Source organism: Elephas maximus, chromosome 2 (assembly GCF_024166365.1).
Source record: "Elephas maximus indicus isolate mEleMax1 chromosome 2, mEleMax1 primary haplotype, whole genome shotgun sequence".
NCBI classification, from domain to species: Eukaryota; Metazoa; Chordata; class Mammalia; order Proboscidea; family Elephantidae; genus Elephas; species Elephas maximus.
The window spans coordinates 8,503,195-8,647,373 of record NC_064820.1 but is presented as its reverse complement, the minus strand read 5'-3'; positions in this window follow the sequence as shown (position 1 = coordinate 8,647,373).

Below are 144,179 nucleotides of genomic sequence, written 5' to 3'. Positions count from 1 at the left end.
TGCCTGCCATCTTCTGTGACAGAGGAACTAACTCCCTGTCTTTAAGCTATCTCCTTATTTAGGTTTGCTTCCTGTTTCTGGTCAAGTTGGGGAAAACAGGAGACTGGGGTGCCAGGATCAGCTGAAGCTTGTAAGAACTAGGTCTGGCTCACCTGACATGCTCAGAACCATCGACTCTGTCCTCTTAGTGACCCCAGATCAGGGGAAGGCTTTCAGAAGTGAGGGGTCCAGGCCTAAGATCTGGTTTGAGAGACTCCACCCTCCTTTTTAGAAACTGTCCTAGGAATGTCTTTTCAGGCCAGACCAATCAGCAAGCTGGCCCCACCCGGAGGCATTTCTGAAGACCCCAGACCCTATTTACTTCACCCATATAAACCCCTTGGGCTATTGTTCTGGGAGTCATCTTGGTGACACCAGTTCTGGTGTGCTTCTTTGCTTGGCCAACCAAATAAAGCTTCTTCTTTCACCTTCACCTGTTTCTTGTCTCTGTGGCCTCTCTGAGCAGACCTTGAACTGTCTGGTTATACTCCTGGCTTCAGGACTTTTCAGTATTATCCAAGACATCTCAGTATCAACAGGAAAGGATCAGGAGGATGACCTTTGTCGTAGGGTAAAAACATCACAAAGTTTAGTAGAGCAAAAAGAAAATTTTATTTGGCATATGTTTGAAGAGGCAAAAGTGGGAAATAGACAAGCATGCTGCCAGAGCCATATCTGCCTGAGTCCAAGGAATATTTCAGAATAGGTAAGAATGCGAAAATTGACAAGCATGCTGCCACAGCCATGTCTGCTCGAGTCCAGAGAACTTTACGGGGTCTTCGGTATATATTAACATTACAAATGGTCAAAACCATTAAAAGCTTCACCTTTTCACAGATTGGCTAGAAAACGTGATCCTACATTTTGAATCATGTCTCTTAACAATTGGTACAGGTTTCACTAATAACTGTCAGGAGGGTCTTCATTGGTCCAACAAATTTTCTATTCACTAAATGCTAATAGTAAAAGATAAGAGTGGAAAGTCTTTCCTGTTCTATTTGATCGGCTGACATGAAAGGTTCCTGAAAGATATTTTCCAAGATTATCCTAGCTATTGTCTTTACACCTCAGGGCCCAGTGGATGTGTCCTTGTGAGTCTTTGAGAGCCCAGCTCCAGCCGGGTCACATTGTCTATGCTCAAGGACAGGGAATAATGGCTCCAATATTATTTCCTAAATCACCTTGAACCCATTTACTGACACAAACTGGCCATCCCAATACCAAAAAACCAAATCTGTTGCCATACAGCCAATTCTGACTCATAGTGACCCTATAAAAGAGAGTAGAACTGCCCATAGGTTTTCCAAGGAGCTGCTGGCCAGTGACTTCCAACTGCCCACATCCTGGTTAACAGACGAGCTCTTAACCACTGTGTCATCAGGGCTCCAATAGAATAATTAAAAATCACCCTGAAAAGTCCATTGATGCCAAAGTCTGCTTTCATGGTTCCCTAAATACAATTCAAAAAGCATCAACTGTCCTTCGAGATGTACCAGCCAGTTGGAAAGACAAAACTGCACTTTGAAAAGACGTTAAGTCCGTATTTACATGAAAGATCACGACAGTCTGGTAAAGCATTACTGTGTGTAAAGCGTTATATGTTTTAAAGGTCCTTGTAATTTATGTTTTAAAATTCCCGACCTACACATTCTCAGTACTTAATGGAAGTTTCCTATGACATTTATAAAGGATCAGCTATGATCTGCTAGCTAAATGGTATGCAGTGTTCTATAAATTATAGTCTGAAATTTGTCGTAATGTTCAAGTATTTCTGTGATAGATTTTTCTCCAAGAAAAATCAGAAGAAAATGCTCACAGATATAATCCTCTGTAACTGTGTTAAGGGTATGACTAGAACATTACTCTTCGAGTACTCAGAGTAACAAATGAAAGGATATTGGTGGTTTATTCTACCAAGACAAGATTTTTATTTTTTTACTTTTATATACTTTAGTCAACAACTCTAAATGTCCTAGTGCAAATAGTCAAGGCATTTGGCTGCTAACTGAAAGTTTGGAGGTTCATGTCTACCTAGAGGCACCTCGAAAGAAAGGCCTGGTGGCATACTTCTGAAAATTCAGCCGCGGAAAACCACAGTGGAGAACAGTTCTCCTCTGACACTCCGGGGGGTGCCATGAGCTGGAGCTGACTCAGCAGCAACTAACAACAACGACAAGCTGTGTTCCAATAAAACTTAATTTAGGAAAGCAAGCCTCAGGCTAGAGTTGGCTCCCAGGCTGTTGATTTCTTACTCCATATGTGAGAGCTAAAAGGCCAAAACAAAACAGTTCTACTAATTAAGACGTATTTTTATGTGTCTCTATTACAGACAAACTGGAGCCCTAGTGGCACAATGTTTAAGTGCTCGACTCCTAACTGAAAGGTTGGCAGTTCAAACACTCAGCAGCTCCGTGCAAGAAAGACAAGGTCATTATCCCCTATACATATTACAGCCAAGAAAGTTCCGTGGGACAGTTCTACTCTGTCACGCAGGGTCACTAGGAGTTGGAATGGACTCAATGGCACCCAACAACATTACACCCAAAACTACGCCTAACCAATACAAGTCCCCATCTCATCATTGTTGTTGTTAGGTGCCTTTGAGTCGGTTCTGACACTTAGTGACCCTATGTACAATAGAGCAAAACACTCCCAATCCTGCGCCACATTCACAATCATTGTTATGCTTGAGCCTGTTGTTGTAGCCACCGTGTCAATCCATCTCACTGACGGTCTCCCTATTTTTCACTGAACCTCTACTTGACCAAGCATGATGTCCTTCTCCAAGGACTGATCCCTCCTGAGAACAAGTCCAAGGTATGTGAGACACACTCTCATCATCTTTGCTTCTGTGGAGCATTCTAGTTGTGCTTCTCCCCAGACAGATTTGTTTGTTCCTTTGGAAGTCCATGGTATATTCAATATTCTTTGCCAACACCACAATTCAAAGACATCAATTCTTCTTTGGTCTTCCTCATTCATTGTCCACATTTTGCATACACACGAGGCCATTGAAAACACCATGGATTAGGTCAGCCTCACCTTAGTCTTCAAGGTGACATCTTTGCTTTTTAATACTTTAAAGAGTTCTTTTGTAGCAATGTGTCTTTTGACTTCTTGACTGCTGCTTCCATGAGTGCTGATGGTGGATCCAAGTAAAATGAAATCCGTGGCAATCTCAATCTTTTCTATATTCACCATGATATTGCTTATTGGTCCAGTTGTGAGGATTTTCTTCCTTTTTTTTATGTTGAGGTGTAATCCATACTGAAGACTGTAGTCTTAGATCTTCATCAGTAAGTGCTTCAAATCCTTTTCACTTTCAGCAAGCAAGGTTGTGTCATCTGCATAATGCAGGTTGTTAATAAGTCTTCCTCCAATTCTGATTCCCTGTTCTTCTTCACATAGTCCAGCATCTGTGATTATTTCCTCAGCATACAAATTGAATAGTTAGGGAGAAAGAATACAACCCTGTTGCACAACTTTCCTGACTTTAAACCAGGCAGTATTCCCTTGTTCTGTTCAAAGAACTACCTCTTGATGTATGTACAGGTTCCTCATGAGTAGAATTAAGTGTTCTGGAATGCCCATTCTTCACAATGTTATCCATATTTTGTTATGATCCACACACTCAAATGAATTTGCATAGTTAATAAAAATCAGGTAAACATCTTTTTGGTATTCTCTGCTTTCAGCCAAGTTCCACCTGACATCAGGAATGACATCCCTTATTCCACATCCTCTTCTGAATTCAGCTTGAATTTCTGGCTGTTCCGTCGATGTGCTGCTGCAGGCACTTCGGAATGATCTTCAGCAAAATTTTACTTGCATGTGATATTAATGATATTGTTTGATAATTTCCTCATTCAGTTGGATCACATTTCTTGGGAATAGGCATAAATATGGATCTCTTCCTGTCAGCTGACCAGGTAGTTGTTTTCCAAATTTCTTGGCACAGACAAGTGAGCACTTCCAGCACTGCATCGTTTTGTTGAAACATCTGAATTGATGTTCCATCAATTCCTGGAGCCTTGTTTTTCACCAATGCCTTCAGTGTAGCTTGAACTTATTCCTTCAGTACCATCGCTTCCTGATCATAGACTACCTTTTGTAATTTTTAAACAACTACCAATTCTTTTTGGCATAGTGACTTTGTGTATTCCTTCCATCTTCGTTTCATGCTTCTTGAGACAAAATAACAAGGAATATGAAGGAGGACTAGTCATTTATTTACAGTCATTTATATCAGAAAAAAGAAGCCTGGTGGAGCAGTGGTTAAAACACTCGGCTGTTAAACGAAGGACTAAGGGTTAGTGATATGAATCCACCAGCCACTCCATGGAAGAAAGATGTGGCAGCCTGCTTCCACAAAGATTATAGTCCTGGAAACTCTATGGGGCAGTTTTACTCTGTGTTATGGGGTTGTTATGAGTCGAAGTGGACTCATGAGTAGCAGATTTTTTTTTTTTTTTTTGGTATTCCATGGAAGCAGCAGTCAAGAAATCAAATGAAGTATTGCATTGGGAAAATCTGCTTCAAAAGAACTCTTTAAAGTGCCAAAAGAAGTTGGAAGGATTACACAGAGTCACTATACCAAAAATAATTGGTCTACATTCAACCATTTCAGGAGGTAACATATGATCAGGAACCAATGGTACTGAAGAAAGAAGGCCAAGCTGCACTGAAGGCACTGGTGAAAAACAAGGCTTTAAGAATTGAAGGACTTTCAATTGAGATGTTTTAGCAAACAGATGTAACACTGGAAGTGTTCACTCCTCTATTCAAGAAATTTGGAAGACAGCTACCTGGTCAACCAACTAAAAGAGATTCCTAGTTATACCTATTCCCAAGAAGTGATACTACCAAATGTGGAAATTATCAAACAATACATTAATATCACAGTCAAGTAAAATTTTGCTAAATATCACTCAAAAGCAGCTTCAGCAGTATACTGACACGGAACTGCCAGAAATTCAAGCTGCATTCAGAAGAAGACATGGAATCAGGAGTCTCCTTGCTGATGTCAGATGGAACCTGGCTGAAAGCAGAGAATACCAGAAAGACGTTTACCTGAGTTTTATTGACTATGCAAAGACATTCCACTGTGTGGATCATAACAAATTATGGGTGACGTTGGGAAGAATGGGAATTCCAAAACACTTAACTGTGCTCATGAGGAACCTGTACCTAAATCAACAGGTAGTCATTTGAACAGAAAAAGAGGATACTGCATGGTTTAAAGTCAGGCAAGGCGTGTGTCAGGGTTTTATCCTTTCACCATACCTATTCTGTCTGTATGCTGAGGAAATAGTCTCAGAAGCTGTACCATATGAGGAAGAATGGGGAAGCAGGATTGGAGGAAGACTCATTAAAAACCTGCATTATGATGATGACACAATCTCGCTTGCTGAAAGTAAAGAGAACCTGAAGCTATTACTGATGGAGATCAAAGACCACAACCTTCAGTATGGATTACACTTCAGCATAAAAACAGTGAAAATCCTGACAAATAGGTCTGAAGCGAAGGACCTCTTTAAAGTGTTGAAAATCATAAATGTCACCTTGAAGACTAAGGTGTGCTTGACCCAAGCCATGGTGTTTGTAATCGCCTCATATGCATGTGAAAGCTGGAAGATGAATAAGGCAGACCAAAGAAGTATTGACACCTTTGAATTGTGGTGTTGGAGAAGGGTATTGAATATATCATGGGCTGTCAAAAGAACAAGAAAATCTGTCCCAGAAGAAGTACAACTAGAATACTCCTTAGACGCAAGAAAGATGAGATGACGTCGCACATGCTTTGGACATGTTATCAGGAGGGATCAGTCCCTGGACAAGGACATCATGCTTGGTAAAGCAGAGGGTCAGCAAAAAAGAGGAATACTCTCAATGAGATGTACTGACACAGAGATTGCAACAGTGGGCTTAAGCATAACAAAGATTGTGAGGGTTGTGCAGGACCAGGTAGTGTTTTGTTCTGCTGTACATAGGGTTGCTAGGAGTCAGAACTAACTCGACAGCACCTAACAAAAATAACAAAGCACTAAAAAGCAAAGATGTCACTTTGAGAACTAAGGTGAAGCTGACTCAAGCCATGGTATTTTCAATTTTCTCATATGCATGCAAAAGCTGGAGAATGAATAAGGAAGACCTAAGAAAATTGATGAGTTTGAATTATGGTGTTGGTTGAAGAATATTTAATATAACATTGACTGCCAGAAGAATGAATAGTCTGTCTTTGAAGAAGTACAGCCAGGGTGCTTCTTGGAAGCAAGTGTGGTGACACTTTGTCTCAGTATTTTGGGCATGTTGTCAGGAAGGACAAGTCTGTGGAGAAAGATGTCATGCCTGGTAAGGCAGGAGGTCAGCAAAAAAGAGGAAAACCCTCAAGAGATGGATTGACATAGTGACTGCAACAATGGGGTCAAGCTTAGCAACAATTGTGATGATGGCCTAGGACCAGGCAGTGTTTAGTTCTGTTGCACATAGGGTCACAATGAATTGGAACTGACTGGACAGCACCCAAAAAAAAAAACAACAGAAATCTGTACAGTAAAATTATAAAACATTACTGAGGAAAAAGAAAAAGAAATGAGGAGACATACCATATTCAGGGATTAAAGACTAAATATTGTTAAAACCTTAATTTTCCCCAAATTGATCTAGAGATGCAAAACAATTGATCTACAGATGCAACAGAATTCTCCCCAATAATTTCAGCAAACTCTTCCCTTCTGTAGTTAGTTTTTCTGAGCCATTTATTTTTAGACATTGAAAAGGAATTTCTAAAATGTACATGAAATTGCAAATGTTCTAGAATAGGTCAGAAAATGTTTAAGAAGAATAAATTTGGAGGACTTATACTGCCTGACTGCAAGATTTACTATTGTTGTTAGTTGTTGTTAGGTACCATCAAGTCAGTTCCAACTCATAGCGACCCTATGTACCACAGAACGGAACACTGCCCTGTCTTTTGCCATGCTCACAATCGTTGTTATTCTTGCACCCATTGTTGCAGCCACTGTGTCGATCTATCTCGTTGAAGATCTTCCTCTTTTCCACTGACCCTGTACTTTACCAAGCATGATGTCCTTCTCCAGTGACTGATCCCTCATGTCCAAAGCATGTAAGACACAGTCTCATCATCCTTACTTCTAAGGAGCATTCTGGTTGTACTTCTTCCAAGACAGATTTGTTCATTCTTTTGGCAGTCCATTAATCTATAGTAATTAAAACAATGTGATAGTGGTGCAGAAAGGTACAGAAAACAGCTACAGGATATAGAAACAAGTATAAAATATAGAACAGAGCATCTATCTATATATATATATGTATGTATATAAAGGCAACAATATGCTGGAAAAACTGATTATCCTTATGGAGTAAATAGACCTTCATCCTTATCCTCATCATATAATAAAATATCAGGTCTCCACAACAAAAAACAAACAAACAAATTCATTGCAGTAGATTTGTCAATTCTGCCTCAATTAAAAAAAAAAAAGCAAATCATGTACTGTCAAAAATTTCTGTTCATAAAATGATGTTGTTATTAGGTGTTAGGAAGTCGGTTCCAACTCATAGTTACCCTATGTACAACAGAATACTGCCCAGTTCTGCACTATCCTTACAATTGTTGCTCTCTGAGCCCATTGTTGCAGCCACTGTGTCAATCCATCTTGTTGAGGGTCTTCCTCTTTTTTGCTGACTCCCCACTTTACCAAGCATGATGTTCTTCTCCAGTGACTGATCCCTCCTGATAACATGTCCAAAGTCTATGAGACAAAGTTTCACTATCCTTACTTCTAAGGAGCATTCTAGTTGTATTTCTTCCAAGACAGATTTGTTTGTTCTCCTGGCAGTCTTCGGTATGTTCAATATTCTTCGCGAACACCATAATTCAAAGTCGTTAGTTCTTCTGGGGTCTTCCTTATTCATTGTCTAGCTCTGACATACACATGAGACAATTGAAAACATCATGCCTTGGGTCAGGTGCACCTTAGTCTTTAAGGTGACATCCTTGCTTTTCAACACTTTAAAGAGATCTCTTGCAGCAGATTTGCCCAATGCAATATCTTATCTGAATTCTTGACTGCTGCTTCCATGAATGTTGATAGTAGGTCCAAGTAAAATGAAATTCTTGACAATGTCCCTCTTTTCTCCATTTATCATGGTGTTCCTTATTTGTCCAGCTGTGAGGATTTTTGTTTTCTTTATGTTGAGGTGCAGTCCGTAGTGAAAACTGTAGTCTCTAATCTTCATGAGTAAGTGCTTCAAGTCCTCTTCACTTTTAGCAACCCAAGTTGTGTCATCTGCATAATGCAGGTTGTTAGTGAGTCTTCCTCAAATCCTGATGCCCCATTTTTTGCCAAATAGTCCAGCTTCTAGGATTATTTGTTCAGTATACAAGATGAGTAAGTATGGTGAAAGGATACAACCCTGACACACATCTTTCTTGACCTTAAACCACTCATTATTCCCTTGTTCTGTTCAAATGCCTGTCTCTTGGTCAATGTACAGGTTCCTCAGAAGCAAAATCAAGTGTTTTGAAATTTTCATTCTTTGCAATGTATAACATTCTTCGCGATAGGTAACATTCATAAAATGAGAAAGCAAATCATAACCTAGAAGAAAATGCTCACAATATATATTTTGATTTAAAAAACAAAAACAAAACTTCCTCTAGAGCCAGTTATCACAAGATTTATTAAAAAAAAAAAAATTGCTGCTGAGTCTATTCCAACTCAAGGTGACCCATATTTGTCAGAGTAATACCGTGCTCCACAGGGTTTTCAGTGTCTGATTTTTTGGAAGATTGCCACGCCTTTCTTCACAGGTCCATTTGAATGGACTTGAACCTCCAACATTTCAGGCAGCAGCAGAGTGCTAACTATTTTTACCACACCAACACTTCCACATTCCTGATAATGGACTGGTATTCAATATATATAAAGAACTACTTCAAATCAGTAAAGATAAATCAACTATATGAGTATACAGTACTATAATGACATGTGCAAAGACCTGGAGTTAGAAAACCAAAAGGGAAGAACACACATAGCATTTCTCAAGCTGAAAGAACTGAAGAAAAAATTCAAGCCATGAGTTGCAATATTCTCCAGGGAAAATATTACATGACACAGAAAGCATAAAAAGAAGATGGAAGGAATACACAGAGTCACTATACCACAAAGAATTGGTTGATGTTCATCCATTTCAGGAGTTAGCATATAATCAGGATCCGATGGTACTAAAGGAAGAGGTCCAAGCTCCACTGAAGGCATTGGCAAAAAACAAGGCTCCAGAAATTGATGGAATACCAATTGAGATGTTTCAACAACATCACAGTTCTGGTGGTACCCACTCATCTATGCCAAGAAATTTGGGAGACAGCTGCCTGGCTAACTGACTGGAAGAAATCCATATTTATGCCTGTTCCCAAGAAAGGTGATCCAAATGAATGCAGAAATTACAATATTATTAATATCGCATGCAAATAAAATTTTGCTGAAGATCATTCAAAAGAAGCTGCAGCAGTATATCCCTAGGAAATTGTCAGAAATTTGAGTCTGATTCAGAAGAGGATGTAGAACCAGGGATATCACTGCTGATATCAGATGGATCCTGCCTGAAAGCAGAGAATATCAGAAAGATGTTCACCTGTGTTTTATTGACTTTGCAAAGTCATTCAACTGTTTGGATCATAAAAATTATGGATAACATTGCAAAGACTGGGATCTCCAGAAGACTTAATTGTACTCATGAGGAACCTCTACATAGATCAAGAGGCAGTCATTTGAACAGAACAAGGGATACTGCATGGTTTAAAATCAGGCAAGGTTTGTGTCAACCTGTATGCTGAGGAAATAATCGGAGAAGCTGAACTATATGAAGAAGAACAGGGCATCAGGGTTGGAGGAAGACTCATTAACAACCTGTATTATGTAGATGACACAACCTTGCTTACTGAACATGAAGAGGATTTGAAGCAATTATGGATGAAGATTAAAGAACACAGTCTTCAGTATGGATTACATTTCAACATAACGAAAACAAAAATCCTCACAACTGGACCAATACGTAATTTCATGATAAGAAGACTAAAGTTGTCAAGGATTTAATTTTACTTGGATCCATAATCAACACCCATGTAAGTAGCAGTCAAGAAAGCAGATGACATGTTGCATTGGGTAAGTCTGATACAAAAGACCTCTTTAAAGTGTTAAAAAGCAAAGATGTCACCTCAAAGGCTAAGGTGCACCTGATCTAAACCACAGTGTTATCAATCGCCTCATATGCATGAAAAAGCTGGGCAATGAATAAGAGAGACTGAAGAAGAATTGATGCCTTTGAATTATGGTGTTGGAGAGGCATATTGAAGGTACTATGAACTGCCAAAAGAAGGAACAAATCTGTCTTGGAAGAAGTACAGCCAGAATGCTCTTTAAAAGCAAGGGCGGTGAGACTTTGTCTCACATACTCCGGATGTATTATCAGAATGAACCTGTTCCTGGTGAAGTACATCATGCTTAGTAAAGGAGAGCATCAATGAAAAAGAGGAAGACCCTCATGGAGACAGACTGACACAGTGGCTGCAACAATAGCTCTAGCATAACAATGAATGTGAGGGTTTTGCAGGATTGGGCAGTGTTTCATCCTTTCGTACACAGGGTCGCTACGAGTCAGAACCAACATGAGGGCATCAAACAATAACAACAACATAGATGTATAAAGACTTTAACAAATTATTTGCAAAAGAAGATTTATAACAAACAGTGAGAAATTATTTCGTAGCCCTGAGAACGGGTAATATTAAAAACACTGACAACGTCAAGTGTTGATAAGTGTGTAGAACAACTGCAGCTCTCATATATTGTTGGATGGCATGTAAAATGATACAAATATTTCAGAAACTACTTAACATTTTATAATAAAGTTAAATATATAACTATATTGTATTGCATTAATTTACTTCTGTAGACACAAAAGAACTTAAAAATATTTATAGCATTTTTCATTCATGATAGCCTGAAACTAGAAACAACTCAAGTGTTCATCAAATAGAGAATGGACAACCAAACTAACCCTAGTGGTGTAGTGGTTAAGAGCTACAGCTGCTAACCAAAATGTTGGCAGTTTGCTCCTTGGAAACTCTGTGGGGCAGTTCTACTCCGTCCTCGACGGCAACGGGTTTTTGGTGTACCATGATATAAAAGGAGCCCTGGAAACACAGTGGTTAAGCACACAACTGCTAACTGAAAAGTTGACACTTCGAACCCACCAGCTCTGGGGGTGAAAGACATGGCAGTCTGCTTCCTTAAAGGTTACAGCCTTGGGAACCTTGTGAGGCAGTTCTCCTCTGTCTTATAAGGTCATTATCAGTCAGAATTGACTAGACGGCCATGGGTTTGGTTTTGGTTTGATATACCATGATATAAATAGTAGTGAACTACCATTACACATAACATCATTGATGAATCTTAGGAACATTACTGAGTGATAGAAGCTAGACATGCAGAATAAATATTGCATGTTTCTTATCATATTAAGTTCCAAAAGAGTCAACACTAATCAATAGTAGCAGGAACTGAAAAAAGAAATGCCTTCCAGGGCAAGGTGGAGAGATGAGCATTATCTAGAAAGGGGCATGGAAGAGCTTGCATGTTTGATAAAAATATTCCATATACTGACCATGCTGTTAGCCACATGAGTATGGGCCAACAAAATAGCAGCAAAAATAATTTTTAAGATTGTACAGTCTTCATATGGTGTATTAATCTCATATGTTTTCATATAATAATAATTGGAAGTCATGGCTAAAAATAACTAGAAACTGTCAAAGACACAAATTTATACATCCAGAGAAGTAATATAAAATGCATTTTTCTTTCTGAAAATAAATGTGAGGCATGAATTATTATATTTTTAGTAATAGGAGGAGGATAAAAATTTTAAAAACCAATAAAATTTTTAAAAGTTGATTTTGTATGATATAAACTATTAAATCTGATTTATTAGTTTAAGAAAAAAAAAAAAATTTCTCCGTTGACTTTCTTTTCCCTGACAAATTCTTTTTGTGTTTGAGCTAATAGAGAATAAGAAGGCAGTATTCAAGTGTCTCTACCACTTGTCTATCAATTTGTTGCACTGTGGTGGCTTTCTTATTGCTGTGATGCTGGGACAGGTGCCAAAAGTATTTCAAATACCAGCAGGGTCAGCCATAGTGGACAGGTTTCAGTAGAGATTTTAGACTAAGACACACTAAGAAGAAGGACCTGGTGACATACCTTAAAAAAAAAAATTAGCCAGTGAAAACCTTATGAATAATAGCAGGACATTGTCTAATATAGTGCCAGAAAAGGAGTACCTCAGGTTGGGAGGAACTCGAATAAGACTGGGGAAGAGTTGCCTAAGATAGAGTTGATCTTAATGATACTGATACAGTCAAGTTTTTAGGACATTCATGTACTGATAGGGCACAACTCAAAAGGAGAAGAAACAGCTGTGAACATCCATTAATAATGAGAGCACGGAATATAAATCTAGGAAAGTTGGAAGTCATCAAAAATGACATGGAACGTGTGAAGATTGTTATTCTAGGTATTAGTGAGCTGAAATGGACTGGCATTGGCCACTATGAATTGGACAATCCTTTGGTCTACAATGCCAGGAATGACAAAGTGAAGAGGAGTGATGCTGTGTTCATTGTCGAAAAGAATACTTCAAGATCTATCTTGAAGTACAATGCTGTCAGTGATAAGATAATATCCATATGTCTACAAGGAAGACTGTTTATTATGACTGTTATTCAAATTTACACACCAAACTCTAATGGCAAAGAGGAAGAATTTGAAGATTTTTATCAACTTCTGCAGTCTTAAATTGACCAAACATGTAATCAGGATTCATTGATAATTACTGGTGTTTGGAATGTGAAAGTTAGAAACAAAGCAGAAGGATCAGTAGTTGGAAAACATGGCCTTGGAGATAGAAATGAGCCCTGGAGATTACATGATAGAATTTTGCAAACCAATGACTTACTCATTGCAAATATATTTCTTCAACTACGTGAACAGCACCTATACTTGTGGGCCTTGCCAGATGGAATATATAAGAATTGAATCAAGTACATCTGCAAAAAGAGATGATGGAAAAATGTCAATATCATCGGTCAGAACAAGGCCAGGGGCCGACTGTGGAACAGACCATCAATTGCTCATATGCAAGCTCAAGTTGAAGCTGCAAAATATTTGGAAAAGGCCATGAGAACCAAAGTATGACCTTAGTTATCCCACCTAACTTTAGAGACCATCTTAAGACAAATTTGACACTTCGCACGCTAATGACCGAATACCAGATGAGTTGTGGGATGACATCAAGAACATCACACACGAAGAAAACAAAAGGTCATTAAAAAGACAGGAAAGAAAGAAAACACCAAAATGGATGTCAGAAGAGACTCTGGAATGTGTTCTTGAACGTAGAGCATCTAAAGCTAATGTAAGAAATGATGAAGCAAAAGAGCTGAACAGAAGATTTTGAAGGGTGGCCCAAGAAGTCAAAGTAAAATATTATAAGGAAACGTACAAAGACCTGGACTTAGAAAACCAAAAGGGACGAACACACCTGGCCAACTGACTGGGAGAGATCCATATTTGTGTCCTTTCCAAAGAAATTTGATCTAACAGAATGCAGAAATTACTCAACAATATAATTAATAATACACACAAGTAAAATTTTGCTAAATATCATTTAAACATGGTCGTATCACTATATCCACAGGGAACTGCCAGAAATTCAAGCCTGATTCCAGAGAGAACATGGAACAAGGGATATCAGTGTTGACATTAGATGGATACCGGCAGAAAGCAGAGAATACCAGCCAGATGTTTACCTGTGTTTTATTGACTATGCAAAGGCATTCCACTGTGTGGATCATAACAAATTATGGAAAACATTGCATAGAAAAGGAATTCCAAAACACTTAAGTCCTCATGAGGAAACCATACATAGATCAAGAGGTGTTTGTTGGGACAGAATAAAGGGATACTGAGTAGTTTAAATTCAGAAAAAGTGTGTGTCAGGGTTGTATCCTTTCACCATATGTACTAAATTTGTATACTGAGCAAGTAAACTGAGAATCCAGACTATATGAAAAATGCAGTCTCAGGATTGGAGAAAGACTCACTAATAACTTGGTATATGCTGGTGGGAAACCCTGGTGTCATAGTGGTTAACAGCTACGGCTGCTAGCCAGAAGGCTGGCAGTTCAAATCCACCAGGCACTCCTTGGAAACTCTATGGGACAGTTCTACTCTGTCCTACAGGGTTGCGATGAGCCGGAATCGACTTGACGGCAATGGGTTTGGGTTTTTTTTTTTTTTTTTTTTGGTTTATATGCAGTTGACACAAATTTGCTTGCTGTCATGGATTGAATTGTGTCCCCCCAAAAAATATGTGTCATCTTGGTTAGGCCGTGATTCCCACTATTGTGTGGCTGTCCTCCATTTTGTGATTGTAACTTTATATTGAGAGGATTAGGGTGGGATTGTAATACCACCCTTACTCAGGTCACCTCCCTGATCCAAGGTAAAGGAAGTTTCCCTGGGGCGGGGCCTGTACCACCTTTTATCTCTTAAGACATAAAAGGAAAGGGAAGCAAGCAGAAAGTAGGGTGCCTAATACCACCAAGAAAGCAGCACCAGGAGCAGAGAAGCTCCTCGACCAGGGGAAGAGTGAGGACAAGGACCTTCCTCCAGAGCCAACAGAGAGAGAAAGGCTTTCACTGGAGCCAACACCCTGAATTTGGACTTGTAACCTGCCAGACTGTGAAAAAATAAACTTCTCTTTGTTAAAGCCATCCACTTGTGGTATTTCTGTTATGGCAGCACTAGAATACTAAGACACTTGCTGAAAGAGGAAAGAACTTGAAACACTTATTGATGAAGATCGAAGGCTACAGTGTAGATTACACCTCAATCTAAAGAAAATAAAAATCCTCACAACTGGACCAATAAGCAATGTCAAAGTAAACAGAGAATAGGTTGAAGATATCAAGGATTTCATTTTACTTGGATTCACAATCAATGTCCATGGTAACAGCAGGCTATGATTTATTGCACTGGGTGAATTTGCTGCAAAAGACCACTTTAAATTGCTAAAAAAGCCAAGATGTCACTGTGCATGACCCAAGCCATGATACTTTCAATCATCTCATATTCATTTGAAAACTGGACAATGCATAAGGAAGACTGAAGAAGAATTGATGCCTTCATATTATGATGTTGGTGGAGAATACTGAATATACTATGAACTGTCAGAAGAATGAACAAATCTGTCTTGGAAAGAGTATGCTTTTAGGAAGCAAGATTGGCAAGATTTCATCTCACATACTTTGGACAAGTTATCAGGAGGGACAAGTCCCTGCAGAAGGCTCAGTGATAAAGAAGAAGACCCTCAATGAGATGGATTGACAAAACGGCTGCAACAACATGCTCAAAAATAGTGATAATTGTAAGGGAGGCGCGGAGTCCGGCAGTGTTTCATTCCGTTGTACACAGTGTCGCTGTAAATCTTAACTGACTCGATTGTACCTAACAACAATAACAATAACATTCGAGTGCAAGTAAAAGTATAAGTGGAATATAATCTATGTCATGTTTTAATTCATGCTGCTGTCTTACTTTTCCCAGATATAAACTGAAATAGAAATTAGAAGACTACAAAAGGAGGAAAAGAAATAGATCTTAAAATCTTTTAAGTATGACTTTTATGTATTCCCAGTGGCTTCTCACCTCCTTCAGTCAAATTGGTAATAATTAAGTTCATTCTTTCTTTAGCTCTGTATTTTGAGATCTATCTTGTTATGGATTGAATTGTATTCCCCAAAAATATGTGTCAACTTGACTAGACCATGATTTCCAGCATTGTGTAAGTGTACACCATTTTGTCTTTTGATGTGATTTTCCTGTGTTGTAAATCCTACCTCTATGATGTTAATGAGGCAGGATTAATCGCAGTTATGTTAATGAGGCAGGGCTCAGTCTACAAGATTAAGTTGTGTCTTAGTCAAACTCTTTTAAGATATAAAAGAGAGAAGCGAGCAGAGAGACAGGGGGGCCTCATACCATCAAACAAGAGGCGGGAGAACAGCGTTTCCTTTCAATCTGGGATCCCTGTGCTGAGAAGCTTCTAGACTGGGGAAGATTGATGACAAGGACCTTCCCACAGGGATGACAGAGAGAAAGCCTTACCCTAGAGCTGACACCCTGAATTTGAACTTCTAGCCTCCTAGACTGTGAGAGAATAAATTTATCTTGGTTAGAGCCATCCACTTGTAGTATTTCTGTTATAGCAGCATTAGGTGGCTAAGACAGCTCTCACAAAAAAAAAAAGAAAAAGACAGCTCTCATAGGCCCTAGTATATTTAACGGCTTCAGAGATTTTCTTCTGTTGTTGTTGTTACTTGCCATTGACTCGATTGTGACACCTGGTGACCTCATGTGTGCACAGTAAAAATGTGCTCCATAGGGTTTTCAAGGCTGTGACTTTGGAAGTAGATCATCAGACCTGTCCTCTTAAGCACCTCTGGGTGGTTTCAAAGCACCAATGTTTGGCCAGTGGTCAAGTGCTTAACTGTTTGTGCCACCGAGGTCTCTGTTTTCATATAGCTACATTTATTTTTACAAAACTTTTTTTTTTTTTTTACTTCATAATGAGGGATGCTTTTAGAGGACATAAGTGCAAGTCTTCATTTTGATTGAAAAACCAAACCAAACCTGTTGCCTTCGAGTGGATTCCAACTCATAGTGACCTTATAGGACAGAGTAGAACTGCCCGTATGGTTTCTAAGGAGCAGCTGATGAATTTGAACTGCTGACTTTTTGGTTAGCAGCTAAGCTCTTAAGAATTGCACCATCAGGGCTCCCTTTTGATTGAAAACAGTGAAGAACTAATGAATGAATAGGTACTAAAGGGCATTAACCCGGTTCTCCTTGAGTCTTATTTACTCATTGAGCTTATCTTACAAGGGGACTGTGTGATGAAGGATGACTCCTGATCCCCTAGTCTTATTCTGACAAGGACGAGGCTTTACGAGAACCTAGAAAACTATGTTTGGCAACCCAGAATTAATCATGCATTTATCAAACCAGCAGTTATTTAGTGTCTCTTTTGGGTTAACCACTATTCTAAGCCAAGGGTATAGGACCTTTGAATAGCTCACATTCTAGTGGCTAGACAAGTCTGAAATCTGTAAAGCAGGTTGGCAGGCTAGAAATGATTGGGTAGCAGCTGATGCTCTAGTCTTGAGGTAATATGTCTTCTTATTCAGAGAAACCTCAGTTTTGCTTTTAAGACCTTTCATCTGGTTGGATGATGTCCACCCTCATATTGAGGATAAATCTCCTTTACCTAAAGTCATCTCATTATAGACTTTAATCACATCTACAACACACCTTTAGAGCAGCACCTAGGTAAGCGTTTGTTTGAATAATGGGGTTCTATATATCAAGGAGCTCTGATGTTGCCATAGTTAAGTGCTCAGTTGCTAACTGAAAGGTCAGTGGTTCTGACCTGCCAGCTGCTCTGAAGGAGAAAGATGCAGCAGTCTGCTTTCTTAAAGATTTACAACCTTGGAAACCCTATGGGACAGTTCTACTCTGTCCTATGGTGTTGCTATAAGTCGGAATCAACTCAATAGCAATGGGTTTGTTTGGGTTTTGGTATATCCTAGCCAAGTTAACAAGACAGATTTGTTCATTCTTCTGGCAGTCCATTTGGTTGTTGTTAGGTGCCATCAAGTCAGTTCCAACTCATAGCACCCTATGCACAACAGAACGAAACACTGCCCAGTCCTGTGCCATCCTCACAGTTGTTGCTATGCTTGAGGCCATTATTGCAGCCACTGTGTCAGTCCAACTCATTGAGGGTCTTTCTCTTTTTCGCTGACTACCAAGCATGATGTCCTTCTCCAGGGACTGGTCTTTCCTGAGAACACATCCAAAGTACGTGAGACATAGTCTTGCCATTTTTGCTTCTAAGGAGCTTTCTGGTTGTACGTCTTCCAAAGACAGATCTGTTCTTTTGGCAGTCCATGGTATATTCAACGTTGTTTGCCAACATCACAATTCAAAGGTGTCAATTTTTCTTCAGTTTTCCTTGTTTATTGTCCAGCTTTAGCATGCATATGAGGTGACTGAAAACACCATGGCTTGATTCAGGCACACCTTAGTCTTCAAGGTGATATCTTTGCTTTTTAACACTTTAAAGAGGTCTTTTGCTCAATTCAGTGTGTCTTTTGACCTCTTGACTGGTACTTCCATGGGTGTTGATTATAAATCCAAGTAAAATGAAATCCTTAACAACCTGAATCTCTTCCCTGTTTATGATGACGTTGCTTATTGGTACAGTTGGGAGGATTTTTGTTTTCTGGCAGTCCATGGTATACTGAATATTCTTCACCAACACCATAATTCAAAGGCATCAATTCTTTTACCATCCTCCTTATTCATTTTCCAGCTTTCATATGCATAAGAGGTGATTGAAAAAAACATGACTTGGGTCAGGTGCATCTTAGTCCTCAAAGTGACATTTTTTCTATCTAACACTTGAAAGAGGTCCTTTGCAACAGATTTGCCCAATACAAATCTTGGAAGAAGTACAGCCAGAATGCTCCTTTGAACTGAGAATGATGAAAGTTCGTCTCACTTACTTTGGACATGTTATCAGGAGTGACCAGTCCCTGGAGCAGGACATCATGATTGGTAAAGTGGAGAGTTAGCAAAAAAGAGGAAGAGCTTCAATGAGATGGATTGACACGTGGCTTCAGTAATGGGCTCAAACATAGCAATGATTGTGAGGATGGTGCAGAATAAGGCATCATTTTGTTTTGTTGTATATAGGGTTGCTATGAGTTGGAACCAACTCGACAGCATTCAACAATAGCAACAGCCAAGTTGACACATAAACTAATCATCACAATTACAAACAGACCATATTCTGTGAATGACACAGAAAGAAAGTACTGCCAAAGGAAAAACAACTAATTTTACGGAAAGAAGTAAGTCTCCCAACAAAAACCTATTTTCTATAAAATGTTGGGTGTGTTGGATTTGAGGAGGATAACTGGATTAAAGGCATATTTCAGTTACACTGGACTGACTAGAGCATTTTGGATATACTCTTAGGGAAAGTTACTGCCAAAGCTCAGCCCCAGAGAAATCCATCCAATAAAAAACCCCATGTGTTCTAAATTCCCAATTGTTTCTTGGCACTCTAAAAGCTTTCCAGATGTCGTATTCTAAAGGTTGAACCCTGTGCCTTATTTTAAAGCATATACAAATATTAGATGATTCATGAGATTATCTACAAATATTAGATGCTTCATGAGTCTTAAAGATGAACCAGATAAAAATCCCACCAGACTGAGCATAGAAAAATTCAAGTATTCTCTTCCTGTCACTTCCTGGCTGTGTCCACTATGGCAATTCCTTTAACCTCTCTGAGTCTCAGTGTTTTAGCCATAAAATTGGAACTTGAAACTCCATGTCTCCAGGGTTCTCTCTAATACTAACATTTTATGGTTTTTTATCTTCCCCAAACACAGGCTGATTTGTTTAAATTGTCAGCTATCTTACAGTTTCCTAACACAAGAGAAGCCCTATTGACACTGTGACCCCCACAAACCATACTCAAGATTTCTTGACTCAAGTCGGTCTTCATCTCTGGGCCCTGAGGAGATGAAGACCCCAGAGAAGGAGACCTGAATTCTGGTCTTTACAAGAGATTCTCCGTATGTATTCTTTCTCTCAAGTCCTTGAATTGCCGCAAAATACAACTGGAGTCTTTGTTGTTGTTATTAGTTGTTGTTGAGTCGATTCTGACTCATGGCAATCCCATGTGTACAGAGTAGAACTGCACAGGGTTTTCAAGGCTGTGATCTTTCAGAATCGGATTGCCAGACCTATTTCTTGATATGCCTCTGGGGGGATTTGAACCTCCAACCTTTTGTCTAGCAGTCAAGCATTAAATCTTTTGTGCCATCCAAGGACCTAACTGGACTTTAGTCCTTCACAGTTTAGTACCCTCTTGTATTGATTAAAATTTAAACAAACAGATAAACAAAAAAACAAAGCACGGTATTTGTAGGGGCCTAGCTAGAACAGAAGGAGCCCTGATGGTGCAGTGTTTAAAGCTCTCAGCTGCTAACTGAAAGGCCTGCAGTTAGAACCCACTAGCTGCTTCTCTGGAGAAAGATGTGGCAATCTGGTTCTGAAAAAATTTAAAGCTTTGGAAACCCTACAGAGAAGTTCTAATCTGCCCTACAGCATTGCTGTGAGTCAGGATCAGCTCCAGGGCAATGGGTCTAGGTTGCTAGAAAAGGACCTCATGGCTGGTGAAGTGCAGGTAGCCCCGACTCACGCTTAGGGCCTCATGGCTGGTGAAGTGCAGGTAGCCCCGACTCACGCTTAGTTGCTCTCAGAGGATGCTGTTGTAAGTCAGTTCTGAAGTAAGTTGAATACTTCTTTTTTTTTTTTCAGTTTTCATTATTGTTGTCTTTTATTATCCATGGAAACCCTGGTGGTGTGTTGGTTAAGTGCCACGGCTGTGAACCAAAGGGTCAGCAGTCCGAACCTACCAGGTGGTCCTTGGAAACTTTAGGGGGCAGTTCTACTCTGTCCTATAGGGTCGCTATGAGTCAGAATTGACTCGATGGCAGTGGTTTTTTTGTTTTTTTTATTATCAGTATCTTTGTAAAATCAATCTTTGAACATCTGCAAATGAACATCTGAGAATGAGAACATCAGCAAATTACTAGCAATAAGATGTACCCCCCCCAAAAAAACAGACCATCATAAGTGTTGTTTTCTCATAACTCAAATATGTCTTAAGCTGGGGACTAACTAGAGAGGATCATAGAAAACAAATGAAACCCTCAGTGAAACGGATTGGCACAATAGCTGCAACAACGGACTCACACATACCAACAACGGTGAAGATGGCTCAGGACCAGGCAAAATCCAATCCTGTTACATATAAGATGGCTATGAGTCACACCACCGCCACTGTTTTAGGCTATGAGTCACACCACCGCCACTGTTTTAGGCTATGAGTCACACCACCGCCACTGTTTTAGGCTATGAGTCACACCACCGCCACTGTTTTAGGCTATGAGTCACACCACCGCCACTGTTTTATTGACTATGCAAAGTCATTTGACTGTGTGACTCATAACCAATTATGGATAACATTTCAAAGAATGGGAATTTCAGAACACTTAGCTGTGCTCATGAGGAATCTGTACACAGATCAAAGACAGTTGTTCGAAAAGAATGGGGGACTACTGTGTGGTTTAAAATCAGGAAAGGGGTAACTGAAGGTTGTACCCTTCCACCGTACTTATTCAATCTCTATGCTGAGTAAATATCCAAGAAGCAGGACTGTATGAAGAAGAACAGGGCATCAGGACTGGAGGAAGGCTCATTAATAACCTGTGATATGCAGATGATACAACCTTGCTTGCTGAAAGAGGACTTGAAGCACTTACTGATGAAGATCAAAGACTACAGCCTTTAGTAGGGATTACAACTCAACATAAGGAAAACAAAAATTCTCACAACTGGACCAATAAGCAACATTTTGATAAAGATTGACGTTGTCAAGGATTTCATTTTACTTGGATTCACAATCAACACCCATGGAAGCAGCAGTCAAGAAATCATATGACGTATTACATTGGGCAAATCTGCTACAAAAGACCTCTTTAAAGTGTTAAAAAGCAAAGATGTTACTTTAAGGACTAAGGTGTGCCTGACCCAAGCCATGGTGTTTTCAAATGCCTCATATGCATGCAAAAGCTGGGCAATGAATAAGGAAGAACAAAGATGAATTGATGCCTTTGAATTATGCTGTTGGTGAAGAATATTGAATATACCATGGACTGCGAAAAGAAGGACAAATCTGTCTTGAAGTACAGCCAAAAAGTTCCTCAGAAGCAAGGAAGGTGAGACTTCTCTCACATACTTTAGACATGTTCTCAGGAGGGACCAGTCCCTGGAGATGGACATCATGCTTGGTAAAGTAGACGGTCAGCAAAAAAGAGGAAGGCCCTCAAGGAGATGAATTAGCACAGTGGCTGCAACAATGGGCTCAGGCATGACAAGCATCATGAGGATGGCACGGGGCCTGGCAGTGCATCGTTCTGTCATACATAGTGTTGGCGTGAGTCAGAACTAACACAGCAGCACCTAGTAACAACAGCAACGTGAGTCACGGCCAACAACACTGCATATAACAACAACAACAAGAGAAATATAAGTGTAAAATGGTATCCCATTCATGGTCCAGAAAATGGCCTTTATCCCCATATGTGAATACACTTATATTTTAAATGTCACATCCGCAGTTAAGCAATTCTCATGATTTTTACTTTATATGGATATTTTATGAGTTTTGATGACTAATATTTCTACCCAAATATTCATTTGTGTGTAAATTTGACTTTTTCAGGAATCACACCAACCTCTATTAATATATTTCCTGAGCGTTCAGGAGTTTACCATTAAACATTGTAAAATGGAAACAGGTTATTATAGGTTTTTACAATGACAAGTTATTTTTAGAGGTACGTTCAAGTCACACATCTAAATGTATATGACAATTAAAGAAAACAACACGGATCATTAAAAAAAAAACAGAGAATCTAATGAACAACATGTGTCTGATAGATGCTTGGCAAGCACATGGACAGAGAAGGCATTGGTGGAAGAAATAATAGTTATCAAATCTTTTTCAACAAATTGGTTTAGGCTACTCAATGTGAAACTCATTAATAATAATCTGAAGTAAAATGATATATTATAAATGTTGAATTTTTAATATATTAGATTACTGACATTGTCAGTATGTCAGCAATTACTGACTACATATTCCTTTGTAGAAATAAAATACTCTTGCCTTCCCTTTGTCTTTGCTGTTTGTAAAATTTCACATGATCATACACGCATAACAGAAATAGACCAAGTTCGGTCAAGTGAGTAGCATTGCCCTTCTCTACTCATAGGAGCCAAATCTTTTTTATTTCTTTGGGGGGGAAAAGCCATTCCACTTACCTTTCCCACCTCCTGTATATAGAAGTCAAGAAATCCATTTCCTCTTTAATAAAAGTTATCATAATGTCTAAAAAGCTTGATTTATGGAGAGGCTGCCATTACCTCCTTAGCCTGGTGCTTTCCTCTTGCTTCTGGAAATACGAGACAGATCGTGACATTTACACCAGGTCAGAACAACAGTGTCATTCACATCACACCCCAGGACAACAGCTCATTTGTCCCATTTAAATAATGAGCCTGATTGGTGGGAATTGCAGGCTATAACCCTACCACACAAAGGAAATGACAAACACAACTGCAATGAATGCTAAGGCAAACATTGACAGGTACCACAACCTGCTGGTTGCAAATTGCCCATCTTACACTTACTCATTTAACCTTCCCAGAACAGGCTGGATAAAAGCCCAGGTGGGTATGAGACAGAAAAATGGAAATGTTTTGCTAACCATGTTCTGATAAGGGGCCCTGCCTCTCGGTGATCTGGGGTGGTGAGGCGGTGCTTTCTGGTTGGGTGTTGCTCTACACGGCCCACGAAATGTCAGCACACTCCACAGGCAGAGGAACAATCTATCACCCTGAGACCTCCTTCATGTTACAACTCCACAACTCTGGAAGTAACCAAATCACATTGATGTATAAGCAGACGGCATTCCATTGACCCCAACAAATGGCTCCTGTTTAATAAACTGCTGACACTGAGCTGGGTCGCCTGATGACTGACATTGAGCAGGATCGGCCTGATTCAGGCAGCGGTTTCTGAGGAGTTGAAATGCCCCCCTTGGGGGAGAGGGTGCTGTGCATGGGAGGCACAGGAAAGTTGCTGAATGCACTCCGGAGGAATGAAAACAGATCTGCTGTCTTGAGAAAAGAGATTTGAGATACAAAACAATTAAATTTGCCTTCACTGGGCCTGGAAGCACAGTAAAAGTTCTCTTCACACAGTTCTTTTGCAGAAGAGGCACATGGTCATGTTCTTGCAAAAGTCCCAGGGATAATGAAAGCTAAAAAGGACAGACCCTGAATTCGCTAAGTTCATTGATTCTGTGGGAAGATGCTGTGAGTTTGAGGGGGAGACAGAAGCCAGCCACACTTAGAAGCAGAATCTTTGATGTGGTGAAGAATGTGAAATGTGATCTGGTAAGCACTGTGCTTACCTTGCCTATTGAGTAAGCCACCCCTGGCCGGAGGAGACAAGCCTCACTCAACAAGAAAGCTTTGTCCTGAGACCAGGTGTCAAATACGGCTTTTCCTCAGTGTCATTAGGGCACCTTTGTTAGCAAGTCATTTTTTTTTTTATATCCCCAAATTTCTCCTAACCAGTGACCCTTCATGGGAAAGGAACTTGTTTGCTTAGTGATTTTTTGCTGGATCACTGTTAAACCCCTTTAGCATTAGTGGATACTTATCTATGGGACCAACGGTGGTTTTATTGTATTGCCCACCTACCCTGTTTTATAAATATTTTAGAATTTATGAAATGCTGTGTCTCTGCCCCAAACCATGAGATAATAAAAAAGGCAAAGCACTCACTGTGTTGTTATGCATGGTGCGAGGTTATCCAAATAAGGTATCTAATTGTGTGCTGTGTCTCCTTTCAAAATGAGACTGATCACCTGCTACCGCAGGATTGCGTGTGGAAGGCAGTTCATCTGGGCAAGTGCCAGGTAGGTGTTGCCTGGCTTGGGAAAGCAATTTGGTTGTCTAAGTCTCAGTTGACTCATCTAAATAATGTAGTGCTCCAAGGGTTAAAAATAATGTACATAATATTAAACAAAAAACAAAAACATTGCTATTGAGTTGATTCCGACTCACAGGACCTTACAGGACAGAGTAGAACTGCTCCATAGTGTTTCCAAGGAGCGACTGGTGAATTCGAACTGCCAACCTTTTTGGTTAGCACCCAAGCTCTTAATCGCACCACCAGGGCTCCAAATAATATTAGCAGTAATGTGATCTACATCATGCCTCCAAATACCTAAGATACACTGTAATGAGTGCAGTAACAAGTGGTTCTAATATTATTTGAAGGTAGCTAATAACTACAATGTTACTACTAGATCTTGAGTCTACCTTGTACCTGATACATTACCAGTAGTAACCGTGAAAACCAACAGCATTAAATAATGTAACACAATAGCGTTTGCAGACGTAGTGTACATTCACAAATGCTGCACCTTGTGGCCCTTCTGAGCCACTCCCTCTTGGTCCTTCAGGGCAGGGCCTTAGCCGATTCATCATAAGTAGCTAATACTCACTGAGGGCTGAGTTGAAGAAGGAAGAGACAGCCTTTTTCCACAGATTTGAATTCATAACTCTCAGGTATGATTCCAATCCAGATTTTTACAACTAAAATTTACTCTCACTATAATGGCTCCTATGCCGTGTTTTGTTTCAGAATTTAGAAAATTAATGTTGTTGTTTTTGCTAATATCTCCAGTTTGTTTGTTTTGACACATAGCATAGATAACTCGTTGCTGTCAAGTGGATTTCAACTCATTGTGACCACAGTTAAAGACAATGATGTCTTATTATGTTGGTCACATGGCACATTAAACCACCTGCCACCAAGTCAATTCTGACTCATGGCAATACTGTTTGTATCATATTAACAACTGTGCTCCACAGGGTTTTCAATGACTGGTTTTTCACAAGTAGAGCGCCAGACCCTTCTTCCGAGGCATCTCTGAGCTGACCTGAATTCCCAACCTTTCAGTTAGCAGTAGAGCGTGTTAACTGTTTGCACCACCCAGACCCTCCACATGGCACTTTAGACTACTTCTTAAACAAGAAGATGGCTAAGAAAGGAAATAATAAATAAATGAATAAATAAAAAGCAAACAATTAGGATTAATCTAAGCATTGTTTTTTGCAAATCCAAAAGAATGGTCTATTCAAAGTTTTTTTTTTTTAACGTCTCTTGCAGTGTCCTGGAAAAATTTACATGCATCCTGAGTACTTGTCTGCCAAAGACCAGTAACCCAACGTGATAGTGAGTGGCCGAGATATTAAACGTCAAATATCAGGGTTAATTATGGGAAATCTGACAAAACCCTAAACTGTGTGTGGAGAGGGGGGAGGACACTGTCTTTCTTTGACATTCTAATGGTTTGGGAGCCTTTACACTGTCAATCAAAGGAGCTCTGAATGGCCTGGAATTCATTTACCATTAGCGGTTCTGCTGTGGGAAGCAGCTAGGGGATGCAACGTTTTCAAATGTAAATATCTCTGGCATTTCAAACACGTTGTAGAATGTTTCTTCCCTCTTAATGTATCAAAGCCCACCAATATCTGCTGTTACAACTGGTTCCATCAACTAGTTTCCTTAAACACTGCAATCATGGCAAACTAATGAAGGGTGTGAAAGGATGTGGGTTTCGTGTGTGACCTATATGCATGGAGAATTAGCGTATGGTGATATGACATGTGCTGTGTGCTGTCAGGTGTCTGAGCTTCAGGTCTGCCTTAATGCATTTGCAATGATACATATTGGGTCAGTCATTCTGCCACTATTTTCATTTCTAAAAGAAGCCTCCACATGGTACACCCTAGAAATGAGCATAAGTCCACAACAAGACTTCTCTAGATTGTTTTGGAAAGTCAATGGCTATGTTTTTTTGTGTAAAACTGTCAATCAGCTGAACAACCACTGACCCAATCTTACCAACGCCCCTAGAAGTCAGGCTTCCTTGGAATTCCTTCAGTCAGTACAGAAAGACACAAAATTATGTCTATTTTCTTTTAAAACCACCTTATAACTTAAGTGTGAGATGTCAAATAATCCTGCAGATAGCGTCCTTCTGACAATAATTTTATCTTAATTTTCTGTGTTGGAGTCTTCCTCTCTGGTCATTGGAGAACTTCAGTAATAGGCTTCAAGAATGGAGACTTTCAAGAGAAGGATGGCGTAGACATTTTCTGGGCATCCTAGTGGTCCTCTGTGAGAACTACGGTGTTAGTTGACTGTGACACTTGCCCCTGGAGAGAGGACGAATCCTAAAGCAAACCGAAGAAGAGATTTTTAAAGCACTGAATGCAAACGAAATGATAAGGTGTGCACATATAACGGTAGGGGGTCTGTGTGACGGAAAACTATCTTGCACCCCTTTTAGTGTAAGTATTATACATCAGAGCAAACTCATGGAATTTTTGGGTACACTTGGTGACAGAATTCACTTCTCAAACTTCTAAAGGCACCCTACAGATGAAACCAGGAGTGAGCTGGTGTTGGTTTCATGGTGGCTGGCGTGATATCAGAGACAGTGAAACGAGTGTTCTGTATTCATGCTGAGTATGTTTCATTGGCTCGGCTGCTCCAGGGCATGGACCCTAATCAGGTAACAACGCTTCCACAGGAACCACATGGCATGGCTGGTGTGTAGCGCTGCCAGTCCCTGTTCCCCTCTCTTCATGTACCTACAAGAGCCACAGGCTGGCTGCACAACCTTACGAAGGCATCCCTGTTCAATTCCTGTCCCTCAGCCTCCTGCTCTTCATAGGTTCCTTGCAACTTCTTATTGCAAACACATCTACTGTGGTTGAAGAAAGTAAAAATTAAGAGTAAATACATCTTCAAGGCCATTATTTAATTATTTAATTTAATTTTATAGGAAACTGATCCTGACTGGCACACTCTCATGCAGAGGAATAGATTTTGTTTACATGATAAAGAGGGTGGCATGAGACACCAGGCTATTTTGAAGTGATACTGTGAGCATCTCCTTACCGAAGATGCTTCTCAGAGGAGAGTGTCAAAGATTTGTGTCAGCACTAATGCTGCAGTTGGTCACTGGAACACCAGTAACAGAAAAACTCTGGAGCCTGTGTTTTGGAGTTGTTAGCTGCAAACGAGTCAGCCCCTGCCTCATAGTGACCCAAAGCACAACGGAAAGAAACGCTGCCCAGTCTTGTGCCATCCCCTTTATTGGCTGTGCTTGGACTGTTGTGATCCATAGCGTTTTTATTGGCTGTTTTTTCCGAAGTAGCTATCCAGGCCTTTTTTTTTAGTCTACCTTAGTCCTCAAACTGCTAAAAGTGTTCAGTATCTGCCTTAATTCTCTAGTGCTGCTATAACGGAGAAACCACAGGCGGATGCCTTTAACAAAAAGAGACTTATTTCTCACAGTCTCGTAGGCTACAAGTCCAAGTTCAGCAATGTCAGCTCCAGATGAAGGTTGTCTCTCTCTGCTGGCTGTGGAGGAAGGTCCTTGTCATCAGTCTTCCCCTGGTCGAGCAGCTTCTCAGAGCAGGGACCCTGGATCCGAAGACGTGCTATGCTCCCAGTGCTCTGTTCCTGGTGGTATTAGGTCCCCTGTCTCTCTGCTTGCTTCTCTCTTTTATATCTCAGAAGAGACGGGCTCAAGTTGTAGATTAATCGTATAGATTGAGTTTACATAACTGCTGCTAATCGCATCTCATCAACATTATAGAGATAAGATTTACAACACTTAGGGAAATCACATCAGATGACAAAAAGGTAGACACTCATACAATGCTGGGAATCATGACCTAGCCAAGCTGACAGACTTTGTTGGGGAACCCAATTTAACCCAATACAGCGCCATAGCAACATGAAGCCTCCGCTGACACATGGGTGGAGGTTGTTCATGAAGTGCCCGGCTGAAAATTAAACCCAGGTCTTCCACATGGAAGTAGATAATTCTACCACTGAATAACCTCTGCCTCGTGTATCTTAGACACGATAGTTTAATTATCAACACCTGAGATATGATTCATCCTTTTAATATCTAGAAGTTTTTAGCATGTTTATTTTTTTTATACATGAGGTACCCTCCTTCCACAAACAAAGCAATTCCTTTGTGACCCATGTAATATATCTCTTCTACTGTGAGGTTAGGTATGCCTTTAAAGGAGTAATGGTTCTAACCACCAGCAGTAAATGCCCATACCTGCTCAGCTCCTTGAGTTTTTTTTTTTTCCTGTCATTTATGTCAGTCAAATTACATTGTCATAGGTCAGGTCTCTGGTGACAGGGAGACTTGAAATGGCCACTAAAAACAAATGTCATATATGAAATAAAAACAGTTACTTCATTTTGTGTAAAGCTTTTAAACTTGTAGTCTGGGGATTGTGTTTTATTAGCTTATTACCCACCTGTCACTTCAGATGGTATAACACCCTTTGCTGGAAAGAGCAATTAGACTGAAAATTCTCGGAGGATCACTTTAAGAAATGAATGCTCAAATGCAAGGAAGTGAAGGGGGTACTAAATAAACGTTATGTATATAGCTACGTGTGTGTTTATGTGTGTGTATCCTTGTTCTTTAATGCACCGATGTGATAAGTGCATATTTGTACACACACAGGCAAATACAGTGTAAAATCAAACTTTAACTCCACCCTGAGATTCATAAGTGGATTTCTTTCTGGTAACTATTGAGCCAAACATAATTATCCAATATTATCACGTATACTTTAAGGATGATTTGTTTGTCCTTTTTAAGCACCATGCTAATCATGCCTTTCGTTCCATTTTCCCATTTAATGGTTTGAGTGTCAGGTCTTAGAAGAAAACTGATCACCCTTAGGAAGACTTACTTGTTGACCTAAATATGCTCTTCCACCAGGTCGGTCAAGGAGAAGGTTAATGCGGGACACCTGTGTGGCTCACTGAAAAGCTCTCACAGGCTAGAACATTCTTTAGATGGTCAAGGAATTTCTCTGCAATTTCATGATGCTTCAACCTGGTATTTTCAGAGAGGAGAAAAGAGGATAGATTTTACTATGTGCCGTAATTGGGCCCCCATTTCAACCCATTAGTTCTTCTGAGTAATGGATTGCTTGTTCCCTTCTAAGTTAAACTACAAATAAAATCCAGACCTTGAAAACTCTTAGCTCCTTCCTGTACCTGAACTGAAGCTCACCTTTCTCCTCCGGACTATTCTTATAGAAAGGAGTGTTTGTCAAATAGTGTTAAGATCAAATTGATCTCCTTACTCCAAAAGGTATGCTAAACTGTTATTCCATATTTATGAAGTACACCCTCTTTGATTAATTAAAATGTACTTTTTTACATAAAGGTACCATAACTGTGGAAAATACTAAAATAAACATAATGTAGTGACTTTTTATGCAATCCTCTTTCTCTAACCATCTCCATAAACCAATTGTCATCTTTGTAAATCCTATTTCAGTTTGTTGAAATTGTGCTTATTTTTCCCATCATTTCAATGGCATTTTGTCTTGTAGGACCAAAAAATATTCTAAACAAATTCTCCAAGCTACAGTTTCTTAGTCTTATTTTATAAATAAACCTGTTTCATTTTTTCGTATTAGACAATAATAACTTTTGGAGAATTTCTTTTTTCTATTTTTCCATGGCTGATAATAAAAAAAAAAAAATTTATTATCAGCCATGGAAAAATAGCTGAAAAGTAGGTGGAACACCTTTTCTGGGAATTCTTACGTAAAATAGGTACATATCTCAACGGGTTAATTCAGGTAAACCTGACTGAAAACACAGGGAAAATTTTCATGGCTTCTTTAGTTCTCCATACTTTTGATATAATAAAAGTAATTTTTCATTTATTGCTTTAGGTGTGTTTAAGAGGAGGAGAAGGAGGAGGAGGAGAAAAAGGATAAGGGGAAAGAGGGGGTGAGGGGAAGAAGGAAGAAGAAAAGGGAAAAAAGAAGAGAGGAAAGGAGGGGAGGGGAGGGGGAAGGGAGAGGAGGGAAGGGAGGGGAGAAAGGGGGAGGGGAAGAGGTGGAGAGGGGAGGAGGAGGAGGGGAAAGGAAGAGGGGGAGGGGAAGGGGAGGGTAGGAGAAGAGATGGGAGGTGAGGGGAGAGGAGAAAGGAGGGAAAGGGGAGAGGTGAAGAGGAGAGGAAGTGAGGAGAGGTGAGGTGAGGAGAAAGGAGAAGGGAGGGGAGGGGAGGGGAGGATTAGGGGGTGAAGGGGAGGGATAGAGGGTGAAGGAGAACAGGAGAGGAAAAAGGGGAGGGGAGGGGAGGGGAGGGGAGGGGAGGGGAGGGGAGGGGAGGCTAGATAAGTGGGTGAGAAATGATTGAAAGGTTGTCCCTTGAACTTTTTGATCATCAGCGAGTAGCAGCTAGTCGCCACCAAGGTTTATTCATATCAAAATCATTCAAATAACTTAGAAAATTGAAGATATCTGGAGTAAAAGCAACATTGGGCAATGGCAATCCACCATACACCTGTTGGAGTGGTAAATGACCTGAACTGCAGTTTGTTGAGTATCCAACATAACATTTAAAGAATCTGGAGGACGAATGAACTAATTCTTCAGACGTTTTCCACGGTAGCAACATTCGTTTTGCTCCAGCTATGGGATATGCAGTCTTGCATATGCATTAAGGTTTACTTCAAAGGCAAGCATACATAAATCCAGATAAAATGGCCTCTAGGAATCTAGTACCAGGAATCTGCGTGTACTGATAGAAGCGCTGCATTTGTCTGTACTCAACCACGTCAGGGCCTCTCTGCGTAAACGCTGCGTTCTAGTACTCTGGGAATGGAAAACACCTCCCACAAGGACCCTCAGAGCTGTGTTCTGCATTCTCTGTGCTGTGAGCACCCAGGGGAAAATTAGCAGCAAGATGTCATTGCAGGGGCTAAGAAACCCCTCAGCTGGAAGAGTCCTGATTTTTTTTTTTTTTTAAATATGAACTTGAATTGAAAAAATAAGAAAGCATGAGCCATAGAGGAGAATGAATAATGTCAATCAAAATACCTTCACTTCTCTCTGGGAAGGAGCTAGTTTGGATCGGTTCCCATTTCCTTCCCCATTATTCCTGTTGCCACGTTATACTTGTCCCTAAAGATCAATGCATCTTGAGCTGCATTTCCAAATTGGAGTCATGGACGAGGCACAAAGAGTACATATATATCATGTGGAAGATAGGTGATGGATAGTTATGAGTCCAGCTACATCGGTCCTATCTATGAATATGCTACAGTTATGCAGGGAACAGTAAGGAAAAAATAACAAACAAAATAAAACTAAACACTTTCAGCTATGTGCAAGTGAAATACCAAAATATTTTAGTCCTATGTTCTTATATTTTATAATATATTTTAATGATTAAAATTAAGTGTTAAACTACAGTTAATATTTTCTTACCAATTTATAAGTTAAAAGATATGGATCAATTAAATGCCACCAATTCTATTTAATAATAGCTATGCTTCCAACTCTGGTGGCAGAGTGGTTCAGAGTTCAGCTGCTAACCAAAAGGTTTGCAGCTCGAATCCCTCAGGTACTCCTTGGAAGGCCTATGGGGCAGTTCTGATCTGTCCTACACAGTTGTTTTGAGTCAGAATCGACCGGACGGCGATGGGTATGCTCCCAACCCACAGGTCTGATGGAATCCATATCTATTTCATTTCCATAACGTTTTTCCAATGATTTCAATTAGTGAGAACAGTGAAGACATCGCCGTCTTTTCAAATAACAGATAATCAATGTTTCCTAAATTACATAATATTTTCTAAACTTTATCCTTCCCATAAAAAGAAAAAGAGTATACAGAGTATTTTTCTAACTACATGGAAATGTGTGTGACTGACTTGTTCTGTTCAGAAAATGAAGCAGAGTACCAATTAGCCAGCTGCTGTCAAATTGATTCTGACTCCTGGCGACCCCATGTGTATCAGAGTAGAAGTGCACTTCAGAGGGTTTTCAGCAGATAATTTTTCTGAAGTAGATCACTAGGCCTTTCTTCTGAGGCACCTCTGGGTAGACTTGAACCTCCAAACTTTCAGGTAACAGCTGAGAGTGTAAACTGTACCATCATCTTGTCTGTTTGTCTCTTGTGTGCCCTCAAAACAATTTCGATTCACAGCAGCCCTGTAGGACAGAGCAGAACTGCCACATCTTTCTCCCCTGGAGCTGCCAGTTAGTTCCAACTGCTGATCTTTCTGTTACCAGCCAAGCATCTAACGACTGTGCCACCAGGGCTCCTTATAGCACCACCCAGGGACTCCAAGATGGAATACAAAAAACCAAAAACCAAACCCAGTGCTGTTGAGTCGATTCTGACTCATAGCGACCCTATGGGACAGAGTAGAACTGCCCTATGATTTCCAAGGAGCGCCTGATGGATTTGAACCGCCAACCCTTGGGTTAGCAGCTGTAGCACTTAACCACTATGCCACCAGGGTTTCCAAGACGGAATACCCAAAACCACAGGAGTGGTAAATTACATGTGCCTCTAAAAAACCAAAAAAAATCTATTGCTGTCGGGTCAGCTCCAACTCATAGAGACCCGAAAGAGCAGAGTAGAACTGCCCCACAGAATTTCCAAGGAGCACCCAGTAGATTTGAACTGCCGACCTTTTGGTTAGCAGCCATAGTACTTAACCACTACACCACCAGGGTTTCCAATCCTGTGCAAACATTAAAAGGAATGTTGATGTTGAATAGGAAACGAAAAGTTCTGTTTTTTTTTTAAATCTCAGATATTATTTTCTAACTGTAGTTTTACTGAGTCTTATGCAGTCCATTTAGTTAGAAAATGTGTTTTCCACACGGTTCATTCAAACATTAATGAAAACATTTTTGCTATCTTTTGCTTGTTTCTTTGTTTTGTTTTGTAACTGAATGTGTTCAGTCCTTAAAGCTGTCATAGATGTGGACACATAGCAGGGAAGAGTCCTGTGTTAAGGTCTCAGCAGACCCTTCCTTAGGAGTCGAGGGGAGAAAACTGGAGGATTGCAAGGTGTGAAGCCACCATCATAGCTCGGAAACAAGTGTTTCCCCTCTTGGGGCCTTAGGAGGGCATTTTCTGTATGCAGCACATGGTTTGTGTTTAGTAAAACAACAACCATAACACAATTAATTAATTGTGATTCAGCCCACAAATAAACTATGTTGATAGTTCTCAATTTATCAACCTCAGAGCAGCCGTTAAAAATCCATTGCCGTCGAGTCAATTCTGACTCATAGAGACCCTATAGGGCAGAGTAGGAGTACCTGGTGGACTTGAACTGCCGACCTTTTGGTTAGCAGCTGCAACACTTAACCACTACACCACTAGGGTTTCCGGGTTTCCCCTCAGAGTGTAATATCTGTTAATACCCTAAGTAAGATAAAACTAATCACACCCTCTGACTTCTTACCAAATTTACTTCCTACCTCCCTCTTGTTGCCTTTCTTCTAATGCCCTGGAGTTTTAGTTCTAGTTTATTAGAATTAAAATATTGTCATTTTGGTATTACATAAAGTTTTCAAGAATTAGACGCCCACAAGTTTTGGATGACTAATTATCACAGTTTAGACTTAATTTTAACTTAAACTGGATTCATGGCTTAATACCAATTACTTTCTATTTTAACTTTTAAAATGAGTTCAGTATAATGCCTGGCATAGTTGAGAACCCCACAAGAGGCTAGCTGAAAAGTCTCAGTGCTAGTTGATCTTGTAAAATAGTTTTTTTTTTTTTTCTGACATGTATATTACAAATATATTTCCTGTTGTTTGGTGCCGTCAAGTGGGTTCTGACTCATAGCTACCTTATCTACAACAGAATGAAATACTGCCCAGTCCTGTGCCATCCTCACGATCATTGTTAGGTTTGAGCCCATTGTTGCAACCAGTATGTCAACCCATTCTGTTGAGGGTCTTCCTCCTTTTTGCTGACCCTGTACTTTACCAAACATGATGTCCTTCTCCAGAGACTGGTCACTCCTGAATAACCTGTCCAAAATACGGGAGAAATAATCTCACCATCCTCACTTCTAAGGAGCATTCTGGTTGTACTTCTTCCAAGACAGATTTGCTCCTTCTTTTGGCAGTCCATGGTATATTCAATATTCAATTTTGTGTTTGCTATTTTTCCCACATAACATTTTACTTGTTGACATAATTAAGTTGACTTTTAGATTCTGTGTGTTACCAAGGAAATCTATTCTGCTCTATAATTATAAAATAAATCCATCCATGCTTTCCCATTAAAACTACACAACTCTATTCAATGTTTCGCATTTAATCAACTTCTACTTGGAATTTTTTTTCCTTGCTTCTTTTTTCATTTTTTTTTCTTTTGGCATAGAGAGTGAACTTGCCAGCAGAACTTGCAGAGAGAGAGCTGGGGAGGGACTGGGGGTCTTCCCTTTCTCTCTCAGGTGGGAAGACCTATGCTGATCAATGGGATATGGGGCTGGCCACCGAGCATCTGACTGAGTCCACGCACCAGTGCTCAGCCATCTTCATCACGAATGCTTATAGCATTGCTCCTTTGAAGATGTCACCACTTGTTTGCCTTTTTCTTATAAGTTATTTGATAGATTTTAGACTTCTGCAGGTTTTTGTCTATGTTTATATAATCATGTAAGTCCTTATCCATGCTCTTGATGTATAGAAAGATGAGGTGTGTGCATCACAGAAAAACCAAGTCTGAAACAACCAGGTACACACAACATGCAGAGGATGGGTCAGCAGTTCTCCACTGTTTCCAAAGCATCTCAGGCTGTGTGTTTGCACAGTCCACCTTGCATGGACATCAAGCAGTCCCTGACCTCCATTCTTCTTCTCTTCCACACTCCCCCTCCCCACCCCCCAGACCTGTCTTCCCTCAGGTCTAGTACAACACACCCAAAGCGTACAATAAGCTCCTTTCAACTTCCAGGTAGATCAGGAAGGCCTTTGTTTATTTTCATCTGGGTTCTCCCTCTAAAGAGAAGGTTTAAGTCTTCTGAGAAATAACTGGTGATTAAGGAATAGATTTCCCAGCTCTGTGCCAGGCGCAGTATCTACAACAGAAATAAAACTTCTCACAGCTAAGTAGGATCTGGGGTCTTAAAAGCTTATGGGCAGCGCCTGATCTCTAAAATCTACATGATTCTGTCAAAACTTAACCACAAAAAGACAAACAACCCAATCAAAAAGTGGGCAAAGGATATGAACACACGTTTCACTAAAGAAGATATTCAGGCAGCCAACAGATGCATGAGAAAATGCTCACGATCATTAGCCATTAGAGAAATGCAAATTAAAACTACAATCAGATTCCGTCTCACACCAGCAAGGCTGGCATTAATCCAAAAAACACAAAATAATAAATGTTGGAGAGGCTGCGGAGAGATTGGAACTCTCATACACTGCTGGTGGGAATGTAAAATGGTACAATCACTTTGGAAATCTATCTGGCGTTATCTTAAACAGTTAGAAATAGAACTACCATACAACCCAGAAATCCCACTCCTCGGAATATACCCTAGAGATACAAGAGCCTTCACACAAACAGATATATGCACACCCATGTTTACTGCAGCTCTGTTTACAATAGCAAAAAGTTGGAAGCAACCAAGGTGTCCATCAACGGATGAATGGGTAAATAAATTGTGGTATATTCACACAATGGAATACTACGCATCGATAAAGAACAGTGATGAATCTGTGAAACATTTCATAACATGGAGGAACCTGGAAGGCATTATGCTGAGCGAAATTAGTCAGAGGCAAAAGGACAAATATTGTATAAGACCACTATTATAAGATCTTGAGTAATAGTAAACCTGAGAAGAACACATACTTTTGTGGTTACGAGGGGGGGAGGAAGGGAGGGTGGGAGAGGGTTTTTTATTGATTAATCAGTAGATAAGAAATGCTTTAGGTGAAGGGAAAGACAACACTCAATGCATAGAAGGTCAGCTCAATTGGACTGGACCAAAAGCAGTTTCCAGGATAAAATGAATGCTTCAAAGGTCAGCGGAGCAAGGGCAGGGGTCTGGGGAACATGGTTTGTGGGGACTTCTAAGTCAATTGGCAAAATAATTCTATTATGAAATCATTCTGCATCCCACTTTGAAATGTGGCGTCTGGGGTCTTAAATGCTAACAAGCGGCCATCTAAGATGCAGCAATTGGTCTCAACCCACCTGGAGCAAAGGAAAATGAAGAACACCAAGGCCACACGACAACTAAGAGCCCAAGAGACAGAAAGGGCCACATGAACCAGAGACCTACATCATCCTGAGACCAGAAGAACTAGTTGGTGCCCGGCCACAATCGATGACTGCCCTGACAGGGAGCACAGCAGAGGACCCCTGAGGGTGCAGGAGATCAGTGGGATACAGACCCCATATTCTCATAAAAAGACCAAACTTATGGTCTGACTGAGACTAGAGGAATCCCGGCGGCCATGGTCCCCAGACCTTCTGTTGGCACAGGACAGGAACCATCCCCGAAGACAACTCATCAGACATGATGAAAGGGACTGGTCAGCGGGTGGGAGAGAGACGCTGATGAAGAGTGAGCTAATTATATCAGGTGGACACTTGAGATTGTGTTGGCAACTCTTGCCTGGAGGGGGGATGGGAGGATAGAACCCGCAAAATTGTCACGAAAGGAGAGACTGAAAGGGCTGACTCAAGAAGGGGAGAGCAAGTGTGAGTAGGGAGTGAGAGGTATGTAAACTTATGTGTGACAGACTGATTGGATTTGTAAACGTTCACTTGAAGCTTAATAAAAGTTAATAAAAAAAGAAAAAAAAAGTAATACAACAGAAAATAAAGGTGAGCACTCTTAATAAATAACTATGGAAATTTCCATCAGAATTTCACATCAATGTTTTAGAGGTTGAACTTCATAATTACTTCTTAACTCTCAATTAGAAGACATGTATTAATTATACATAACTATAAAATGATGAACATGAATTGTTATCCTAATGACAAAAAAAAAAAAAAAAAAGCTTGATGAGTGAAAAAAAAAAAAGCTTATGGGCAGCCATCTAAAATACTTCACTGGTCTCACCCTTTCGGGACCAAGAGAGAACGAAGAAAACTAAAAACACAAGGGGAAGATTAGTCCAAAGGACTAATGGACCACATCAACCACAGCCTCCACCAGACTGAGCCCAGTATAACTAGATGGTGCCTGGCTAAAACCCCCAACTGCTATGACAGGGGGTCACAATAGAGGGTCCCAGACAGAGCTGGAGAAAAACAGAACAAAATTCTAACTCGCAAAAAAAAGACAAGACTTACTGGCCTGACAGAGATTGGAGAAACCCCAAGAGTATGGCCTCTAGACATTCTCTTAGCTCAGTACTGAAGTCACTCCTGAGGTTCATGCTTCAGCCAAAGATTAAACAGACCCATAAAACAAGACTAAATAGGCACACCAGCCCAGGAGCTAGGATGAGATGGCAGGAAGGAACAATAAAGCTGGTAAGAGGGAACCCAAGGTCAAAAAGGGGAGAGGGTTGACATGTCATGGGGTTGGCAACCAATGTCACAAAACAATATGTGTACTAACTGTTTAATGAGAAGCTAGTTTGTTCTGTAAGCCTTCACCTAAAGTATAATAATAAATAAACAAATAAAAAGAGAGAAAAGAACTCATCTATGCCGGGTTTCTCCTTAGCACGTACATACAGTAAGCTGAGTCTGTTTCTTTTCCAGTGCCTTCCACACAGCACCACGAAGGCCAGCTCCTGGTGTTGGCTCCAGTCATCACCCACATAAAACACTTGCTCTTTCCTCCATCTTCTCAAAGATGTTCTTCTTTATCTCGGTTTTGTATGCATCAGAGTGCATGTGTTCAACCCTGGGAAGGACTGGTGGAATGGAGACATGGTATTCTGCCCCAGGCATATAAAGACAGATAAATGGATATGCAGATGCATAGATAGATTACTACAATATTTTGATTTGTTCTTTATCTACTTACCGAAACATTAGCCCAACTTCTGGATTAGCATATAAAACTTTCTAACTAAAGCTACCACTTGCCATGAGCAAAAGATTAATGTAAAAGCAAACACATCAAGAAATTTGGCCATGTACTGCCTTCAAGCCCCCTTCCTTACTGTAGGTGGGGCTTCTACCTGACCTTTCCAAAAATAAGGGGCATAAGCAATGGAGTGTGGACATGTTATTTTCTGACAACCTCACTTTATACAAGGAGTTCTTGGGTAACCTAAACAGTTAAGTACTCTACTACTAACTGAAGTGTTAGGGGTTCAAACCTGCTCTGAGGTACCTTGGAAGAAAGGTAACCCTCTTTTGAAAGGTCACAGCCTTGAAAGCCCTATGAAGCAGTTCTACTCTATACACGTGGTGTCACCATGAGTAGGAATAAACTCAGCAGCAACTGGTTTGGTGTTTTGGTTTACCTTAGGTGGTAACAGGCTCTAAAGAATGAAGGTGTTTGCCTAGAATCCCCCTAACTCTTCTCTCTGAAACATCAGTTTCCTTTCTTGAACTTGACATTTACTAGATCCTAGTCAGTGCCTGTTCAAATTTTTATGGTCAGTTAATGAACAGATCCTTGCTATATTTATTTATTTTTTTAATCCACCTCAACCATCAGAATGTAAGATCCATGGGGGCAGAGGTTTATGACTTATGTGCTAACTGGTGTATCTGGGTGTCAAAAATTCTGTTTATACCTAGAATCTCATTGAAACCCATTGCCATCTAGTCCATTCTGACTCATAGCAACCCTAAGGACAGAGTACAACTGCCCCATAGGGTTTCTGAGGAGCGGCTGGTGGATTCCAACTGCTGACTTTTGGTTAGCAACCGAGCTCTTAATCACTGCACTACCAGGGCTCTTTATACCTAGAAGACACCCCATAAGTGTTTGTTACGTGAATGAAAGTTCCAATGTCGCCATATAATCCTTCTTTAAATACTATCACTGTATCCCTGGGCACTGCCTTTGACACTGTCGTCTGGCCTGAATCTCCAGGCTTCAAGTTCTGTTTCTGTTGGAAGCCATTCCTTGGTTTCCCTCATTGCATTGAGTTCATGTATCTTTTAGTGCTATTCGTATTAATGTATTTTTCATTAAATGTGTCCTAATTATCATTGGCTTTCAGTTATCATTGAGAATTCATTCTTAAATACATATTTCTTACACTTTATATATATATTTTAACAACTCAGTAATGAGTTGACCTGTTCTTGAATGTGGCTATCCCACTTACTACAAGCTATACAGGATAAGTCGCATAATCCCTCTGCCCCAGTTCCTCAACTCAAAGTGAAGATGAGAGCTTGTCTGTCACAGGGAGACTCTAAGCTTTAAATAGAATCTCCCCCATCCAAGCCCTGAGGCAGTGCACCTCATGTGAGTGGTGCTCCCAAAATGTCAGCTTTTTCATTCTCAGCCTCCTTCACACCATGTCTGCAGCTTCTAAAAGAAGCCACCTTATTGCAATACCTAAGTTAAACCTTAGTCAACTGAGTACTGTTTGGTAGAGGGGCCCTGGTGGTGCAGTGGTTAAGTGCTTGGCTGCTAACTAAAAGGACGGAGGTTCAAACCCACCAGCCCCTCCACGGGAGACAGAAGTGGCAGTCTGCCTTTGTAAAGATTACAGCATTGGAAACCCTATGGGGCAGTTCTACTCTGTCCTACGGGTCTCTATGACTGGGAATTGACTTGATGGCAATGGGACTGTTTGGTACAAACTGGTTGACAATTTATGCGACAAAAGCTTCTTATTGCCTTGTGTGTTACTAGATCTTCAGAAATGAACAATTACCATCGGGAATTAATTTATGCATGGAGGAATTTAACATGTTATATATGAGGAAATGACATTCCTCTCCCTTTCATTCATACACAGTGAACACTGAGTTAGCAGCAGGCACTGTGTTCAGCTCCAGGTGCACGACAAAAGTCAAAACTAAAATCGAGTCCCACTGTGAACACTAAATGTTATAGCAAATGGGGTATCACCTTACTTTCTGTCTCTCTTCTGTCACTTTCTTAATCACAGAAGTTAGAGGCTCCCACCCTGTTTCCAGGAGCGTTATGGTTGCCAGAGCAGAAATTCAAAGAAAAATAAATATTTTAATATTCATTCCATTTTTTTTTTTTTTACTTTCAAAATAAATGTTTGAGACGCCAACATGGGGGCAGCCTTGGATGGAGTCTGTCCATAATGATTAGTGAGGAAGAAGAGATAAGCAGGGGGACTAGGCCCTCCTGCCCACCAGCTGCAGTCTTAGAAAGGTTGCTTTGCTGACCTGATAGGCTATGTAGATAGGAGGTGGGATTGGCAAAGACCCTGAGTGTGGGCAGCAGCCATGAGCCCCTGGAAGCTGAGTGGCTGCTTGCAGACCCCTCCAGTGAACACACACTTGGCACGTGTACTGAGACCAGTGGCTGTTTTCTTGACACAAAGAACAGAGCGTTGTGGCCGGGCCTCTCAGCACTCATCCAGCTCTCCTTAAGACTTGCTGGTGGTGAATGCAACTCTTCCCAGATGCACACATAGGCCGTGGTGGATCTTTTTGCTGAAGTCAACGAAGCACAAAAGCAAAGCAGTGACCCTGGGCCAGGCCACATGCAGGATGTGTGGGTGTGCTGAGTGTGTGGGGCATGCTGGGTGTGTGGGTGTGTAGGTGTGCAGGGTGCACTGGGTTTGTGGCCTGTGCAGGGTGTGCTGAGTATGTGGGTGTGCAGAGTGTGTAGGGTGTGTGGGTGTGCTGGTTGTACAGGGTGTGTGGGTGTGCTGTGTGTGTGGGTGTGCAGGGTATGCTGGGTTTGCAGGGTATGCTGGGCATGCAGGGTGTATGGGTTTGCTGGGTGTGCAGGCTGTGTGTGTGTGTGTGGGTATGCTGGGTGTGTGGCATGTGCGGGCATGCTGGGTGTACCAGGTGTGATGGATGTGCTGCTTGTGTTAGGTTTGTGGGATGTGCTGGGTGTTGTGAGTATGCCATGTGTGCAGAGAAAGCTGGATGTGCTGGTGTGCAAGGTGTTTTGGGTGTGGTGGGTGTGCCATGTGTGTGGAATATTCTGGGTGTGGTGAGCATGTCACATATGTGGGGTGTTCCAGATGTGATAGGTCCCCTGAGTGTGCAGAAAGTATTGAGTATGCCACCTGTGGGAGGTGTGCTTCATGTGCCAAGTGTGTGTGGTATGTGAGTGTACAGGGTGTGCAGATGTGCTGTGTGTGGAATGTTCTGGGTGTGGTGAGTGTGCCATACGCGTGGGGTATGCCAGGTGTGATGGGTGTATTGCGTGTGAGGAGAGTTGTTGAGTGTGCCAGGTGTGTGGGGTGTGCCGCATGTCCCAAGAATGCTGGGGTGTGCTGGTGTACAAGGTTTGTGGATGTGCTGGTGTGTGTGTATGGTGTGTGCTGGTATGCCAGTTGTGTGCTGGTGTACAGGGTGTGCCGGTGAGCTGGTTGTGTGCAGCCGTACAGGGTGTGTGGATGTGCCAGTTTTGTGCTGGTGTTCAGAGTGTGCTGGTGTGCCAGTTGTGTGCTGGTGCACAGGGTGTGCACGGAATGCCAGGTTTGTGGGTGGCCAAGCAGTATGAACTGCTGACAGGGCAGCATGTCCTGACAACGGAGACTCAGGCAGAGTTCTTCGTTATGAGTCCAACTCTTATACAGCAAGTGGAACTTTACAAACAAGGAGCCAAACCTCCTCCAGAGGCTGAACTCAACATCAAAATTCCCATCAGCAATGAACTGGCTGTACCTCACTAGACAGCTTTGCTTTTCAACTGTAATAATTATCTTATTACAGTGATAATAGTCTTTTCTCTAGATAACCTCTTGCAATTTTTGTCCCGAGGGCTCGTCAGTGTTCATTACTTGAACTGACACAGTTATAGTCATCCAAGCACTGTCATCTACCAGAATGGTCTTTCTGTTGCTATAGCATTGCAGCTATTGATTCCATAGCTAGATTAAGGAAAGAAGTTCCAGGTGTAAAATATGTTTTATTGGCTTCATAAATACATGTTATTATTTTATATTTGGTTATGACTTGGAAGTTCAAGTCAGGTACACACAATCACTGTTCTTGAACATTTTAGAGAAAACCCAAGAACTTGAGCCCGAACTCATGATACTAGCCCAGTCTGGTGTCAGCAGCATTGGGCCACAGTGGCTTGGGGGATAGGGAAATGTGCATGGTTTTGAACATGGGTTCGCAGTTTGCAAAAGGTGATGCAGGCACAGTGCCTAAGACACCATGAGCACTCAAAACAGGTAGCTATTTATGATGATCCCTGGCCATCTGGGGACCAGACCCAGGGAGCAGAACCTTCATAGACAATCCAGAGTAGCTAGTCTTGTCTGTATCCATTGCTGTGCTCTTGAAGTTGGGCTTAACCCTGTATCATACTCACCTGAAGGCATCGTAGTTTGGGAGTTTGTTTTATTGTTTCATACAGTCGTAAACATAGACACAGAAGTAAAATTAGCGCAAGAGAAATTCATTGATGCCCTCCTCTGTGCCATGTTTACCTTTACTGTCTCATGTAAAGCCCATGAGGAAGTATTATTGTCCCAGCTTTGCAGATAAAGAAACCGGGTCTCGAACATGTGAGGGAGCTTGCAGCTCACACAGCTAATTAGCAGAAGATGCACATCTAGTATCTTCTACTCCTCTTCATCAAACATCAGAACAAAGAGGGTTGTGAAGGCAGAGGACTGGCATCCCCTTCGTGGACCCGGAGAAAAATCCTCATGCAGCAATGCTGAACCCAAAGAAATGAAGCTGAGCTGGGCAGCTGGAATACTACCGTGGCATTTCAGCACCTTTCTCTTTCAAGCTATGTTCTGGAATTTGTCTACTGTGGTCTTGGGGACCCATTATACTTGGGCCATAGCCTTATTAGAAAGTGGAACAGTATCTCCATATGTTGGATGTATACCATGCTTAAAGAAATAAACCAAATTTGACTCTGAATATGAGAAGGAGGAGGAGTTCCACAAAACAACCCAACGCCCAGCCCTTCTCCCTCAGTTCTGCGCAAAAAAACACTGTTGTCAGGAAGACAGAAACCACTGAGCTGAAGAATGCATCCCTGGTAGGAGCAGAAGGTTTTCCTGATGGTCACTGGTTTGCTTCTAGACAGCACAGATATCTGGGCAGGGGTTTAGAATTGTTCCGTGGTATCGTATCAAGGCATGTTCCTGACCAGAATGTGTGTGGACCCAGCGTGGGCCATGCTGAGCTGCTGTTACTGCAAAGAGACCTGTGTCTCACATTGTTGCACCAGCAAAGTCACTAATGAGAAAAGTTGTTTTGACAAGTTCAAGATCCTTCAAAACCAGACTCCTCAGCTAGTCTCAGCATTTGGTATGAGAAGGGGGATACTGACACTGACAAGGCCACGATAACATAAAGCAGTTCCCTTCCTGGGCCATAAATCTCCACGAGAAGCCAGGGGAATGACCACGTTCACTGGATTTCATCACGGGGCTGTTTTCTTTCTTTTTCTTAAAGCCCCTGTTACTTGTATGATGAAGGTACTTTCACCTGACCTTGGAATGTGTTAGGAATCACTGTATTGCCTTAAAATGATTTCAGCTCTAAAACATTTGACCTATGGATATGCTCATCATTTAATTTATTAGACAAAAGACCATCCTGATTGCGTGATGCCTTACTCTTGGCTGCTTTCTAGGAAATACTCTTGGTATATACAGAAAGAGAAAGACCAAAGCCATATGACAATAGATACAATCCTCTAACATATTTATTATTGGCCTCTCTTCCATAACAAAGAACAAATAGTAATTAATTATTTTAAAGGGAGGGAGTCAATATTCTACACCCATAAAAAAAATAAGGGCTTACTGTGCTAACATGGAGTCCTGGTGGCACAGTGCTTAAGTGCATCGGCTGCTAACCAAAAGGTCAGCAGTTTGAATCCACCAGCCACTCCTTGGAAACCCTATTGGGGCAGTTCTACTCTGTTCCATAGGGTGGCTGTGAGTCAGAATTGACTCGACGGCAACGGGTTTGGTCTTTTGGTGCTAACATTTCTATTCTGTTTAAGCCTATCTCATAATTCACTCTGCTTCCTACAAGACACTGTTTAAAAACACCTAGCATATTAACTGGCTTGTAGTAGTCACTTAATAAACCTGTATTGATTTTGAAAAATTCATAATTCTAAATTCAGAATTTCTCTTGGAATGCCTTCTTAGCAAGCAAAAAATCTATGTATTCTTTTCAGTTTTAGTGTCTTGCTACTGGAAACAACACATACATTTCCATCAACAGGCAACTCTTCATTAAGTCTGTTATGCAGAATTAATTTTGTTAATTGTAGCATTCAAGACCATTATCATTTACTGATGACTGGATATGCCCAATTCAGTATTGGATACTAATGTTGACAATATATAATCCTTAAATGGCAGATTTTCTGAACTTTTACCTCTTTTTTAATCTGTCCAAATTTTTTTCAGGAAACCACGCACACACAAAAATCAGTGTTGTTAAATTAATGCATTTCCTTAGAGATCAGCTGGCCCCTTCAAAGGACCAAGACCCAGGAGGGATGCCAGGTGTCTGAGGGATACTCGTGTATCAGATGGCCTGTTATCACTCTCAAAGCCCTTGGGAGAAAAATGGGTTACTTGGCTCCCAGAAGGCTTGAAGGATAAGGGAGCCTCTGAGCTATGTGGGGAAATAGGGATCTGAGAGCTCAACCTCAACTGGGTAGGTGATTTAGGAAGCAAGGAAGCATGCAGCCATAGGAAACAGAGCAAGATGGATAACATAATATCGAATTAAAATATGAAACAAGGAAGAGATTCATTTAATGTTTTGATAGAAGCTGTTTCAAATATTAGAAAGCAGAGCGATCAATTAGAGGTCATTGGCAAATACCAAAACTAAGCCACCATACCTTTTTCTGTCATGTTGTGTAAATCACTGTGAATATTGATGATCTATATTTCCTGCTTTTGACCTTCAACATTTGCTTTTTGTGATTTTTTTTTTTCTGATCACCTGAGCTGGCAAAAATGGAAACACGCAGCAATGGTTCTGTGTTATATTTTTCCTCACGTATATCACACAGAGATTGCACTGATAACGTGTGAAGCCAAGATTGAAAACTGATTGAAAAAATATTATGAAAAATACCACATCTGCACAAAACTCTTAAAAAGCCAATGTTCCCCCAACACTCTATAATTGAAAAATAAAGTAAAAGAATCATCTGTCATGATGTTTTTTAAAAATGAAATATTTGCAACCCCTTTTCACTCCAGTGTCTGCAGCTGCATCTGCTTCCATCAGAAGCCAAGGAAGAGGGACCCTGTCTTGTCCATTAATAGAATTCTGCTCTTCTAGAACAGTTTTCTCCAGGTTGATCAGATTCACCACCCTCACACACTATGGAAAGTGCTCAGGACCTGGGAGCTGGCCATACTTCCACTGTTTGAGAGCACCAAAGCCCCTGTCAGGAGAATCCTCTCAAATCCCCAACAAGACTCGGGGAGAAATTTTTCTGGGATACCACGTTGAATCCATCTTGGGATGAAATAGCAGCAGAACTCACAACAGATGGCAACAGGCATTCCTTTAAAATCAGCAAGAAATGAAGTGCAAAGGATTCTGACGTAGAAATTTACCTCAGAGGAAAGCTGGGCAAGAGTGTTGAGTCCTGAGCTGCCCCTGAGCCTTTTCCTTCCAGCTGGCCCATCCTGCAGACAATTATCCTGTAGCAGTCTAGTCCCTGGCCTCATGTCTTTCAGGTATTTATTTTAAATAAAACTGTCCAGGCTGAGTTTCATGGCATCCTTATACTAAAATATTCTGGTGTCTCCTGTTCAGACCCCTTTAAGTTGGCCTTTCTGAGTGGTTCTCTGGAAAGTGTTCCTAACCAGTGATGTGGCAGAAAGAGTTGGTGGCTATATAAAGAACTTCATCTGTCCAGTATCTGATGGCATCTTTTTCATGAGAACAACACCTATGGAAATTTCTTCAGAAGAGCATGCACACATGTAAACTAGTGTTGTTAACTTCATGCATTTACTTAGAGGGCAACTAGACCCTTCAAAGGATCAGTTAAAGGACCAATGGCTGGGTTGGACAAGGCAGAAGCCCACTTGACTCCACATTCCAGGTATGCAGGACAGTTTCTGCTTAGGACACACCCTGAAGAAGCAAGATACATGGACACTTACATCCCACTGACAGTTACTCCCTATGGACTCAACCTCAGGGGCCATTAGGAAGATCTCTACTTGCCCCAGAATGTCTCTCTTGGATGGAAATGTTTATCACATGCATCTTTTTTACCCTTCAAGAAGCATCGAGCACCACTGCCATTCTTCATCTTCCACAGGGACTGGCAGTTCACAGAAGAGACTCAATAAATATGAGTTATGCCCACAAGTCTAGCTTCTTGAGAAACCAAATTCTCTCTATAAATTCTAACAAAGTAATCACTTTTACTTGGCAAAACGTAACTTCTAGTTTATGAAAGTTTATTTTTGTCTTATTCAACTTCAATAGGTGGTTCTTTAAAAAGCATCAAAGTACAATGCCTTTGGCTGGGTTCTCTAGAGAAACAAAACCAGTAAAGCATATAAATACATCTATAGAGAAGTTTATATTAAGGAAATGGCTCACATGTTTGTAGAGGCTGGAATGTCCCACGTCCATGAGTCAGGCTGTAGGCTTCTCCTGATTCATGTAGTCACAGGAGCTGGCAAACCCAAGATTGGAAAGTCAGACAGTAGGGCTCTGGCTTACAGGCTGCAAAGACAGATGGATCCCAAGATCAACAGGTAAGATGGAAGGTAAGCTGCTAGCTCAAGTTCCAAGAACAAGGAGTCAGGTGAATAGGAGCCAGCTACAGGATCCAATGGGAGCAAAAGCTCCCTAGAGCCTTGCCTGAAAGGTCACCTGCGTTGGATGCAGGCCACACTCCCAAGGAAACTCTGTTTTGTCTGATTGGCTACTCACTCACAGCAGGTCCCATTATAGAGGTGATCACATTATATCAAATCTCATTATAGAAGCGATTACATCATTATCATTATATGAGTGCCAAACTACATCATAACTGCCAAATCACAGAGAATCATGGCCCAGCCAAGCTGACACACGACCTTAATGATCACAGGCAGGTAATATATGTCACTGGGTTTCTTGGCCAGATCAACAAGATGCAGGGGCAACACAGTCTACATTTTCTAAACATGCAGTGTCCATACATTCCCCTTGACCCCAGAATCTGTCAGAGGGAGAGGCCAGGGGGCCAGGATGCTACTGTCTCATTTATAATTGAGGATTGTTGCTATTATTAGGTGCTTCAAGTCTGTTCTGACTTATAGTGACCCTATGTATAGCGGAAGAAAACTCCGTCTGGTCTTGCGCCATCCTCACAATCATTGCTATGCTTGAGCCCATCGTTGCAGCCACTGTGTCAATCCATCTCCTTGAGGATCTTCCTCTTTTTAGCTGACCCTCTACCAAACATATTATCCTTCTCCAAGCATACACTCCTCCTGATAATATGTGCAAAGTAGGTGAGATAAAGTCTTGCCATTCTTGCTTCCAAGGAGTATTCCGGCTGTATTTCTTCCAAGGCAGGTTTGTTTGTTCTTTTGTCAGTCCATGGTATATTCAACATTCTTCACCAACACCACGATTCTAATATGTCAATTCTTCTTAGGCCTTCCTTTTTAATTGTCCAGCTTTTGCATTTGTATGAGGCAATTGAAAATACCTTGTCTTGGGTCAGGTGCGCCTTTGTCCTCAGAGTAACATCATCTTGGCTCTTCAACGTTTCAAAGGAGGTTTTTTTTTTTTTTCCAAATTTGCCCAATTCAAAATATTATTCAATTCCTTGACTACATATTCCAAGGATATTGATTCTAAATCTAAGAAGAACGAACTCCTTGACAACTTAATTTTTTTCACAATGCATATTTTAAAACTTACCACATGCCAAAGACTGTGTATCCAACACTATAAAACACAGTTGTTTGAAAGCCATTAACACTGTCCTGAGCCAGGTGAACATGGTTACTACTGTGGTAACTTGGATACATAGGGAAAGTGTTCATTTTTCTCTGTCCATGATGTTCTGATCAACAACAATGCCAGGGCTGAGTGCGCTAACGGTTTATCCATGATCTAGATCTGTTAACCAGGGTACAAGTTCTAATGGAGTTATGTATGTAGAAATGGGGGAAAGCAGAGCCAAGGAGAATAAAATCCAGTTCTTTGGCCTAAGAACTGCAGATAGTTTATAAGAATCACCTATGAAGGCAGAGTGTTAGTCTCCAGCAGTTTTGCAAGTTATTATGTTTGCTATGCTTTAGTGAAAGCAGGGCAGTTTAGATGAAAAATTCATCTCATTGATTGGCCTTGTGGTTACCCAATCAAAACAACTAAACTCAATTTTCTTTAAAATGCTCTGTGTGGGGCTTATCCCCTCTCTCATATCTTCAAAATGTTCATGAACTCCCACACTAGGTAAAGAGAATTAGAGTTGATGTGATCTGAGGTTGGCTGAAAAACTATACTGAAAATATTTCTTCTTCACCAGCTGTTAGGTGAAGACTGGATAAGAAATGACAAAGGCTGTGGAGTAACTGATCACCCCAGGGGCCCAGGGCCCTGTCAGCCTGACACCTGAGCTCCTTCCATTTGAAACAATTCTTCTCTTCCTCCACTTTCCATTATTTATCCCACCCAATGTATCTTCCTAGATTATCTATCTGATGCTGAAGCCCCTGGTCAATTCCTAGGGAGCTAGAGGAAGAAGGAAGGCATCACAATACAGCTTTCTTATGAGAATTGAGTACTAAAATGTGCAGGATGGAAGTTCTAGCATTTGTCATTCATGTAGACTTCTTCCATTAGAGGGGCCCATGTGCAGCCTTTATTCTACTTCACAGCCACATTCTGAGTTGCTCTGAAACCCGGAGAGCTGCTGAAAAAACAAAATAAGAGTATAGACAAGCAAAAATTGGACTCCACTCCTAGAAGACACACAGCGTACACAAGAAGAGGGTTGTGGTGGCATAGTTCAAGTGAAGCTTAGTGCATAGAGACTCTGTGTCCCTAGATGATGAACATTTGAAATCACAGGCATCCAAATATCTAGGAGACTCAGGCTGACATGCTCCTCTACTTTGAAGACATTTAAGTAATTGATCTTTATATTTGTTGCAATAAGTCGGAACCAACTCAAAGGGACCTAACAAGAAAAACAGCAAGAAAACCAGTGATTTTGTAGGTTAGCACTTTTTTTTCCCCCTATTATTTAAGACCCTTTGGCGACTCATGGGACATACAATATCCCAACCATTTTTTATGCCTCTGGAGTTCTTTGCGAAGGAGGTAGTCCTATTTTAATATGTTTAGCCTTGAGGCAACTACAACCCTCATCCTGTGTATGCTGTGTATCATTGGCGCCCCGGTGGTACAGTAGTTAAGAGGTCAGCTGCTCACCAAAAGGTTGCCAGTTTGAATTCACCAGCCGCTCCTTGGAAACCCTATGGGGCAGTTATAATATGTCCTATAGGGTTGGTATGAGTCAGAATTGACTTGAGGCAAGGGGTTTGGTTTGGGTTTTTGTCTTCTTTCAGTTATAGTGGTCATTTTCTCCCTGACGCCATTCACTGTTTCCAGGTGTTACAGGCTGCCTGCTCTGCTTTGAGTCTTGGCTCTGAAATCTTTCAGGTTGGTTTCCTAGCTTCTGAACAGCAAGTAATACCTTCACAATAAGGAGTAATACATATAATACATTGCAGTGGTACTTTTCAAGAGACTCATACTCCTATAAGTTATTCTTACACTGCATTCAGTCTTAGAGACCAAACATTTCTTCCACGTGCAGCAGGTTGAATGCACCAAGTGAGCAGCTCTGCAATATGCCAGGACAGCTGTTTTTGCTTCTCAGCCATTAGTACTGCTTTTGTTATAATGAACAATATATAGTAGTGATGATTTTTCTAGATTCAAATTCCTTAAGGTTTATTTCCCCCACAAATCTGTCAGTTTGTTGTGCTGTGGGGACTTGAGTGTTGCTGTGATGCTGGAAGCTATGCCACCAGTATTCAAATACCAGTAGGGTCACCCTTGGTAGAGAGGTTTCAGCTGAGCTTCCAGGCTAAGACAGACTAGGAAGAAGAACCCAGCTATCTACTTCTGAAAAGAATTAGCCAGTGAAAACCTTATGAATAGCAGCAGGAAATTGTCTGATATAGTGCAAGAAGATGAGCATCTCAGGTTGGAAGGCTCTCAAAAGACACCTGGAGTTAACCTTAACGATATGGATGGCAACAAGCTCTCAGGACTTTCCTTGGCTGATGTGACACAACTCAAAAAGAGTAGAAACAGCTGCAAACATCCATTAATAAGATGAATGTGGAATGTACACAGTATGAATCTAGGAAAATTGGAAATAATCAAAAAATGAAATGGAGCACATAAACAGCAATACCCTAGGAATTAGCCAGCTGAAATGGACAGGTATTGACCATTTTGAATCAGATAATCATAGGGTCTACGACGCCAGGAATGACAACTTGATGGGGAATGGTGTTGCATTCATTGTCAAAAAGAACATTACAAGATATATTCTGAAGAACAATGCCTACAAGAAAGACCAGTTAATAGGACTATTATTTAAATTTATGCACCAACCACTAAGGCCAAAGATGAAGAAACTGCAGATTTTTACCACCTTCTGCAGTCTGAAATTGTCAAACATGCAATCAGAGTGCATTGATAATTACTACTGATTGGAATGTGAAAGTTGGAAACAAAAAAAGAAGTATTAAATAATTACTACTGATTGGAATGTGAAAGTTGGAAACAAAAAAAGAAGTATTAGTCTTTGGAAAATATGGCCTTGTTGAAAGAAACCATGCTGGAGATCACATAACAGAATTTTGCAAGATCAATGACTTCTTCATTGCAAATACCTTTTTCAACAATATAAATGGTCACTATACACATTGACCTGTCCATATGGAATACACAGAAATTAACTAGACTACATCTGTGGAAAGAGATGACAAAAAAGCTCAGTATCGACAATCAGAAAAAGGCCAGGGGCTGACTGTGGAACAGACCATCATTGGTCATACACGAATTCAAGTTGAAGCTGAAGAAAATTAGAACAAGTTCACAAGAGCCGAAGTACGAACTTAAGTATATCCCATCTGAATTTAGGGATCAGCTAAAGAATCATTTGATGGGTTGAACACTAATGACTGAAAACCAGAGGAGTTGTGGGATGAGATCAAGGACATGAAACATGAAAAAAGGAAGAGGTCATTAAAAAGAAGACAGGAAAGAAAGAAAAGACCAAAATGAATGTCAGAAGAGATGCTGAAACTTACTCTTGAATGACGAGTAGCTAAAGCAAAAGAAAGAAATGATGAAGTAAAAAAGCTGAACAGAAGATTTCAAAGAGTGGCTCTAGAAGTAAAGTATTATAATGACATGTGCAAGGAGCTGGAGACAGAAAACCAACTGTGAAGAACAGGCTTGGCATTTCTCAAGCTGAAAGAACTGAAGAAAAAGTTCAAGCCTCAAGCTGTAGTATTGAAGGATTCTACAGGGAAAATATTAAATCATGCAGGAAGCATCAAAAGAAGATGGAAGGTGTATACATAATCACTATACCAAAAAGGATTGGTCAATGTTCACCCATTTTAGTAGATAGCATATGATCAGGAACCTATGGTACTGAAGGCAGAAGTACAAGCTGCGCTGAACACATCAGCAAAATAAAGCCTCCAGGAATTGAGGAAATATCAGTTGAGATGTTTCAACAAAAGGATGCAGTATTGAAGTGTTCACTTGCCTATGCTAAGAAATTTGGAAGACAACTACTTGGCCACCTGACTGGAAGAGACCCATATTTGTGCCCATCCACAAGAAAGGTTATCCAACAGAATGTGGAAATTATCAAACAATATCATTGATATCACAAGTAAAATTTTGCTGAAGATCATTCAAAAGGGGCTGGAGCAGTACATTGATGCAGAAATTCAAGCCAGATTCAGAAGATGACAGGGAACCAGGGGTATCATTGCTGATGTCAGATGGGTCTTGGCTGAAAGCAGAGAATACCAGAAAGATGTTTACCTGTGTTTTATTGACTATGCAAAGGCATTCGACTGTGTGGATCATAACAAATAATGGATAACATTGGGAAGAATGGGGAATTCCAGAACACTTAATTGTCTCATGAAGATCCTGTACGTAGATCAAGAGGCACTCGATTCAATAGATCAAGGGGATACTGTGTGTTTTAAAGCTGGGAAAGGTCTGTGTCAGGGTTGTATCCTTTCACCATATGTACTTGGTCTGAATGCCGAGCAAGTCTGAGAGGCTGGACTGTACGAAAAAGAACTTGGCACTAGGTTTGGAGGAAGACTCATTAACAGCCTGAGATATGCAGCTGACCCAACCTTCCTTACTGAAAGTGAGGATGACTTGAAGTACTTACTGATGAAGATCAAAGACCACAACCTTCAGCATGGATTACGCCTCAATATAAACAAAAATCATCATAAGTGGACCAAGAAAGAACATTGTGATAAGCAGAGAAAAGATTGAAGTTGTCAAAGATTTTCTTTTACTTGGATCCACAAACAACACCCATGGAAGCAGCAGTCCAGGAATCAAAAGATGCATTGGACTGGGCAAATTGGCTGCAAAAGACCTCTTTTAAGTGTTAAAAATCAGAGATATCACTTTGAAGACCAAGTTGTGCCTGACCTAAGCCAAGGTGTTTTCAATCACCTCATATGCATGTGAAAGCTGGTTGATGATTAAGGAAGACCGAAGAAGAATTTATGCCTTTGAATTGTGGTGTTGAAGAAGAATATGGAATATACTGCCAAAAGAAGGAACGGAACATATCTGTCTTGGAAGAAGTACAACCAGAATACTCCTTAGAGGCAAGGTTGGTGAGACTATGTCTCACATACTTTGGACATGTTCTCAGGAGGACCAAGTCCCTGGAGAAGGACATAGTGCTTGGTAAAGTAGAGGATCAGTGAAAAAGAGGAAGACTCTCAAGGAGATGGATTGACACAGTGGCTGCAACAATGGGCTCAGGGATAGTAATGATTGTGAGAAAGGCGCAGGACAAGGCAGTGTTTTGTTCTGTTGTACATAGGGCCACTCTGTGTAGAACCAACCTGAGGGCACCTAACAACACCAACAGCAAGGTTTATTTATTTGGGCTGTAAGTAGTGCTTTTACAGTAACGAAGAACGCATTGCAGTAGTAATATTCTGAGATAAAATATTCTACTCTAAGTGTTAGTAATACCTTTAGTAAGAAAGAACGTGTTATACCATGTTTTGAAAAGTTTCATGAAAAATAATAAAAAGACAAAGAAGGAGACTAGAATAAAATGCATGTGTAGTCATTGTCAGCTGCCTTCATGCTTTACCTCATGTTTTGTAAATTTTCAAGAAATTAAAAAAAAAAAAAAAGACTTTATCATCGACTCATATCGGTAGGATTTACTTTGTCCAGTGTCTGCTGGGACATATATTATCCCAGATAATGTGCATCAAAAGCCATAATTCATAACAAAAATTCTGAATTGGTCCTTTAATCAGCATGCCATCCATTAGTGAAAACACTTGGTATCAACAAAAAATTCAAGGGAGAAAATAATTGAGTCACCAAAGGGTTAAGTATACTTCTCTCTGTAGTTCCTGTTTAGCCATTGGAACCATAATATCGACCAATTATTTGTATTCTGGAAGAGAAATATTAATACAAATGGGTATTATTTGAATATTTCAAATTCCCAGTAGGCAGATAAATTAAATCATTTTCTCAAATAAAGCACTAATTGCTTTTCAGTTTTATTTTCTTCTGCCCAAATTGACTAATGCCAATTTAACTTGTTGTGAGTGAAAATAATAGTATTGCAGTTTTTTGCACATGATAGTTAATGTTGAATACACAGGTATAATGGAGCCATTTACAAGTTATCTAGGCTTTGGTAGTACTTGAGAAGGGATAGAAAAGACCTTCAACTGACGTGATGAGGCCCACTCATGTTCTGGAGAGTAATCTGCTTTAGTTAAAGTCAACTGATGTAAATTTTAATGCATGTAAATACCTTCATAGCAGCACCTAGACTAGGGTTTGACCAAACAGCTGGACACCATAGTCTAGTCACGTTGACACATAGAATTAACCATCATATCCATTTTGCGGGAAGTTTAGGTCACGTACAGAGATAGAGTGCTGTTTGTGTTAGAAAGTGTGTGCACATTTGTACGTGTGAGTGTGTGTGTGTTTGCGTGTGAGTCTATAAAAGTACGAGTAAGTTTGTGTCTGTGTGTGTATGTATTTGGGTGTGTGTATGGAGAGGAGGTGTGGATGAGAGTCTCCCGGTGCAAAAGACAACTAAACTATTTGGTGAGACTGAAGTTACCTTCCTTCGCGGTAAAATTCTTTTAATTCACCTCTAAATTCTGATTACTGTGGCCAGGTCTAGATTTATTTGCCGAATGCACTGCCATTTATCAGATTTAACAGCGACATTTGCGGTGACAAACTGGCCAAAGACAAAAGGGCAGGGAATTCTCCATGAAACAACTTAGAAATGCTAACATCCTGTGAACCTGCAATAAATATCTGTACCTAGGACAGGGAGAGGAAAGGGGAATGAGGATAAGAAGGAAAACAGAAGTCACACACAAGGGTGACTCTGTATCCTCCAAACCAATGAATAATGCCTGTTTTTGCTATGTAGCTCCACTTACCTACTTTGTGTTTATAAGAGATTTTCGGAAACAAAGAGTTGCTAATTACTGTATTAACCACCCATTCAAATGTTTGACAAATATTTACTGAGCACCTACTACATACCAGGGAATATTCTGGGGTTTGAGGATTCAGTGAGCAGAAATAAATCTAAGTCATTAACTTGTTGAGTTTGTATATTGGTGAAATTGTATATTGGTGATATATTTACCAGGTTTTTTAAGACTTAGGGGACATCATAAATTTAGGATAAACGAGAGGGTATGAGAAGGGAAGGGGATAATGGGATTTCCCATTTTAAAGAGGATGATCAGGGAATTCCTCACTGAGAAGATAACATGTCAGCAAAGGATTCTAGGAAGTGAGCAGCCATCTCATTTAGAGCAAGAATTAGACTCTTTCAATGGCTACACGCACCTATGGAGTCACTCTGGCCCCTCCACGACCTCATAAATGGCCTCGTTGCCTCCTATTCTTCTCTATTCCTTGCCAGCCTCTATGTTCCTGCCTTGGCACCTTTGTGCTTACTCTTCCATCTGCTTGGGATTATCTTCCCCCAAAATATGTGCTCACTGACCAGCAGAGCCCAGCTAAGCCATATCCAGATTTCTGACCTACAGAAATTGTGGGATAATAAGCAAAGGTTTTTGGTAATCTGTTAGACAAGCATAAAAAACTAACACAGATGCATTAGTTTTGATACTAGGTTATAATGATTGCTACAGATGTAGGGAAGGGAGAGGGGAAATGGGAAACACAAAAAAAAGAGAATACATATCTGTGTATGTACTATCACACATATTTTCAATTGCGTGTTAAGAAAGCTTTAAAACAAAATATTACCAGTCTAAAACTTTAAGTGGTGCCACCAAGTGACACATCCGATAAAAGCAATTTAGAAATATAATTCAACAACCAAATTATATTGACATTGGTCAATTCGGGGAGCAGAAAAAAAATCTGAAAACCAATTAGCACTTTATTTGAGAAAATCATCCTTATTTATCAACCTGTTGAGAATTTGAAATATGTGAATAATATCTGAGTTTGTGGTGTTAATATTTCTCTTCCAGAATATTTGCTCAGTTTTACAGAGAAAAGTGTACTTTGTTGCAGCCACTGTGTCAATCCATCTCATTGAGAGTCTTCCTCTTTTTCACTGACCCTCTGCTTTACCAAGCATGATGTCCTTTTCCAGGGATTGGTCTCTCCTGATAATATGCCCAAAGTATTTGCGACAAAGTCTCACCACCCTCTATTCTAAGGAGCATTCTGGCTGTACTTCTTCCAAGACAGACTTGTTCATTCTTCTGGCAGTCCATGGTATATTCAATATTCTTCTCCAACACCATAATCCAAGGGCCAATCCTTCTTTGGTCTTCCTTATCCATTGTCCAGCTTTCGCATGCATATGAGGCAACTGAAAATACCATGGCTTGGATCAGGCACACCTTGGCCCTCAAAGTGACATGTTTGCTTTTTAACACTTTGAGGAGGTCTTTTGTAGCCGATTTGCCCAAAGCAGTACGTTGTTTTCTTAGAGGATATCAAAGAAGCTGAGATGAAATTAAAGAAGCCAGGTTATTAAGATCCATTTTCTCTGTGTGGCAGTTAAAAATAAATGAGAGATATATTCATGGTTTCAAGTTATTTAACCTAAGCTTGGTTGATTGAAATGATCACGTCCATTCACTTCAAAGTCCCAGATCCTGTCTTCATAACAAAAACCAGATGCAAGAATTCACATAGGAAAAAGTACACTTTCCTCATCATAAATTTTTATTATGGGATATAAAAGACTACAAAGTAAAATATGCTTGATTTCTTCATACTGTGTGTCTCTGACAACTAGAATTTCACATGAATTGCTCTAAAAGGTGGTTCCCTAGGTCACAGAATATTACCCTTTTTTTCTATGTCTTTGTCCAGCAGTAGATCTGATTCCCTTCAGTCTGGGAAGAAACATGAAGATCGAAGACTGCAGGTAAAACAGGTCCTGTTTTAGTTTGTTTCTCTGCGTTGTTTGCTCTTGTCTTTGAGTCTCTTTGAAATGGAGCTTTATAAACTGTATCATATGAAGATATGTGCTGTTATTTTGTCTATTACTGCCTGAATATTCAAACATGACTGCAGAGACCCCTTTTCTGGCTACCAGAATCTTGTAATCTGTTCATATTTTAGAACTATGGGGCTATCTCCAGGGCTCCCATCACCTAAGTTGTAACATAGGCTTTGTCTTCCGATGTACACTTCCACCAGAAACAAAAACACACACTTCTATTTCCAACTCCAATCAACTCTCTGATTTTCTCATGCTCAGTAGAATAACCAGCATTTAAACCTTTCAATAAGGAACTAATACTCACAGGAATGAGACATCAGTAGTTCAGGGATAGAATTCTTGCCTTCCATGTGGAAGATCCAGGTTTGAGTCCCAACCAATGAACCTCATAAACCAGCACTATCAGTGAAGACTTGAGTGTTGAGTGAACAGGTGGCGGCAAAGCGTCCAGAGTGAGACAGATTAGGAAGAAAGGCCTGGTGATCTGCTTCTGAAAATCAGCCAATGAAAAACCTATAGGTCACGACAGTCTGCCCTGCAAGCAGTCTTGGGAACGGTGCAGAACCTGGCAGCATTTTGTTTCTTTGTGCATAAGCTGGGGGCTGACTTGACAGCAGATAACCACAGCTCACAGGGATGTATTTGGAGAGGTAGTCAGTGAAAACGTAACTTCATCGGTGTAGATGGTCAACATTTAGCCAAAATACAACTTCTATGTAAATCACAAGCCGGAAATTGATGAGATGAGCAGATCAACATCTTTAAAATAACTGTTATTTCTGTGCTTTCTGAAAACACTAGAAATAGAACTATCTTATGATTCACCAATCCCACTTCCAGGTACACGCCCTAGAGATCTAACACCAAAGACACAATCAGATGTATGCACATCTGTGTTCATTGCAGCACCATTCACAATAGTAAAAAGATGGAAACAACCCATGTGCCCTTCGATGGATGAGTAGATAAACAAAATGTGGTACACACACACAACCCAACACAGCCAAAACAAATAACAATGAGTTCTTAAAATATAATGTGGCTGAAACTGGAGGCCATTATGCTCAGTGAAATAAGACAGTCAAAAAGACAAATATTGCATGATCTCACTATTACAAAAAGACAACAATAGGTATTCATACTGAAACCAACACTCGCTGGTGGTTACCAGAGGTGGGTGGAGGGCGGGGTGGGAGGTGATCAATTTGTAGATAACAGACACTTGTTGTTTTGGGGGATGGGAACTCTAATATCAAATGTGGATGAAGTATGCAGAGCTTGACAAAGGTAAATGATTTTGCTAAGAAGTACCCAAGAAAAAAGGAGGTTTTTGGTAAACATTGGGACATATACAACTGTGCAACAACAACTAATAGGAGTGTAGGAACATGTGTATGTATTTATGCACACAAGTGTATAGATATGTATATGTGAGTATATATGTGGGCAAGTATAGATGTATCTATATGTAGGTATATACAGATAATATCACAGAGTGTTGTTGTGATGCTGGAAGCTATGCCACTGGTATTCAGATACCAGCAGGGTCACCCACGACGGACAGGTTTCAGCTGAACTTCCAACTAAGACAGACTACGAAGGAGCCAACAATCTATTTCTGAAAAGAATTAGCCAGTGAAAACCGTATGAATAGCAGTGGAACATTATCTGATACAGTGCCGAAAGATGAGCCACCTAGGTTGGAAGCTACACAAAAGACGACTGAGGAAGAACTGCCTCCCCAAAGTAGAGTCAACCTTAATGCCATGGATGAAGTCAAGCTTTCAGGGCCTTCATCTGCTGATGTGGCATGACTCAAAATGAGAAGAAATAGCTGCAAACATCCATTAGTAATTGGAATCTGGAAGTACAAAGTATGAATCTAGCAAAATTGGGAAACATCAAAAATGAAATGGAACACATAAACATCCGTATCCTAGGCATCAGTGAGCTGAAATGGACTGGTGTTGGCCATTTTAAATCGGACAATTCTATGGTCTACTATGCCAGGAATGACAATTTGAAGAGGAATGGCATTGCATTCGTCTTCAAAAGGACATTTTGAGAACTATTCTGAAGTACAACACTGTAAGTGATTGGATAATATCTATAGGCCTACAAGGAAGACCAGTTAATATGACTATCACTGAAATTTACATGTCAACCACTAAGGCCAAAAATGAAGAAACCGAAGATTTTTACCAACTTCTGCGGTCTCAAATTAATCGAAGATGCAATCAGAATGCATTGAAAATTACTGGTGATTGGAATGTGAAAGTCGGAAAGAAGGACTGGTAGTTGGAAAATATAGCCTTGGTGATAGAAATGATGCCAGAGATAATGTGATAGAATTTTGCAAGACCAAGGACTTCTTCATTGCAAGTAACTTTTTTTCACCAACATAAATGACAACTATACACCTGGACCTCACCAGTTGGAACACACAGGAATCAGACCGACTATGTCTGTGGAAAGAGATGATGGAAAAGCTCAATATCATCAGTCAGAACAAGGCCAGGGGCTGACTGTGGAACACACTATCAATTGCTCCTATGCAAGTTCAAATTGAAACAGAAGAAAATTAGAACAAGTCCATGAGAGCCAAAGCATGACCTTGAGTATAACTCACCTGAATTTAGAGACCATCTCAAGAGTAGATTTGATGCTTTGAACACTAATGACCAGAGACCAGACAGTAGTGGAAAGACATAAAGAACAGCATACATGAAGAAAGCAAGAGATCATTAAAAAGACAGGAAAGAAAGGAAAGACCACAATGGATGTCAAAAGAGACTCTGAAACTTGCTCTTGAACGTCAAATAGCTAAAGCAAAACGAAGAAATGATGAAGTAAAAGAAATGAACAGAAGATTTCAAAGGGCGGCTCAAGAAGACAAAGTAAAGTATTATAATGACATGTACAAAGAGCTGGAGATAGAAAGCCAAAAGGGAAAAACACGTTTGGCATTTCTCATGCTGAAAGAACTGAAGAAAAAATTCAAGCCTTGTGTTGCAAAAGTGAAAAATTCCATGGGGAAAATATTAAACAATGCAGGAAGCATCAAAAGAAGATGGAAAGAATACACAGAGTCATTATACTGAAAATAATTGGTCGACGTTCAACCATTTTAAGAGGTAGCATATGATCAGAAACCAAAGGTACTAAAGGAAGAAGTCCAAGCTGTAGTGAAGGCACTGGTGAAAAGGAAGGCTCCAAGAATTGATGGAATATCAAATGAAATGTTTCAACAAATGGATGCAGCACTGGAATAGCTCATTTTTCTATGCCGTGAAATTTGGAACACAGCTACCTGACCAATTGACTTGAAGAGATCCATATTTATGCCTATTCCCAAGAAAGGTGATCCAACTGAATTCGGGAATTGTTGAACAATGTCATTAATATCACAAGCAAGTAAAATTGTGCTGAAGATCTTCCAAAATTGGCAGCAGCAGTATATCAACAGGGAACTGCCAGAAATTCAGGCTGGATTCAGAAGTGGACGTGGAACCAGGGGATATCACTGCTGATGATATCAGATGGATCTTGGCTCAAAGCAGAGAATACTAGAAAGATGTTTGCCTGTGTTTCATTGTCTATGCTAAGGAATTCGACTGTGTGGATCATAACAAATTATGGATAACATTGGGAAGAATGGGAATTCCAGAACACTTAATTGTGCTCATGAGGAAATTGTACACAGATCAAGAGGCAGTTGTTCAGACAGAACAAAGGGATACTGCACAGTTTAAAGTCAGGGAAGGTTGTGTGTTGGGTTTTTATTATTTCACCATTCTTATTCAATCTGTATGCTGCGCAAATAATCTGAGAAGCTGGGCTATATGAGGAAGAATGGGGCATCAGAATTGGCAGAAGACTCATTAGCAACCTGCATTAGCAGATGACACAACCTTGTTTGCTGAAAGCGAAGGGGACTTAAAGCACTTACTCATGAAGATCAAAGACCATAGCCTTCAGTATGGACGGTTACTCAACATAAAGAAAACAAAAATCCTTACAACTGGACCAATAAGCCACATCATGACAAATTGGAGAAAAGATTGACGTTGTCAAGGATTTTATTTTACTTGCCTCCGGAGTAAAGCACGGAAGTAGAAGTCAAGAAATCAAAAGATGCATTGTGTTGGGCAAATCTGCTGCAAAAGATCTCTTTAAAGTGTTGAAAGCAAAGATGTCACCTTGAAGACTAAGGTGGGACTCACCCAGCCATGGTATTTTCAATGGCATCATATGCATGCAAACGCTGAACAATGAATAAGGAAAATAGAAAAAGAATCTGCACCTGTGAACTGTGGTGTTGGGGAAGAACTTTGAATATACCATGGACTGCCAAAAGAAAGAACAAACGTGTCTTGTAGGAAGTACAACCAGATGGCGAGACTGCATCTTACATACTTTGGACATGTTGTCAGGAGAGATCAGTCCCTGGAGAAGGACATCATGCTTGTTAAAGTAGAGGGTCAGTGAAAAAGAGGAAAACCCCTCAATGAGATGGATTGACATAGTGGCTGCAAGAGTGGGCTCAAGCATAACAATGATTGTGAGCATGGCACAGGACTGGGCAGAGTTTCTTTCTGTTGTACATAGGGTCGCTAAGAGTCGGAAGGGACTCAATGTCACCTAACAACAACAATGATATATGTAATTGTATGCATCCATATATATTGATATATGCAATAAAGCACATAGATGGCACAGATACTTACTAAACACCTCATAGGATTGGTTTATGGGATCTAGGTCAATTGGCATAATATAGCATCTAAAGCTTGTGTTCTACATCTTGGTTTGTTGAGTAGCATCTGGGGCTATAAAAGCTTGTGAGCATCCAAGATACAACTATTGGTCTCTATGGGTCCAGAGTAACAGAGAATGAAGGAAACCAAAGGCTCAGAGAAGAAACTAGTCCATAGGACTAATAGTCTGCATGAACCACAGACTCATCTATACTGAGACCAGAAGAGCTAGAATGTGCCCATCTACCACTACTGACGGTTCTGATCAGGAACACAATAGATGGATCTTGATAGAATGGGAACAAAATGTGGAACAGAACTCAAATTCTTACAATGTCCAGACTAACTGGACCAGTTGACACTGGAGGACTCCCTGAGATTTATTGCCTTGAGATACTCTTTAAATCTTGAATCTAACTATTCTACGAGGTCATCTTCCAGCTAAGTAACAGATAGGCTCATAAATCAAACAATACCACCCATGAACACTGTGCTCCTTTACAAACCACCTATATGACACCACACAGTCAATACTTTAAAGCAAAGACAAGAAGGCAAGGGGGTGTGGAAACTACCAGAAACAGAACAACCAAAATGGAAACAATGAGAAAGCACACTGTGTAAAATGTAACCAATGTCACCAAACAAATTGCATAGAAATTGTTAAATGGGAACCTAATTTGCTGTGTAAACTTTCACTGAAAAAACAATAAATATTACTTAAAACCAAAAAGTTAATTGTAACATCATTCTCTCTCATGAAAACAAAAATATTGGTAACCTCAAATATGGTAGGTTTGCTACAGAGCTAACATTTCCAGATGATATTCTTGACTATAAAAATATATATATATAAATGCAGTTGGGTGCCTAACTGGACACCACTTATTTTGTATTAAATTTTTTAAAGAAATAGATTTATCATCTGATATAGCCCGATGCTTGGAGTAGATGTTCTTTGTTTTGGGAAGAGCTGTTTAAATGGTCCTTCTTAGTTCTACCGGTGCCTGCTGCCCTGGTGAGGGGTGGTAAGAGCTTGCTTATCCTGATAGGTTCCCCTCACAACGCTCCCTTAGAATAAAGAGCTCAAATGCTGCTAGACAATATGGAGGCACATTTGTAGGGAGGTCAAAGAGTTTCCTGGGAAGGAAGAGACCAACCCCCTAACTCCTTGCTATGGTGGCCAGTATTTTAGAGCCATGCTGGTAGGCTGTGATGATCCTAGCTGGAGAAGGATTGCAGAAAGGACTCCAGTCCCCACAGGGGCTCCCCATGGGACCTCAACTTGTGAGTTGGGCTCACTATGCAAACCCGGGGTGTGAGAAGCTGGGTAGGCTTTTTGCACAAACTGTGACCGAGAGTGAACTGTGCCCCATCCTGCTCTACTCAGCCACTTCAGAGAAATTTGTTGTTGATGCCAAGTGCCACTGAGTCATTCTGAATCATAGCAACGTTATGTACAACAGAAGGAAACACTGCCCATTCCTGAGCCATTCTCAAAATCATTGCTATGCTTGAGCCCAATGTTGCAACCACTGTGTCATTCCATCTCATTGATGGTCTTCCTCTTTTTTGATGACCCTCCATTTTACCAAGTATGATGTCCTTTTCTAGGGACCAATTCCTGATAACATGTCCAAAGTATGTGAGATGAAGTCTTGCCATCCTTGCTTCTAATGAGCAATCTGGCTCTACTTCTTACAAGACAGATTTGTTCATTCTTCTGGCAGCCTATGGTATATTTAATATTCTTTGCCAACACCATAATTCAAAGGCATCAATTCTTCATTGGTGTTCCTTATTCACTGTCTAACTTTCACATGCATATGAGTCTATTGAAAACTCCACGGCTTGGGTCAGGTGCGCCTTAGTCTTCCAGGTGACATCTTTGCTTTTGAACACTATAAAGAGTTCTTTTGCAGCAGTTTTGTCCAGTGCAATCCATCTTTTGATTTCTTGACTGCTGCTTCCTGGGTGTTGATTGTGAATCCAAGTAACAACTTCAATCTTTTCTCCATTTATCATGATGTTGCCTATTGGTCCAGTTGTGAGGATTTTTTTCTTTTTGTTGAGGTGTAATCCACACTGAAGGTGGTAGTCTTTGATATTCATCAGTACGTGTTTCCAGGCCTCTTCACTTTCAGCAAGCAAGGTTGTGTCATCTGTGTATCATAGGTTGTTATGAGTCTTCCTCCAATCCTGATGCCAAGTTCTTCTTCATATAGTCCAGCTTCTCAGATTATTTGCACAGCATAGAGATTGAATAAGTATGGTGAAAGGATGCAACCCTGATCACACCTTTTATTTCACTTTAAACCATGCAGTATCCCCTTGTTCTGTTCAAACAACTGCCTCTTGATCTATGCACAGGTTCCTTATGAGCACAATTAAGTGTTCTGGAATTCTCATTCTTTGCAATGTTATCCATACTTTGTTATGATCCACACAGTTGAATGCCTTTGCATAGTCAATAAAACACAGGTAAACATCTTTCTAGTATTCTCTGCTTTCAGCCAGGATCCACCTGACATCAGCATTGATATTCCTCCTTCCATGTCCTCTTTTAAATCCAGCTTGAATTTCTGGAAGTTCCCTGTTGATTTCCTGCTGTAGCTGCCTTTGATCTACAGGAAAATTTTAGTTGCATGTGGCATTAATGATATTGTTTGATATTTTTCACTTTAGATTTGATCACCTTTGTCTGTAATAGGCATACACATGGATCTCTTCCAGTCAGTTGGCCAGGAAGCTGTCTTCCAAATTTCATGGTACAGGCTAGTGAGCAATTCTAGGGCAGCAACTGTCTGTTGAAACATCTCAACTGATATTCCCTCAATTCATGGAACTTTGTTTTTTCACCAATGCCTTCAGTGCAGCTTGGACCTCTTCCTTCAGTACCATCAGTTCCTGATCATATGCTACCTCTTGAAATGCATGAATACCCACCATTTTTTTTTTTTTTTTTTTTGGTACAGTGACTCTGTGTAAGCTACTTGATGTTGAAGAGCAAGTTTCAGAGTCTCTTCTGACATCCATTGTGGCCTTTTCTTTCTTTCTTGTCTTTTTAATGACCTCTTGCTTTCTTCATGTATGATGTCTTTGATGTCATTCCACAACTCCTCTGGTCTTCCGTTATTAGTGTTCAATAGGTCAAATCTATTCTTGAAATGGTCTCTAAATCCAGGTGGCATATACTCTAGGTTGTACTTTGGCTCTCCTGGACTTGTTTTAATTATCTTCTGCTTCAGTTTGGACTTGCATATTGAGCAGTTGATGCTCTTTTCCTCAGTGGGACCCTGGCCTTGTTCTGACAGGTGATATTGAGCTTTTCCATTGTCTCCCTCCACAGATGTAGTCGATATCATTCCTGTGTATTCCACTAAGGGAGGTCCATGTGTATACTCACCATTTATGTTGTTGAAGAAAGGTATTTGCAATGAAAAAGTCATTGGTCTTGCAAAATTCTATCATGCCATCTCCAGCATAACTTCTATCACCAAGGCCATATTTTCCAACTATCAATTCTTTTTTTGTTTCCAACTCTCACATTTAAATCACCAGTAATTATTAATGCATCCTGATGGCACGTTTGATCAATTTAGACTGTGAAGTTGGTAAAAATCATTCTTCATCTTTGGTCTTAGTGGTTTGGGGGTAAATTGGAATAATTGTTGTACTATCTGGTCTTCCTTGTAGGCCTACGGATATTATCCCATCACTGACAGCACTGTACTTCAGGACAGATCTTGAAATGTTCTTTTTTGAACATGAATGCAATGCTGTTCCTCTTTAAGTTGTCATTCTCAGCATAATAGGCCATATGATTGTCTAATTAAAAATCGCCAATACTAGTCCATTTCAGCTCACCAATAGGATATGGATATTTATGTGTTCCATTTCATTTTTGACAATTTCCAATTTTCCTAGATTCATACTTCGTACACCCTGGTTCTGATTATTAATGAATGTTTGCAGCTGTTTCTCCTCATTTCAGTCATGCCACATTAGGAAACGATGGTCCCAAAAGCTTGACTTCATCCATGTCATTAAGGTCGACTCTACTTTGAGGAGGCAGCTTTTCCCTAGTCATCTTGTGAGTGCCTTCCAACCTGAGGGGCTCATCTTCCGGCCTTATGTCAGACAATGTTCCACAGCTATTTATAAAGTTCCTCTCTTAAGTAGGCTGCCAGGTCCTTCTTCCTAGTCTGTCTTAGTCTGGAAGTTTAGGTGAAACTTGTCCACCATGGGTGTCCATGCTGGTATTTGAATACCAGTGGCATAGCTTCCAGCATCGTAGCAACAAGCAAGCCCCTACAGCACAACAAACTGCCAGAGACATGGTGGGCACTAATTAGTTAGGATATGGAGCATATGGACACGGATGCTCCCCCCATGTCTTTGTTATCTAGTCCTCCAGGAGAGGATAGCTGTCTTTATTATCTAGTCCTCCAGGAGAGGATAGCTGTCTTTATTATCTAGTGCTGCTATAACAGAAATACCACACGTGTGTGGCTTTAACAAACAGAGTTTTTTTCTCATGGTTTAGGATGCTAGAAGTCCACATTCAGGGTGATGGCTCTAAGGGAATTTTCTCTCTCTGCTGGCTCTGGGGGAAGGTCTTTGTCTATTTTTAATCTCTGTTCCTGTTTTCTTGGTTATCTTCATGTGCCATGGCTTCCATTTTCTCTATTTCTACTTGCTTTCTTCTGTGCCTGCTATGCTCTTTTACATCTCAAAAAGAGATTTTCTTAAGACATACCTTACACTAACATGGCCTCATTAATAAAGAAATCTCTATTCCCAAGTGGGATCGCATCCACAGGTATAGGGGTTAGGTTTTCAACACGTATTTTGGAGGGGCACCATTCATTCTGTAACACCCTAATAGACTCTTTCCAGGGCTCTTGAAACCATTTGCAGTAGAGGTGCTATGAGAATGCATCAGGCGCGAACGCAGGTGGAACCTACCCTGGCAGGGGAGTTTGCCAATTCTGTACACATTCTCTCCCCAAAATATTTCCTAAAAAATGCCGCCCGGTCCTGTACCATCCCCAGGAGCAGTTGCACATTGAACAATTGCAATCCATAGGGTTTTCGTTGGCTGAATTTTGAAAGTGTCTTAGTCTGGAAATTCCACTGAAACCTTGTCAGCATCCTAGCACCTTGCAAGCCTCCACTGACATACGGTTGATGGGTATGTTCCAGGTGCATTGGCAGGAAATGGAACCTGGGTCTCCCGCATGGAAGGTGAGAATTTTACCACTGAATCACCACTGTCCCCTGAGTAATGGGGAAGGAAATGCACAGTAGCTCCCATGTCCTTACTCTCTTGATGTTATCATTTGAAATGCATGGTGGAAAAGAAGACAAAGGTGAGCCATACCAATACTATAAACTTAGAAGATACCCTACAAAAGGACAATGAACTGGTGGATTTAGAACAAATCTGAAAGGCATATAGCTCTATTCCTCTTAGCCTGTTCAATGTCAATAGGAAGAATTTTGTAAAATTGATAATCTAGTCACTGATTGTCAGAGAGTTTGTGACCTGAGTCCCTGGATTCCCACTTAGGCTGAGTGGAGTGCTTCAGTTATTCCAGGAAAAGGAAGCTACTTTTAGCCCCAGAAGGCCTTCCACTAATCTGAATTCAGTCTTATTTTTTTTGGTCATGTGGAACACACTGATTACAGACGTTGGTCTGAATTACTGGTGTGATCCTTACGGCCGCCACCTCCCTTTGCATACTTAACAATGTCCGGCAGTTTTCGAGTTCATAATAGGAATTGTGTTTCCATATAACACCCCTTCAATTTTCCCTCCCTGATTTCATAGAAAATAATCTAAGCACCATGTGTCTCCCATTTTCCAGTTTGCATTTTCTGACAGATGTCCCTTTTGATGTGTTGGAAATCCTGGATGAGAAGCAGGCAGGTGACTAAGGCAACTTACACGTCTGCGGAGTGGATGTGAGTTTTTTGGACTCCAGTAAATGGGTAATATCTTACCAGTGAGCAATTCAACCAAGTACTTTTCTTTTCTTTCTTTTTTTTTTTTTTAAGCTTAATAGTATGTCTGTATTTGGGTATCAAAACTTGTCTGAAGAGCATAGCACACATATGATACATTTCTTCATCACTCCCTAATAAGAAATGAAAACCCAGCAATGCTATATTATACAACCCTGACACATTCATGCTTTGATTTTGACATTTTTTTCTTACAAACACATGGTTTTTATGAGTGAAAGAATATAATGGAAATCAATAAAGTCGGTGTGGGGAGCAGCCTGGTCTTCCTGAGTCTTTAGCATGTGTTTCCTGCTCTGAGGTGAGAACGTTTTAGATGAAGGGATCCTCTGCATTTTAGGGCAGACACAACTCATCTTTTAAAGGGCACTTTTATTCTGAGTAATGGGCTCTTTAAAATCAGAAAACGGAACACTTTGGAGGGCTAGAGAGGACTTTATCACTTCCTTAGCCAACACCAGACTGCTGCTTCTCTAGGGATAAAAGTCAGGTAAAGGAGATGGGAATTTGTTGTTGTTGTGATGGAGATGTTTTTGTTGTTCTGATGCTTTTCTAACTCCATTGTGGCAATAAATCTTGGATTTACTTGTGTATTTGAACATACTTTCCTTTTGAATATGGATTAAAAAAATATGGATTAGGTTTCTCTAAATGTCCCAAATTTTAGGTGTCTGTAAAAATAAATAAAACCATCTTTTACCCAACTGTAAAATAAAGACAGTTTTGGATGTTCTTTAGTGTAGGCTGAATCATTGTAATGTAGTAGGTTAACTAAACCGCTGGTGACATTTATTTATGGAGTTCACATAATCAGTGAGGGATGTTTTCTGCTGTCTTGTGGTTTTGTTTTTGCTTTGTTCTGTTCTACTTTGCATATGATGAATAATCTGTGGACTTTGACCCATCCAGATTAAGCATCGAGGTCTCTAGACATTACCAACAAACGTGAGGAAATGAGGCCCAGAGATGTAAAACAAAGTTTGGTGAAGCCCACCAGAGAACCAGGTGTAAAGCCTAGTTATACAGTTCTTATTCCTTCCACTACTTGACCACTTGGGAAAAGTTATCAGTTTTCTGAGCATTGTTTTCGTATATACTCTATCAAAATTTTCTTGTGCTGTTGAACATATATACAATCTTTTAACTAAAAAAATGAAAACCATAATTAAAAAGTGTAATTTTTCTCAGTGTGTGACTTGTTTACATGCCAATATTTTAGTTACAAAACTCACTTCCTAACAGAATGGGTGTTAGTGCCTAATTTCATATTTGGGTGTGATGTGAAGGAATTTAGGATTTCAGAACATTCTTGGGCACGAGTTTCTTTTAGAAAATATCCCTTTTTCTCTGTTCTTACAGAGTGGAGCCTTTGATTCTCCTTCTATAATCCTCTCAAAGACTGGAAAGCCAGGCGAGAAGCCTAGAGCGACCTGCTCACCAAGAATAAATTCCCCCAAGGTCCACCCGCCAAATTCAAATTTGCTCCTTTCCTCTAGGTGCATCAGAGGTTCAGCTCATTTGGGTGTTCTTCCTGGCTTTGTATTTGACAAGTCCACAAGACTATGCCTCCTGATATTCTCATTGACACAAACACTGTAGCCCAACTGCAAAGGGCACATGCCTCTTGCCTGGACCAGGTACAGTATCCCTGTTGTTCTGGAAAGGAGACCAGGACAACCTCTCCATCCTATGGCTGGTCTAATGTGGACATTCTAGCCATTGATTTGCACAAAGGTGGACATCAGTCTCCCCTGGTCTCAGTCAGAGCCACTTATTCTTGCTTAAAACCAGCCAATTCATTTTCCTTTGGCACTATGACACCAAAGCCGCTTATTCCATTGATGGATGAGTAGGTCTGGAGCCACACAAAAGGTGAGAGGAAGCCTCTGGTTGTGCTTCCTGTTGCTCAGCTGAGGATGTGATCCAGGGCCTTTGCAGCTGCTCTGATGGGAGTTTCGAGGCTAAGGTAACAGGACTACTGTATAGTCTAGTTAGTAGATTCAGTCTGAGCGTGGAAATGGTTACCTCTCAGATATTTTTGTTTTATCAGTGTATTACTTGGGGCACTAGTTCTAGGAGCTTCTAATAGATGATATAAGGAAGAGGGCAGGACACTCCGTGGTAAATAATTTGGGGGAAACTATCACGTTAAACAGCTTCCTTTACTGCAGGAATCTGGGCACCCTTACCTAAGTACCCTGTGACTCACCAACAAAAAGGATATTCATAGCACCTGCTCATTTTATCGGACAGCTTGCTTCCCCATTCACAGTACAACCAGTACTCAGTGAAACACTTGCTGGGAATTCTTGAGAATCCAATCAGTTGGAACAGATATTGGCAAAAGCTGAAATCTTTAAGCACTTTGGCCACTCCCATGAACACCCCAATATGTCACTTACGTTATTACCTGATGACAACCTTGTGGAGACCATCTGTTGCCCATTTTATAGAGGGAGCCATGAACTTTCTGGGCCATCATTACCGGAAATTTGCCTTCCCACGGCCATACGTTTTCCTTCTTTGACCTTTTATCTTTTTTTTCTGACTGTGCCACCTATTTAATATTTCAGTCTCTTTTCCTCTTCCTCTTTCTTTGTTCTTCTCCCTCTTCTGCTCCTCTCTCTCATTTTCCCCTTTTCCTGTCCTAGTTTTTTTAAGGCCAGTGATATACATTGGTTCCCTTGTGTAATATGTAGATTTTCTGATGGAACCAAAGGCCAAATGCATTAGTTTAATTCAAATATATAAATAAAAATACTTTGGACAGAGAGTTAAATAATTCTAGATAGCTATATAAACAGGCTTTTTTTTTCCTTTCTTTGACTGGTCATATATAAGTCGTAAATAAAATTTAACCTTCTCTTTAGGATTAACAGTTTCTCAGAAATCTTAGACTTCAGCAAGAAAAGAAGAACAGAAACAGATTTCTTCTGTCTGTTTGGTTTGTTTTTGATTTGGGGCTTTGGACTCATGGGTCTGATCAGTTTGAAGAAACAAGTCAACCCTAGGAGCCAGGTACCAACCCAGCATTCAGGGCTGAGCTGGGTAAAGTCTGAGGTAAGGCTGTGAGAGCATGGTGTTCACCTTTGTGCACTTCCCTCCCACGCCACCATTAGCCAGCTGTGCAGCACCTACTTATCTTTTCATTTGTGAAGCCTCTAAAACATGCCTAACACAGTGCTGGGCTTTGGAGACACAAAGTTAAAATGCACAGAAACTTGACTTCGAGGAGCAAATGGCATAAGTGCCAAGCCAAAGAAAAGCAATTGAAGGGTAATAGCCTGGCAAGTTTTTCTTAAGTCAAAGGCTTCAAGTGCATTGCTCTCTGTCCAAGATGAGCACTAAGAACAGGCACAGGGGTATCAGCATTCTTGAAGTTCCACAGATGGTCTCGACTATTGCATATTTAGGAAATGAGAAAAAAAAAAATCTTGCTTAAGGATTTTCATAGATTAACTGATAACTTTGATTTTTTAATCTTATTTGAGTTCACAACTCTTAGTTTTCATACTGTGCATGTTTTCAGAAACTAAACTTTCATACCATTTGGGAAACGGCTATTAACAAAACAAAACAAAAATACTAATCGTCCAGGTAAATTACAATCAACAGAGCTGTTATTCTGATGGTGTTGAGGTGGAGGAAGTGTAATGTAACCCACTCCCTTTGTTTTTTGCAGGAGGCAGGATATAAAGTAGGTTTCAACATTTGCATCAAATTCTGGCTCCAGCATTTACTGTATTGTGTAATTTGGGGCAAGTCATTAAAAGCTCGGTTTCTCAGTCTTGTCGATGCATAAAATGGGGTTATTAGGTTCATTGCAAGTGGAATCATGTCCATATAGCTCTTAGCACAAGTCGTGGTGTCCGCTGTTTGTGCAATAAATGGCAGCCGCCATTTTGATCACCGTCATTATTATACACCTGTTTAGCCCTTTCCTTTCTTCTCTCTCTCTAAAAAAAAAAAAAAAAACCACTTCCATCAAGGTGATTCTGACTTATAGCGACCCTAAGGACAGAGCAGAACTGCCCCATAGAGTTTCCAAAGAGCACCTGGTGGATTTGAACTGCCAACCTCTTGGTTAGCAGCCATAGTACTTACCACTATGTCACCAGGATTTCCCTCTCTAATATACAGAGTAAATCTTGAAGAAGGGTCGGAGAAGACACTTTTTTCCATTTAAGTCAGGAGCTGAGAATTTTGTGCTATCTCCATTTCACCTCTACTCAAGTGTAAGAAATACTGTTTGTTTAAAGCAGAGCTTAAAGGAGGGAAACAACCCATTGCCTTCAAGTTGATTCTGACTCATAGTGACCCTATAGGATAGAGTAGAACTGCATCATAAAGTTTGCAAGGAGTGGCTGGTGGATTTGAACTGCTGACCTTTTGGTTAGCAGCTAAGTTCTTAACCACTGAGCCACCAGGGCTCCAAAGGAATGAAACAAGTATCCAGTAAAATAAAAGAAAGTCTGATGTTAAGCCAAAGAGGCTAGGAAAAAGATGCTTTCTGTTGTTTCCTGAAATATGAAAATATTGATTTGTGAATGACAATTAAATGTCAAAATTACAAATTTTCAATTAAAAAAAAAAATTGCTCCATCTCAATGTAGATATTCCCAAGCGCATTTTTCAGGCCTTAAAACTAAGCCCTTTGGGATTGGCTGTGGGGCTTGGTGTTGGAGTCTTGCGCGGATTGGGAAGGTGAGTTGTGGGGGATCAGAGGCTGAGTAAGTTCCTGTAGACTGTAGCCACCATCCTGTAAGCTGGACACTTCACACATAGGCTCCCGAGTTCACACCAAGTTCTAGCAGGCAGAGTGGGAAAAATACTAGGAGGCTATAGGGTAATGCTATTCGGTTACATGCATCCCTTCCTAACGGAATCAGCTTTGCTCTTCCCCAAAGCATGCTGGGGATGAATTTGGGATGGACTCAGGCTAAGGTACAACAGTGGGAGTGGCATGACTGGGCCAGCGGCCAAGGCTGAGGAGTGCTTTAGCAACAGGAAGGAAAACACCTGGGCCTAGACGTGAAGTCCCTGGGAACACTGACTGCTCAAGGATGTGGGAGAAAAACGATGAGCCTTGGTCCCAGCTGGAATGGTATATAAGCTTGTGTCCCTCGCTAGGTGGTTAAGGAGTGCAAAACTGGTCCAGCCGCTGCCCTGGGCCACGGTCCTGTAAGTAAGCTTCCCAGATAAACCATATGTCGCGATCCCTGGTTCTGGAGTCTTTCTTCAGTCTCTTGGAGATGCAGCTGACCTTGGGTTCAGGTGCCGCTGGGTTGTTACCCAACAGAGGTTCATCCTCTTTCTGTTTGCTGACCTTGAAAACAACACACAACAGTATTCTAATATTTTATGGAAAAACGTCAGACCACCTTCTCTATAATTTCTTGAGAAAAGAGAATAAGAATTTAAGACAAATTAAAAGGTCCTGCCCTCTCCCTAACACTTGGGTAACTTTATAGAGGAGTCTCGGGGTGGAACAAATGGTTAACATGCTTGGCTGTTAGTTGGAAGTTTGGAGTTTTGAGTCTACTCAGAGATGCATCGGAAGAAAGGACTGGCACTCTACTTCAGAAGAACCGGCCATTAAAAACCCTGTGGAGCACAGTTCTACTCTGACACGCGTGGGGCCGCCACGAGTTGAAATCGACCAGACAGCAACTGGTTTAACTTCATAGAGCTGTTTGTAGCCAAGTCTCACTTTCGCTTTTCCTGTCCTGCCCTGTGACATTTTACATTTATAAACTCTTTACCTTAGAGGTGAGATGCAATCCAGAAAAAAAACAAAAAACACAGTCTTAGTTTACGGTAAACACAGGTGGTATTCATGCCAACTCTCCACTACATTTCATTAGAGAGAACATTCATCTGGGATCACCTGGAAAGCATGGCTACACAGGTCTGGATACACCGTTTTACACACCTCCACCCAACGCCTGCAGACTGGAATGCCTCTTCCTAGCCCCGCCGTGCTGGCTTAAGGGGATCTGATGCTGGTGCCTCCTTTGTCCTATCACTCTGCTCTGCGTGAGCAGAGAGAAGCAAAATGCCCTTGAATTAGTCTATCATTTAACGTTCAAATTGAATGAGGATTCCGGAAATTGGACGAAAATTTTCCAACTCATTGGCAAGAGAAAAATCTCCATTTGCAACTAGATACAGTGCGTCCCATATCTGGTAAATTGAATATCCAGTAAATTGAAATGAATGCTAAGAGATCTCAGATAGTCAATACCTTCCACACAACAAAACAATGACAGGAGGGAGGACTCCATAATCCCCCAACTCTAACCTGCTGGCCAGATTCTTTGTCTTCTTCACCTGCTTTGTGGGAAAACCATCAGAAATCCACGTCTCAATTTCTCTTAGATGAAACGACCAGAACTCCCCCCCCCCAGAGAACTTGACCTCTGAAGACGACTCTCAGGAAGATCTTAATAGATCTCAAAGGATACCTTAATCCTCACAACCTATGCAATGTGATATAGCCATTTGTCTTGTATGTGGCAGAGCTACGACAATAAAGATCTTCAGATAGTTTTTCTGGGAAAACACAGAGCAGATAACTTGGCATCTGTGTTGTTTGAGAAGTCCTTGATGTCTACCCAGCTGAATGTGTGCTGTTTTCTCCCTCATTCTCGGTCTGTGTATGCCATTAGAGAGACAGATAGACATACAGAGAGATGGACATATACACAGGACACACCATATCTAGCTGCAAATTTAGATTTTTCTCCTTAAATTTAGTGGCCAACCTGTAATGAAATGGACAATTACAGAGCTCGCATCTGTGCAAGCACAGGGAAGGCTCGGGGATGGTTCTCCATAACTGCCTGTTAACAGCTGGCACATTTGAAAGCTAAATCTTTATGAAGCAGCTTGTTTCTGCTGGTCCTGCTCTGGAGTGTTTTTGCTTTTCTGTAAAAAGAAGGCTTGCCTGGCTCCGGCTGAAGATTAAATATATATATATATGGAACGAGAAAAGAAAAGAGGGGTGTCTGGGTCAGACCCTGCAAAAGCTCTATGTTCCTGAACGGTTTCCATACATTGATGGGATATTGTGTGTCTACAAAATTCTCTGCACTTAAACACTCTCTCCATGCAGACCCTGTTCCCCATTTTACATTGCATTGGCATTTCTTCTGAGTGGGCTGTCCAGACATCAGGTGTGTCCTGGGATTCTCTTGGTGAGCTGTAAGCAACAATTTCACCTGCGATTTCCCTGACACCTGGAGAGCAGGAAGGGCAGCCCCAAGGTGAAATGAAACTCTTCTCAGCTATTCCAAGTTACAGGCATCCTTGAGTTTTACTTTATTCCTCCTGGACTGACAGTTCCCTGTTAGGACCAATATAGAATGACTATTTTCTCATTTTTAATGTATGGAGAAAATAATAATGTATTCTTACATCAATTGCTGGGAAAATGTACCTGTTGGGGTTTTCCAGGGATAAGGATATATAACTTGCTCTTGCGGTAACTTTTTAAATAGATGGTAATAATGATAATGATTATTATTTCACAGGGTTGCTTTTACGGTTAAATAAAATGGTGTCTGTAAATTATTTCGCACAATGTCTCACATGTAGGAGGCCCTCTGTAAATAAGAGGAAACACTGAACAAATTTTAAAAGGCATGATTTCTTTGTTTTCTAAATTCAGTTAAATCTGGCTCAAGCCCCTTTCTCCAAGGTAGCCTTAAATGTATCTTGAGAACAGCCTTCCCTTTCCTAAGGTTATAGGAGAGTTTGGGGACTCATGATATCTTCCAGAAAGGGGGTCTTTCTCTCAGACTGTTTCTCCTCCTCATAGGCACACAATGTTTTTGATGGGCTCCAGAGTCTGTCAGGAAAAAGGATCCACTGCCTGGGCAGACACCAAAGCCTCATTAAATGAGGATGTGCTGGGACTCCCTGTGCCCTAGAGCCTAGTACACGGCCCAGAATGTAATGATTAAAAATTCCATTGCCATCAAGTCTGTTCTGACTCAGTAGTGACCCTATGGGACAGAGTACAACTGCCCTATAGGGTTTCCAAGGCTGTAATCTTTACAGAAGCAGAGTGCCACATCTTTCTCTCACAGAGTGGCTGGCGGGTCCAGTCCACCAGTCTTTTGGTTAGCACCAATCTCTTAACCACTGCATCACCAGGCTCCTCATTTAAAGGCTAGCCAATGGTTATTGTTGAAGTAACAAAAGAATACATTGACATATTTGTTAGGCAGAATTTCTGGATGGACACTTTGGGAAAATTACTTAATGCATTTCTTTAGTTATAAAGGTGAGACAATTAAGGGCCCAGAAAAGTTTAGCTTCCAGCTCAGGGCCCCTTCCTATGCATAGACTCAAAGCTGAAATTCAGTTCAGGTCCAAGGAGGAACTCTTACTGGGTGTGTCACCTACATGTTTGATAAACATGCTCTCTATGAGCTAATTCAATTTATCCGTTCAGATGATGGAGAAAATAGGAGACCTTCAGTTATTAAGGTCTTAGACTAGATCACAGACAGGAGGCCAATATAGGGTCAGGCACATGGGAAGTTCATCGTTGCATAAAAGAGAAGCATCCTGGTGCCATCGATTTCTGTTCAGCAAGAAAGATGTTTCCAGCCAGCACTGAATCTGGAAGCATTTTACTTTGCCTCCAAAATCTCCACTCAGAAGGAAAAGTTTAGCGAGAGGCATCAATGCAAAAAAGTGACTTCATGGAAAGAGAGCGTCCATTCCTTGAGCAACAGGCAGGCCCATTAGTGGCTGCCCTGAATGACAGGAGGTGCTGCGTCTTGGTTGAGAGTTGTGGGGCAAATATACTTCCAATACCTCCAGGAGAAAATTACATGTAGCTGTTGCCAGAATTACAGTTGCAGAAGACTTTGCACTTAAACTGTAAATGTTAGATAACTTATGATCACAAGAGAATGTTGGCTCTCGGAATTGGAATGTCACCATTAATACAAGGAAGAACCACTGGTGCCAGTGAAAAATAGCACACAGGTTGGATACCTCTGAACAACAGTTCAACTGGTAAGGAGCGTAAGAACATTGGGGGAAAGCTGTCATGGTCACCTAGGGGCCAGGGCCAGGGCACACATGTAGATATTTTCCAGACTTGTAAACATATCCGATTACAAGTCCAGTGGCCAGCTGTCTCCGTTTGGAGAACACAAAGGTCCCTTGGACTTGGAGTGGTCCACATGAATGCATTATCCTCACTCACTTTGTCCTTTATACTCCCCCAGTTAATCCCCAACCAAGACCTCCTGCTCTGCCTGCTCAGTGCTGTGCATGTCTGTTTTTCTCTCCAGTTCTCCTCTTCATCACCCGAGTTTAGGGTTCTTCATCCTTTTCAAGGATTTTGTGGTAACAGCCTCCCGGCTTCTCTCCCTAAGTCCAACCTGCACACCCCACCCCGACACTACATCCACTGACTTTTTTTTTAATTAATAGACTTTATTTTTTTAGAATAGTTTTAGGTTTATAAAAATTATACCTAAAAAACTGTAGGAAAAAAAAAAAAGATTGTACAGCGAATTCCCGCGTATACTTTTCCCCTCAGAAGCTGTTTCTCATTAACATCTTACATTCCTGTGGTTTGTTTATTAAAATTGATGAACCAACATTGATACATTTTATTAGCAAAAGTCCATAGTTTAGATGTTACAATATGGATGGAGCCTGAAGATATTACTGTGAAATAAGTCAATCATGAAAGGACAGATATTGTATGACCTCATTTATATAAAAAGAGAAGAAAAGGCAAATGTATAGATACCAAAGTTGATTAGTGGTTACGAGAGGTGAGAGGGAGGGGAAATGGGGGGGGTTATTGCTTCTGGAGTTCTGACTTTCAGTTTACTATGAGGGAAAAATCACATTGATTAGGAGTAGTATTGCATAGCCAGTTATTGTAAGTTCTGTTAGTAAGTTTTATACCTGTAAAAAGTTGCATTGGAAAAGTTGTAAGATAGACTAGACATATTTTAAATTATGACAAAAAAAAAAGAGTAGCTGCTGAAACTGCTTATGTACAACAAAACACATCATGGGATTTGGTTCCTTGGTTTTGAGGTTTAAGGTCGCAGTTTCATGAGATGTCCTAGTTAACTGGCCTAATAACTTCTTAGAGTTTCTGTTTACCTCCTAGCTTATTGCATAATTCCTGGGGGCTTAAAAGCTGGTAAGTGGGCACCCAAGGTATAAAAACTGATTTCTGTTCACCTGGAACAACAGAGAAAGAAGAGTCAGGAATAGGAGGAGGAAATGGAATGTGTGGCTGATTGCCTCCATGAACAACTTCCTCCTTTGCCATGAAACCGGAAGAACTGGGTGGTGTCTGGCTACCACCACTGAACATTTTGATCAAATATTCTATAGAGGAATCCTGATCAAAAGGTGGAAAATACAGAATTTCAAATTCTCATAGACTACAGATGTCCTGAAGCCATGGAGGCTGGATGAACCCCTGAAACTATTGCTCTGAGATAATCTTTAAACCAAAAAATATTCCCTGAAGTCTTCGTCCAACCAAATAATAGTTTAACTTAACTAGTAAAAAATATCTGCCTAGATAGAGCATTATGCTTTTTTAAGAACTATCTATATGGGATCAAATTGTCAACAACAACTCTAAAGATTAGATAGGAAACTTAGGGGACAGTGAGTTTATTTTAATGGGGGAGGAACAACTCAGAAAAAGAGGGTGAGAATGGTTACACAAGTCGGAGAATGTAATCAATGTCACTGAATTGTACATGTAGAAACTTTTGAGTTGGTGTATGTTTCGCTATGTATATTCTCAACCACAATAAAAATAAAAAGTTGCATAGTTTATATTAGGGATCACTCTTTTTGTTATACAGTCTTATGAGTTTTGACAAGTGCATAATTCCGTGTGTCCACCATTATAGTATCCCATGGTATCCCATACAGAAAAGTTACACTATCCTAAAAATACCCTGTGCTGCACTATTCATCCCTCCTGCTTCCTGTGAACCCCTGGCAACACTGATTTATTCACTGTCTCTATAGTTTTTACTCTTCCCGAATGCTATGTAGTTGAAATCATTCAGTACGTAGCTTTTTTGGAGTGGATTATTTCACTTAGCAATATTCACTTAATGTTCCTCCATGTGTTTTCATGGCTTGCTAGCTCATTTCTTTTTAACGCTGAATAATACCTCAATGTATGGATGTACCATAGTTTGATTATCCATTCACCTATTAAGGGACATTTTGATTGCTTCCAGTTTTTGAAAATTACAAATAAAGCTGCTATAAACATTCATGTTCAGGTTTTTATGTAGACACCTACAAGCACAACTGCTGAGTAGATCATACGGTCAGCCTATGTTTAGCTTTGTAATAAATTGCCAGACTGTCTTTCACAGCGTCTGTATAATTTCGCCTTCCCCTTAGCAATGATTGAGATTTTCTGTTGCTCCACATCCTGAACAGAACTTAGCATTGTCTGTATTTTGAATTTTAGCCATTGTGGAAATCAAACAATGTATTTCATTGGCCAAATCTGCAGCACAAGACCTCTTTACACTGTTAGAAAGCAAAAATGGCACTTTTCGTAACTTCCGTGCACCTGACCCAAGCCATGGTCTTGTCAATCGTCTCGTATGCCTGAAAAGCTAGACAATAGGATAGGAAGACCGAAGAAGAAATGACAGATTTGAATTATGGTGTTGGCAAAAATATTGAATACGGCATAGACTTCCAGAAGAATGAGCAAATTTGTCTTAGAGGAAGTATAGGCAGAATGGTGAGAACTCTAAGAAGTTATTAGGCCAGTTAACTAGGACATCTCATGAAACTGTGACCTTAAACCTCAAAACCAAGGATGGTGAGACTTTATCTTACTTATTTTGGGCATGCTATCTGGAGGGACCAATCACCTGCTTCATAAAGTAGAGAGTCAGCAAAAAAGGAGATCTCCAAAGACATGGATTGAGACAACGGCTGTAACAACGGGCTCAAACATAGCAACGATTGTGAGGATGCTACAGGATTGGGCAATGTTTGTTCTGTTATGCATGAGGTCACTATGACTTCAAGCTGACTAGATGACACCTAACAACAATAATAGATGTGCAGTGGTAACTCATTATTGTTTTAATTTCCTGTTGTTTAATCACATGCGGTGTTGAACATTTTCTTAATATGCTTATTTTCCATCTATGTATTCCTTTGGTAAGCTTTCTGTTCAGATCTTTTGCCCATTTTGTAGATCGGATTATTTGTTTTCTTATTGTTGATCCAACAGTGATAATTTCCATTTCAATAGTGTTGTTGTTGTCGGCTGCCCTTAAGTCAGCTCTGACTCATGGTGAACTTATGTATGTATAACTGAATGAAACATTGAGACCTTCTACATAATCATTGTTATGTTTGAGTACATTGTTGTGGCTACTATGTTAATTCATCTCATTGAGACTTTCCGTCATTTATTTATGACAGTCTACTCTCTCAAGCATGCTGTCCTTTTCTAACAAATGATCTTTCCTGATGACATGTTTAAAGTTAAGTGAGCCGAAGTCTCATCATCCTCACTTCTAAGGAGTATTCTGGTTGTATTATTACTCTCTCAATAATCCAATAGCCCCAATCACCTTCATGGTAAAGTGCAAATTATCTTATTTGGGTTATAAGGCTTTTCATCACCTGAAGTGAGCTTACCTTTCCATTTTCAATTCTGACCACTCTTGACTGGCTGGACACCTATTGAGAGCACTATATTTCCTTCTCCTCTGTACCAGCTAATGTTCTCCCCACCATCCTTAGTGTTTCAGGTCATTATACACTCTAGATGCTGTCCTCCCCCATGTATTCAATGTGCTCTCAAGCATGGTAGCTCTTAACACCTCATGATGAAATGAGGTTTTTGTTTATCCTAGCTCCATTAGACAACACGTCCTTGGCTTTATTTTGTTGATGACTTTATAATACTTGGGGCCTTTCATGCAGAGTAGTCAATAGACATTGGTTGAATGGATGAAGTCCAAGAAACCTGGTAGCTATAAAAGGGTTAGGTTGAAAGTGTTATTATATGGTCTGGAATGGGTCAGGGTAGAAGCTGAGCACCAAAAAGGAGTGAGTATACAAGGGCGATCAATAGAGTCACAGAGGAAGATTGACACCAACATTCTCCACATTTAAATACTAATTGAAACACCTGTTGCTGTCAAATTGATTCCAACTCATAGCGACCCTATGGGACAGAGTAGAAGTAACTCATAGGGTTTCCAAGGAGTGATTGGTGGATTCGAACTGCTGACATTTTGGTTAGCAGCCAGGTGCTTAGCCACTGTGCCACCAAGGCTCCAAAGACTAATTAGGGAGCAGAAAAACAAAACAAGAACAAACCATATGAAGAACAACAAAATACACCTTGCCCATATGTTTGCCTTAAAGTATTCCCAAATTCAGCTCCGTCAGGGTCTCGCTATAAGATGAAGCTAAGTGAGGTAGACCTATTGGCACCAAAGTCAAACTTCTGGGTTGAAACTTCTCACAATCGGTTTTGTGAACATCTTTTCTCCTCCCAAGGCATTGTACACATGGGTGAACACACACACAGACATATACATACACACACAGACATGTACACACTCACAACACATACAAACACTTTCACACACACACACTCACAGACATGCACTCACACACACAGCACTCCTACCCACATACAAACAGTCATATACACACTCTTCCACACACACTGCCCTCCCCCCCCCAAGTACACGCAGGCAGTCAAACACACAAAATTCTCACAAATAATGTAGTTCCTGGAAACAAAGCCTCATGTAGTAGACTTGTAACATTCTGAGGAATAGAGATCTCACTAAAAAAATAGGGTCATTGATTCCCTCTAGTCCTCTGTGTGTATGCTTTGAACTCAGTTTAGAAACCTTACTACGTGATCTCTCTTATTTGATATTGCAACAACCTCTGTCATAGGCGTTATTGCCTCTTTTTCATTTTACATGTCACAGATCAGATCATGCATGATATCCTAAATGACAGATGTTAACTCTGCCCAAGACAAGGGCCTATTAAAATGTACATTTTAGAGATTCTAGAAGTTACAGAGACTCGAAATGTGAGTGTATCAACCAGGATTACTGTGAAATGACAAATGTAAGGTACCTGGCTTGCATAGAGTAGTTTGCAGAATTGAGCAAGCATGGCTTCCTCCCTTCGTGGTTGGAATTCAGACCTTTCCTAAAGCCCTGTCCTTGGGTTTGTCCACCAGAACATGAGCAATGATTAATGAGTTGGCAAAAATTCTAGAAGGTTATAGGAGTTGTATGCATTTAGTTTAACGATGAGATGGTTGACAGCGAACCTGAGAGTGACATTCAGGAATATGAACAAGTGTTACTCCAAGGATGGTGACCAGCTGTTCTCTGTCTTCAGTGGGCAAAAATGAGACATAGCGGAAATGAGCTTAAACGGTATCATAAGGTAATAATTTGAGATATAAAGAACTTCCTGAGGCTGGAATGGTTTACCATGGAAAAAGATGGAATCTCCTTTCCTCAAGGTCTTTAAAAAATAAGCTCTGTCCAACTTTGTTAAGGTTTGGATGTTCTTCTAACTCAAAGTTTTTCATCTAGCCCAGAAGTTCAGTCCATTCATGGAAGTCTATTCGGTTTTTCAAATGGTGTTTTCTTCGCTCTTTCCTTTCCTCCCTCTATTCCTTTCCTTTTCATATTTCATTCTTTTTTTAAATTTGTTGTTGTTGTTGTTAGTTGCCATAGAGTTGATACTGACTCATGACGACCCCATGTGTGCAGATTAGATCTGCTCCATAGGAATGTCAAGGCTGTGACCCTTCAGAAGCAGATCACTAAGCCTGTCTTGGGAGGAGCCTCTGGATAGGTTTGAACTGACTAACTTTTGGCTAGTAGTCGAGTGCTTAATGCAGTGTTCTATGAGTTCTGACAAACACATAGTCATGTAACATCACCATGATCAAGATAGTGAACTGTTCTCTTTAGGATTTTACATTTTTTTTTCCACCAATAGTATTTTCTTTCATCTGTATAAATGCATGGTAAGATTTCAAATCTGTGAGATATCAGTACCCAAAATTATGAAGCTAACATTTACACACACACATACACACCAGACACCCTTTCCACCAGTCGTATTCCTGCAATAGGCAACATATCGGGTTAACAACAACAACAAAAAAACTATCTAGAACTGTTTTATTATTTTTATTTTAATTATTTAGACTTAGAGTAGTAAGGTGATGATGACTTAGAATAACAGGATAACTTTGTTGAGTCTGCTTATCTTCTGCTTTGTCCTAGAAATTTGTAAATCTGACATGCATGCCCAGGAAGAAATTTAGAAGGAATAGGGGTAGAAAGTGAAAAAGAAAAATGTATGAATCACCTTCCCAATAGAATGAATTTAAAATAGCATTTCTTAAGCCTGCTGGGAAGAGAAGCACCTGAGGAGTAGAGCAGTGTATGTGTCTAGAAATCCTATGTTTTTTCCTTTTCCACATAAATTTTGTGCATCTCATCTTCAGGCATAAGTGGGAGGCATTTCTTGCTTTAGGAGAAAAGAGGATACAGCCAGGAATGAGGTGGTCAACTGGCTTTTGGAGTGGATATTTAGAGTCCATGATCTTGAAAGGTGATGCTTGGTGTTGCAGGTATCGGGAGCTCACTGACTGAATTCCACAGAGCCTGGAGTTCACATAAGGAAGCACAGAGTGGGAAAGGAGGCAGTATGCCCTCCCAGACAGGAGAAAGGAGCCCTACCTCAGGTAAAGATGGAAACTCTAAGACAGAGAAAAGAGAACTTCGAAGTGGCCGTGGGTTATTGCCCTGTTCTTCCTTGACCTGAGTCCAGGGGACTGAGAGAGTGATGGCTATGCGGAAAACAAAACACCTTAAGTAAGTGGGTCCCAACAATAACAGACCTTGCATCTTGTTTTTGAGAGTATTCCCTGGAGGAATGAAAAGCCTTATCAAGGCTTCTCACTGGAAACATGGCACCAGAGAACTGGAGCAGCACTGGCCTACAACATCGTGGCCAGTGACCTCAGTGGGATATTCCCAAATTCTCTGAACACTGGGACAGAATCCTGGAAAGATGCTGAATATTTCTGTGTCTCCTGGAGGGTCATGAAAAGGCTCAGGGACTCATAGAACGGACACAGACATCCAACCATGGTGGCTGGTCTACATCAAGGGATAAAGTGTGGATTTTACAATCAAGACACTGGGGAGACCCTGTGTCAATGCAGTCTCAGTTTGGAGAGAATGCTACCACCGCCACAGCAAATCAAGAAAGAGGGATACGGTACAGCAAAGACAGGAACCTCAAGTAATTGGAAGAGCCTTGTCCATGCCAGGGAGGCACATCCATCCCTGAGAAGGACGTTCTATTCTGCAGCAAGGGGTCAGAGTCAGGAAAAAACCGCGTGTTGATGTCTGTCATGGGATGCATTAGAACTTAACTTTGCTCTGATATGTAGTGTTGCACACCCAACTTCCAGACAAATGGAATTATTACCCACTAGATACGGTTTCACTGGAGCTTCCAGACTAAGACAGTCTAGGAAGAAAGACCTGTTGATCTACTTCTGAAAATAAGCCAAAGGAAACCCTATGGATCACAACAGAATATTGCCTGATACAGTTTTAGAAGATGAACCCTTTATGCTGGAAGACACTCAAAATACAAAGTGGCCACAACAAAGTATCTGAGCATGCCCAAGATCGTGAAGATGATGCAGGACCTGGCAATGTTCTGCTATACATAAGATCACTCCCTTATAGTGGGAGCTGACTGGATGGCAACTAACATCAACAAAGGTGGTTAATTTTTCAAGAATATATACACAGAAACCCAGTGCTGTCGAGTCGATTCCGACTCATAGAGATCCTATTGGACAGAGTAGAACTGCCCCATAGAGTTTCCAAGGAGCGCCTGGCGGATCTGAACTGCTGACCTTTCGGTTGGCAGCCGTAGCACTTAACCACTATGGCACCAGGGTTTCCGAAAGAATATACATGTAGGACATTAATTTCTGAGATCTGGCTCTTGGCTTGATTTTCATGATGCATTCTCAGGAACCCATTGCTCTAGTACCTGACACTACAATCTGAATGATTTTTGTTTTTCTTTTCATTTTGCTTTCTTTTGGAATTTCAAAAGGTGGATGCTGAGTTATTCAGCAAAAAAGTTTTTTAGAAGAGTGGTCATGGTCTCTCCTCCACTCCCCTCCCCTCTCTTCTCCTCTTCCCTCCCCTCTCCTCTTCCCTCCCCTCTCCTATTCCCTCCCCTCTCCTCCCCTCTCTCTTATTCACCCTTCCTCTCCCCTCCCCTTCCTTTGCCCTTCCCCTCCCCTCCCCTTCCTCCCTCCCTTCCCTTCCCCTCCCTTCCTCTCTCTTCTCTTTCCTCTCCTCTCCTCTTCTTCTCACCTCCCCTCCCCCCTCTCTCCCTCTCCTCCCCGTCCACTTCCCTGCCCTGCCCTTTCCTCTTCTCCTCTTCCCTTTCCTCCCCTTTCCCTCCCTCTCTTCTTCTCCTTCTTTTCCTGTCTCTCCTCCATCTTCTCCCTTCCTCTCCTCCCCTCCCCTCCTCTCCTCGCCTTCCCTCCTTTCTTTCTCTCCTCCCCTCCCTCCCCTTTTCTTCCCTCTCCTCCTCTTCTCCTTTCCTCTCCCTCCCCTCCCATCCCCATCCCTATCCCCTTTCACACCTCTTCTTCTCTTTCTCTTCTCCTCCCCTCTCCTTCCCTTCCCCTTTCCTCTCCTCCCCACCCTCCTTTTCTTCTCCCTGAATTTCTTGTTTATGCTATTATTGCTACCTTACACCTTCCCTTCTTCCATTATTATACATATCCAATCATGGTCCATTTTTCCAAACTCAGGATTATGGGTACAGTCCTGTATATATATTATATATATATGTATTTTTACATAGTATATACAGGAAACACGCACACCACCACACATGACAGGATCACCATCACATGTGCTTTTTACTGAACTTAGTTTTTAGTAGCAGAAAAATAGGTGAGTAGGACTTTTTAGGTCATTCATTGGAAAATACTCTTTTCTGAGTGCTGTTGTTCCAAATGACAAGTCCCCATTCTCATCCCCTGCCTCATTTGGAATGGGTGAGAGCACTGTGTGCCTGATACCCTTCCCCCTCTGCACCCCTGCACAGAGGAGCGTGGCTTTCTGGGCTTTATAGGAGCTTCATCATGAAGGGCTGGCTGGGGAGCCACACTGCTGAGTTCTCTGACCCACATCGCCTCCAGGGCCTGAACTCCAGGCACTCACGCTGGGACTTTTCTGCTTAGCCTCGTCAGTTTACTTTGGCTCAACCTTGTTGTTCTTGAATTATGCTCCTTCAAATTGTTCGGGGTGGAGATGCTGAGACACCCTCTCCCCCTTCCCCAGTGGAGCTTCGTGTCTGTGCAGCTGCTGGGATAAGGGCTCTGATTTCAGTAGGTGAGCTGTGGAGGTGGGAGTTCCCAGATCAAGTTTTAGATTCCCCCAGGCCTTGGACACAGAGTGAAAAGGACTCCTCAGGCTTGGGCTCAGCTCTGTTTCCTAAGACACCAGGCTCGTCCAGATGAATAGGGAACATGAGAAGCCAGACAGAAGGAGGGATTAGTTTTGTGTGGAGTAAATGTTGATCTTTCCTCACCTGCTTTTAGCAAGTATTCGCCTCGCTGAAATATTTTTTTATTAAATTTTAATCAAAAGCACAAAAACAGATTGTTTATCATCGGAAAGACTAACCTCATTGTAAGCTTTTCTTCCCCAGCTGGTCATACAGATGTTAGCCACTTGATTAGAGATAAGCGGGCTTTATTCAAAAACATGTAGCAGCAAAAGGGCCAATGGGCTTCTAAAAGGGGCGATTGAAGGGAAGGAACTGATTTTATTATTACTTGCATGGTATTTTCCCTTGAAAATGTCGGACTTTCATAGGACAGCCTGTGCTAACCACTGTATCTATGCAAACTCTGGATGTAATGAGAGCACATTGATTACTTAATTTTTACATTTTTCGTTAGTATGCTTGGTCTTTTCTGCTGACCTTATGTACTCTGGCTGATTCCTTTTAAGATGGGTTAAATCAAGCAATATGCCTAATAGTTTTCTGGGTTCTAGTGACTTCATAATGTAATTTTTTTTTTAACAGAAAGGCAACCATAGCATCCAATTCTTGCATTGATAAGTTTAACTTTTAAATGTGTATTAATAATAGAAAACAAAAATACACTCCAAAGTTCTGTTCTGAGTCTGTTACTGTTATTCTACACATGAAGCTTTCTTCTGTAAGCAAGCATCTTCCAGTCACCATTCTTCTCCTTAGAGATGAACTTGAATACTGAGAGACTAAAGTCAAGAACATTCTAGCTTTCAGAGTCATCAGCAAATAAATAAATAGGACAATATTTTTATGAGTTTCTTATGAGGGACACGCCATGGTCTCTGGGTGGCACAAATGGTTTGTGCACAACTGCTAATCCAAAGGTTGGTGGCTTGAACCCATTCAGCAGCTTCTGTGGAAGAAAGGACTGGCTACTTGCTTCTACAGTTTACAGCCAAGAAAACTCTATGGAACTCAGTTTCCCTGTAACACTTGGGGTCGCCATGAGTCGGAATTGATAGTAAAGCATATGAGAAATGGTGTAATTTTATAATATAACAATTACCAAATATTTTTATTTAATTTATCCAGCAGGGGAAAAGTTACCAACTCTTACCCATCTCTTCAACTTTATAAACTTCAGTCTACCCCCAAACTACTCCCGACAGATTTTAAACCCCAGCTTTTTGCTTGGTTGGACTCTTGGTCCTTCACTGAACTCTGTTGGGCTTCCTTTCTAAAGAGTAGGACAAATACAATAAAGAGTAAACGTTCTATGGGTATACCAAAAAAACAAACCACACCCATTGCCATCGAGTCGATTCCAACTCATAGTGACCCTATAGGACAGAGGAGAACTGCCCATATGGTTTCCAAGGAGCATCTGGTGGATTCCAACTGCTCACCTTTTGGTTAGCAGCCTTCGCTCTTAACCACTGTACCACCAGGGTTTCCTCTATGGGTATAGGACAAGGAAAAAGTGAGAAAGAAAGTGATAAATCTTTTCAATGTAGTTCTCAGTTGCCAACTCTCTTATTGACATTTTCACTGCTGGTTTGGGGCCCAATAATTCAGAAGAGGCCATAGTAATTATAACTTCTTTTCACAGTAAGTTCATGAGTTCTTGAGAATATTTCATTCTGCTTTTGAATTACTTTTATGTTCATTTGTTACTTTTATGTCCATTATCAGGTGAGGTATGACCAAGATTTATTAAAAGTATATGTTTTCATATTAGGAACAAAATAAAATTGATTTTTATTTAAGTCGAGAATCATGTCTAGAAACAAAAGCAGAACTAATAAAAAAAAGAAGGCTGTCCTTGCATTGTTTTCTACGGGAGCTATTCTAAGCCCTTGCTAGCCCCAGGTACCAGGGAAACGGCCGTGTTTTTCCACATTGGTATACTTTAAATACACACTTCTCAAACTTTGGTGTCCAGACCGGCAGTATCAGTGTCATCTGGACCATTGGTAGAAATGCATCTTCTTCAACCTCACCCAGACCTGCTGAATCAGAAACTCTGGGGGCGAGTGGAATCCAGCAAGCCCTCTGAGTGGTCCAAATGTACAAATACGTGTGAGAACCAATGTTTCAGGTAAGTAATGAAGGCAACGAAGGCGGGAATGTCAATATCAGGTGAATATTGGTCACTTCGAGAAAGTTCAAAGAGACTTGCCTTACATATCCAGGTAAAGGTTTCTCTGGAGTCCTTGAGTGGTGCAGACTGTTAAAGCATTAGGCTGCTAAATGAAAGGTAGGAGGTTCAAGTCCTCTTAGATGTTCCTTGGAAGAAAGACCTGGCAATCTACTTCCAAAAATCACCCCTTGAAAACCATAGGAAGCACAGCTCTGCCCTGACACACATGGGGTCTCCATGAGCCAGAGTCAACTTGATAGCAAATGACTTAATGGTCTTGCTGTCATCCAGCTTCACCTGAGGTTACCAAAAACACACTATATAGAATCATCCACATGCCACTTTGCATGCTTTGTAATATTGAATATTTATTAGAGCAGTAATGAATTCCTAAAATTTGCACATAGGTTTTAATGCATCCAATGGCTTTCAGTGGTCATGTGAAATGTCACTGTGCCTCCATATCACCTGGGACAGCTGCCTTGGCACGTAACCCTCACATTCCAACTTGGGTTTTGCCTATTTTAGACAAGAGTGTCAGTGATTACATTTAGATTCTGTGCCTGGGCTAGCTTAGGAGGACAGGTAACTCATTCCACCTTCTGATGCCATCTCCCTTCCATCCTACCACCCCCACTCCTAACACACACACACACACACACACACACACACACGCATGGTGTATGGGGAATCGGAATCAGTCAGCACTGAGTCTACTGATCAGAGTGCAGTCTCGACCTCATGGCTCATGTCTCACTCCTACAACTTTTGATAGAAAGGCAAACATAGCATTCAACCCTGCAGTTGAAAAACATGACTTCTGAAAAAGTGGTTTTTACAACTTCCTGAGACTCCTATCTACAAAGTGTACCACGGAAAACTCTTGAGACGATTGGTTCTGAATTCGGTTCTGTACAGGTTCCTGAAGTCTTCAGGGTGTTCTACTTGGAATCCAAACCAATGAGACTTCCCAAATGGATCTCCATTTATAGATGTAGTCAGGTTTACCCCCCTTGATGGCTGAGGCTGGGTCTTTACAGAATAATTGTTAACTTTTTTACAACGAGCTCCTATGTGTCACAGATCTTCATAGACATTATCTATACACCTTACAACTTTGCAAGACAGACATTGGTATTCCTATTGTACAGAAGAAATTTCGTCTCAGTGAAATTAAATAACATGCCCAAGGCCACACAGCTGGAAAATGTTAAATCTAGCCTCAAACCTAAGTCCGTCTGAGTCTTCCCACCTACCTGCCACCTCCATTATCTCAACACGACCTCTATGTCTCTCAATGACCTCACTAAAAATTCTAGACAGTTCCTACAGAGCTTGTGAAGGTTCTTTCCACAAAATCTCACAACTTGGAAAATTCCGATTCAGAATAGTTCAAAAGCTGATTTACTATTTAAAAAAACAAAAACATATCAAGACAGTTTCTTTTACATTCTAAAGACTTCATTTTGGAAATGCAGAGTACCTGATATTATTCTCATGACTGAAGAGTTTCATTTTTCTTCTAAAATGTAGCCCTACAATTAGTCAAGATACATAGTGCTTACTCCTACTGCCCTACCCCTTGTCTTCAAGTTGATTCCAACTCATAGCGACCCTAGAGGACAGAGTAGAACTGACCCATAGGGTTTCCAAGGAGTAGCTGGTGGATTAGAACTGCCGACCTTTTGGCTAGCAGCTGAGCCCTTAACCACAGCGCCACCAGGGCTCCACATAGTGCTTAGGAACCTCAGATGGCATAAAGAAAGAAAGAAAAAAAAAAGGCAAAATGAAGCTTACATAATGCTCATAATCATGATCTTAATAATTTTTGGATTTGTGCAAAAGACTTTATAGCTAAGATGCATCTAAAAAATAATTTTGGATAATAAGACTTGAGATCCTTTGCTCACACATTTGTAACTTTAATAGCCTAAAATACTTGGTAAATTTCCCAAAGAGGGAAATGTTTTTTAGCTAAAAGGCAAGGGGATAAAGTCAGACCATTTATATTCATGATATCTTTTTTCCTTCTGGACTCACTTCAAGATGTATAAATGGGGTAAATGCCAAGATATTTTGCCTTTTAAATTTGAGGTTTTTTTTTTTAGAGAAAAGCAGCTCATATTTGGATTGAGCTTACAGTAGAATCCTCAGTCAAATTCTATGCCTGCTTTAATAATCTGTTAGGGAGAACACTCATTTTGTTTTCCTTATTCATGGGCATCAACCTATATTTTCCATATTTCTAAGACATTATTTGGCATCCTCCCTAAAATCTCTCAAAGAAAAACAAGCAAAACACACAACATGCGTTTGGGATTACTTTTGTTCACTGTGAACTGAGGCCAGAAGTAGTGACCCTAGGTATAATTGTGGTGATTTAAGTCTTAAAAGCTAGCAAAGTCACAGGTAAGTGAATCTCCCAGCTCCAACAGTGGGGCAGCTTGTCAGCTGGTGTCTGTCAGCACCCTTTCAGGCTGCTCAATGGAGTGGTGGGACATACTAACAATATCTATTTGCTTCAGGATATGCGCTTAGGTAGGGCCGACAAGGGGTTTCAAGTGGGGGCCCAGGCCGATCAGTCATTCTCCCCTGTCAGTGATAAGAAAACCAACACGAGAGGGGGAAAAGAGGAGAACATGCCCCAGGGGCCATATCGGTAGCTGACTATCACCAAGTTAAAATCATTAAAACCACAGTAGTCTGGAATATATGTGCGAACATTCTGAAAATGACTGCAACTAGCTTGTTTTCTCCTTTTCTCAATGGCGACTAGGCAGAAGAAATAAATTACCTGAATCTTAAAGGGGAATAAACAAACATAAAAGTCATATTCCAGTTAAATCCGAAGAAGCAGTTCTAGGCTCTTGGGTTGATCCCATTGCCTTTAGTCAGGGCTTCTTTAAACCATTTCTGAATGCCAAAAAGTAGTTTTACTATATCCACCATTCTGAAACTAAAATTGTAGATTAGAAAAATATAGCCTAGCACTTTATTCCCATCAGATTCATTACACTCAAATTTCTCTGGGGTTTGAGCGCGCCGTTTCACAGTTACCCAAATATACTCCCACACTTGTGCCATCTTATTCAACGGAGGCCATCTTTGCCTCCATGGGCTCATTTGGTCACTGTGATTGTTACAGCAAGTGCTGCCCCCTGGCGCTTTTAGGTGGAGAAACCAGGTGGAAAAGCACAGAGGATATGCTGTCCTTGGGCGGGAAGTGCCTGAGGCAGAATGAAGTATGGAGGGAAGAGCAAATGTGATAGGCCCGCCACAAGTCCTTTGACCACTGACTCTCATTTTAAGAGGAGGAACAATCTGGTGACCCACTCAATTCCACCTGTCACTGTAAAATTGACTTATGTGGGAAAACGGGGAGTGATATGGAATTTTACTTTACAGTCAGCCAGGCCACAACGTGTGCATTCTATGAGGAATATGTATACATTAAAATCTTCAAAGAATATTATCTTCCTTGGTAACTTATCCTAATGTGTCATAAGTCAAAGTCAGAGAGGTATTTCCCATAGCTAACCTAGATTCTTCATGCCGTCATTTAAGCCCATTCCCTTTTGTTCGGCCTTTAGTAAGATGGAAGGACTGTAGCTGGCCACCATCCTGTATGGTGTTTTCATATGTCTTAAGCAAAAGTACCAATTCACTTTCAATCATTTTTCCCTCGTGTTAAATAACTCTAACGTCCTTCACTCCACACATTCTGCATTTTCTTCGTCTGAAATTACATAGTCCTAGCCTCAGGAACATGCTGTAGGTATTCTGTATGTCAGAGCAACTGTGTCCTGGGCAACAAACCCCCAGAATTTTGAACCACCAATCATCAAATGTCTGTAGAACATTTGCAAGGTGGAAGTCCTTGGGTGTTATAGGTTAAATTGTGTCCCCAAAGAAAGAGGTTGAAGCCGTAATCCCTGGTACCTGTAAATGTGAGCTTTTTTTGAAATAGGGTCTTTGCATATGCAACTGGTTAGGTTAACCTAAAGTCATACTGGAATAGGGTGGACCTTGATCCATAAGACTAGTGTCCTTATAAAGAGAGAACAGATGGACACAGAGAGGAGGTTTCCACCTGAAGACAGACACACATAGAGGGAAGATGGCCATGTAAAGATGAAGGAGGAGGCCAGAGTGATGGTGCCACAAGCCAAGAATCACTTGGGGTTACCAGAAGCTGGAGAAAGCAAGGAAAGATCCTACCCTAGAAACTTCAGAAGGACTATGGCCCTGCTGGCACCTTCATTTTAGACTTGCCTCCAGAACTGCGACAGAATGAATGTCTTTTGCCTGAAGCCCCCCAGTTTGTGATAATTTGTTATGGAAGTCCTAGGAAACAAACACCTGGATTAGGAACTTCAGAGAGTGTCAAAATGAATTCAGCCCTGACAGCAGTTCTTAGCAGAGTCTGAGGGAGAGGGCATGGCAGGAGCTAGAGGCTGAGTTACACCACTGTGAAAGTCCACCTGCAACTCTCAGATGCATGGAGCTTCCGCTGGGGCTCCACTCCATGTCATAGTTTTCTTCCCACCTGGCCCCAGGTGGACAGAGCAGACCCTTTGCGGAGCTTTGCCTGACACCAGGAAAAAGGGAAGGTGGGGAGGCACCCGCTGGCTCCTGTAGTCTCACCTGGCCATGACCTTCCTTTGCCTCTGTCCATGTGTCACCCCTAAAGAAACCCACCAATGCAAGCCTACCTTTAACTAGGTGGGGGAGGAGAACCCTCCACGTGGAAGGGCTCCTGAGAACGGTAAAGGAACACAGGCTAACTGGAATAGTCACTACAACATGGGTGCACAGGGACCGCAACTGTCCATGAGAGTGAGTGGAGGAGGAGGATCTCATTTTTATTAATGATATGTATTATGTTTATAATAGCCTTGCAGCTCCTCTATGCCTCACGTGCTTTTGATTGTTAATTAGGCTGCTATTTGTGCTTAAATATCCTTTATTAGTAACTCATCTGTGCTTTTCTGTATCCAGTAAGCATTTTCTGTATAATATATGCCATGAGATAACATCAAAACAGCAGGGCATGGCTCCTGCACTTGTGGGTTTAGAATGAACTTGGGCTCCTGTAGGGTCACTATGAGTAGGAATCAACTCGATAGCACTTGATTTTTTGGGTGGGGCTCAGAGTTTTAAGACTAGAGAGAGAGAAGGGCCGAGCCAGAGGTAGAGGCAGACAGAAACCAGTGGAGACCAGAGGGGCCAGCTGGTCATGGGACAACACTGAAAGGATTCCTAAGTCACATTTTTGGTCCCTCTAGGACTCAGGCAAGAGAGACCAAAGCTAAAACTGTATAAGGGGTTGCTGTTTAGCACCATCGCATGTTACTGTGGGTATCATCCAGGTACAAACGCAATTTTACAGAAGTAGAACTGAAACCAAAACAGATTTAATTTATAAATCAGAAAGTGAGTGGATATGCTGGGGGTTGAGGGCTCATGTCTTGGCGCTCTGTGTCCACCATCTCAGGCCGTTTTGTCCGTTCACAGTCAAGCTGTCAGTTTTCAGCAGTGAGGAAACGGTGGTATCTGTTTATATCCCTAGACTGATTGGCAAGGGAGTAAAACGTACAGCCTCAAGGGCAGGACAATTTAGAGCTGTGCTGAGAATTTTTGCAGATAAAATAACTTCCATTTGAGTGCACGCCCTTTCCAAAAATTGGGAGGGCCTAGAATGAACCAGACATAACCTTGCGTTTGTCAGCAGCAGACAGCAGTGGGATCGCGGCTTATTACAGACTCAAAGAGACTGGAGAATCTCCAAGACACACTGAATAGGTAGGATTCCAGAACGAGGAGCTGACAACTCCAAACTCTTTCACATTATCCTCGTCTGATCTTATTTGTGCCCTTGAAACCTTAAAGACAGGAGGTTTTTAAATAGTCAGCTTGGCACTTTTGCTGTAAAACTTCCTGTGTAGTTAGAGCACATTGAAAGCACGTTTTCCACCTCTGTCGTGACCATGTAATAGAGTGCTAAGGAGCCTGAGTGGAGCAATGGCTAAGCACTGGGCTTCTAACTGAGAGGTTGGTAGTTCGAATCCACCAGATGTTCCACAGGAGAAATATGCAGCAGTCTGCTTCCATAAAGATTTACAGCCTTGGAAACCCTGTGGGGCAGCTCTACTCTGTTGGAATCGATTCAATTGCAATGGGTTTGGTTTTTAGTTAATAGAGTGCTGGTCATCGGAATGTTAGGAGGAGTGATGAGTTCACTACTAGCCCTACACACCTCCCTCATGTGACCTTCTCTTTCCCCATATGCTGGGGAGAGAAGGGGATTCTGGAAGCTTGGAGGAGGGGGGAGCCATCTCTTTCCGCCCCACTACCCAACACACAGATGTCTCACTTTGGCCTGTGAAGTAAGTGAGAATTAAACATTTATTGTGTTAAAAAGAAAAAAGAAGAAAAAAAAAAAACCTTCCCATCTACACTTTAAAATGTGTGTGAAGAAACATAACACGTATCACCATTAAACATGATTTTGGAAAATCTTCTTTTCTTAAGTCTCTCACCAAAAAAAAAAAAAAAAAGGATACCCTGAGATGTTCATTTGGGTGAAAATGATCTTTTAAGGAGGCATCCCCAGGAGAAAACAAAACTGATTGTTGAGTAGAGATATAGGACAAGGAGGGAGGAAGAAGCCAAGAGATGGTATGGTTCCAGACCATGTCCTCTAGCTTGGACCCACAGGGCACTCCAGACTGCAGCCCCACCCCAAGGCTGGGGCCTGGGCTTTCTTGCTCTGATCCAGGGTGGGGAAGAGGGGGTGAGGAGGAGCTGTTTTCCCAGGCTCATCAGTCATGTCTCTGTTTATTTGGGTAAAGTGACTCTTGTAGCCGAAGGACTCTCCATTGAGGACAAGATGCAGGTGCTGACCTGGAAGCAAAAGGATCCAAAACTGGGAAAGTGTCATGGTAAGAGTCCAAGGGACACAATGGGATCTGGATGGACAGCCAGGAGTGTCTACCTCACTATGTTGTTGTTGTTGTTGTTAGGTGCCATCAAGTTGGTTCTGACTCATACCAACCCTATGCACAACAGAATGAAACACTGCCTGGTCCTGCGCCATCCTTACAATCGTTGTTATGCTTGAGCTCATTGCTGCAGCCACTGTGTCAATCCACCTCGTTGAGGGTCTTCCTCTTTTCTGCTGACCCTGTACTCTGCCAAGCATGATGTCCTTCTCCAGGGACTGATCCCTCCTGACAACATGTCAAAGTATGTAAGATGCAGTCTCGCCATCCTTGCCTCTAAGGAGCATTCTGGCTGTACTTCTTCTAAGACAGATTTGTTCATTCTTTTGGCAGTCCATGGTATATTCAATATTCTTCACCAGCTCTACACTTTAAAGGCATCAATTCTTCTTCAGTCTTCCTTATTCATTGTCCAGCTTTCATATGCATATGATGTGACTGAAAATACCATGGCCTAGGTCAGGCGCACCTTAGTCTTCAGGGTGACATCTTTGATCTTCAACACTTTGAAGAGGTCCTTTGCAGCAGATTTGCCCAATGCAATGCGTCTTTTGATTTCTTGACTGCTGCTTCCATGGTTGTTGATTGTGGATCCAAGTAAAATGAAATCCTTGACAACTTCAATTTTTTCTCTCTTTATCATGATGTTGCTCATTGGTCCAGTTGTGAGGATGTTTATTTTCTTTATGTTGAGGTGTAATCCATACTGAAGGCTGTGGTCTTTGATCTTCATTAGTAAGTGCTTCAAGTCCTCTTTACTTTCAGTAAGCAAGGTTGCATCATCTGCATAACACAGGTTGTTAATGAGTCTTCCTCGGATCTTGATGCCCCGTTCTTCTTCATATTGTCCAGCTTCTCAGATTATTTGTTCAGCGTACAGATGAAATAGGTATGGTGAAAGAATACACCTTTCCTGACTTTAAACCAATCAGTATCCCCTTGTTCTGTTTGAACAACTGCCTCTTGATCTATGTAAAGTTTCCTCATGAGCATAATTAAGTGTTCTGGAATTCTCATTCTTCACAGTGTTATCCATAGTTTGTTACGATCCACACAGTCGAATGCCTTTGCATAGTCAATAAAACACAAGTAAACATCCTTCTGGTATTCTCTGCTTTCAGCCAGGATCCATCTGACATCACCAATGATATCCCTGGTTCCACATCCTCTTCTGAAACTGGCCTGAATTTCTGGCAGTTCCCTGTCGATATACTGCTACTGCTGTTTTTGAATGATCTTCAGCAAAATTTTGCTTGCATGTGATATTAATGATATTGTTCTATAATCTCCACATTTGGTTAGATCACCTTTCTTGGGAATAGGCATAAATATGGATCTCTTCCAATCAGTTGGCCAGGAAGCTGTCTTCCATATTTCTTGGCATAAATGAGTGAGAAACTCCAGTGCTGCATCTGTTTGTTGAAACATCTCAATTGATACTCCATCAATTCCTGGAGCCTTGTTTTTCACCAATGCCTTCAGAGCAGCTTGGACTTCTTCCTTCAGTACAATTGGCTCCTGATCATGTGCCACCTCTTGAAATGGTTGAATATAGACTAATTTCTTCACTAAATGTAATCAGAATTAAAATTTGAGAATTTTTGATCAAGATTGGAAAACAAATGTGTTAGCTGTGTGAGTTTTCTATAGCTGCTATAAGAAATAACCACAAACTGGGTGATTATAGCTATAGAAATTCATTCTCTTATAGCTCTGTAGGCTGGAAGGAAGCCTGAAAGCAGAATCAAGGTACCAGCAGGGGTAGACTCCTTCTCCCTCTCTCTCTCTATATAAATCAAAACCATTGCTGTCGAGCCGATTCCGACTCGTAGTGACCCTATAGGACAGAGTAGAACTTCCCCATAGAATTTCCAAGGAGCTCCTGGTGGATTTGAACTACCAACCTTTTGGTTAGCAGCTGTAGCTCTTAAACACTATGCCACCTGGGTTTCCATATATATATACACATACATATATATATGTATATATGTATGTATATGTGTATATATATAAAAATGTGTATATATATAAATATATATATATATATAAAATCATCATTTTTTCATCCTAAGATTCAACAAATGAGAAAAACTGTGAAAACATTGTTCTATGGAAACTACAAAAACTTTTGAAAAATATTTGGGATTCTCTGAAAGGGAGGAAGGGCAGAGAGAGAACAGGCAGCAATAAGAGAACAATTAAAAAAAAAATGCCCTAGAATCAATTCCAACTCATAACAACACTGCAAGACAGGGTTTACGAGGCTGTGATCTTTATGGAAGAGACTGCCACATCTTTCTCCCACAGAGAGGCCGATGGATTTGAACCTCCAACCTTTCAGTTAGCAGCCTAGCACTTAATCACTGTGCCACCAGAGCTCCTGTCATGGATTGAATGATGTCCCCCCAAAAATATGTGTATCACCTTGGTTAGGCCACGATTCCCAGTATTGTGTGGTTGCCCTCCATTTGGTGATTATAATTTTATGTTGAGAGGATTAGGGTAGGTAACACCACCCTTACTCTGGTCACCTCCCTGATCCAAAATAAAGCTAGTTTCCCTGGGGTGTGGCCTGTACCACCTTTTATCTCAAGAGATAACAGGAAATGGAAGCAAGCACAGAATTGGGGACTTCATACCACCAAGAAAGCAGTACCAAAAGCAGAGTGTGTCCCTTGGACCCAGGGTCCCTGTGCCTGAGAAGCTTCTTGACCAGGGGAAGATTGAGGACAAAGACTTTCCTCCACAGCCAACAGAGAGAGAAAAACTGCCCCTGTAGCTGACACTCTGAATTTGGACTTTTAGCCTACTAAACTGTGAGAAAATAAATTTCTCTTTGTTAAAGCCAACCACTTGTGTTATTTCTGTTATAGCAGCACTAGATGACTAAGACAGCCCTTTATAAGAACATTCCAACAAAAAACCAAACCCATTGCTACTGAGTCAATTCTGACTCATAGCAACCCTACAAGACAGAATAGAACTGCTGCATGGGGTTACTGAGGATCAGCTGGTGGCTTTGAACTGTCAACCTTTTGGTTCGCAGCTTTTAACCACTGCATCACCAGGGCTCCAATAAGGACATTAGGTGAGATGAAATAAAGAATTACTGGAAACCCAAAATAATTAAATCAATGTTGAGAAAGAGGATTGTTCAAGAGTGGAGTGAATCTTTAGCAGAGAAATAAATCAGGAATGTTGAAGATATACTCAAGAAGGAAGAGGAAAATAACCAAGTTGGAAATTATTATAGAGAAAACAACGGCTGCGGAGAACAGAGAATTAAGGTCCAAGCAGCAAATTGTTAATATTTCTGAGACGACACATCAAACATAGAAAAATGTTTAAGAACCCATCAGAAAGATAAAATAGCTTTTAAAACATTTCAGAGAACTCAGATCAAAAGAGAATATCATGGACCACACAATAATTGAAAGTTATATCCCAACAATCTCTTTAATTGCAAGAAATATCTAGAAAAAATTGAAGCCAAAAATATTACTGGGATAAATATTAATTTGTGAATGAAGCTAGATTAGAAAATAATTAGATTAAGAATGCAACATCTAGAAATTGTATTAAACTAGGATACGCATCTCAATCACTTAAACTCTAAACTGTAACTAGTTCTCACAGATGTGGTTAAAAGCGTAATTACCACAAATTTTTCTTGAGGGAGTTTACATATTTGCATACAGAATACTGTAATATTTTTGTTCCACTATGCTACATAATATTAAAATGAAAAGAAAATGAGTAGACAGTGAAGTGGAGGCAAATGAAGGAATGATGAATTCTAAATTTACAAAGGACACATCAATTTTTTTTTTTTTTTTACTGTTTCCTTTGATTATTACATAAGCATAATATAAAATTATTTTGGAAGCCTAAAATTGATAATTTATGGAATGTACTTTTTAAATTGCCAGAAATCATTGCAAATAAAACTTACTTCATCTATCAAAACGAAGGAAAACAGCAAGGAAACCATGAAAACTAGAAAGTACTTGGCAAAAGCATACTCAATGTAATGGCTTTGAATTTACACACATTTATGTCAGATTTTTTCACAAATTATAGGCAGTTAGAATAGATTAAAAAAAAAAACACAATAAAATTCTGGAAAGAAGCCAACTGTATTGGATAACTATTGTTGTTTTACCTACCGCCCCCAAACACAGTGTTTTAAAAGAAGAGTGATATCTTATCACTCAGAGGACTGTGGCTTGGTGGATGGTCAGCTGATTCAGACTGGCCTTGGCTAGAATAGTTCTGCTTCTCACTAAAGTTCTGAAGGTCACTGGGGGGCTGCCTGAGAAGCAGGTAGAAACCCAGGAGTCCTGTTATGGAATAAGCACAGTGTCACCTCCACCCATGCTACACTGGCCAAAGGCACTCACAAGACCAAGTCCCAAATCCAGATGTCTGAAAGGACACTTCCCCTATGCATGTCTACTGAATGGGAGCTGATGCATGCCATGGTGAAGAATGGTGCCAAAGAGAAAACACAGTCACACTCACACAAAAATATCAATGAGGTATTAAAAATAGGAGATGAATAAGGATATTTCAGGCAAAAGCAAACAAAAAGAAACAGAGGTATCGTGGATTGAATTGTGTCCCCCTAACATAAGTGTTATGATTTTGACTAAGCCATGATTCCCAGTGAGTCGAACAGAAGATTTCAAAGGGCAGCCTGAGAAGACAAGATAAGGTATCATGATGATATGTGCAAAGACCTGGAGATGGAAAACCAAAAGGGAAGAAAACACTCTGCATTTCTCAAGCTACAAGAACTGAAGAAAAAAACTCAAGCCTCGAATTGCAATAGTGAAGGATTCTATAGAGAAAATATTAAATGACTTATGAAGTATCAAAAGAAGATGCAAGGAATACACAGGGTCAAAATACCAAAAAAAATTGGTTGACATTCAACCATTTCGGGAGGTATCACATGAGCAGGAACTAATTGTACTGAAGGAAGAAGTCCAAGCTGCACTGAAGGCATTGGCAAAAACAAGCCTCCAGGCATTGTTGAAATACCAATTGAGATGTTTCAACAAACAGATACGGCACTGGAAGTATTCACTTTTCTGTGCCAAGAAAATTGGAAGATAGTACCTGGCCAACTGACTGCAAGAGATCTATATTCATGCCTATTCCCAGGAAAGGTGATCCCACTGAATGCAGAAATTATCAAACAATGTAATTAATATCCCATGCAAATAAAATTTTGCTGAACATCATTCAAAAGCCACTACAGCAGTATATCCACAAGGAACTGCCAGAAATTCAAGCCGAATTCAGAAAACTTGGAACTGGGATATCACTACTGATATCGGGTGGATCCTGGCTGAAATCAGAGAATACCAGAAAGATGTTTACCCATTTAAGTTGACTATGCAAAGGCATTCGACTGTGTGGATCATAACAAATTATGGATAACACTGGGAAGAACGGTAATTCCAGAACACTTAATTGTGCTCATGAGGAACCTGTACATAGATCAAGAAGAAGTCATTTGAACAGAACAAGGGGATACTGCTTGGTTTAAAGTCAGGAAAGTTGTGCATCAGGGTTGTATCCTTTCACCATACCTATTCAATCTGTATGCTGAGAAAATAATCCAAGAAGCTGGACTGTATGAAAAAGAACAGGGCATCAGAATAGGAGGAAAACTCATTAACAACTTGTGTCATGCAGATGACACAACCTTGCTTGCTGAAAGTGAAGAGGGCGTGAAGCACTTGCTGATGAAGATCAAAGACAACAGCCTCAGTACAGATTGCGCTTCAACATAAAACAAAAATCCTCACAACTAGACCAATAAGCAACGTTATGATAGATGGAGAAAAGATTAAAGTTATCAAGGAATTCATTTTACTGGGTTCCACGATCAACACCCATGAAAGCAGCAGTCAAGAAATTAAAAGGCGCATTGCATTGGGCAAATCTGCTGCAAAAGATCTCTTTAAAGTATTAAAAAGCAAGGATGTAACCTTGAAGACTAAGGTGTGCCTGACTATAATCGTAGAGTTTTTAATGGCCTTCTCTGTATGTGAAAGCTAGATGATGAATAAAGAAGACCGAAGAAGAATTGATGCTTTCGAATTGTGGCGTAGGTGAAGTGTATTGAACATACCAGGGACTGTCAAAAGAAGAAATCTGTCTTGGAAGAAGTACAACCAGTATGCTTCTTAGAAGCAAGGATGGCAAGACTATGCCTTACATACTTGGAACGTGTTGTCAGGAGAGATCAGTCCCTGGAGAAGGACATCATGCTTGGTAAAGCACAGGGTCAACAAAAAAGAGGAAGACCCTCAATGAGATGGATTGACACAGTGGCTGCAACAATGGGCTCAATCATAACAACAATTGTGGGCATGGCACAGGACTGAGCAGTGTTTCATTGTGTTGTGCATAGGGGTACTATAAGTCAGCATTGACTCAACAGCACCTAATAACAACAACAACATGTTAATGGGATAGATTAGTGGCAGTTACGTTGATGGGATCTACAAGAGTCGATTGAGTCTTAAGCCAATCTCTTTTGAGACATAAAAGAGAGAAGCAAGCAGAGACACAGGAAGACCTCATATCACCAAGAAAGCAGAGCCAGGAGCAGAGCTTGTCCTTTGGACCAGAGGTTCCTGTGCTGAGAACCTCCCACACCACAGGAAAATTCGTGACTGTGACTTTCCTCCAGAGCAGAGAGAAAAAGACTTCCTGTGAATCTGGTGCCCTAAATTTGGACTTGTAGCCTACTAGACAGTGAGAAAGTAAGTTCCTCTGTGTTAAAGCCATCCACTTGTGGTATTTCTGTTACAGCAGCACTAAATAAGGCAGGAGGTAACCACTTTAACCATGTTGTTCCTGGTGGTAGTTGCTATGGAGCTGCCCCTGAGCCATGGCAACTCCGTGTAAACCAAACCAAACTGGTTGCTGTTGAGTCGATTCCAATCACTGCAACCCTATACGTGGTTATATGCTGTCTTCATGATCGTTGGTATGCAATGATGAAAATGAAAGCCAATGAAAATCCTACAGGTTTGAACTGTAGAAGAGGCATAATTCAAGGTACATAATCATAGATTAGAAATGACATCTTTTTGATATAATTCATTAAAAATAGTAGCCCTGATCCTTTATTTGTTCAAATCACCCAGCATCAAAATGTATAAAGCAGACAGTGAACATTAAACCATCTGTTGGTCTAGACCAGCGTTTCTCATGGTGATGGTATCTGCATGCTCTTCAAAGCAGGCAACGTCAGAGATGCATAAGGAACTTTCTCAGGCTGCCTAGTCTCACTTCTTCCCAGTCCTGTCCTGTCCCTAGAGGCAGCAGTGAGAGATGGCCACCAGGTGAGAGTGATTTCCAAGATAATGGGGCACCATTGTGCAATGGAGAGAGATTGGACTTTGGAGCCAGACATCAGCTTATTAGCTGAGGGATGTTGGGACAATCAAATAGTGATTCCAATCCTCATTTCATTTGTCTGTAAGAACAGGGTAAGGATGCGAGGCCCCACCTAGAATTGCAGTGAGGACAAGCCAAATTAATCCACATGAAGCTCATAGCACAGGCCCTCGCACTGAGAAAGTGCTATGTGAGAGCTGACATCAGCTGAGATGCTGTGGCTCCTGGGGATGAAACTTCTAAACCCCTCTTGTAGGCTTTAATTCCTTTCTCTCAGAGTCCGACAGGAATTAATAACTGAGGACACCATGCATTTGACTGTTGCTATTGTCATTTGCTGTCCAGCAACCTTATGTATAACTAAACAAGGGTTATCCATTCCTGTGCCATCTTCATGATCTTTGCTATGTTTCAGTCCATTGTCCTGGCTACTGTGTCAACGTATCTCAACAAGGGCCTCCTTCTTCTTCACCAACCCTCCACTTTACCAACCATGCAGTTGATTACAGGACCAAAAAAAAAAAAAAGTTAAATTATAGATTGTGCCCAATTTAGTTTCTTAAAAATAGGAATTTTTTTTTTCTTTTAATGCATCCATGAAACATTTACAAAACTGGTCATAAATGGGATCTTGAAAACTTCAATAGATCCCCAAGAGCGGAAACTTTATAGACTGCCAATCTCGCTCCACTGCAATGAACTAGAACTCATTTAAGCAAATTTGTTAGTAGAAAAATGTACTTCCAAATATCTTTAAGGTCAACTGAAAATGTCAAAGACCTTAAGGAGCAGGAGTGACTAATAACCAGAAAAAAAAAAAAGTTAATAAAAATAAATGAATGATCTAGAAAAGGAAGGACAAACAATGGGAATGGTCTCCTGGCTGTGCAGTAGACAGCAAAGTGCACAGAGATTTGGACCCTGTAATGTAAACCCTTGTACCTATCGGAAGGCCAGTTTGCACCTGAAATGCAGCAAATCGTCAAACATCTCAGTCTGTCTCAGTTTTATTGCAAAACGAAGAGGTGTGGTTGGGTTTAACTGAGGTCCTTCCCAATACAAGTCTCTCAAGTCTTGAATCAGAATCTGTCTGGGTCTAAGCTGTCGTTGTGTGCTGTTGAATAGATTTAAACTCATAGCTACTGCATGTGATGATGTATGTCTACCCTTTAGGATTTCCTAAGCTGTAACCTCTATAGAAGCAGATCACAAAGTCTTTCTCCTGAGGCGCTGCTGGGTGGGTTTGAACCACCCATCTTTTGGCTAGCAGCTGAGTGCTTGCTTAACTGTTTTGCCACCAAGTCTCAAAGTAGGGTAAATGTATTGACATTTACCATTTCTGGAAGAATTTCCCCTAATAGTTTTCCATCTTTAGGAGTTGTCCACATTCAAGGAAAGATTTGTCCCAGTAAAGAGAACATAAAGATCGGATGTAGTTTCATGTCTGACCATAATGAAACTAATTAATGTTGAGTGGTTTAGGGCACTGGGAAAGAGAGAAATTCTGGAATGGGTTTTCTTTTAAACTTGAATAAAGGATATCTTCCTTGAAGAAGCTGACTTAGTATATTCAAAGTGCATATGAGCCGGGAATTTGGACTGCATTACAGAATTAAAATGATGAAAATGATACCTGTGTCAGATAAATTAAGCATTTCTATCAAAATATCTACTAAAGTTTAAAATACCATGAAGTATGTTCCCTGTTGACATTTTCAAAGAAAAAACAATATTCATTTCCCTTAGTTTTTATTAAATTTTTAAGTTATTAAATTGTGGATATGTATCATTTTACAGCTTATCAAAGGTCCTGTGAAATAGCAAATAAAACTATGTGCCTTGCACTGCCCTTGAATCTGAGGTTGAAATGGCAAGTGCAAGTTGAAAAATGATCTCTTCTGCACAGGATTGAATGCCCAGACCACGCTTGCCATTGGAATGATTGTTACTTCAGTATCAGGTCATATTCACTGTGAAATTCTTTGAAGAACCCAGCAATGAACTATCCTTTCTGAACACAAACAGGAAAAAAAAAAAAAAAAGGGAGAGAGACCATAATTCCTTTCTGCTTTATAGAATTAGACTTGGGAGTGGTGGGGGACAATGCTATAAAAGGAAGTCGGGAAAAAAAGAAAAAGATACACCAGAACTTCCGAGTTAAAATGTAGCATTGATCGTGATTATATTTACAAGGTGTTAAGTATTAGCACATGAGAAAAATATTTAAGCAAGGTCTTTATTAGAAGATATGTAAGTTAAAAAAAAAAAAAGCAACAAGTTGGGTACTTGAAATTAACAACAAGCAACGTAGCAGCACCTCACGTATGAAAAATAACATGAAAAGAAAATCATCACTGTGTTCAACAAATGTGGCTGGTATAACGGAAGGCTAAAAGTTCAGAGAGGAAGAAGAAATATGCCTCTGATGTTGATGAAAAAAATGCCTCTATGGTTCTGCCCACAGCTGTGATACAATCTGCACAATATGTTCACCACTCTCTTTCAACATGCAGCTGAGGATATTGCCTGTGTTCAGAATCAGGTTTTGTAAGAAATAAAGCAGAAACAAGAAAGTGGGAGTGGGTTGTTAAATAACTTTCGAGCAACGGGACAAAAGATGACCTTAGGTAAAATGATGTGTTAGTAATTTTGTGCACACAGCTTCTTGCTTTCTTATTTGCATTTCTTTGACATTTTATAATTAACTGCAAGATGAAAATAAAACATTTGATAGTGAGGGAAGAACTATGTGTTAGAATAAAAAGGCTACAAATGTCTTAATTTTTAAAGAGAGTTTTCTTTTTCTAAGGTTTTGTTGTTGTATATGCTGCAGAATGTATACCAATTCAACAATTTCTACACGTACAGTTCAGGGACCTTGATTACATTCTTTAAGTGTGTAACCACTCTCCCCTTCCTTTTCTGAGTTGATCTTCCCCTATTGACATAAACTTACTTTCCACCTAAGTTTCCTTTCTAATCTTTCATCAACTTTCCAGTTGCTGTTGTCAGTTTGATCCCATAAGGATAGCTCTTAAAAGACACAATATTTTCTTTTAAAAATAGATATTTGGGGTTTTTAATGAGATATTTTAAAACTAAACTTATGCACTGCTTTTTTAGGGCATTTTACTGTCACAGAAGTAGGGAAAATGTAAACAAAACATACTTTTATTCTATTTTATTGATTTTTATTATTTTAGCACTGTGATCTAGATTGCATTTGTCTATAGCAGGGGTTGGCAAACTACACCCAAATCTGGCCCTCCGTTTTTTGTAAATAAAGTTTTATTGGCACACAGCCATGCCCATTAATTGACATATTGTATATGCTGCTCTTGCTGTTCAACTGTGGAGTGATAGAGACCAGAGATCTTAGGGAAAATGTGTTGACCTTTGAAGAATTACGTTACCTAACGCATGTGATTGCTTTGATTGAGAAGTGCTACAATTGTAAAATGTACGCTGGATATCAAAGTCTTAGTGGGAAAGATAATTTAGAATAGCTCATTAATAACATTCTATATTGATTACATCTTGAAAAAATATAAAGAATCAATTGTTGCTGTTGTTAGGTGCCATTGAATTGGTTCTGACTCATAACGACCTTATGCACAACAGAACAAAACACTACCTGGTCCTGTGCCATCCTCACAATCATTGTTATGCTTAAACCCAATTTTGCAGTCACTGTGTCAATCCATTTCATTGAGGGTCCTCCTCTTTTTCGTTGACTCTCTACCAAGCATGATGTCCTTTTCCAGGGACTGATCTCACCTGATAATTTCTCCGAAGTATGTGAGACATAGTCTCACTATCCTTGCTTCTAAGGAGCATTCTGGCTGTACTTCTTCTAAGACAGGCCTGTTTCTTCTTTGGCAGTCCATGGTAAGTTCAATATTCTTCACCAACACCACAATTCAGAGGTGTCAATTTTTCTTCGGCCTTCCTTATTCACTGTCCAGCTTTCACACGTGTATGAGGTGATTGAAAACACCATGCTTGGTTCAAGCACATAGTCTTCAATTGGGTTATGTAAAATATATTATTAAACTTAATTTTGCCCATTTTTAATTTACCTGATTTATGTGGCTACACACACACACACACACAAAGAAATACGTGACTTGTATTTGCAGCTTTTATTATATTGCATGGTGGTCAGTGGTGGCTAAGTGGTAGGGTTCCCACCTTCCATGCAGGAGACCTGGGTTTGACTCCCAGCCAACGTACCTCATTCATAAAAAAAAATATCTGACACTGGAGGCTTGGGTGTTGCTATGATGCTGAACAGGTTTCAGCAGAGCTCCTCGACTAAGACAGACTAGGAAAAAAGTCCTGGTGATATATTTCTGAAAATCAGCCAATGAAAACCCTATGGTCCACAATGGTCCAGCCGGCAACTCGTGATGGGAGTGGCGCAGAAGTGGCAGCACTCCATTCTATTGTGTGGGGGCTGACTCCATGGCAGCTAACAGTGACAACAACATTCTATCTCTATCAGCAATGATCTAGAGAAACGCTGAATCATTTCTAGCAGAAAATTGCCTTTTGAGGCCTCCCTGAGTTACTAAATGGGGAATGTTTATTTCCCGATATTCGGCAAAATTATTTAGTCCTAACAGGTCTGAATGTGGGTACTCCAGAGCGTTTTAAGTGTCCTTCTTAGTAATATTAAATGGGGTGTTTCCTTACCTTGGACCTTGAACTATCAGAGAAATAGTGCCCCTAAATGTGAACTCAGCCTGGATTGTTGGTCATCAGTGTTGGTCCTGCTCGGGCAGTGTTAGGGATTGAATGTGTCCTCAGACAGTGTGCTGAATTCCTAACCCTTACAGCTGAGAATGTGACTTTGACTGGAGATAGAGTGGGTCCAAATCCCATCTGAGTGGGATCTTGTGAAAGAGGATAAAGGACCCTGAGAGTTAGATGGAGGAAGAAAGGGTACGTGATGAGGGGAGCAGATACAGCTGCAATCCAGAGAATGCCAAGAATTGCCCAAGCCACCAGAGCCTAGGACAGATCCTGGGGCGTTTTCTCCCTCAGAAGGAATCAACACAGCTGATACCCTAACTTGAAATTCCAACCTCCAGAGCTGAGTGATACTTTTCTGTACTTTAAAGCCACCCACTTTGTACTATTTTTTGAGGCAGTCCTAGGCGACTAGGACAGGCAATTTCCATGATCCCCAGTCCTGGCGTCAGTTCCTGTGAACTCCTCCAGGACAACATATCTTCAGGACACCCATTGACCAGCGAATTGGGGAATAACAGCATCTGCCTCGCTTCCTTGAGAGTGAGGCTGCCCATGGAGAGCCTAGCCCTCCCCTCCTCTTTCACAGCAGGGGCAGTGCAGGGCCTGGTGGCGTGGACGGGCTGCCCAGCGTTCCTGGGACTGGGCATGTAAGTTGGCCTAACTCCGGGTTCAGTCAGCAGGCCGAATGGGTTCACATAATTCACATTGTCTGGCTGGCCTCTCTCGGAAATATAATAACAGCCTCAAACCTGGACAGAGAAGAAGGAAGGTATTTATGGGTGCCCAGTGGAGAGATCAACCTCCCCATGTGGGGTAACAGGAATAAGTTGGACTCTGCTCCTTGGAAACCCTATGGGGTGGTTCTCCTCTGGCCTGTAAGGTCCCTATGAGTCAGAATCGACTTGATGGCTATGGATTTGGTTAGGTTTTTTGGTTGGAGAAAAGTACTGTCAATTCTTACCTTTTCTGGATTCATGGGCCTTCAATTTTTGGTGGAAATTCCCCAGAACTGAATGGATGGACCCAATATCATTTATGATGAGAGAGAAGAAAAAAAATACTTGGGTAAAAGCAGTGGGGAGTGTTGGGGTGAGACAGCTAGGAGCGTGACTTCAGAGATGTGTGCTGCCAGGAAGGCCAGTTTCCTGGGGTCCAGTGGGCTCCTGCCCTAATGAAGACTGAGGTGAAGGATGCAGGGACCCAAAGCCTGCTCACGGCCTCGGATTCCAAGGAAAATGAGGGAGTGATAACGTGGAAGACAATAAAAAGAGACAGCAATGGTTATCTTATCAAACCACATACAAACGCTTTTAAGATCCCAGAAAGGACCTTATTGAATGTTTTTGTTTTGTTTTTGTTTGTATGCAAGTTACACTAACCACTCAACTGGGCAGTTTTGGCTATTTGTGTTCTTTTAAAGGAGCCCCTGGGTGCTCAGAAGAAAGGCCTGATAGTCTATTCCTGAAAAATCAGCCACTTAAAGCCCTACGGCGCCCAACTCTACTCTGACAAGCGTGGGGTCACCCTATGGCGCCCAGCTCTACTCTGACAAGCGTGGGGTCACCATAAGTCAGAATCAGCTAGAGAGCACCTTTTTTTGTTGTTTTTTTAATTCTATCAAAGACCACTTTATTACTGATACACGAACTCTGGTTTAAGATTGCACAGGGTCCTAAAAATGAAGATACACTGTAAATTATTGTTGTGTTCCCCAGTTTAAAAACATATGCTAATTAAAATCTGTGTATGGGATCAGACGGCAGCTTGCAAATCAGCTGTCCCTGGTGAGGTGTCTCAGGTGAACAGCTCCACTGCGACAATCTGCAATCACACGTTGTTCTCTCGTATGACTAGAGTTTTGCCACACATCTGAGTTCAACTTTTCAAGAATTCAAAATCCTCCAGTTTTTACTCTGTTTATTTCTGAAGGTTTTTTTTTTTAATTTTGTCTAGACTTTTACATTGTTGATGCCCAAGTTTCAAGTACAAAACAGTGTATTTTAGCAGAGGCATATAACATTTGATCATCTATAACAATTAGCTCTGCAGCTTAACTATAGCTGGCAAAAAACACTTGCTTCTCTAAAACAAATGACAGTTACAGTGTCAAATCCAAGAACATTTTCACAAGTTCTTACCCTGCAGGCCCAGACCACGAGTTTTAGTAATGCTGTGCAGTAGTTTACAAGTCTCTGAGACATGATGTCAGCCAGGAAAATGTGACTCCACCGTGGCACAGGCACACACATGCACAGATACTTACACATCAACACACTTGTACAAACTGACATACACAGACACGCACTGATACAGAAACACTGACACAGACACACAGATACATACACTGGCACACTTATGCCAACTGACATACACAGACTTGCACACACTGATACAGACCCACACACATACACACAGAACACACTCATGCACTCACATGACACACAGATAAAAATGACCCACACTGACACACTTATGCACACTGACATACACAGACTTACACACACTGATACACACATGTACACACAGAACACACTCATGCACTCATATGACACACAGAAAAAAATTACACACATGTACACACTGACACACTTATGCACACTGATATCCACAGACTTACACACACTGATACAGACACAATGACACTCATACACACATGCACACACAGACACGCAGATAAGAATGGGCAAGAATGACACACATTTATTCATACATGAGCACATTCATGCACACTGACATACAAAGACATACACACGCTGACACATAAACATTGACACCCACGTATACATGACTGCACACAAGTTCACACACACTCACACACCCTGACTTACACACCCATACTAGTGCACTCACACATGAGCATACACACTGCCATTCACCCACGGATATTCATACACGTGTGTAAACACAGACAAACTGACTGGCATCACACATGAGGACACATACACTTGCAGACTCTCACACGTATTGCTGGTCACTCACACGCATTCACAACACTCTAAATACTCATCTGAGGAGAGGGCAGAACCCAGTCCGCATGTGGGGATTTTAAGGTTGTGCTTGAAAGTGATCGAGCGACTTGGATTTCCATTAACTGAGCAAGTGTGTTTAACGTGGGTGTATCCCTAAACATTTGCTTCCATTCCAGATCCTCTTTGGAAGTTTCAGGAGTTGGAGCTGGGCTTTCACTGCAGCCACGAAGTACCCAGACATTCTCCTGGGTCCTGACCATGTGGAGACCACAGATTTTTTCAGTGAGGTGCCAAAATAATGTCTAGAATTTACAATTTCTTACATCCCAAGGCTATATTTTATTTAGATTTTTTTCCTTGAGCAAATTTAACCTTCATGATATGAGAAAGGTAATGTGTATGAAAAAGTTTTCAAGTTTTAAAACTACTGCTATGAGCAAATGCTCTGTAAAAATATGCTACATAAAATGCTGTTTAGACTATCAACTTCTCAAAGGTGAGAGCATTTCTCTTTGCGTCCCCCAAAACTACCCACACTGTGTCAGTTCCACAGAGCGGTTGCTGAATGGATTTTGTTGACTCAGTGGCAGTTATCCACCCCCCCAACAATTTTATACATTGATTGAACATGAATGTCAGTCATATAAATAAACTGTTCCATGTTTTTTATTCCATGGGAAGAAATACTGAAAATTAGCCATTATTCCTGCTCATTCTTTTCGGAACCTAACATTGTTTAATTGGAAAACATATTCAGTTGCCAAAACTTGTAGCTATTAACCAGTAAAACTGCGCTATAGCTAACCTGCATAACTTTTCTTGTTGAGAGCTGCAGTCGAGTCAGCCATGGACACATGGGGACCCCGTGTGCAATGGGATTGGACCTTTGTGCCCTATGGGGTTTTCATTGTCTGATTTTCAGAAGTAGATAGCCAGGCCTTTCCTCCTAACCCACCTTAGTCTGGTAGCTCCATTGAAACTTGTTCAACATCATAGCAACACACAAGCCTCCACCGCTGGAAAGTTGGGGGCTGCACATGAGGTACACTGGCCAGGAACCGAGCCAAGGTCTCCTGCACGGAAGGTGTGAATTCTACCGCTGCCTAATTTCTGCACATTGTCCACAACCGTACCCCTGAAATTCACTTAAAGTGTCCTAAAGCATGGAAGGTAGAATAAAAGTGACAGATTTCTGTAGTGGATTGATTACTTTTGTGTGTGACTTTCCTAGCCATGGGCTTGTCACTCCCTCTCAGGTGATTACGTGATAGGGTAATTGTGGTTTATCAAGGGAATTGGTCAGTTTTGCCTAAAAAAAAGTTAATTCCAGAGCAGAGAGGAGAGGCCTAGCACCACCAAGGAAGTAGAGACCCAGCAGCAGGATTGTTACTTTTCAGCTATAATAACCAGTATTAAAAAAACAAAACAAAACAAAAACCCATTGCCATCGATTCGATTCAACTCATAGTGGTAAGCTTCCTGGCCGGCAGAGAGAGAAAGCTGAGTGCCTTTGGGCAGAGACTGAGGTGTGCCTGAGAGCGCAGCTGGGGAGAGGCTATCTTGATGGAAGAACTGTATCCTGAATGTTCCCGAGCCTAAATTATAAATATTACTGACCTCCACCTCCTAGGAATCAGCCTTGGGCTGTTGATCTTGGTTTTCCTTACCCCTTTTGAGGTTGGAGGAGGTCAGACAACACTCCCAAACCATTTTTGCAGTTTCTAAATGCCTATTTTGTACTTGCTTAGATTTGGCTGAGATGCCTGGCTTTCCTGAGACTTTCTTGCTTCTGGACCAACAGATAGCCAGGATACTGCATCCCAAGTCAGGGACGGCTCCCAGGAATAGCAAGGCCACTCAGGGTCCCCTAAAGAGAAACACTGCTTTCCATTTTCCCAGCTGGCTCAGGTCCTAGACATCCTGTGGGCTCTTCAGGACTTGAGGTCTTTATATGTGAACTTTCCCAAGCTACTTTGGTTTCACCCAGTCACTTCTCCAGAAAAAAAAAAAAATCGAAATGAAAGACAACACTCTAAAATAATAGGTATGCTGTCCATTGAAAGTATCAACAAAAATACAGCTAAGGTCTCCAAATAAAAGCACTGATAAATCAACATGAAAATAGGAAAATGGCAATAATGAAACAAAGTGTAGAAGAAGAAAAATAAGTGGATAATAATCATCCAAAAACACGTGCAACCTCACGAGTGACTCAAGATGTGCAAATTAAACAGTAGTGAGATGGATGTCCTTGGCCCTCATGTTGACAAAAGTTACAACATCGGTAATGCTGAGAGATGATGAGGACGAGGGGAAGTGAGCACTCTGGACGCTGTACACACATGTTCAGTGCAGAGTTTGGGAGTAACTATCAAAATATAGTGTGTACACGTCCTTTTATCCAGATGTACCACCCCCCTCGTGGAGTCTATCTTATGTACATTTTAACACATACACAAAGATGTATTACTAGGGTGTCTATTGGTGCATTGTTCATAGTATCCAGAAACAATAATAATAAGGAAAAAAAAATGTCCATCCCAAAAGGAATTAAATGTTATAATTCATTTCCACCCCAGATTACCACTATGTGGCCATAGAAGAGATAGGTGTGTATACTGACAAGGCAGGTATCTAAAAATTCTATCAAATCTTGAAGAAAATCAGGTTGCAGGAAAATAGTAGGGTAGAAATATATGTGTTTTATATATTTGACCTATTCTACACATATGCTGACATGGTGTATATGTATTCATTTTTGGTGATAGAATTAGATCCTATTGCCTGTAAAAGAAAAAACAAAAAAACAGCACAACAACAAAGCTGTCCCTTTGAAGACTCTGCCCTTTAGCAATTTCGAAAATGTGTTCTTGACATTTTCCCTGTAACTATCAAATACTTAAAAGTAAGTATGTGTAAAAACCTTTTGGAACAAGAGCACACACTCCAACTTATTACAACATTGTTGTTGTTTTACCTACCATCCCTGCTGCTACACTCCAAAGATAAATTTATTAACCCTTTCGGTCTCCCAATTATTTGCGTGTTACATTTAATGTTTTGCAATGGTAATTATCAACAGTAATGAACACCGCAATTATGCATGAAATTCAATTTTTAGAACCTTCTGCCTCATGTTAATTATAAACCCTCCAATAGAACTCCTTGGAGGCCTGGCTCCATTTTTTATTTAAATCTCCTCACAGACACATCTTCTTTGTGATGACTCTCAAATGTGCCTTGGTGGGGAATGATAGCTTTTAACTAAAGGCTTTCTGCATGAGTCTAGACAACTACAATTCACTTTATCCAAGTAAATGTTTTCAAAAGGGGAAAAAAAGAAAGGCTCTGACATAGAGCCTGTACTTTGGCACTTTGCAAGTGCCATCCTCAGGAGTAAACATTAGGTTCTAAAATAACATTTGCAAATGTAAAACAAGCCAAAGTTCAAAAGACCCTGGATGTTAATTAAGGAGACTTCCAGAATTAAAAGCATGTTTAATTATTGGCTCAGTCTACCACCACCAAACTCTGTACTTTTTTTTTTTTTCTTTTTCTCTCTTTTATTTTAATCATTCTCAAGTAACTTGGGTTTCTTCTATTTATGTTTGGTTTTGCCGATCAGATCACTTTCACTCTTCTTTTCCCTCCTGTCCCCAGGCTATGGAATGGTTCTGTTTTTGTTTCTCTGTACAGCTCTGTTCATCCCTGTAGCCAATATGATGGAAGCGCACCATGCTGTTGAATGAGCACAAGTCCTTGGAGATAACCCGAACCCTCATCTACAGAGGATGCCCTCTCTACCCTAAGGAAAGCAGATTTCCGCCTGGAGCTAGATTTTGAACTTTAGGTTGTTATTGTTGTTGTTGTTGTTAGTTGCTGACTAGTGGGCTTCATTCATGGCAGCCTTATGTATGACATAATGAAATGTTGCCTTGTCCTGGGTCATCTTCATTATCATTGGCCTGTTTGAGTCCATTGTTGCAGCCACTTTGTGTTTTGAGTTCCTCCCAATCTAGGGGCCTCATCTTCCAGCACTGTATCAGACAACATTTTGTTGCGATCCATAGATTTTTCATTGGCTAATTTTCAGAAGTAGACCCACGAGTCTTTCTTCCTAGTCTGTCTTAGTCTGTAAACTCTGCTGAAACCAGTCCACCATGAGTGACCCTGTTGGTATTTGAGATACCAGTGGCATAGCTTCTGGGATCACAGCAACACGCAAGCCACCACAGTATGACAGGCTGGCAGATGGGTGGTGACTAACTGTAGGAAATACCCTTTATTTCTGGTATCTATCTTTTCAATGACAATATATTTGTAATGATTTCCTGTCCCAAGAAAGGTGGTAAAGATAAAATTCCCATGGGTAATTTATGTCATCTTCAGGAGAGAAGCAAGGGAAATGGAAGGAGCTCCCACTTGGGATCTGAGCAACCTGGTTTGAAATCCAGAGTTGCCCCTGGCAGCTGTTTGAAATCCAACAGCTATTTAACCTGTCTGGTTTTTCAGCTTTAAAAACATTGTTACATCCACAGTGGAGGGTTTTTGTGAGAAGTAAAACAATGCAGAAAAAGTGGCTGGCAGAGTCAGACACGTAGTAGGTGCTACACTGTTAAAATCATTGTAAGATTCCATTTCAGATGGGAGCAATCGTATGTCATCTCTATCATAAAACCAGGCTTCCCCCTCCACTGCTGCTGTCACTGTGAACCGATTCCTGTGCAATGGAGAGGCTGGAAACTGGGGGGAGTACGTGAGTTTAGAGTGAGACGGAAAGGAGTTTGAAGTGTGCCTTTTGCATGTTAGCTTGCGTGAGACATGGGGCTTCTCCCAACCTCTTTACTCATCCGAAAGAGGGGGTATTGCTACTTCCTCCTACTGGATTCTGTCAAGACCAACGGTCAGAGCTGCAATGCCACAAGCACCCATCATGAAGCAGGCTGTTTGGAGGGCATTGCATGCACGCTACCTCTCATCTGTGCAGTAATGTTGTACTGGCAGTATCCTTTCTTAACAAAAGAGAAGCAGCAAACTGAGTCTTGGATATGTGATAACATTTGCCCCCAAACCCAGAGGAAGAGATCTTTTAGGAGGTGCTGATGGGGAGTTCCGTGAGACCTTACTGGAGCCCAGGGGGATGAGAGATAGACCCACGTTTCTGGGGTCTTGTATTCTCAGAGCGGGGGAAGCAGGCAGGCAAACCAAGGACATGTGTAGGGCTTGCAATTGCAAGTCATACATGGCCACCTTGAGCAAGTTTAAGTTCAAAAAGAATCCTTTAGATTGCGAATTCACGGGAGTATTGGTTAAATGACAGATTCTGACGTCGAGTTAGAAAGATTTTAAGGAAGATTTTATTTGGGAGTAAACCAAATTGCTACAACGTGGAAGCCTCACATTCAAGAAGAAAGATACCAAAGACTTTGGTTTGAAAAAGATAGCAGTCTCCGTTTACAAGGACCTTTGAGAAAATTAGTTGGGAAAAAAAGGGGTAGGGTCTGGACTGCTGTCCTTTAAGCAAAGGTGGATCCTTTCAAGGTGGGGGCAAAATTGTGTTTGGACCATGTGTTCCTTCTCTCATCTGTAATAGGTGCAGGCTTCTTGGCTCCACTAGGAGGATGTCTCTGGAGAATGTGGGTTTGGAATGTCCCAATTAAGGTTTATAATGGTAGGCAGAGGCTCCTGGGGCTAACCTAAACTGGTTATGTTTGCTTCTGATTGACGAATTGAACAACCAAGCTGTGAAGAGGGCAGGGAGTAGCTGGGTCTGAGAAAGGCTGGGCCAAGGCCTCAATGCTGCAGGGGCCCATTGTCTCTGTTATTCTCTTCCCTCTCATTGCAGGCTGGCTCTCATAGGCTCCCTGGTGGGAAGCATGGCTCTTTCTGGTTCTTGAGTATGACATGTGCTGGGGGTTAAATTATGCCCCCCAAAATACATTTTGGAATCTTCACCCCTATACTTGTGGATGTGATCTTATTTGGAAATAGGGTTTTCTTTGTCAGGTTAATTGGATCATGCCTGAGTAAGACTGCCTCTAAATCTAATCACCTCTGATTTATAAAAAGAGCAGATTAGACAAAGAGACACACAAAGGGAGAAAACATGCCATGCGAGGAATGCTAAGGAACCAGGTAGTGTTTGGGGGCTACCAACAAGGAAGAGACCTCGATTTGGACATTTAGCCTCCAGAAGTGTGAGAAAATACATTCTGGTCTTTAAAGCCACCCACTTGTATTTCTGATACAACAACAGTAGGAAATTAAGAAAAAATCTTATAGGTTCACCCTCCAAAGAAAGGTAGACTATGTTGTTTGGCCTTAAATCCAAATTTCTAAAAGGTTGGCACACAGGCTCAGCTTCTCCCAACGTCCAAGCCCAAAAGACACCACTGGAGGCAGATCATACTCCAGAGGTCCACAGGTACAGCACACCTGGGTAGGATTCAGGTCTATTGAGGTGCTTCCATCTTATTTGGGCACCAAACTGATGTTGGCATCAGCTAAGCTCAGGTCTCTTTCTTTATCAGTATCTACAGTGATTATTTAACTCTGAGATTCATGAAGACAATAAAAACATTCTTTGGAAATGATATAGTTTACAATGTGGAATAAACTATATACCTCTTACTGATGAGATAAGTAAAGTGTGATTAAGTACAGCAAATAAGCTTTAGCCTTTTTTGTTTTCGTTGTTTGTTGCCACTCGGTTGATTCTGACTCAAAGAAACCCCACATGTGCAGAGCAGAACTGCTCCACAGGGTTTTCAAGTTTGTGACCTTTCAGAAGCAAATTGCCAGGCCTGTCTTCCAAGGTGCCTTTGAGTGTGTTCAAACCATCAACATTTTGACTAGTAGTTGAGTGCTTGACCATTGGCACCGCACAGGAACTCTAGTTTTTCTATTGGCTTTCTGAAAATTATCTCCAAGGAATATTGATTGAGCTCTGAGTGAGTCACGGCCAAGGGCAACACATTTGGATGGAGCTGCTGTTTCTCCTCCACGTTGCCCAGTGGGCTGCCTTGAATAAATAGGCTCCACCCTTTGTCAGAGCTTTTATTCTGTTAATGGAGGAGCCTAGGTCTCAATGCAATAGCTCAAAAGGGGAAAAAATTAAGCAAAGTCTACTTCAAGGCAATATCCAATTTCCTTTTTCATACAGCATATTTTCTGAAAAATATCTGTAGGGTTTTATCTGAATCAGGAATGATTCTTATCTGTGCTAGCTGCATCTTCTCACTTTCTATAAAGAACACTCTTCTTTTTTTATCAGCAACAAGCAACAAAATTGGTGTTACAAACAATGGTAACTATGGTCAGCCATACAGGGCTGGAGAGCAACTTTGTCCTTAATGTAATATGTATTTTGTGTTGTTGTTAGCTGCTGTCCAGTTGAGCCCCTACTTACGGCAATCCCGTGCACAATGGAATAAATCACTGCCAGTCTTGTGCCATCCCATGATCATTTGGGGATCGGACAGTTGTGATCCATGGGGCTTTCACCGGCTGATTTTCAGAAGTAGATCCCTAGGCCCTTCTTCCTATTCTGTTCCAGTCTGGAAGCTCCTTTGAAACTGTGCAGCATCATAGCAACACGCAAACCTTCACTGATATACAGGTGGTGGCTGTCCACGAGGTACATTAGCTGGGAAATGAACCCAAATCTTCTGCATGAAAGACAAAGAATTCTACCACTGAACCACCACTTTGCCCACAATATATATTTAGAGTACATTTTTAGGCTCCTGGAAATAAAACACATTGGTGGATACCAAGGCAACGCTGCCAAGTGGCCTTACTGCTCATGTAGAAAGAGTTGAGAGTAAAACAACTACCAAGCAAATCTCTTTGATGTTTTGATTATTTGAAGAAGTCAGGTCTATTAACTTTGCAACCATCTGACTTTTGAATTATATCTATTTTGTAACAATTCTACCCTCCTTGACTAACAATTGTCAGGAAATCTTTAACTGGCTTAAGGATTCCTCATAGCTAACTTTATAAGAGAGCATGAATGCAATGCTCTATATTAAGTGCTTTACTTACATGATTTCAAATAACCCTCATGGATTCCTAAGAAGATGGAATTATCCAACCAGTCAACAGGTTGACAGAGAGGCTATGGGATGAGGGAGGTTTTGGGACACTATTAGTGATTAGTACAGACAGAATCCAGTGGAAGAGGAGTAAGTAGGTGTTACGGATTGAATTGTCTCCCAAAAAGATATGTTGAAGTCCTAACCCTTGCATCAGTGAATGTGACCTTGTTTGGGGAAAATAAGACTTTTCTTTGCAGATGTTATCAGTTATTTAGCAAGGTTCATGACGTCATGCCCGAGTAAGGTGGGTCCTAATCCCTTCGGAATGTCATCTTTTAAAAGAGAAGTATGGACATGGAAATGGAGCGTGACACAGGGAGAAGGCAGCGTGTGAGGGTTCTTCTGTAACCCAAGAACCACCAAGACATGCCCAGGGCTACAGAAACTGAAGGGTCTAAAGAAGGATCTTCCCCTACCGCCTTCAGAGAAAGCATGCCCCTGATGACCTCTTGCGTTTGAACTCCTAACAACTGTGAGGAAATAGAGCTGTTCTTTAAAGTCACCCACCTTGGGATGTTTTGCTATGGCAGCCCTGGCAATCTGAGATAGTACGTTTGCAAAACCTGCCTTTAAAACTGTGGGGATAGCCTCTCACCTTCTACCTTATCAGTAGGAAGCAAATACATATTTGCCTCAAAATCCTAAAGAAATGAAAATTTAGGAAATGGTGTCTACAATCACTATACCATATAGGGAACAAAAACTAAACCAAAACAAAACAAAAAACAAGTTTTACTATCACCAGGAGGCTATTGTCGTTGCTGGTTTGGCAACCTTAAGAAATGGGAAATTGTGCTTTCTGAAATATATTCATGCAGTTCAGAAACCAATAAAATTGCCATAGCCCAAACACAAGTCTAAAGCTGGGAGATTGAACACGATTATGGCAAATTAGTCAAAGCCTGTCTGCTTTTACCTAGTTAGTATAACTACACATTTATGGTAAGACTTTTAATACAATTTCTTTTTTTTGAGAAGTGGAGATGCTTCTGCCATCCTGTGAACATTGTAACCCTGGATTCAATTGTGTTAGATCCCACGTGTCTAATTTGTACAGGTGAAAGTCCAATAAATAAAACATTCAAAAACACTTTGTAGAAAATTTGCCCTTCACTGTATTGATTTCTATCAAAGCTGTGTAAAATTTTTAAGATTTGACCTTTTCTTCTTTAAAGACAAAACATTCTCAAAAAAGTGATAACATTAAAATGTTATAATGTAGAAAATTGTCTTGGTAAGGTATGTGCTATCTAGGAACAATGGATGACGCTATTCCCCTCTGAATGCACAGTACAGATTTTGTGTCCCAAGAATGGAAGGATGCCCGCGGGAATATGTGATTACACCTCATCGAGACAGTCCTGGTAGAACCACCACTTGACCGTGCGGTCCCATTTCCTTATACCTAGAAATCACTGTGTACCTTCCTGCAGTGTACGCCTCCAGCCTTGGCTAATTCTTACTGAAGTATTTGAGTGATTTTTTCTAACGGCAGGATTGTTACTTTTCAGCCATAATTACCAATGTAAAAACAACCAAATGTATCACCATCAAGTTGATTTGGCTTATAGCGACCCTATAGGACAGAGTACATGGCAACCTTAAAATGATAAGAAGACATCCCAGTAATGATTAGAAATATTGGAAGATTACAGTATCCGATTGTCCCACCAGGGATTCTCAACATAATAATGTGGTAATAATAATAATGTTTTCGTGCATGTCACAGAGTAGTTCTGCTTGTTATTATGAACCATTGTAAGTATCTTGAATTTTTAATATAATACGCTTTACAGGGATTGGTTTGTTATTACAGGTTGTACATAAGTTGGACATTCCTAATCTGTGGACTACCTGCGTATATATATGCATAAATCTTCCATGCATCTGTCAGTTTGTCATACTGTGGGGGTTTGTGTATTGCTGTGATGCTGGAAGTTATGCCACCAGTATTCAAATACAAGCAGGGTCACCCATGGCTGACAGGTTTCAGCTGAGTTTCCAGACTAAAACAGACTAAGAAGAAGGACTTGGTGATCTACTTCTGAAAAGACTTAGCCAGTAAAAAAACTTATGAATGACAGAAGAACATTGGCTGATAATAAGGCTGGAAGATGAGCTCCTCAGTTTGGAAGGCATTCAAAAGACAACTGGGGATGAGCCACTTCCTCAAAGTAGAGTCAACCTTAATGATGTGGATAGAATCAAGCTTTGCAGACCTTCGCCTGCTACTGTGGCATGATGCAAAATGAGAAGAAGAAGCTAAAAACATCCCTTAATAATCTGAACATGGAATGTGTGAAGTATGAATCTAGGAAAACTGGAAATCTTCAAAAATTAAGTGGAACGTATAAATATTGATATCTTACGCATTAGTGAGCTGAAATCGACTAGCATTGGCCATTTTGAACTAGACAATCATATGGTCTACTAAGCCGGAAATAACAACTTGAAGAGGAATGACGTTGCATTCATCATTGAAAACAACGTTTCAAGATCAGTCCTGAAGTACAATGCTGTCAGTGATAGGATAATATCCATAGGCCTAAGAGGAAAACCAGTTAATACAACTATTATTCAAATTTATACACCAACCAATAAGGCCAAGATGAAAAAATTGAAGATTTTTTACCAACTTTTGCAGTTACAAATTGATCAAACATGCAATCAGGATGCATTGATAAGTACTGGTGATTGTAATGTGAAAGATAGAAACAGAGACGATGCAGCAGTAATTGGAAAACATGGCCTTGGTGATAGAAACGATGTCAGGGACCACATGATAGAATTTTGCAAAACCAACAACTCCTTCATCACAAATACCCTTTTTCAACAACATAGACTGCATTCACACATATGGACCTCGCCAGATGGAATACACAAGAATCAAAATGATTACATCTGTGGAAAGGGACAGTGAAAAAGTTCAACATCAGTCAGAACAAGGTCAGGGGCTGACTGTAGAACAGACCATCAACTGCTCCTATGTAAATTCGAGTTGCAGCTGAAGAAAATTAGAACAAGTCAATGAAAGTCAAAGTACCACCTTGAGTATATACCCCACCTGAACTTAGAGACCGTCTGAAGAATAGATTTGATGCATTGAACACTAATGACCAAAGATCAGACAAGTTGTGGAATAATACCAAAGACATCATATGTGAAGACAGCAAGAGGTCTTTAAAAAAACAGGTGAGGAAAAAAAGACAAAGTGAATGTCAGAAGAGACTCTGAAACTTGCTCTTGAAAGTCAAGTAGCTAAAGAAAATGGAAGAAATGATGAGGTAAAAGCTGAAGAGAAGATTTCAGAGAGCAGCTGGGGAAGACCAAGTAAAGTATAATGAAATGTGTAAAGACCTGAAAATAGATAACCGAAAGGGAAGAAAATGCTTGACATTTCTCAGACTGAAAGAACTGAAGAAAAAAATTCAAGTCTTGAGTTGCAATACTGAAAGATTCTATGGGGAAAATATTAATTACACAGAAAGTATCAAAAGAAGATGGAAGGAATACACAGAGTCACTATACCAAAAAGAATTGGGAAACATTTAATCATTTCAGGAAGTAGCATATGATCAGAAATTGATGGTACTGAAGAGGTCAAGCTGCACTGAAGGCATTAGCAAAAACAAGGTTCCAGGAATTGAGGGAATACCAATTAAGATGTTTCAACAAATGGATGCCGTGCTCCAAGTACTCATTTGTCTATGCCAAGAAATTTGGAACACAATTGCCTGGCCAATCAACTGGAAGAGATACACATTTATGCCTATTCCCAAGAAAGGCGATCCAACTGAATGTGGAAAATATCAAACAATATCATTAATATCTCAGGCTAGTAAAATTTTGCTGAAGACCATTCAAAAGTGGCTGCAGCCCTATGTGGACAGGGAACTGCCAGAAATTCAAGCCAGATTCAGAAGATAACATGGAACCAGGGATACCATTGCTGATGCTAGACAGATTCCTGTTTGAAGGCAGAAAATACGAGAAAGATGTTTACCTATGTTTTATTGACTATGCTTGATTGTGTGGGTCATAACAAATTATGTATAACATTGTGAAGAATGGGAATTCCAGAACATTTAATTGTGCTCATTAGGAACCTGTACGTCAATCAAGAAGCAGTCTTTCAAACAGAACAAGGGAATCCTGTGTGGTATAAAGTCAGGATAGGTGTGTGTCAGGGCTGTATCATTTCACCATACCTCTTCAATCTGTATGCTGAACAAATAATCCAAGAACCTGGACTGTATGAAGAAGAACGGAGCATAAAGTTTGGAGGAAGACTCATTAACAACCTGCGTTATGCAGATAACACAATCTTGGTTGCTGAAAGTGAAGAGGACTTGAAGCACTTACTGATGACGGTTAAAGACCATAGCCTTCAGTATGGATTACACCTCAACATAAAGAAAACAAAAATCCTCACAATTGGACCAATAACCAACATCATGATAAATGGAGACAAGACTGGAGTTGTCAAGGATTTCATTTTACTTGGATCCACAATTAATACCCATGGAAGCAGCAGTCAAGAAATCAAGAGATGCATTGTATTGGGGAAATCTGCTGTGAAAGACCTCTTTAAAGTTTCGAAAAGCAAAGATGTCACCTTGAAGGCTAAGGTGTGCCTGACTCAAACCAAGGTACTTTCAATCACATCATACGCATGTGAAAGTTGGACAATGAATAAGGAAGACCGAAGAATTGACGCCTTTGAATTGTGGTGTAGGCAAAGAATATTGATTGTACCTTGGATTGCCAAAAGAAAGAACAAATCTGCCTTGAAAGAAGTACAACCAGAATGCTCCTTAGAAGCAAGGATGGTGAGACTGTGTCTTACATACTTTGGGCATGTTATCACGAGAGACTAGTCCCTGGAGAAGGACATCATGGTTGGTAAAGAAGAGCTTCCGCGAAAAAGAGAAGGGCCCTCAAGGAGATGGATTGACACAGAGGCTGCAACAATGGGCTTAAGCATAACAATGATTCTAAGCATGGCGCAGGACTGGGCAGTGTTTTGTACTGTGGTACGTAGGGTCGCTGTGAATCGGAACTGACTTGACAGCACCTAAAAACAACAACAAGGAAGACCAGTTGATACCACTATGATTCAAATTTACACACCAATCACTAAGACCAAAGATGAAGAAATTGAAGATTTTTACCACCTTCTGCAGTGTGAAATGGATGGAACACACAATCAAGATACATTGATAATTATTGGAGATTGGAATGTGAAAGTTGGAAACAAAGAAGAATTGGTAGTTGGAAAATATGGGCTTGGTGATAGAAAGGATGCTGGAGAATTTTGCAAGACCAATAACTTCTTCATTGCAAATAACCTGGATCATAGGATAGTCATAAGTTTGATTTTACAAGAGACTGCGATGTTAATTTGGCTTTCCCCATTGACAAATAGTAGTGTGAACACTTTCACATGCTCAATGACCATTTTTGTATCTTATGCAAAATGTCCCTTATAATATATTTTTTTCAATTTTATTGGATTATCTTTTCATTGTTGAATTGTAAGAGGTTAATTCTCTCATAGAAATAGTTGCAGAGTTGTGTCTCTGGCAGAATACTGTGTTACGAAGTTCTGTTTTGGTGACATCCTTCCTGGCAGCATGTCTAAAGCCTTCATGTTATTCTTTTTATTTTTTAGAATATTGGGTAAGAAACTAATATGTATGTATGTATATCTATCTATCTATCTATCTACCTGTATACATATGTGTGTATATATATAATTGTGCTTTAGGTAAAAGTTTACAGCTCAAGTCAATTTCTCACTAAAAAAATTTTACACATATTGTTTTGTGCCATTAGTTTCAATCCTCAAAATGTGACAGCACACTGCCCCTTTCTACCCCGGGTTCCCTGTGTCCATTTGTCCAGCTCCTGTCCTTTCCTGCCTTCTCATCCTTTCCTGCCTTCTCATCCTGCTTTGGGACAGGAGCTGCCCATTTAGTTTCTTATACTTGATTGGACTGAGAAGCACGTTCTTCACATGTGTCTTTTTGTTTTCTAGGGCTGAAGCTAATCTTTTATCTTTATTGGTTTTGCAGCTCATTCTAAATGCTAACTTTTCTGAAAAAAAAAAAAAACTTATGCTTTTTCATTGTAATTTTCTTATTGTGCTTTATGTACAAACCCTTCTTTTTATCTTTTCCACATGTCCTTATGAAATGTGAGTTTATTGAAGAGTTGACCATCCACGCTTACTTCTCTGTCTGTCTACCTCTTCTTCCTCTTAGAAATAGGCAAATTATATATCACAGTTATACTTTTGAAAGCTCTTCAGATCTGCTCATCGCCATTTGAGTATTTCAGAATTAAACATGTTGCCCATCTGGGTGACACTTTGCATCCTGCCTGGTGGTCTTCACTCTGGTTATTGTAAACTCCACAGTGACTTGGCAGCTTTTTCCCGAGGTTTCCATTTCTTCTATTTCAGAGAACAGCCAATTCCTGTTGCTCGGCATCAATTCCAGAGTAGCAGTTGCTTTTGATTCTCTTTCTACTTTCTGGGAGATAAAATTGTCAGCAGAGCAAGTTTGAAATTTATCAGATACAGTATTTTAGCCAAAAGAGGCTTTCAGCAGATGCCTTGAAATTGGAATCACCCACCAGTGCTATGTCATTTTGCTATGTCATTCTTGTGATGTGTGTCACAAATGTGCATGGCTCATTTCTCCTATCTCACAGGTTTGGTATGTCATATTCCTCAACCACAATATGGTTCCCCTGTGTCTCCTTTTATCTTTAGACAAGTCCTCTAGAATGCAGCTTCACCAGAGGTTTTAGGGAATTTTCATACAATTACATGCCTTTTTCTGACATACAGAGCTCATCCTTTCCCCTTTTCTAAAATATTTACTCTTATTTAAAAAGTGCATTAAAGGAGGCAAGGCCAAGATGGTGGAGTAGTCAGACACTTCCTATGGTCCCTCTTACAACAAAGCCCTGAAAAAACAAGTGAATCAATTATATATGACAATCTAGGAGCCCTGAACATCAAAGGGAAAGTTGAGGAATTGGATTGAGTGGCAGGGGGAGGCAGAAACAGTTCAAAAGCAAAGAGGAGTTGCCAGACCTGGCTGGCAGGAACTGGTACCCTACAGGCCGGGATCGGCTGAAGCCAGCAGTGAAGCAAGCAGTAGCATTTGGGACGCTTTTTCCACGTCGGAAAGAATGAGCAGCAGAGAGTCTACTCACCCCTCCAGAATCAAGCAAAAGGGGCGCTCAATTGACAAAAGATAGGTACATGCAACTAACCTACCATGCAAATCAAAAAATACCCCTTTGGGAAAAACCTCTCTCCCACTTACCTGACCCTTTTCCACTCTGCACTGGGTAGGAGATGGCTTCAGAGATTGCCTCATTCCCTGGGCTGAAAGCAGGACCCATCACGTGTCCTGAGCCATTCTCCTGGTCTTGGAGAGGAGACAAATTAACAAACAAGGAAAAAATGATCTGCCAGCTCCCCTAAGCAGGGAACTCAGGGCAGACACAGCTCCTTTGCCTAAGCACAGGCATAAGAGGTCCACAGACTTGGAATGCTTTTCACCCCTGCATAGACCTGTGTGGGCCCATTTCAACAGCACAGGTAGGCCCTCATAAGCACAGTACAACAGGGTGTATACATGAAGTCTAACTCCAACTGTTTCAACTATATGGTCAAGAGGTGGGTTTGTGGCATTTGACAATGCTCTGCCTATTAAGCAGAGCCTTCACCAACCCATATCAGGGGCCTGAGGACTGGTGGCTCCACCCATGCCACCAAGCCACCAGAAACAGTGGTCCAAGAATAAGTGGTACCTCCCAGTCCTTACAGCCAACAGCTTGGGTGCCCATAATCCAGCTGCAAAACTCATCCACCTACACTCTCTAGGGAACTGGGACATGCTTTCCTCACAGACACTCAGGGTGGTTGTCTGCTCCTTGTCTTTCTCTGTGCTTGACCCAGTATTACAGCCAGATACCTGAGCCTACACCAATCACCCCTACTCTTCTAAGACTGTACGTGAGAGCCTGCACCACACACTTGGTGATCAACTACCTGGACACCTGATCTGAATCCATAAAAGAAAAATGAACAGACTACTGGGCTCAGATACCTAGTAACAGCTCTAACCACCTGGTGACAAAATGTTAGAGCTTCAAAGGCACTGATAATCAAACCAGTTCACGCGAGCAGCCTATTTGGGCATATCAAAACAAACTTATTGATGGCTCAGAGACAACAGTCAATATCAAATCACAGAGACACACCATCATGGCTTTAGCAAGCTCCCAAAACAAATATCAAGAAATCTTCCAGATGAAGAGAACTTCCTGGAATTACCAGAGGTAGAACACAAAAGATTAATATATAGAACTCTTCAAGAAATCAGGAAGGAGATCAGGCAAAATGCAGGATAAGCCAAACAGCACACAGACAAACCATTACAGGAACTTAAGAAGATTAGAGAAGAGCATAATAACAAATGTAACAGGCTGCAAGAATCCATAGACAGACAGCAAACAGAAATCCAGAAGGCTAACAATAAAATTTCAGAACTAGACAACTCTACAGAAACCCATAGGAGCAGAATTGAGGCAATGGAAGTCAGAATTAGTGAGATTGAAGATAAAGCACTTGACACCAACATATCTGAGGGAAAATCAGATAAAAGAATTTAAAAAAATGAAGAAACCCTAAGAATTATGTGGGACTCTATCAAAAGGAATAACCTACGAGTAATTGGAGTACCAGAATGGGGTGGGGGGGGAGGTAACAGAAAATACAGAGAGAATTGTTAAAGATTTGTTGGCAGAAAACTTCCCTGATACCGTGAATGTTGAGAAGATAGCTATCCAATGTGCTTATCAAAACCCACACAAGGTAGATCCCAAAAGAAAGTTACCAAGACATTATAATCAAACTTGCCCAAACCAAAGATAAAGAGAGAATTTTAAAAGCTGCTAGGGATAAACGAAAAGTCACCTACAAAGGAGAGTCAATAAGACTAAGCTCAGACTACTCAGTAGAAACCATGTAGTCAAGAAGGCAATGGGATGTGACATATATAAAGCTTTGAAGGAAAAGAAAAAAAAAATTGCCAGCCAAGAATTATATACCCAGCAAAACTGTCTCTCAAATATAATGACAAAATTAGGACATTTCCAGATAAACAGAAGTTTAAGGAGTATGTAAAAACCAAACTAAAATACTAAAGGGGGTCCTCCGGTGAGAAAATCAGTGACATCAGATAACAACCCAAAACTAGAATGCAGGACAGAGCAACCAGATAGCAACCCAGATGGGGAAATCTCAAAAATAAATCGAAGCTAAGACAGTCAAAACAGGGAAACAGAGATGTCATTATGTAAAAGATGACAACATTGAAACAACAAAGAAGGACTAAAAATGTAGTCATAGATCTTTCATATGGAGAGGAAGTCAAGGCAGTATAAAGAAATAAAAGATTGGTTTAAACTCAGAAAAATAGGGGTAAATATTAAGGTAACCACAAAGGAAACTAACAATACTGCACATCAGAATTTAAAAAAAAAAGAAAAACATAAAGACTCAGCAAATACAAAAGTAACAACAATGAAAAAGAGGAAAAGACAATATATACAGAAAAATGACTCAGCACAGAAAATTAAGTGGTACAAGGAAACTGTCAGTAACACACACACACACAAAGACATCAATCCCTTCTGTTTTTCTTCAGTTTCTGTTGCATTTTCCTACCTTCTTATTGAACACGTAATTTCCTATATAACAGTATTTTGAGTACCAGACCTTTATTGTTGTTTATTTTTAAATAATTTATTATTTCACCTTTTATTTTCTGTTATCCAAGTGGAGTTTGTCAGGAGGGTGCAGTCCCCGGAGAAGGACATCATGCTTGGTAAAGTAGAGGCTCAGTGAAAAAGGAAGACCCTCAACTAGATGGGCTGACTCAGTGACTCCAACAATGGGCTCAGGCATATATGCATATATTACTCAATTGTGAGGAGGATGCAGGACTTGACAGTGTTTCATTATTTTGTAGGTATGATCCCCATGAATCAGTAGGAGCTAGACAGCCCCCGTCAACAACAATTATATTTGTATATGCGTATATTTTTTATATATATGTATGTAAACTATGCATGCTGTTGTTGTCAGGTGCCATTGAGTCAGTTCTGACTCTTAGTGACTCCGTATACAACAAAAGTAAACACTGCCTGGTCCTGTGCCATCCTCACAATGGAGCAGTATATGCATACGCATGAATACATGTGCATGTAAATGTGTACACACACACACTTTTCTATAAACTTTAGACTTACTTAAATACTTTAAGTACTAAAGAATACATTGATTAAAAATTATGATATCTTTATCAGTCGGTGGCTAGCTATTATACTCCCACATGAGATTCACAGTGGTAGACTGATTCCACATATCTCTTGATTTGAATTATATTAGTTTATTGAAATCTCTGTTTTGCAACGCCAAACTCTTGGGTTGTAGTAGAATTAAAAGAGCTGATATGAGTAAATGCTTCAAAAAGCACATCTAAAGGGTGATGAAAAGTGTTGGTAGTTATTATTATTGTTTTGGATTTGAATTTGCTTAAAAAAAAAAATGATGTCTTTAGTGCCTAATGAGAAATCACTGCCATCAAGTGGTAATTAACACAAATTGTACACATCCCCATACTTTCCACTTTTTTTCTTTCTAACAGGGTGCCAGTCTTTTGCCAGCAACACAAATGCTACCAGAACAGAGATGAAACGTGTCTGTAGAATTCAACCTCAAAATACCTCGGAAATAGAACAATAAAAACGTCAGTTAGCCATCTTGACATTACAATTCTCAGAAATGGAAATGTCTATTAAAATAGTTACTTAGAGATAGTTTAAAGAAAATGGTGAGTAAAAAAAACTTCATGAATAAGATGAAATACAGGGTTTTATCTCAATGACTGTAATCAATTTTATATGAAGGCACATGTCAGCATGGGTATGAGCCTTTGAGGCAGGGAGTATGGTGGCTTTGTTCCTTGCTCTAATCCTCAACATACTCAACGTTACTAGATTGAGATCCAACCACTGATCGTGGATTGCATGGACTGAGAGAATTTTCCATGCAGATGTCCTTTAGATTAACTCAACATAAGTAAGGTGATAACGTAGCAGCCACAGGGAACTAGCTGCAGTAAAACCCTGAATGTTATATTTCTTTCTCTTTTTTTTTTTGTATAGGATAGTATCTTTTTATAACAAATACTTAAATTTTCTCTCTGCACAACAGAAATATTTTTTTAAATTATAAACTCAGCAAAAAAAAAATTTTCACTTTCCATTATTTCCAATGTTTGAGGTGTTTTACATAGTTGAATTGTGGTCATGCCCATTTGAAAGGAAGCATTCTCACTGATCTGAAGAAAGTTTTCAAATTGCCATTTCATTACATAGGGCCTTTGTGTCATCTCGCTAAAAGACTGTACATTGAGCCCTGACTAATGGTGGAGCCACTGAACTTCACTTTCATTTTTAGAATGTTTTTGGGTTGGAGCAACAAAGCCTTGGTGCCTTGAGCTGGTACCCTTCTTCTCTGTGAGATTCTCCAAAGCCCAACCTCATTCCCTATCCCTGCCCCAGGGACATTTGGCTATGTCTGGAGACATTTTGGTTATCACAACTTAGGGAGGAATGGTATTCTGTTGGCATCTAGTGAGTGGATTCCAGGGATGCTGCTAAATGTCCTATAGTGCATGGGACAGCCCCTACAACAAAGAATTATTCTGCCCAAGGCTTCAGGAATGCGAGGTTGACAGGTCCTGGTTTGAAGTAAATTTGATCCAGTACCAGGCTGAGGGAGTGTCAGGTATTTCAGACCAAATCTCAGGTATTCCTGGATTATGTTTTCTAGTATTGAGGGAGGGGCAGGCATGTGGGATGGCAGGTATGATGTCTGCCACCTTTATTTTTTCCTGCTCAAGGTGTATATCAAGGAGCCCTGGTGGCTCAGTGATTAAGCACTCAGCTGCTAACCAAAAGGTCTAGAGTTTGAATTCATCACTTGCCCTGCAGGAGAAAGATGTGGCAGTCTGCTTCCGTAAAGATCACAGCCTTGGAACCCCTAGGGACTGTTCTACTCTGTCCTATTAGGTTGCTATGAGTTTTTTTGTTGTTGTTGTTGTTGTTATAGTTACTAGTTGCCCTCAGGTCGACTCTGACTCTTAGCGACCCACTTGTGTCAGAGTATAACTGTGCTCCATAGGGTTTTCGATGGCAGTTTCTTGGGAAGTTGATCACCAGGCCCTTCTTCCAAGGTGTCTCTGGGTAGACTCTAACTTCCATCCTCTGGGTTGGCAGCCAAGAGCATTATACCATTTGTACCACCCAGGGTCTTCTTTAGGTTAGTTGTCAATACAAACTGTAGTTGAGCGCAAATTACTTGTGCCACTCAGGGACCTTTTTGCTCTCACGTGGCTAGCGTCACAGTACCTTTTCTTTTTTAGTGAAGGCTTAATTAACAAAGTAACTTTAAAACTAAGAAAATACAGTATGCCTATGTTTCTGTGAAGCGATTGGTTTCAGAATACTGGTGGTACAGTCTTGTATGGACTGCTGTGGAGCCCACACTTTCCCACATCTAGATCCCTGCTTTTTCTTTTCCCTCTCTCTCTCTGACTAGTTTTTCTTTCAAACCAACTTGAGGATATATATTGGTTTGAAAGAAAATCTGGTCAGAGAGAGGGAAAAGAGACAGCATATGTATAAACACATGTATATATATATGTATGTATGTACACATATATTTACTCTGGGGATTGACAGAAATGTTCACTTTGTTAGATTTTCTGCATTTTTTCACATCCTTTGGTGTTGTAATTCTTTTAATGTTCATTTCTAAATATTGTTCCCAACTAACTTTATTATCAATGCTGCCTTTTGTGCAAAATAGAGAAGCAAATCAATTTAAACAATAGCCTCTGCTAGTATGTTAAACTGCAGAGACAAGACACACGCACGTGCACACACACACACACGAATATTCTTAAGATGTTTTTTCTTGTTTAAAGTTGCATTGCTAAAAGAAATAGCTTGACAGTCTTGCTGAGGTTCAAAGAATTTTCGGAAATGCTTTCGGGGATCTCAAATCAGTGGCAAGAATTTCTGATGAAATGCTCCAAAGCCTCTGGGGTCAGCTACCAGGAGAAAGACTTGAACAGATAATTTCTGTCAGGGTGAAAAACGTAATTTATGTTTTATCAGGAAAGCGGAGAGGAGAGTGATGGTGCCTGTCCTACACTGGGTGCCTCCCAGGCATCTTTGTGGCCTGTTGATGTTTTGTGGGAGTTCCTTCAGCCTTGCCCCCTCACCCAAGGGCAAATGTCCCCTCATTTGTGATGGGAGCTGTGGCTGGGAGAGGCGCTGGCTGGCTGCTGCCCTTCAGCTCAGCTCCACACTTTAAAGAGCCCTCAGAAGCCGTACATTTCAGAGCTGGAATAGCGCAGGCTCCCTCCCTATCCCCCGTCTTTACAGATGAGCTATTTGACATGAAGAGAAATAGAGGGACTTGCCCAAGGCCCGCAGCTAGTTAGTGACAGAACTAAGTTTTAAACCCAGAACTGCTGATTTTTAGTCTAGTGTGCTTCCTCCCAGACCTGCTCTCAGCTCCATGGGGAACAGTAGGTATTTTTCTCCAGTGAGTGAAGACTTTGGTTGTTATCACCTTTCCGCCCACCTTCCAATCTTCAAAAATTGGCATCCGTCTCCTCTTGTACATGAAGAATAATCGACCACTCTGAAGACCTGGATTTCTCTCTTGTCTGAATTCCTGTAACATCGTTTTGTTGGGTAGTTGGTCATAAACCAAAATACAACCAAATCCATTGCCATGAAGTTGATTCCAACTCAATCATACACATTATATTTTATATACAGTCTTTCCAAAAATATCCTTGTGAAAACAGACCATTTCTTTAGCTTCTTTTCCCTTCACTATAATTTCTAGATGGATTCATCAATAAAAAAATGATACATACATATTATAGCAGTAAAAAATAACACATAAATACATGAACATATAAGACTTTCACTTAAAAATCTCAGTTATGATGGTATTCTTTTTTTTTCTTATTCACTGATTTAAAATAAAAAATCACTATCTAGATTTGAGACTATCACATAGTTGAATTTTAATGAAAATTCTGATTATGATTAATAAACCTATGTTGCTCTCTTTAGCTCACTGTACCAATCTTTTAACCTCACAGAACCTTTTTCAGAATAATCCTTTCTCTCTTAAGAAGAGTTTCCTTTTCACAGTAAATTATATTTGTTTTTGATATTTTTGTGTCATTTTTAGATGTGATGAATTTTCCTTCGAAAAAAGGAGATATTATAGAAATAGAATTTTATATAAGGTATCAGTTTTTTTTTATATTGATGCATATAAAAATAAGATTTCTATGAGACAGTTTTGTATATTTTGAAAAACACTTCCCAAGTGGAAATCTATACTTAATAAATCCACTTGTAAAATGACTCTGTCATCATGGCGCTTGAGTATGGGAACTTGTACAGCATTAAGTCTCATCACGATGTCTTGATGCAATTATAAAACCTTACATAGAATTGAGAACTGAATGACAAATTGGAATGAATTTTAGTCAAATAGTAACTTCAGGAGGAAATACAGAGACTACTATATTTCATGCCATAAAAAACAAAAATCCATTGTCTTCGAGTCAGTTGCAACTCATGGGAACCCTATAGAACACAGTAGAACTGTCCCCATAGGGTTACCAAGGAGCTGCTGGTGGATTCGAACTGCCAACCATTCGGTTAGCACTGAACTCTTAACCACTATGCCACCAGGGTTTCCTTCATGCCATAATGTACTAGTAAATAAAATATGAATTTTGTTTTGTACAGACAATTAGAAAGTTACTGAGCAGTATAATAAAATAGTAACTATATATTTCGGTTAACAAACAAAAAAGAAAAAGAAAGAAAGCATTAGTCAATGTTGGCAAAGCTCATCAGAAAAAATATCTGTAACGATGAAGACATATTAATAAATCAGTAAAAACAAAGTTTACCATACTTTCTTGACTCTAAACTTCACTAATTTAAGCAATTAGTTTAATAACATTGTTTTAAGAAAAATATTGCTTTCATATTAAATGTATGCATTGATTAGACACTGCTCAGTGTTAGAAACATTAACACGTGTGAAATAAACAACCAATGTCTTGGATGAAGGTTGGAAATCTCTTGCACCAACAGTCACGGGAAATAATGGACAAGCACTGATCCACTGAAGGCTCTTTACACATTTATGAGCTATATATTTAAATTGTGTGGAATATATTGAGAATATACACGAGCGGGAAGAAGAGACATTACAGAGGGAGAAACTTGAACAAAAGCAGAGAGACAGAGCTACCAGTAATAACAAAACAACAACAAAGCCAGTTTATAAAAGCATCTCATTTAAACTCAAACTTTTAAGAAATCTGAGTCCCTGAAGAAGTGTAACTTGTACCAAAACTATTCAGTTAATAATGGGTGAGCTGGGAATTGAACGTTGGCTCCTTGATTCTGGAGATGGCACGAGGGAGTTATGAATTAAAAACTATGATGTTATTTTGAGTTCTTCTCCTTTTATTTGCCAGCTGAAACCAAGAAAGCCAATCATTCAATAAATATACAATATAACTATATTTGTCATTGTGCCTTTGTAAGTACACTCAATGGAATTTAATTATTCCATTATTAGCTTTAATCAATGTCCAAACAATTCATCTCCATATGGATGACACGCCATAGTTGTGCACTTCCTGGAATTGAAGTATTTCTGCTGGAAACTGTGGTCCCTGGGGTCCCTAGAATTTCATTTCTGTGAAAGGAAGGAGAACACCCTGAGAAGAGTGGGCATGCTGTGGTCTATGATCTCAGTATTGCAGGTGCTTTTTCAAGGTGGGGCATTAGATGTGCCATTGTGTCAGTTTGGTGGATTGAGACTTTCACCCTTGAGAAGTTTAGCCAGAAATAAGCCTCCTGTGACATTTGCACACAACCTTAAGCAAAGAGGAAACGTTGTGATTATCTTAGGCATTTGAGATTCATGTATAGGTGAGCCTGACCCAAGCCATGATGTTTTCAATCGCCTCATATGCGTGAGAAAGCTAGGCAATGCATAAGAAAGACTGAAGAAAAATTGATGCCTTTGAATTGTGGTGTTGGCAAAGAATACTGAATAGACCATGGACTGCCAAAAGAACAAACAAATCTGTCTTGGAAGAAGTACAACCAGAATGATCATTAGTAGCTTGGATGGCAAGACTACATATCACATACTTTGGACATGTTATTAGGAGAGATCAGTCCCTAGAGAAGGACATCACTCTTGGTAAAGTAGAGGGTCAGCAAAAAAGAGGAAGACCCTCAATAAGATGGATTGACACAGTGGCTGCAACAATGGGTTCAAGCATAGCAACAATTGTGAGGATGGCACAGAACTGGGCAGTATTTTATTCTATAGTACATAAGATTGCTATGAGCTGGAACTGACTTGATGGCAGCTAACAACAACATCAAATATATATATATATATGAATTTATATATATACAACTATATATGTTTATATACATGAGTATATGAAGAATAAGGTGGCATCAAGATCAGATCAATTCTTAACAACTTGTGATATGTAGATGACACAACCTTCCTTGCTGAAAGTGAAGAGGACTTGAAGCACTTACTGATGAAGATCAATGATTATAGCCTTCAGTATGAATTACACCTCAATATAAAGAAAACAAGAACTCCTCACAACTGCACCAATAAGCAATATCATGGTAAATGGAGAAAAGATCGAAGTTGTCAAGGATTTCATTTTCCTTGTATAAATGCCCGTGGAAGCAGCATTCAAGAACTCAAAGGACGTATTGTATTGGACAGATCTGCTGCAAAAGACCTCTTTAAAGTGATGAAAAGTAAAGATATCACTTTGAGGAATAAGTTGTGCCTGACCCAAACCATGGTATTTTCATTTGTCTCATAGGCATTCAAAAGCTAGACAATGGATAAGGAAGACCAAGGAAGAACTGATGCATTTAAATTATGATATTGGCAAAGAATATTGAATATATCACGGACTGCCAGAAGAAGGAACAAATTTGTCTTGAAAGATGTACAGCCAGAATGCTCCATAGAAGGGAGGATGGTGAGACTTCCTCTCCCTTTCTTTGGACATGTTATCAGGAGGGATCAGTCCCTAGAGAAGGGCATCATGATCATGCTTGGTAAAGTAGAAACCAGTTGCCATCAAATCAGCAAAAAAAATGAAGTCCCTCAAGGAGATGAATTGACACAGTGGCTGCTACAACGGGTTCAAGCAAAGCAATGAAGGTGAGGATGGTGCAGGATAGCATAGTGTTTCATTTTGTTGTACATAAGGCTGCTATGAGTTCAAACCCACTCTACGGCACTTAATGACAACAACAATGTAAAACAGAAGGAAACACTGCCCGATCCTGCACCATCCTCACACTGTTGCTATGTTCGAGCCCATTGTTACAGCCACTGTGTCAATCCATCTTGTTGAAGGTCTTCCTCTTTTTTGCTGACCTTCTACTTTACCAAGCATGATGTCCTTCTCCAGGGACTGATCCCTCCTAATAACATGTCCAAAGTATTTAAGACGTAGTCTTGCCATCCTTGCTTCAAAGGGGCATTCTGGTTGTACTTCTTCCAAGACAGATGTGTTTATTATTTTGGCAGTCCACGGTATATTCAATATTCTTCACCAGCACCACAATTCAAAGGTGTCAATTCTTCTTCGGTCTTCCTTGCTTATCTTTACTCATCGTCCAGCTTTTCAATGCATACAAGGCAATTGAAAACACCATGGCTTGGATCAGTCACACCTAAGCCTTCAAGGTGACATCAGGTCCCTGAAAGTCAGAGCCAACTGGACAGCATTTATCAAGAATACATATATACATACATAACGTAAGCATGCATGATCGGATAATTCAGGACAAAACACACAGGAAGCCTGGAAGTCCTGAGTAATCCTGTTGAAGTACTTACAAAGCAGATCCTGGAAGAATTCCTTCTGTAATTCATATTTTTATAGACAATGTAATTTCTTGAGATGTATAAAAGCCTATTCATTGTCACAATGAATTCTGTGAAGGAAAAGATGTAGTAGATGAAAAGAAATGTTTGCAAAAACTAAGTAAATAGTCTGTTAAAAAATTAAAATGGTATACTTTAGAAAGAACTGGCTTGGGCTTAGAAATACATCTTTGTCAAATAATCAGTTAATATGGTGATTTTGGGGGAAAATCACATGTAATTTTTTATGGAATAGGGTTCTCACACAAGACAGGAGATTTTGTACTCAAATGAGAAAAGAGGAGCTTTGGCATAGAATCCAATTAAAAAAAAAAAAAAAGAAAAGAAAGCTTTCAAGACCAAAAATGTTTAGTCTAGATACTAATGTTTAGGCTCTGCAGTGCCCAAGAAAATGTGATTTTTCTAAGCCAATAAATCTTCTTAATGGCCCTCATACCAGTCAATGGGCACATAACCTGAGTTTTTTTTTTTTTTTAATTTATGGAAGAGGGGGTGAGGTTCTTCTTTTCAAATGGCAGTATGGGGAGGATGACAGCAAATAAATGGTTTAGAGAAAATTCTACTAAAGTGCATAGGCGTGTTTGAACTCAGGACCCCCTTCCTCACCAATCTCAAAGAACAGATCCTCCATACCACCAGCTACAGGGACAGTGCAGTTTATTTTGCCGCTGTCACATCTTGTTCTTTCCTTTTTCTTTCCAGGACAGTGGCATGTAGGTTTAATCACTCCAGAGGGAAAGAAAACAATTCCTAGAAAAAACGAAATGCCAGAGGTTGTCACCTCCTCCAGAGATTCTCTTTCACGTATTAGATGATGACTACAACTACAAAAGACTCTTTATAAGTCAACTTGGGTAAAAGCCTGATCCAAAACATGTTTCTTTTTTTTAAGGATTTTTGATACACGGCCCTCACCCTGCAACTTTGGGCTTTCTTTTCAACAAAATAAATAAGAACTAAATCTTCCATCGTGGTTGCCCTTTCTTCTACACTGAGTAAACTATTTAAATGTGAAATTCACCCCAATAGGCAGGCACATCTTGGAGGCGAAGGAAACAGTAATCCATAAGTGAATTTCTGATTCATTAAATGTTTATTAAGAGCCAGCTATGAGCCAGGTATGGAACTGCTGCCCCTAATCAGGTCCTTCTCTTGAGATCTTACCAAATGGCAGTAACAACGTGAAGCAGTGAGCACCATGATGCAACCACGCCCTGTTGGCAGACCAAGGGGCACATTAAGAGGGTGAACTCCAGAGAAAAATGACAAAATCCCAGAGACAAATGGTATAACGCAAAATCCAGGCTCTGCCACCTACTAGCTATGTGACGTTGGCCAAGTTATGCAATTTCTTTAATTTACTACTTCAATGTCAAATTTTCAGCTTAATGAAAATACAAAACATGTGAATATATAGGATAACTTGAAATATATCACAAAGTATTTAAAAAAAAAGAAATACTACAAAGTGTGATTCCTGTGAAAGGCCAGGGTTTTTGTTTGTCGTATTGATTTCATAAAATACAAATGAGATATTTAGTAAAACAATTCTGAATCTATGCTCAGCTTCATACTGATGTACTTTGAAAAAAAAATCAAATCGAGACATAAATGTAAGAATCCAAACAAATTTGAATTAGGGAGTTATGTTCTTTTTTAAAAAAGTGACACATGCTGTCAGATATGTGTGTACACACACACATAAATATAGATATATAGACATATACATGTATACGTTTGTTCTTAGTTTTTACTAATACACATTAATTCTTCCCCATTTCTACATAGCACAAATTTCTGCCTTTTTCTGCCACCTGTACTGCATTCCTTTTCTCTGTCAGAGCCAAAATGTCTATCTTAGAAAACCATCCCCAATGTTAATTTTCCCTAATAGTCATTAAGCTTACATGAGCCATTGTTAACGATTGGTTACAACTGCCAAGAGGGAAAGTTAAATTTACTGCATAAATATATGTAGTTTCCTTACATGAAATAGTCTCATGTTTAATGTAGTCTTTGTTATTTCAAATGGCTATTGTTGTTGTTGCTGTTCAGTAGAGTCAAGTTGGCTTTGACTCATAGCAACTCTATTTATAGCAGATCGAAACACTGCCTGGTCCTGTGCCATCCTCACAATCGCTGCTATGTTTGAGCCCATTGTTGCAGCCACTGTGTCAATCCATCTCATTGAGGATCTTCCTCTTTTTTTGCTGACCCTCTACTTTAGCAAGCTTGATGCCCTTCTCCAGCACTGGTCCCTCCTTATAACTTGTCCAAAGTATGGGAGAGGAAGTCTAACGATCCTCCCTTCTATGGAACATTCATAGCATACTTCTTCAAAGGCAGATTTTTTTGTTCTGTTAGTAGTCCATTTTATATTTATTATTTTTTTCCAACACCATCATTTGAATGCATCAATTCTTCTTCAGTCTTCCTTACTTATTGTCCAGTTTTCACATGCATATGAGGCGATTGAAAATACCATGGTTTGAGTCAGGTGTGCCTTAGTCCCCAAAGTGACATCTTTTCTTTTTAACCCTTTATAAAGGTCTTTTGCAGCAGATTTGTTCAATGAAATACATCATTTGATTTCTTGACTCCTGACTCTGTGGGCGTTGATTGTGGAGTCAAGAAAAATGAAATCCTTAATAACTTCAATATTTTCTCCATTTATTAAATGACGTTGCTTGTTGTCCCAGATGTGTGAATTTTTGTTTTCTTTATGTTGAGGTATAATTGATACTGAAGGCTGTAGTCTTTGATGTTCAAGTTAGAGCCGTGATAAATGATATTTTCTTTGAAAATCTCACTGCATGTTAATTTCAAAAAACCTAGTATTTCAAGCTTTTACAAGAACGGATATATGCACACCCATGTTCATTGCAGCACTGTTTACAATAGCAAAAAGATGGAAGCAACCAAGGTGTCCATCAATGGATGAATGGATAAATAAATTATGGTAAATTCACACAATGGAATACTGCGCATTGATAAAGAACAGTGAGGAATCTGTGAAACATTTCATAATGTGGAGGTAACTGGAAGGCGTTATGCTGAGTGAAATTAGTCAGTTGCAAAAGGACAAATATTGTATAAGATCACTATTATAAGAACTTAAGAAATAGTTTAAACAGAGAGGAAAGTATTCTTTGATGGTTACAAGAGGGAGGAGGAAGGGAGAGAGAGGGTAGTAGATAAGAACTACTTTAGGTGAAGGGAAAGACAAAACACAATACAGGTGAGGTCAGCACAACTGGACTAAACCAAAAGCAAAAAAAGATTCCTGAATAAACTGAATGCTTCTAAGGTCAGGGGTTTGGGGACCATGGTTTCAGGGGACATCAAGTCAATTGGCGTAATAAAATCTATTAAGGAAACATTCTGCATCCCACTTTGGAGAGTGGTGTCTGGGGTCTTAAACACTAACAAGCACCATCTAAGATGCATCAAATGGCCTCAACCCACCTGGAGCGAAAGAGAATGAAGAACACCAGGGACACAAGGTAATTAAGAGCCCAAGAGATAGAAAGGGCCACGTATTCTTCTAAATCATGAGTGACCCAGGGGGCTACTGGTGTAACCCCAGGCCCTGTATGTTCCTTTAGTGCTAAAGGTAGTAAGAGGAAAGAATGAGGAGAAGGGAGAGACCTGATCACTGCTCTGCTGTGCTCCCCCCCATGCTAGACATGAAGGAGGCTGTTCCTGGTTCACCCACTGGTATCTAGTTAACCCATAATGGGACAAAACCCACCAAGGTTTCCATAGCAGCACTAGGTAACTAAAACACCCAGCATCCATTTTCAGTTACTTTGATACAAGTTATATTAACTAGAATCATCTAATGGATTAATAAAATTATATTTAAGGCTTGGTGGTTCTACTTGTAATGGATGCTCAAGTATTATTGGAAGAATATGCTGGCTGCTCACATTCTTGTGATGTTGCTAAGCTTGGCACTTATCTATCAGAGAGTAACTTACCTGGATTCCAGTAATAAATACACAGAAATCGTGTGGAATATTGTTCTGAAATACAAGAGTATTTTTTTGTTTGTTTTTAATTTTTATTGTGCTTTAAGTGAAAGTTTACAAATCAAGACAGTCTCTCATACAAAAACTTATACACACCTTGCTATATACTCCTAATTGCTCTCCCCCTAATAAGACAGCTCACTCCTTCCCTCCACTCTCTTTTTTCTTGTCTATTCTGCCAGCTTCTAACCCCCTCTGCCCTCTCATCTCTCCTCCAGATAGGAGAAGCCAACATAATCTCAAGTGTCTACTTGATCCAAGAAGTTCATTCTTCACCAGCATCTTTTTCTGTCCCATTGTCCAGTCCAATCCCTGTCTGAAGAGTTGGCTTTGGGAATGGTTCCTGTCTTGGGCTAACAGAAGGTCTGGAGGCCGTGACCACCGGGGTCCTTCTAGTCTCAGTCAGACCATTAGGTCTGGTCTCTTTACAAGAATTTGGGGTCTGTATCCCATTGCTCTCCTGCCAAAACACCCAGCCATTCCGACGCATAGTGGCCCTACAGGACAGAGTAGAATTGCCCCATAGAGTTTCCAAGGAGTGCCTGGTGGATTCAAACTGCTGACCCTTTGATTAGCAACCGTAGCACTTAACCACTATGAGTTGGAACCGACTTGACGGCACTGGGTTTGGTTTTTGGGTTTAGTGCTGCTATAACAGAAATACCACAAGTGAATGGTTTTAACAAAGAGAAATTTATTCCCTCTCCGTCTAGGAAGTTAGAAGTCTGAATTCAGGGTGCCAGCTCCAGGGGAAGACTTTCTCTGAAACTCTATTGGTTCTGGGAGAAGTTCCTTGTCATCAATCTTCCCTGGTCAAGGATCTTCTCAGTGCAGGGACTCCAAGTCCAAAGGGTGTGCTATTCTCCTGGCTCTTGTTTCTTGGTGGCATGAGGTCCCCATGTCTCTCTGCTCACTTCTCTCTTTTATTTCTCAAAAGAGATTGATTTAAGACAGAATCTTGTAAATTGCATCCTGCCTCATTACCATAATTCCCAACAATCCCACCTAAATAATATCACAAAGATAGGATTTATAACACATAGAAAAATCACATCAGGTGACAAAATGGTGGACAATCACACAATACTAAGAATCAAGGACTAGCCAAGTTGATAAACACTTTGGGGGGCAAGGGGAAGAATTCAATCCATAACACTGGGCGTATGTTTTTTTTGCAAGTGGTGAGTTTTCAAGTATTTCAAAATTCCTTTCATCACCTTACCTATAGGAGGAAGCTTCCTCTGTCTTTTCAGTAATAATTTAATAACCTAATCTTAATTTAATAATCAAGACTACACCTGAAATTTTACACAAACTTTACCTATTGACTTTATCTCCTCACTTTTGAAAGTTGGCTCGGGTATTTCTCTCATTTACCAGTTGACGTGGAATCGATCCTGACTCATGGTGACCCCACATTTGTCAGAGTAGAACTCTGTTCCATAGGGTTTTCAATGGCTGTAAACTGTCAGAAGTAGATCTTCACACCTTTCTTGTGAGGAGCCTCTGGATGGATTTGAACAGGCAACCTTTTGGCTACATCCATATTAAAATAAGAATGCTGTATAAATACACACATATAAAATTTGGTAAAGTTACAAATTTGATTCACTTATATTTTATTGATGTCACTGTAAAGTGTGATGGCCTTTTGGTTGAGATTTTTGACTGTTCTCATTGACTCCCTTCCTAGACTACTGGGAATTTTCTTCCTCTTGCTTTGATTAGTGTTGGTGGAAGAATAATTCAAAGTGTGTGCCTCTCATTAAAGCAAGGCTAGAAACAGGATTCTCCCTAGCCTTTCCCTTTTAGAAAGCAAGTGGTCAAATTTTGGTCCTTAGATATTTTTTTGAAATGTTATGGAGAAAGGCAAGTACAGAATCAAAATTTAGAGACTATCTAACTGTGGAAGCAATGACTGACCAGTCTGATTCTGCTATGGTTCTTGTCTGCTTCTACCTTCTCTGAATATCCTATGTACATTTTCATCCCCAAGCCTGGTTCTCTAGCTTCTGATATCTGCTCAATAAACTTCCTTTTGTTTAAGTTACCCAGCGCCAGTCTAACTAACAGAAAGATGATTAACTGAAAAAATATTTGTCGCTTTAAAGTACGGTCAGTCCCCAGATTATGAACAAGTTCTCTTCCTAAGTCTGTTTTTAAGTTGAATTTGTGTGTAAATTGCAATAGTTAGGTACAGTTCATACCTAATGTCAGTCAAATGTTTGTCTTAGTATATAGTGTACCTTTCTGTAGGTAAAAACCACTAAAGAAACCCTTCCAGATACACTAAAACATCCCTGACATGAGAATACGCTGATGGTAATAATAATGTTTTCTTGAAAGTCACAAAGTAGCTTCTGTTTGTCATTAAAAACCATTGTTTTTACCTCAAATTTTTTAATATAGGAGGCTTTTGGGGGGGTTGGTTTATAAACATGGGTTGTATGTAAACCAGAAATTCATAAGCCAGTGACTTCCTGTAACATACTCACAGGAATTTACTGTAAATAATATGTTTGGCTTA